This window comes from Pavona decussata, unplaced genomic scaffold (assembly GCF_977016875.1).
Source record: "Pavona decussata unplaced genomic scaffold, jaPavDecu1.1 SCAFFOLD_391, whole genome shotgun sequence".
Taxonomy (NCBI): domain Eukaryota; kingdom Metazoa; phylum Cnidaria; class Anthozoa; order Scleractinia; family Agariciidae; genus Pavona; species Pavona decussata.
In genome coordinates this window covers 572,794-716,972 of record NW_028145763.1, presented here as the reverse complement: position 1 = coordinate 716,972, position 144,179 = coordinate 572,794, and the positions used below count along the sequence as shown (strand labels likewise).

At 38.6% G+C, this 144,179-nt stretch overlaps 7 protein-coding genes and 1 long non-coding RNA gene across 18 annotated transcripts in view; 5 read left to right on the top strand and 3 right to left on the bottom strand.

Annotated features, from left to right (window-relative positions):
* The window catches only part of LOC146451244 (insulin gene enhancer protein ISL-1-like), a 54,748-nt gene extending 39,737 nt beyond the window's left edge, over positions 1 to 15,011 (top strand). For 7 of the 9 annotated variants that reach the window (XM_085099311.1, XM_085099312.1, XM_085099313.1 and 4 more), the window contains 5 exons: positions 9,412 to 9,601; positions 10,375 to 10,634; positions 11,476 to 11,777; positions 12,638 to 12,853; positions 14,679 to 15,011. In XM_085099311.1, the coding sequence (XP_084955437.1) occupies positions 9,412 to 9,601; positions 10,375 to 10,634; positions 11,476 to 11,777; positions 12,638 to 12,853; positions 14,679 to 14,744 (1,034 nt within the window). In that variant the 3' untranslated portion in view covers positions 14,745 to 15,011. Of the gene's footprint in view, positions 1 to 9,157; positions 9,270 to 9,411; positions 9,602 to 10,374; positions 10,635 to 11,475; positions 11,778 to 12,637; positions 12,854 to 14,674 lie in introns of those variants that run through there. The other 2 variants (XM_085099319.1, XM_085099316.1) reach the window with 2 other exon arrangements.
* Positions 15,012 to 17,650: 2,639 nt separating this feature from the next.
* On the bottom strand, positions 17,651 to 21,395 carry LOC146451243 (uncharacterized). Its single transcript, XR_014860058.1, has 2 exons — positions 18,199 to 21,395; positions 17,651 to 18,060 (listed from the first exon to the last, which is right to left on the bottom strand). It is a non-coding gene; the product is annotated as an uncharacterized LOC146451243 (long non-coding RNA).
* Positions 21,396 to 40,014: 18,619 nt separating this feature from the next.
* Positions 40,015 to 75,358, top strand: LOC146451242 (S phase cyclin A-associated protein in the endoplasmic reticulum-like). Of its 2 annotated transcripts, XM_085099229.1 has the most exons (34): positions 40,015 to 40,375; positions 42,136 to 42,262; positions 46,012 to 46,286; positions 47,588 to 47,688; positions 48,445 to 49,411; positions 49,926 to 49,986; positions 50,775 to 50,889; positions 51,605 to 51,644; positions 52,855 to 52,926; positions 53,104 to 53,244; positions 53,378 to 53,449; positions 53,611 to 53,640; positions 54,180 to 54,233; positions 56,540 to 56,611; positions 56,720 to 56,790; positions 57,222 to 57,303; positions 57,897 to 57,950; positions 58,051 to 58,143; positions 59,036 to 59,134; positions 60,690 to 60,820; positions 61,508 to 61,576; positions 61,685 to 61,811; positions 62,894 to 63,012; positions 63,744 to 63,867; positions 64,930 to 65,132; positions 65,745 to 65,891; positions 66,569 to 66,645; positions 67,122 to 67,270; positions 68,544 to 68,605; positions 69,907 to 69,994; positions 70,696 to 70,775; positions 71,223 to 71,334; positions 73,265 to 73,325; positions 74,557 to 75,358. In XM_085099229.1, the coding sequence occupies exons 1-34, from the start codon at positions 40,223 to 40,225 to the stop codon at positions 74,643 to 74,645; spliced, it is 4,317 nt and encodes a 1,438-aa protein (XP_084955355.1). In that variant the 5' UTR covers positions 40,015 to 40,222; the 3' UTR covers positions 74,646 to 75,358. The 2 variants fall into 2 exon arrangements, with proteins under 2 accessions (XP_084955355.1, XP_084955356.1); XM_085099230.1 differs by lacking the exons at positions 40,015 to 40,375; positions 42,136 to 42,262 and adding an exon at positions 44,428 to 44,600.
* LOC146451241 (tubulin-specific chaperone A-like) lies at positions 75,224 to 80,486 on the bottom strand. Its single transcript, XM_085099232.1, has 4 exons — positions 80,328 to 80,486; positions 78,631 to 78,736; positions 78,326 to 78,412; positions 75,224 to 77,211 (listed from the first exon to the last, which is right to left on the bottom strand). Exons 1-4 carry the CDS (start codon positions 80,384 to 80,386, stop codon positions 77,131 to 77,133), a joined length of 333 nt encoding a protein of 110 aa, XP_084955358.1. The 5' UTR covers positions 80,387 to 80,486; the 3' UTR covers positions 75,224 to 77,130.
* A 71-nt stretch (positions 80,487 to 80,557) lies between these two features.
* Positions 80,558 to 86,629, top strand: LOC146451240 (bifunctional peptidase and arginyl-hydroxylase JMJD5-like). Its single transcript, XM_085099231.1, has 6 exons — positions 80,558 to 80,757; positions 81,245 to 81,561; positions 82,226 to 82,778; positions 83,418 to 83,521; positions 84,073 to 84,251; positions 86,029 to 86,629. The coding sequence occupies exons 2-6, from the start codon at positions 81,258 to 81,260 to the stop codon at positions 86,290 to 86,292; spliced, it is 1,404 nt and encodes a 467-aa protein (XP_084955357.1). The 5' UTR covers positions 80,558 to 80,757; positions 81,245 to 81,257; the 3' UTR covers positions 86,293 to 86,629.
* A 1,493-nt stretch (positions 86,630 to 88,122) lies between these two features.
* Positions 88,123 to 106,917, bottom strand: LOC146451239 (secretory carrier-associated membrane protein 5-like). 2 transcript variants are annotated; one of them, XM_085099244.1, is made up of 10 exons: positions 106,758 to 106,917; positions 106,521 to 106,622; positions 100,255 to 100,362; positions 99,977 to 100,015; positions 99,315 to 99,381; positions 98,584 to 98,715; positions 92,785 to 92,959; positions 91,710 to 91,811; positions 90,882 to 90,999; positions 88,123 to 89,020 (listed from the first exon to the last, which is right to left on the bottom strand). In XM_085099244.1, exons 1-10 carry the CDS (start codon positions 106,809 to 106,811, stop codon positions 88,865 to 88,867), a joined length of 1,053 nt encoding a protein of 350 aa, XP_084955370.1. In that variant the 5' UTR covers positions 106,812 to 106,917; the 3' UTR covers positions 88,123 to 88,864. The 2 variants fall into 2 exon arrangements, with proteins under 2 accessions (XP_084955370.1, XP_084955371.1); XM_085099245.1 differs by lacking the exon at positions 92,785 to 92,959 and adding an exon at positions 93,257 to 93,425 and having other exon boundaries at positions 106,758 to 106,916.
* A 21,287-nt stretch (positions 106,918 to 128,204) lies between these two features.
* Positions 128,205 to 133,691, top strand: LOC146451238 (putative skeletal organic matrix protein 5). The gene is made up of 5 exons (XM_085099238.1): positions 128,205 to 128,329; positions 130,356 to 130,454; positions 131,026 to 131,062; positions 132,802 to 132,934; positions 133,024 to 133,691. Exons 2-5 carry the CDS (start codon positions 130,385 to 130,387, stop codon positions 133,540 to 133,542), a joined length of 759 nt encoding a protein of 252 aa, XP_084955364.1. The 5' UTR covers positions 128,205 to 128,329; positions 130,356 to 130,384; the 3' UTR covers positions 133,543 to 133,691.
* A 3,213-nt stretch (positions 133,692 to 136,904) lies between these two features.
* The window catches only part of LOC146451237 (uncharacterized), a 9,331-nt gene continuing 2,056 nt past the window's right edge, over positions 136,905 to 144,179 (top strand). The window contains exons 1-6 of the mRNA XM_085099236.1: positions 136,905 to 138,122; positions 140,200 to 140,368; positions 140,601 to 140,859; positions 141,405 to 141,632; positions 142,555 to 142,715; positions 144,045 to 144,179. The exon at positions 144,045 to 144,179 is cut by the window's right edge and continues 2,056 nt beyond it. Coding sequence (XP_084955362.1) covers positions 137,219 to 138,122; positions 140,200 to 140,368; positions 140,601 to 140,859; positions 141,405 to 141,632; positions 142,555 to 142,715; positions 144,045 to 144,162 — 1,839 coding nt within the window. The 5' untranslated portion in view covers positions 136,905 to 137,218 and the 3' untranslated portion in view covers positions 144,163 to 144,179. The remainder of the gene's footprint in view (positions 138,123 to 140,199; positions 140,369 to 140,600; positions 140,860 to 141,404; positions 141,633 to 142,554; positions 142,716 to 144,044) is intronic.

Genomic DNA, 144,179 nt, shown 5'->3' with positions numbered 1-144,179 from the left:
TACCACAGATTTTGAGCAAAATGATACCAAACGAAGGATAAAGTAACTTATTTGAGTTAATAACGCCGTTTCCTACCACGCTACTTTTTGTAACCAAACGTGATTTGAATATTATTTATTTAAAGTTGAATTCCATTTTGGACCGATGAATTTTAAAGAATTGACCACAGTGTTCTGTAAGACTGATATTCCAAATACTTGTGGTCATATTAGAGCTGCTTATATTGCCCTCTATTATTAGAGCTTTCGCTGTTTTCCCTTTGCCATCCGACTAGAAGAGCTTTTAAGTGCCATAGTGAGGGTTCCTGCATTGAATAGACTCGAGGCACATTGGGGTAGCCGTCTCAAAACGTATTAGAAAATGGGCAGAGTTTTGAAATGCCGTTGTACGCTTTGAAGTGTATGCAACGATTGCAACATTTTAGTCTTACGCCAACATTCAATATTGGATGCCTAATAAAGAGGAATGTCAAATTCAATACCTCACTGAGGTGGTCGTTAAAACATCTGTTCTGTACGTGATTTCCGTTCGTTCCAAATTGGAAAGTTGGAACTGAGCAAGCGTTGAAAGTTAGTTGTCGGTTTCCATCATGCAGGATAGCGCTATGCTGAATGCTGACCATGCCAAAGATCGCTCTCATTGTGAAGGCAAGTAATCCCTAGATGCTGACTTTATTCAGCTGTTTTGTAATATTCTCGCTTCTCCTTAGCTTCGAGGGTAGAAAACATATCTCAACTGCAATTTCATTTGTTGGCCTTTTTTTTAGACTGGCAAAATGAAGTTTGAAAAAATATCTTTTGAAGACTCTTTAAGGAATTAGCATACACTCTTCCCACACTACGTGACTGGATTTTAACAAGTGTTTTTCTAGATGATTCTTGATTCAGTAACAATTACAAATACGACGTTAATCTCATTAATTAAGTAAGGAACAGCAGATACTGCAGCCCTTGATTGTCTTCCAGGAAGATAAATCGAGTTGTATAATCAAACACTAATCCCCTAATCAGCAATCGAGGATAACATATCAGTTTAAAGATAGCCAGCAAATGGCGTAGCCCGGAGCTAAATGACTCAGCTACCGATAAATCTGATACCTAGTAGCTTATACCGGTGAAAGAATTATACTTAATGATACTGACAAGCTCTTTAGCAATCCTCAAGTACTAGCCTCGCAAAACTTTGCCAACAGTCACCACAAACTAGACTTGACTTTTTCAGTACCAGAATCAAATCTCGAGCCACTGTTACATGACACTGTTGTTCTTGTTTTAAGTGTGTTGATGAAATTCAAACGAAATTGAGTAGTCGTTTTCTTCATAGTCGCCTGTGATACCTTTGTCCTTTTGATATTTTACAAAATGGTTATAACAACTATAACTGAACATCGATCCATTTTTTGCAGCCCACATATCTATCAATTGCTCACCGCGTTTACAATTTAGACTCAATGCTAGAGCGATAGAAACATTTGAAAATATAGAAACAAGATCTTAAGATTTTTTTTTCTGTTTTGAATTTGGACGTTGTTGCAATACGAGAACACCCAGTGGGGGGCAGTAGTACTTCCTTGTGTAAGCTACAGGCATCTGTCCAACTAAGAGTATGGTTTGGAGCCATTGTGGTCTGAAAACAGGAACAGATTTTTGAACCATTTAGATCTAAAATTGAATATGGTCAATGCCTTCTGGTCAAGAATGGGACACGGTTTTTCCAAGGAACTGCGAGATTATATAAACATATTTACCTCTTTGGCTTCAAACGAAATATACAGAGAAAAGGAAGAAGGATATAAACCGCGATGAAGTTCGATTTACCAGCACAGCGCCAGGTCTGGAGACGGATATCAAAACTGACATGTTTTGGTCTGAAATAGACTCGCAGTGTTTGGAGAACCAGAGGAGACACCCCCACCGAAAAACCCAAGGAGCTCCTCTCCCTGTTTGGGGGCGGGAGGTGGGGGTGGGGAATCTTAGCATTATGGAGGTGTCCATATGATACATGAAGAGCCTATAACTTGTCATTGAATGTAGACTTTTCCAGGAAAACGTGCTCCACGGTACACTAGGCCAACTCAAATTTTTGATAACTGCGGGTGGTGTTGTCTACAGTACTAATCCCAATTTGATTCAAACAGAGGTCATCATGCAGTTTCAGTTATTTTTTAAACTTGTACCCTCTTTTCTTATTATAACAACCTTTTTACAGAACGTTGAGGTTGAGATTGGCCAAAATTGTAAAACAATTTGAGTCAAGATTTGATAAGACCGTCTTTATTTTGTCCTCTTGGTTTGGAAAGTAGACGTAAGGGTTTGGTGTGAGTAGATGCACATGTATAGTCCAATAGAGCCCAAAATGCTAGAATTCATAATATGTCCCCCATACAGCTCTCATTCATAGGATTCGTGCGGATTTAAAAATTCTTGAAAAAGTATGGAAATCTGCAAATTATTTTTTGAGGCCAGGAAAAAGTATGGAAAATTAAGGTTGCATTCTATTGACCGTATTCCGCAATCAAAAATAAGCGGAACAGCTGTAGGATTTCTCTTTTTAAGTAACTTTGGGAAGACAGTTCTGCAAACTTTCGCTGGCACATGATAATTTAAGAGCCATTTTGGACTTTTACATACTCAGTTAAAAACTTCTTATGGTGGATTTCTTGTAATCATTGTATGTATTCCTATTCCGGAATAGGGTCAATCGAACGCACCTTGTCTGGAGTTTTTTCAATGCTGCACTAGGTGCTTAATTGCAAAGAGAAATCTTACTAGTCAGCTAGTCGAGTTTCATTTAAATTTCGTCTTAGCCAAAATTTTCAATCGCAAGATCACGAGAACGCTGTCTACCCTACACTTTCGGCTGGTATTACCATCTTAAACCTTAATGGCATCGCGGTTGCTGTGCTTAACTGTGTTTATATACACTGAGTACGATATTCTGTTCTGGGAGTGCGTTTTGAGCCTGGAAAAAGGAACTAAGTATGAAAAACGTCTTGAATTTTGCACGCAAAAATGCGTACGAACGTTGTTGTCATCAGATAGCAACTCCAGCATACACAAATTCAATCTGTATTTACATTACGTCGAACAATGATTTACAGAAATACTTAACCGTGCGACCTAAGAACGTTGTTTGAACGTCTTCAGGCTCAAATCATCAACAGATTAAGAACTTTTAATCCCAGCTGAACCTTCGTTCCTAAAAAAAGTGTGTTATTGGAGTTGATAAATAACATTGCACATTCCTCTTCACCAATACGAAACGGTATTCTTATATTTTTTGCCATGACCTCTATGTGGGCAAGTATCAACTTAGTTTTTTTTATATATTTATTTATTTATTTATTTCAAAGCTTAGTTGGTAGTCACGTTTTTGGGAATCAATTTTTCTCACAATGTGGAGTCAAAAAAGTGAAATAACTCATAATTTCAATATCACTTTAATAAGATCCCCTGAAGCTGTGTGTTTTATGCCAAATTATGTTTGTTCATCACTTTTTACAAGGTCAGGTTTGCGTAATTTCGAGTTAAAAAATTCTAGCCATTCTATCTGAGTTCCATTTTTTATTTATGCAACGACTGGGATAAATAAAAAAAGTCTGCCACCCTACAAATCTTGGACATAGCCGATTAAGCTTAGACCAATGTGATTTCTTGACTTGGAGAAAATAGTTGTCAGTGGGCGGTTGTGGTTGATAACTAAACCCACCGGACGCATTAATCTTTTACAGCGACTCTCCCACGTAACTTGGTATCTCTAATCTTGGCCATAGCGAACATGTTTTATTTAAAGATTTGTCAGACTGAAATCGTTTCAAATTGAAAACGATTAATTTGTATTTTACCTGGAGGAAGATGTAAATATTTAGTTTTAAACTAAGGTATTTCTGACAATTCCTCGATAATCAACTGATCATCAACTAGGTTTAGATAACATTTTTTTCAGTTTTAACTTTGTTTCTGACATTTGAGTTGGTAAGGCCCAAAACATGTTTGAGTCTATTTTCAAGAAAAACTATTGTTGAGGAGATGTATTGTGTGTGTTTTTCAAGTGATCTGTTTATCGAGAAGGAAGGTGCTGGAATTAAAATTCGGCATCGGTTCTAGAATATTTTATGCTTCAAGGTGGTGTTCTAAAACCTTGTTCAGCGCCACTTCAGCATGATCTGCGAGGAAACGAAAGCACAGTCATACACAAAAAAATATGTACATTGTATCCAGCCATTGTTAATTAATGTGAATATATGTTCATATGCCTGATAATCATGCTGTATTTCTGAACAATAAACACGGCTTTTGTCAAAATGGAAATGAATTCTTTAAATTTAAACTCTTTTGTAGTTGCTTTCCAGTATGCACTTTTTCTAACCATGCACATAACCTGCAGGATAGCCTGTGGCTTATTTTGATCCTTGGGATGATTCTGTTTTTTCTTGTTATTCCATAAACTGAACAATTTTCGTATATACATATAATTTTTTTTAAAACGTTTGAAATTATTTTATACATGCAGGAAGTAAGGCTAGCAACACCCCTAACGTAACCAGTTTCGCAAGCATTTCACTATTAAATACTCCTTTTTAGCAGTACTGCTGCTGAATTATCTCTGCGCCGCCTGGCACTCGTGTTGTGTTGTTATATCTGTTTTTATTTTACTACATTCAGTGTCAATTATTTTTCAATTTTGGATGATTTGTAAACGTTACAAGAGCTGCTAAATAATCGTGGATTATCGGACTTGTAAAATCAAACGTAAGCGTACAAATAGAGTTATCTTTGGATGTATAGGCTATTTCGTGATGCAAATTAGCAAAATATTTCATTGTCTTATTGCCTGAGGGGTGTATCGTAGAAAAAAATGAGATAAGCAAGAAATCATCGAAATGATTCGGTTTTCATTATAGATAATTTTACACCCAAGCCTTTACTCAACATGGAAAAAAGATTTTCCTAGTTTAATTACGCACATCATATAGGAGCTGATCTTTGCTTATTTTACAAGAATTAAAATATTTATTCGTTCTAGACTATTCATTTTAAAATCACGTTCAAACTAATTCATCGTAAGCTGAAAATTTAAACAATTATATGTACTTTTAGAAAAAGGATATTTTGGGAAAGCCCTTAATGCTCTCCCTTCCCGTCAGTCGAATTCTAGTAATTAGTTGTTATTTTGGATTTACTGTTTCGTTGCCATTAAGGAAGATTTCTATTTCAAAAAAAGCTCCATTAGTTTTAAGCCCTAAGTCTATATAATGTAAATGTACTTTTCCTTTGACTTCTATTGTGATGAAAAGACAAAAAAAGACAGCGAAGCGAAATAATAGGAAGTCTTGTTCACAATAGAATCTGTTTGTTTTTTATTTCCATTGCTGGCTGCCTAAAGCAATAATTCCCACGGAGTTTCTGCATGAAACCATATGATCTTTTTATTCCTAAACACAAGACCCCAAAAGACTGATTCCGATAAAGTTGTTGCTCGTAAATTTAAGCTTTTCATGTTTTTAATCAGTAGAGATTTCTCCAGCTATGATATTCTCATCGCTAATTGTATTGGAAATGTCGTCTTCGTAGTTCTCCTCTCGCAGCAGATGTTTCTCTTTCTTTGGCCTTTTGTGTGCAATTTCCTCGCTCAATATAAAAAAATAGAGCCACAACAGGAAAATAAGACAGAAAATTAAGTTATGGTTTGACCAAAGCTTCTGGTACAAACATGATTTTTGAGATTGTCCCCATGGCCTCTTCCGTCTTGTAAATCCTAAATTTTCCATTCAACTGGGTGCCAATCTATCTTCACCTTCGACACTTGTTTTCCCGCCATTTTGACACGTTGATTGTTTTGTTTTGTTTTACCGCCAGCTGAGGCACAACAAAGCCAACGCTAATTAACAAACATATTGGCAAGTTCTTTTCGAAGTCAACCCTTGCTAAATGGTCATCTTTCTGAAACTACCGAGTTGTTTAATTTTCCTTGAAAAATGCTCTTGTTGAAAAATTGAACGAGAAGGGAGTTTTGGTCGTCCTAAAGCGCGCTGTTTTGGCGAAGATGTTGTATACATAATTATATTTCACTCAAGATTCGATCCAAGGTTAAATTGTGTTTTCAAGAGGCGCTTACCTTGCAAATGAATGGCACCGTATGGTCCTATTTTTCAATCTATCATTATAATTGTTGAAGTTTACACAGTCTTGTGTACATTTGTTCAAAACATGGAGCGATCTTTCTTCGATGGTCGCCTATATTGTGCCTAATGATAATTGGCTTGAATTTCTTGTCTTCCCCAAGCATATTGTGCTTATAAATACAGTACTATCGCATCTTGTGCTGCCGCAAGTGCCTCAGATTCGCCTTGATGACTGAATGTTTAGTATTGTCAAAGAATAATATTCTTTTGCTGGCTTGCAAGCTTGTGGCCCATTATTCAAAGCCAGTAATATTACAACTATCGAAAAAAAAATTTTATGACCTGAGAAAGAGTGAGGAAAAAAAGGTGCCATTTTCCGTTTTTTTTTTCCAGGATGATAATTGGAATATCCAACAAATATGATTAATGAATTATCTTGGCTTAAATCTTGTCTTCTCCGCAAAAAAAAAAGTATAGAGGGATATTTTGTCTGCGACCCGAAATACATTTTTGGTTGCATGTTTTTATTTTTCAGCAATTTTTACTAATAACAGGCCCGTTTGTTATTGATTTTCTATTACGAATATATTTATGCACCAAAAGGCAAATCGTTCTTGGAGGACGTGTTACATAAATCTACAACATTTTGAAATGTCAAGATTATTCTCCGAAGTACACTAGATTGAGATATCGTTACGCACATTATAGTTCCGAATCTAACACGTAGGTTTCTTCATGGACCACGCACAATAAAAAATTAGCTCCTAACAGGGTGTCAAAGCAGTTCCGTGCATTCTGCCTCCGTGTTGCTAAGAGAAAAGATTTAATTTTAATTTTCAATTGCAGCATTTTCTTTTTCCGTCACGTTGGCGAAGACATAATGGAGCCGCTCGCACCTGTTTTTGGCTCATAGCTTTCGATTATTTTCTCCGTTGAAAAATACACGTTTGCAAAATACAGAGCGATCAGTGGACTATTTTTTCCTCTCTTTGTGTTTTAACCCAAACGTTGATCGGATTTAATGAAAAGATAATGATGGTTTTACAAGCTAAAATCGTACGAATTTGACAAAAAAGAAATACATTCATAAAGGCGTCGGGTAGAATTTGTTGAAGCCGTAAATTGAATTTGCCGGAAACTAGGCCGGAACAATACTTGACTAGAAATCTGACTCCGAGTAAAAGAGATTGCGGGCTGTATTCTTTACCGCGCCACCAGAAAGGCGCCACTACGAAACATCAACACTACAATTAAGTTACGTTTCTACGCAAATGATGCGGGGTTACGAAAAATTCTCCCGCCAAGGCAACGAAAGATACGAAGCAAGGATGGTGCGAAAACTGTAATTTCAGTAATTCTGACAACGACCTCTTTTTGTGAAGAGTTCATCCGTAACAAATTCGTGTTTGACTTTGTGTTTCCATTTTGATTGCTTTAGTCTTCATGCTTGTGTTTGGCGTAATTATTTGATCGTAATCTGCGCTCAATCGTCGGCAAAAAATATTTAAATTCCTCGGCCGAAAATCAAGTGAATTTTTTTTTTCGTTCAGGAAACTTATTGAATTCTTCACAGCGTCATTGTCTCGTTACGATTCCTGTGATTTGTTTACGTGCAAAGCCAGTGTTGTGCCAATTTCTTTTCCGTACGCACTTCTAGAAGTTTTGTTCTCCAGTTAAGACGTACGGATCGGAAATGCTATAAGCGTGAGAGTAGCTTAGGGCAGGTCAATCCGGATTAAGATTTACGCATCATTAGGGACAGGAAATTAGAGCGCATCTTCCAAGTAGGAGGTCTGGGCACTAGGTTTTGGTAAATGAGGTGCTTGACAAGTGAATGTGACAGGTAATTAATATATGAATTAGTTGGGTTGGCTACGACAATAGCTTCGAATCGTAGCCAGACGATCAAAAGATATGTTTGACAACGCTGAATGGGTTTTTAAATCCCCAAGTTGAACAAGAAAAACAAAAGCTATTATCTCATGTTGTGTTGGCCGCAAATGTTTTCAATGCCGACTTTGTTCTGCTATTCAAAAGAAAATTTCCCGAGTAAATATTTTTCATTCCAAGTTGTGTCAATATCATGACCTCTCCAGTTTTCAACATCCCTGCTCGTCTGGGATTGCGGACTTGGTCGAGGGTTCTTTTCACCGAAGCGAGAGGCGCTATCGACCTCAACGCCATCCGCCCGGTCGATGACCGACCAACGAGGCGGAGCTTCAAACCCGAACGTGTTAAATCTCGTTTGCTTCTTTTCACAAATTTCTGCTAATTATATCGAAGTGTTCAAGTTTCAATGAGATCCAGCCCCAAATCTACCCTTTTGTTTTGATTCAAATTTGCTTGTTGTTACGTCGCCAAGCATTGAAAATTGAACAATGCCATCACATTGGGCCCTCAGTGGACACGGTTGTTGACGGCGCATAAACACGGTGCTATTTCAAAGGCGAGCTCTCTTAACTGACGAGCCTTGCCCGAATAAATTCTGTTTGCGAAATTTATCTTGCAAAAATTATCTCACCTATACCGAGACAAATATCCACGCGCTTGACTCGAGGCAAATGCTTGCAGATATTGCTTTACTGATTTCCACGTGTGCAGGTAAACTTTGAACACAAAAGTCAGCTGTCATTCTGAATAACCGCTCGGAGGTTGTTGCTTGCGGCGGGTTAGAATTCGTGATCTTTTAGTCTCTTTTCTGACTCCTCGCTCCTAGATTGCAATCACAGGTTTCTGCGTTCCGTTCTCTAGGTTTCAAAACGAGTGTACTATAATTCATCTGCGGTTAGTTTCTTGTCTTCCACCTGCGTTTATCACTGTTTCTAATCTAAAAAAACGCGCAAAGTTTGACAAGTGTTGAAAGGTGGGCGTCCAATAGCGATTTTAGCATTCACAACTGGGCACCAATTTGTAAAATTGGTGGTTTACCCTCCGGCCAATAACCTGCCGGACAATGACAGCCGGGATCACGTGGTTTGGCACGAGCTGGCTGCACCAATAACATGATTCCCTCAAAGAGATCGGAATTTTGAAGTATTCGGTTCGTCAGCTGGCAGAGTCGCTTACTTAGTAATCCCATTTTGGTTGATATCACCGAGTGTGTCTTGTGAAGTTCCTCTGGGATGAGCGATCAGGATCTACAGCGTACGTACTTAACTCGATGTGATTCCCTGTTCGTCAAAATAAACTTTACCTCAGCGCCGTGGCTCTCTTGGACGCTCAGAAGTATTTCCTGTCACGCTTAAACCAAGGAGCTCTTAAGTTTTGTTTTGTGTTTCTGTTGCAGAGAAGCGTCGAATATCCATGTGTGTCGGTTGCGGCTCTCAGATTCAAGATCAGTACATCCTCCGTGTTGCTCCCGACCTCGAATGGCATGCAGGCTGCCTCAAATGCGCCGATTGCCATACTTATCTAGACGAGACTTGTACGTGTTTTGTGCGAGACGGAAAGACCTACTGCAAGCGTGATTACGTTAGGTAAGAAGCCCAGTCTACTGCTGAGAAATCAGGATGCTAGCGCAGCCCGGCCGAGCGATCAAAGATCACTGATGATCAAAACACATCCAATTTGTCCGTCTGTCGAAGCGATCAACAACTGCATGATCCTGTGTTACTCGTAGGATTACTCCTGCTTATTACAAATACTGACAGCATATTATTCCGGCGAAGGAATCAATGTTGTTAATTAGGAAGACAGAGCAGTTGTTTGATGGTTATGACGGCATTGTCTTCGCAAAGCCATCGCGTAAAGCTACTCGCAAGTTCGCTGCCCTGATTTCTCCCGCTGCGTATGATCGAATCCAGTCATTGCAGATTGCGATGTGTTCAATGGATTTTCAGGGAAGCTAATTAGAAGGAAATTCACACGGTTACGCGGTGGCTGGAGTTCAGGAAATTTAGTTCACACAAGTTATAGCCTGACTCCGCCTCTTTCTTATTGTGGGCAAGCGAGGCGGGAAAGTTTGCCAACTCGACAAGCAGGAGGTTATGAGTACAATTTAGATTTGTGGTTTTCCATATAGCTTTCGCTTTCGATCGCAATTCTGCAAACCTTAGAGCCTTGGGGCGCGAGAAAATCTGCACAATTAAGCTAGATAGCGCCCGGGGACATTGTAAAATTTACATTGACGGATGACTTCTCGGGTTCGACCAAGATAGAAACAGATATATTTGCGAAAGTCGTTCTTGCAAAGCGCGTTGCAATTGTTTGCCTTCCGGTTATTGATGGATATTTTTCTCTCCTTCCTCAGGTTATTTGGGACAAAGTGTGCCAAATGTTCCCGGTCGGTGACGAAAAATGATTTCGTGATGAGAGCTAAGAGCCAAATCTACCACATAGACTGCTTTCGCTGCATCGCTTGCAGCAGACAGCTCGTTCCAGGAGACGAGTTTGCGCTTCGAGAGGACGGATTATTTTGTAAAGAGGACAACGAAATTGTGGAGAAGGCTACTGCTACAGCCCAAGCGGCTCACGCTAGGGGAACGCAACGGTCCTCGTCTCAATCATCGGGTGAGTTGGTTTGTTTCCACTCATATCTTTCTGTTTCGATGCGGTAGGTCTTGTCAGTAAACGTATCAGAAACTAATCAAATTGGGGTTGATAACACTATTAGCAAGTCGGATTGACTCCGAGGATATCATGCTCTGATTTTTAACTGCCCGAATTTACGAGAGACTATTTGTTAGTTGCTAAATCTGAGTTGGTGATTCAGTTTTATTACACCTTATTTGTAAGCCACTCACGTAGCTGGGCAACTTGGCTTACTTTTGGCGTCCATCGCGTCGTGTCACGGATCAATCTAACGGAGATACGTTGCGAGAATAATATAGCTTGCTAGTAGCTTAATTCAAAAATTGAAATGTTTGTTGGTAATATCTTCGCTTCTCAATTATAAGGTTCAACATGGATAAGTACTTCTGGATCACTTCTGACATGTATTTCCGATCGCAGAGCTACCGTGATACAAATTGCTTGATTCGAACGCAGCACTATACTCTTGTATCACGTCTCGATCGGCTAGAAGTTAAAAACTAACTGGAAGAGTTAAGCTGCTACAATTCTGCCTCGACCGAGGTTAGCTTTTTTTCCACTTTCTGCAAAGTACAAGCATTTCCGCAGGAAAATACAAAATCTTAAACTTGAGGATGTTTAAACGAACATCGGTGTTATAGTACCGCTTTCTTCGTTCGACAGATATTCCATTTATAGACTTCGCAGCCCTATATTATCACTCTCGAAGTCTTTGCCTCGAATATTACTGTTTCGACCCTCGAAATATTAGGTTCGATAGCGAGTGAAGTATCACAAGTGTGAGGCTAAATTTAAGATGACAAAAATAATGCCTTTGCAGCCCACTCCAACGGCCAGACCGAAGGATCGCCGACACGGCGCGTTAAAGCGTCAGAGAAAACGACTAGGGTACGGACCGTGCTCAATGAAAAGCAACTACATACGCTTCGAACGTGCTACGCGGCGAACCCGCGGCCAGATGCCATGATGAAAGAACAGCTTGTCGAGATGACAGGACTGAGTCCTCGAGTGATACGTGTGTGGTTCCAAAATAAGCGCTGCAAGGACAAGAAGAAGTCGATGATGTTGAACAAAACGTCCTCGCACCACCAGCACCAGGGACCGGGCTCGGATGACGGGCAGGTAAAATTACATTGAATTATTCTAGCGACTAATCTTTTTTCCCATTCGCGACGACTGCGCTAGCGATTGTTCAAGTTTACTACATTTTTCTAGCGCTATCATTTTGTACTTAGCTGTCACGACAAAAGACGGACGGAAGCTAGAATATTTGCTCACAGGTGGCTAATAGGCAAGTGAACGCAATGCTTTCTTTGCCGTCCGTTTTTGTTCTCTATAAAATTGCGCTTCGCTCGTGACCCTGAATTTTTTTTTCTTTTCATGAACGCTGTGTAAGAAGCCTTCTTGTTAACGTAATTGGAAGAATTAGCCAGAAGGTGTTAATTTTGGATTGTTAGGTTTCACAGCTGGTATGACAAGTCTTGGAGGTTCTAGACCTTCATGCGCGTTGGTGAACTTCCTCGTTCGGGACTAGCGACCTCTCATACGAGCTCGAGTTTACTAACTTTCTAAACAATCTCGATTCTGAAGAAAAACCCACCTTTTAAGCCATACAAACCCTTTGAATATAAATGCAAAAGAGTGCGGCCTATTATAAAATTTTTCATCCTTGTTGATGAAGTTCGTCGATGGTTTCCCATCTGCTGTTGTTATTACCAAATATATACACAGTTGCATGTATTGTGGCAACTGTAGTTGTTCAGAAGTTAGCGACTCGTGTGTGTATTTGTGTTCACGACTCGGCTAATCTGTTATACCGTGTTCTTTATACGGCATTTAGCCAAAAAATGTAATTACCATTTGTCGCAGTGGGAAACCGATCTGTATACGTTTTACAAAGCCAGACATTGCTTCATCGAAGTCATAATAATTGACGCAAGTTTACATGCCCCCCGTTTAATCTCACGCAATGTGTCTTGTAGAGTCCAACCGGCAGCTCGCCGAACGCTCTGCCCAGCCGTACATTACCACCTTCAGCTATTTCGGGTGTTCAGGTTTTTGCTTCAAGTCTTACTCCGCCTTCGCTTAGACCGCCATCTGATGTTCCGATGGGCGATATTCCGAACTACCAACCTTGGAAGGCCCTGAACGAATTCGCCATGCACAACGACATGGACCAAGGCCCGTTCCAACAACTGGTAAGCGTCTAAACTAAGGAAGGTTATCGCAAGGAGGACACACTTCTTTTGTGCTTCTGGATCGCTTTTTTTATGCTAAGTTAGTAACTTTGTTCCACCCGCGCCGCTTCGAGCCGCATCTTGAACGCTTTAAATGACCCAATTATACGGCTTCAAGTCACTCACTATAAGCGCAAGTTAAGCGTTTAACCGGAATCGCTATGAGCAAAAGGAAAACCCTTGTTTCAAAATAAACCAACGGACGGATTGTTCACCCTAAGGGGATCATTAAACGAATAAGCCAAGCGTGTATCCATCGAGGCAGTCTTGTGTTTTTTTGTGTATTTGACACGATAATTGCTGTACTTCTGAATAGATGGCCTGCCTATTTTGCATAACTCAATTCACATGTCCCTCAAACGAGTACCGTGTACAAATTGACTTCTTCAGAAGCTGTTCCAACCCGCTTTATTCGCTACGCCACAAGTTATTTTAGACTATCTTAATTCCGAGCCTGTTCTCACAACCGCGGGATTTAAGTAGCAGCTTTTCATATGGTATTCCATTTGCCATTGTTTCTCATCGGAACGAAAACTTTTTGCTTAGGGGCTTTGCTAAAAATACCGATCAGTAACTCGATTTCTGAAAAATGCAGAACAGTTTTTTTATTGATCTAGTTTCATGTTGGTAGCCCAGCGTATGCCGTTCGTGTGTTTTGAAGAACGGAGTTATAGGAAAGTGAAATTTGCTAGTATTGTATTTCTTTGTGCGCTGTACTAATTGCCCGACACCTTTGACAACAAAGCTTTCTCAGAGTAAAGGAAAAACCAACTGCTTGAATTATTTTTCTTGTTGCCAGAAAAAAAGCCCCCAAAATAGGTTTGCAAATGTCACAAACACACTAAATTTTTTTTAACCTTGCTGCGCTGATTTCCAAATTACAAAGTTATTTGAAATGAGTTCCTAACCGCAATGAAGGAGCCACTGCGAGCGCATTGTTATTTATAAGCAAAGCGAACACCTTTTTTAAAGAAGAAAAATAAGACAACTCATACAACATGCGTTCCTTCGACTATAGCTAAACTGCGTTGTGAAGCAGTTTCAGACAATTTTACTCCTATGCTTTAATCCTTTTGCTATCCGTTTTCGCCGGTACCGCTACTATTTTGTGTGTGGTCGTTCTCGTTTAGTCTCTCGTTCACCATATTATAATATTGGTTTTCGAAGTCGTGCAATTTTTCTTTAAACTTTAAACGATCGCATCGTTCGTGAAGTTGGACTCCCCTTTGGCGATGAATTTTCGTGAACCTTACAAAACAGTGAATTGGCAGCCACCCGCTCGGAAACTTAAACATTTAATCAATAACAAAGACGTATTCCTTAACTTTTCCTAACAGCGGGATGTTTGTTGAGTTAATCATGATAAACATCTATCTACCCAGCATGAGGTAAAAGAGTTGATTCAACGAGACAAAGGCCACATGCGTAAAGGAAGCTCTTGTGCCATGCCATGACCACATTTTTCTACACACAAATTGAAGCAAATGCTCTTGCCAAAGCTTCTACCAAAACAGCCCGCGAAACACAAAGAAAATCATATTGTATTCACTGACGCTACTAAACAACACCGGCCGAAAAATAACTCGAACTGATCGGAGAAAGGTTTGCTCGAAAACCTCGAAATTTTTCTCAAAATGTGCCTGCCCTACATGTGTCATTTCAAAAATTCATCGTTTGTTTGTTCCCGTTGTTAGATGGACAGCGCTGCACACGCGTTTAGCGCAAACACTTTCTTTTTCCGTTAGCTAATCTCAATTCTCTATTTCTCTTTCATCTCCGTTGTTAGGTGCAGTTTTCGGAGCAGGCCCCACATATGGTATCGCGTCCGCATGATGGAATCGGAGCAAATTAATTTTCCATCGAATGCAGCAACAAGATCGACAGTATTCCTACACAGATGAAGGCATACGAATATGGACATATGGCCGCGCGCGAAATCGCAAGCCGGAAATCTTAATTTATTTCTTCTATCGAAAGCAAAGCAAGCATTCTGTAAAGTGTAAAGTTCAATTATTGCAAGGGGCGACGCTTCCCTCTGCGCTGACAATGTATATATTTTATGGAATCAGTTTTACGTGTTGAGAGGAGCTCTCAATAAAAAAACGAATACAAAAAGTTATTCTTTGTTTCATTGATTCTTTTGCGTAACCCTCAGTGACCACTAGACCTTTGCCGATGTCTTTTTTTCTTCTTCTTCTTTGAATGTTTCAAAGCATGGCGACAAGGTCATTATAACAAAGGTAATTGGGATCAAGTAATTGTGAGAACGAGGTTTAGTGAATCGGATGATCGTGTATGGACTCGTGTGCTGCGGTGAACTGAGATACGATCAAGCAACTAGTACTCGCGCTCGTTTTCAGAAATGTTTTGAAAAAAAATAATGGCAGGTTTTGTTTTTGGCGGCCAATTATGATGGACGTTTCCTTATTTCTGTGCTGTGACCGCTTTATTGATAGAAAACGAGAACTGAAACAATCTGACGCCCTGAACCGTTTAGAGGGGTTAATTTTAGGGTGCACGTTCACTGGCAGTTTTTGTTCAAAACGTACTGTAATGACAGTTGAAATTTGCTCAGTGTTCGTGCGCCGTATAGGCAATTAAAGTAAAGTATTCAGATGTTCAGAATTGTTTGAAATAAAATTTCTTTTTCAGACACCGTGGAGCCGACAAGACCATAGCTGTCAGCTGTTGTTTTGCAATGCTGACATATTCAACCCCGCCTTGTTTTGCCTCTTGATTCACTCTGTCAATCCTCTTCTGCTCCTTCCTTCCTTCCTCTCTCTGCAGATTCTGCCGATAATCAGATAAATTGCCCACAAATTTTTAAAGCAGAATGATGTATAGGCGTGTAGTAATCTGTATAAGTCGCTATCGTTCAACACCTTGAATCAGAAGAAGGCGGAGTAAGCCGTTTTAAAAGTCGATGTTTATCGCGAGCGCTCGAGGCCACGAGACGTGAACTTTTTAAAAATTCAAACTTTCTTCGTGTTCCTCCGAGATATTGCGAAACTTGCTGATATTGCAGGTGCTTTGAATTTTCGTGTGCTTTGCCCTTCTTGCCTGGGGCTACTGGGAGTTCTTTAAGAATGGAATTTTTTGATAGGTTTTTGTAGCTCAAGTCATTATGCTGCGTATGGCTTCTGACAGCTATTGTATAAATTGTTATTTCATAACATTTGAGATCGGGCCACTCTCCGCGACACATCTTCCTCGTTTTTAATTTTTGCAGCACGTTTGGTCCGCGGTTAACTAATTCTGCCAAAAATTTGGCCACGGATGCAAAGTTTTTGCGGAAATAATCTTTGCGTGAGCCGTTTGTTTTTGCGTGCTTCTAGTGTAGACAAGATTCAACGAGGCACATGACCTGCCGTCTGGGTCCATCAATAATTGCTACTCTTTCAAAATCATTGTTGGACAAAATCCGCCACGTTTTGATCCCAATCTTCAAATACAAAAACAATAAAATTTCACGAAAGGTGACCTGCGGACAGGTAAAATATTACTGAGTAAAAATTGGCCCTGCAGAAATTTGAAATATGTTGTGGTGATTGGGCGGCCCGTATCGGTCTTGTCATCGATGAGGTTGAATTGAAAGATCTGATTATAATTTCATCGCAATTGATATATTGGATGTATTCTTTCGTCAGTTTTACCACAGTTTTGTTTTATTGTGGGAGCAAATTATTAACTAATGGCAGATAAACTTAAGGAAAATAGCCTCAACACGAGCCATTACATGTCTGCACGATTTCCAGAATTTATTAGCGCACGATATTTCCTCGAAAGTTAAAATTTTATCCAATATGCTTGCAGTAAAATTCAACATTTAGAGACATTGAAAAGATCTTCAATAATAAACTACAACCTTTTGCATAAATGTATTATATTTGCTTTGCCAAAGGCTGACATCTGCACAAGTCAAAATTAATTGCACTTCGTGATTAGACCAAGCAGGTATAAATAGCGAAATTCTTGCATGCAATGATTTTACGTTCCCTCGAAACGACACGCAACAAATTCTACTGAATTCAACAGAACTACCGCTTTAATTTGTGGTTCAAATTCGTTAAAAACCCGTTTCATGATTATTTTGAACTCCAGAAAAGTGAACATACCATCAAATTGTGTTTATATGATCGCATATGTTAAAAATTCTACAAGCATAACCACCTCCAGTTAAGACACAATGAACAGTGCCTCGAGAAAAAAAAATCACCAACAGGGTTAAGTATCTAAAAAGCACTACCGTTTTATTCAAAAGAAAAGCAAGAAGGGTAATAAAGTAACTTTTTTATGTCTCACCTGAAGAAAACATCGAGAATTATATTTTTAGCTCGGTGTCGTGCACTAAGAAATGTGAAAATTGTTCGCGTGTTAGAAATGTATCATGCGTGCAGCAAAGCGAGTTACAACATAGAACAACGAGAAATATCGCATGTTATACCATGCAACTGGACTACTTATAATTGAATATATTTTAACAACTGTCATGCACAACTATCTTTTTCTTGCCATAACGTTTTGTCGTATTTGCGAAGAGCCACATTTCGGTGAAATCAGGCACACAATATATTTTCACCTTTAGTCGAGCACTTGAGTGGCAAGCCAAAGAGAGGGCGGGCTTGATTCTTCAAAAAGCTGTTATTACAGACTACCTAGACACAATTGCCCTGAGGCTTTCTATCATAGCTTAATTTCAGAGAGAGTTAAGAGACTGGAATAAGGGAAAACGACTGTGTTACAAACGAGAAGGCGGCATGATTTTTACCCACAGTAATTTATTGAAATCACCTAGCACATGTTTCTGCAAGGCCTTGTTGATATTCTTTATCTCACAAACTTGAACTTCATCAGTACAGACAGATAGTTCCACAAGAATGTTCTCCGATAGCTTGTTTTTGAATGACCACACTTCAGGATTTCATCCACAGACGCAAAATATAGAAAACACCCTGTAAAGCCCAGTAAACAGTAACACATTGTACTTCGTCAACAGCCTTCATATCTTTTGAATGGAAACACTTGAGGATTTCATCTGCATCCACAGGTCAGAAACAGCTTGTTCAGCATAATAAACAGCATCACAGGAAAGTACTGCTCAATATAGCTTCAGTTTAATGATCACACCTGAGAATTTCCCAAGACACCAAAGTTACAACCAGCTTGTCCTGCATAACAAAGCCCCGAAGAGTGAACAGTAATCAACAACCTCATTTGAAGTGATCGTTTGAGAAAGTCATCCGACAGACTTCATGCAATATGAACAACATATTAAAGGACATCAAATTGGGAAAAAGAATCCAAACCTTTCATTTACTATGAATAGCCTCACTTGACTAAATAGATATCATTTTAGTTTTTCGCAGCCTCAGGTAAATCACTTCAACTCAACATCAGTTGGACATTTGGCGTTTTTTTTTTTTTTTTTTTTAGTGGAATGGCATGTAACCTCGCAATTGTTATAGCAATGTATTATATTTTACATAGAGTTTCTTCATTTTACTAGTTCAATTGTTGGGGTCGTGTCGTCACTTTCTGGAATTTTCATTCGGATTTGCTCAGCTGAGCAAGAAATCGGGGAACGAGGTTGGAAATCTACTTCATGAGAACAAATCAATAGGTTTCATGGTGCTCTTATTAATAGATCTAAAAGTTAATTTACGTATTCAAAAATTAGCCTAACGATCAACCTAAATATAGCACGAGGGATTCTAATATTTATCACCTTCTTACAGATACTAAGCCTCTGAAGGGTTAATAAAATTGCTGAAACGAAGCTTTCACGACAATAGAGCACAAGAATAGCACTTATAACGTTAATTTGTTTCTGTAAGTATATTTCTGCAATAGCGTGGCGTAATTCTTATAAACCAATACCGCTAATTCGCGATTCTAAAAGAAAAACCATTAGTTACATTTACCGCAAATGTTTCATTTCAGCTTAGCAGTTAAAGATAATTTATAAGGTAAACGACATTTTTTTCTTGCATGCAGCTATCACCAATACTGACAGAATGGCTGTTGTTGTTTTTGTATATACAGGAGTATTTACACAAATGTGGGTATTTCTAGCTACTTAAATCATTATTTCGTTTAATTGATAGCTTTATGAAGGAAAAATAGATTATACTGCTCGGTTCTGTCGTGATGCACTTCACAGTATGCATAAAATCATATCGTAAAAGTGTGACTCGAGAATTGATCTGGAGGACTCAAAATTTCTAAGTCAGAGTGTGAGTCAGTGCTAGTTATGAAGCGATATTAAAAATGTTACTGCCCTTGTAGGTTACAAATACTTTTGGGGAACCACGACAAAATCTTTTAAGATGTAAAACGGAAATAAAAACAACGCAATGAGCAAAATTAGTTCTTTTTTCTTTGAACTGAGGCTTAATCCCTCTCTTTAATCTGTCAGCTTTTGGCTTCTTTTTCAATAGCCTGGCAGAAAAAAAAATATGCTGGCAACCGCATCGCGCGTAAATGGTTTAAGGCATAAGCTACTTGTGTAGCTGATTTTCAGGCACATGAATTGAATAATTGCTCCTGGCTTAACTTTCATCTTGTTGCAGTCAACGCTGAAATTGATCGCCAAGCTATCATGTCACGCGGATTACATTGAACTTCGCGTCAAGCTGAGATAGCCAACTTCGATAACAGGGAGTCATGTCGCTTATAATTTACTCGCTAAATGATTTAAGTCGCTTATAGTTTATCCTTTTAGCACTCCGGCTTACGCGACAAATAGCCTTTCCGGCCTCCCAACGCGTCAAGAAATAATCTTTCTTTAAGCGTCCACGCTTGTTGTATGCGAACAGACAGGAACGGAACACTTATCATGTCAAATGATCTTCACTGATACCAATCTCGATAAAACCCGTGTTGAACAATGCGCACCTCCACCGACCGACCTTATCCAAACAAAGAATTCCAGTAGGTCGGCTCGGAACACCTTGTCTTTTGGCTTTGTCGGTACCAATTTGGCTTAGGCGATGCGGTTGTTCTGTTTGCAAATGTTTCCCGCCATTGTCAAGGCTTTGTCGGCGAAAGTATCTTCGGAATGGTTAGAGCGCTTTGGGCTGGGTCTGCAAAAACATTCCTTGGGACGAATTTAGACCCGCTGACCTATTAGTTGTTTGCTGAGAAAACACAGCTAAGGACTACATTGTGCTGTTGTAGTGTTGAGTTTCCGATGGCTTGCCTGTTTGCCCAAGTGTTCCTTTGTGTTGCGTGGGAAAAGTCGTTGTAAAAACAAGCCGAGGATGGCGTTATATTTTTAAGTAAACTCCTGTGTGCGGCCAACAGCCACTGTCCGCAGCGCGTGCAAACCGAGTTAACCCTTGTGACCTTTATAATGATCTAAATCATTCTTTGACAATTGGTATCCCACAACATTGCACACACAGCCTTAGAGAGTAAAAAATCTCCTTCGGGAAACATTGTGCAACATTGCAAAACTATAAACTTTGCAGGAATGCACAATGCAAACACAGTTATGTTCCCACATTCTTCGCCTCCCTGCCGCGGTTTTTTTCCCACGTGAAATTCGCTGCTGTCTAAATAGACCAAATCGTTTGCACAACCGGCAAATAATCTAATAACATAATTGCGAGAGGCTAGTGTGCCAGAGAATAGAAAGGAATTCATTAGAACCCTTTCGGCTCTTAGTTTGCGGTCTAGGCGAGTGTCATGATATAACTGTATAAATGTGATGAAACTTATTGGTTAAGATCTTTACAAGGTCACTGCATATCGCATGTATTTACATTTCTATTAGCAAAACAGAAAAGATAATCTAGATAAAACAAAGCTATCATCGTCACCGACCACTGCGGGTGCCAAAGGTTGTCACGGTCTGCATTGGAGAAGTAGATTAAACCTGGCACGCGGGAGGTACACGTGATTCACCCTGACATGTGGTAATTTTAACTTCTGAGGTTGTGAACAATTCCTGAGTTTTACCATTCAAATGAAAGCTAGTTCAGTAGTGAATAGTACTTTGCTGTGGTGCTGTTTATTATGCTGTACAAAGTGGTTCTAACTTTTGAGTCTGTGTGAAATGTTCAAGTGTAATAGTATGTTGAGCCGTACTGTTTATTTTTGCTCTGCATGTGGATGAAATCGTCATGAGTGGCCATTTGAATGATAGCTTTGAGGTATAGAACCGTTAAGATGAAAGCTGAACAATCCTTTCCCGTGATACTGTTTCTTATACTGTACAAGGTGGTTCTAACTTTTAAGTCTGTCGGTTGAAAATTTTCAAAGTGTGCTATTCAAGTCAAAAAAAGCTTCTGGGCTTACTTTCTTGTGATGCTGTTTATTATACTTTACAAAGTGTTTCTAACTTTTAAGCCTGTCTATTGAATGAAAATGTTTAAAGTGTGCAATTCAAATGAAAGCTACTGAGCAGTACTTTCCTGTGGCGCTCAGTTATAATGCTGTATTGACAAGGTGGCTCTACCTTTTGAGCTGCGGTTGAAATTCTAAAGTGTGCTATTCAAATAAAAGCTACTGAGAGTACTTCATTATGGTGCTGTTTTATGTCTGTGGATAAAATCCTCAAGGAGGGGGGTTAATAGGTCTAGGGATCGGCGGATTTGGTGAATATTTTAGCCTGGATTCTGGATTCAGAGCGAAATCTTAACGGATCAAGATCGATCTGCGGATCCTATGATCACAACGGATCGCGGTTTTATCCAGTTTTTGGGCCCGGATTTTGGATTTTGGTTGTTAGGAAGTTCAAGTTTGCTCTTTTTTTCTCGTATCTGCAAGACTTTGTTTCGATACAGACGTTGGTTACATAAATATTTCGTTGATAGTCATCCTCAACGCTAAAACACAACATCACGCAAGGCAACTCCAACAACTGAAGTCGCTTTGTATCTCGCGTATCATCTAACGCGGCAAACAATTCGCGGATTCGGATTTAGTAGATTTTTTTGAGCGGATCGACGGATTCATCCATTAATTTTAGCGGATCGGCGGATTTACATACCCCTATTCACCCCCCTCCTCAAGTGTTGACGTTAAAAAGAAAGCTTCTGAGTTCTTGTGTTCGTTTCACATTTTAGTATAGAGATATATTTTTCCCAGTCTAAAGAGAGAAATATAGCAAACTCTGGATATGTTTTCCAAAATATGTTGTAACTGTTTGTCTCGTTCTCTATCAATAGGGTAAATTTTTCCTATCTCAAGGACGTTCAAACGAGTGTATACAAAACCTGGGTAGGCCGTTGCCTGCCCTATGGCCACCCTGGTTTTTACATTTTTTGACTAAAATAACAATTGAAGTGTGACAATATCATTAAGCTTTAGAGAAAACAAAGAAAATGGCACAAGCAAAGCTCAATTGCCTAGCATTTGGTTAATATATACGAAACATGGACTATGGACTGTGGACTGGTATAAGCGGTGGGTGTAATAACAGAAACTGATAAGGAAGTTAAAATGTTTGACCCGCACTCACAGCATGCGAATATTTATTTTTGCTTAGTACCTTATTTGGTAGACTTCAAAACAGTCGGTAATTTTTTTTGCTCAATGTTTTCTCTTAAATCAAGGAAGAATGTGAACTGAGCACCGAAAACGTGGACCCTTGCACGAGATCCTAGAGCCTCACAAGCGTATCTCTCCCCAATCCTACTCTCGGTTTCATGACACTCGCTCCAGACCTTTTGTTTGAAGACCGCGCGCATTCGTATGACAGACCGTCAACGAAAAAAATAATACGACAGCTTTGCCGTCTACTTATTTGGAAAACCTGACATTTTAAACAAAGCCTGAACAATCGCGTAAAAACTACGTCACAATAATAAAGCTATTTGATTGGTTTATTAATTTATCCATTTTCCAAACATGGTACATACGAGATTGAATATTCGCACACTTTTTGCAAAAGAAAAAAAATATGGGACGTACACGTTTCTGCTCTGATGGGTTTCTGATAATATATAATCAGTTGTGTTACGGTTGAGTTCACTGTCCTTTCCTTCAGCTAAAATTCTAAACTGTGACTCGACATTGTCAATTTGGAAATAATCTTGCCATTTCTCGTGCTGCAGTGTATCAATAATCGACAGAGTTAAATTTTAAAAAATTTTTAAAAATTTTTAAAAAGCTCAGATCTTGCATTCAGTTGAGCAGAAACTACTACTTCGCTTAGTGAAATATGCAGTGCCCATATTACTTACAATTTCTTGTTTGGCGTTTTCTTTTTTGGATAAAGAGCACAGAATACATCATCAGATGGAGTTTGTCAACGGGAAAGAAACCCAGCAGTTATTCGGACGACTGCAAGTGTGGAAACGCGAAATGTCTTGAATGCTTACTATATTAGTACCCTCTACCCAACCTCGACCATTCGAGTTCATGATCAAGAATGTTAAAATAAAATAATTGTGCAGACGTTTTTGCAGGAGTTTGGACATAAAAGTAGTTTTGTCATCATATCCGTTTTTTCTCAGTTTTAAAGATACTATTGCTAATACTCTAAATCAACTTAATTGTCCAAACATGTTAGAAATAAATAAGTTCCTCTCGCCTACCATTGTGCTTGAAATCGTCACAATAATGCTGCAGGGCTAAGAAGTGTAGAAAAGTTTGCACGAAAAATGGGTTACCCACCCCCTCCCCCCCCCCCCCTCCCACCATCTGTGTTTTTCTACCCGAAGGAAAAGCCTCGATCGTGTTTTTGTTTTACTTGTATGGGAAATCTGACTTGCAAGTCCATGACGGCAAGCATGATTTTCCAAGGAAGATGTAGTTTCATTTTGGATTTCGTCATATACCAAAAAACAAATATTGTACGTTGCTATTTGTGTACAGTTGGTTGTCCATGGAAACCAGCACGTATTTTCCACTTTGTATAAACTGAGTTTAATTAGTTCTAGAAAATGCAGTTCCATATTTGCTCAAGGGTAGGTATAACGGCAATCGAAACGGTTCAAAAGAGAGCCTCCAGGAGTGGCAGCCCTTAATAAAAGAGGTGTGCAGCTAAAACGTTGTCTAAAATGACCAGCCCTTGAACAAAGAAAAGAATGCTTATCTCTTGTGGATTGTTACTAAAGAGTTTTTGGACTAAATGGGTTAAAGTTTAACAAGATTTTCAAACTAACAAAACGCAAGTCACCCAGAGCAAATCATGATTAGAAATTACGAATAAAATCTGCAAAATGCAACTGTTGTGAATACTCCTTCTAAGAAGGACCAACTTTTCTGTGGTGTCGGCTTGGAACAGGAACAGATGTTGCTGCGCTATAGAAAGGGCCCAACGCAAAGCAGCACGTTTTTATTCACTGCATTAAAGCCGGTGCGCGAGTGTTACGGATATGATTCAAAAAGACGTTGGGTGGGACACATTGAAACTGAGAAGAAAAAAGGCCAGATTAACGTTTATGTACAGTAAGCCATAATTTGATTAATGTACACAGTACAAAGTACTTGATCCTTCACCCTGAAAATCAGAAAGTCATCAATTCATGTACAAAATGCCATATGCGAGTTAGGACGTTATACACACTGAGTAAGTATTGTATTGTATTGTATTACATTTGCATTGTACTGTTTCATTCTATTGTATTACATTGTATTGCACTGCATTACATTGCATCGTATTGCATTGTACTGTGTTTCATTGTATTGCGTGGCAATTAATTGCATTACATTGCATTGTACCGTTTCATTGTATTGTACTGTATTGTGTTTCACTGCATTGTATTGCATCATCGGCTCCTGATTGCATTACATTGCATTGCATTGCATTGTAGTGTGTTTCATTGTATTACATTACATTGCATTGCACTGTATTGTATTGCATCGTATTGCATTGTATTGTATTGTTTCATTGTATTGCATTGCACTGCATTGTATTGCAATGATTGCCTTGGGGGTTCATTGTATTACATTGCATTGCATTGTATTGTATTGCATTAAAATGTAGTTTGTATTGTATTGTGTTGAGCCCATGCGCGTGTTGCACCAAGTTCATCTTTTACACCCATGCTTCGTACTGCCCGGACCAGCGCCCAGTCTCTTTTTGTTTTGTTTTGTTTTTTGTGTATGTGTTTTCTCTTTGTCTCTTTCTTCCTTTTTTTCCTTTAACTCTCGTGCTTAACAAATGCTCGGTAATCGTTTAGTATTTTTTCTGTCATTTTCTTTGATTTCTCCAAAACTTAAAGATATTGTCACAGTTCAACTATCGTTTTACCAAAACCAATAGGGTGGGTCATTGATCACCCAGCTGGGCATTATCAATCTCCTCAGTATAGATATGTGTATAGACATCAAAGGCGATCGCAGAAGGTCATGAACTTGCTTCTGGTCTGAGAATGTATCCGCCACCAATTAAATTTGCATTATCACTCAGAAGTCCTGCAGGGTTTCCTTAACGACACATATCAAGCACATTCTCAAGATTCAAGGTCTTTGAAATACAAGGGTAACAAGGAAAAACGTAGACAAAATGCTTTAATCCTTGTACTTCAGGGCTGAGTTGCTCGAAGCATGGTTAGCGCTAACCATTGGTTAAGAAGTATTAAAACCTATAGGTTGTTATGGTATTTAACCCAGGTTAGCGCTAACCATGCTTCGAACACAGAACTGGGCCCAGGCCGATACCTCGTAAACCAGGATTTATCAATAGCAATGACCGATAAAATTTCATCTTTCTATTCCAAAAGGCGATTTTCACGATGACGTTATTTTACTGCAACTGCCAGAATCCTCTTCGTTTTTCTTTTTTTATTTGAATTTTGTAATATAATCCCAGTGAGGTTTAGACTTATTAACTTTGCGTTCGCATACAGTTGCATGAACATTACTTTTAAACTCAAAGATTGAATACTTAACTTTAGATTGATTATATCTGATTACATGTTAATTGTTCTTCGCTCTTTTTTTTCCCACAATCTCGTATAAATTTAATTCTTTAAGGAACGCATTGATAAATCTGCTTTCCATTATGAAACTGCGAGTCAAATTTAAAGCTTAAGCTAGATATAAAGGACGGTGCCTACTATTGTTACTGCGCATACGTTCTGCGCATCTCGAGATACTCGGGTTTCCTATGGGTGGTGCCTGCTAATACAGGAATATTTTTGCGCGGTTTAAAACTATGCGGAGAAAGCAGAACTTGGCAAACGCTTTTGGTATCTCGAAAGAAAATTGGGGGTAACCATGCATTTTTCAGAGATAATTAAGCTTCAATTTAGGAAAAAATCCCATACATTGCCTTATATTTTGGCGCTTTTTGGAGATATTATTGCTTAATTATCTCTGAAAAATGGGTGGCTACCCCCAATTTTCGTTTTGGATTCCAAAAGGCCTTCCTAAGATCTGCTTTTCCCGTATAGTCATAAACCGCACAAAAATACTTCGATATTACTAGGCACCGTCCTTAAAACCGTTCGTTTCAAACAGAAAAAAGTTCTAGAAATTACATTATCCATTATACGGGAGAATGCAGGGCCAAAGTAGTTAATTAGTGAGAAAAACGAAAATTTAAGTTTGATATGACGAGAAGAACTATATATAGAAAACCCGAAAACACAAGAGTAAAATAATTTTGAAAAATACACTTCCCAGTTTAGACAGTCCCTCGTCATCATCAAAGATAACCCGAAATATTTCTAGAGTTACACCTTCTTGACCGAGGTCATGTTTTAATCTCGTTCTGGTAAGTTCCGAAAAGCCGGGATAATACATATTTCTTTCCCGACTTCGTCGCTATATATAATTTATGGCTATCTTCCTACAGCTATTGTCAGTTTGGTATTTTTTTTAAAAATCTATGTACTGCTAAAATATGCGATAAGTATTAAATGGTATATATTGAGCTGTATGAAGGAGGTAAAAAATAATTTAATTTGCATGTTCTCATGGGTAAAAGGATCAGTCGATTTAGACATGTTTGTTATCACGAAGACAAAAGTACTTCTTATGAGATTAAAAAGTTAAAATAAAAACCGTGAACGGAGTCTGGACTGTTTAAAAATTGTAATGCTACAGAAACTAAACAAAATAAGGACAAGAAGAAATATGGAAAAGGTTGCTGAAAACAAACTCAGGGAGCCTCTTTGTTCAAACTAAGTTTTTCGCCTCAGACGAAAACTAGTGGTAACCCGCAACATGGCACCCTGGCAGGGAAAAAGAACGATATTTTCCTTGTTGCTTTGTTCAATGACACTTTATTTTTTCAATCTTATTTAGCATCTCTGCCTAAACAAAAGACTATTATTTTTGTCTCCCACTACAGAACAACGCATTGCCAAGTTAAATATTGCAAGAAGACGAATTTAACTTCAGACAAAACAAATATCTATTTATACTAAAACACTGTGGATATGATTATGTGGTTCAGGCGTCTGTATAAAGTTTATCTGAATCACGAAACAAGTTAAAATTGACCCCAAAACACTGGAAACAGTATTTTCGTTTAAGGGAACATTCTCTACAAAAATATGTCTTTATTACACAAACAACCCAGACGACCTTCCTCAAACATCTTGAGCGCAAGCGAGCTGTCGAGATGATTTAATTTTAATCTGTATCAAGATTGTTCCGCGTAAAAAATAAACCTAATTAAAACCTGCCAGGATAATCATGTCCTTCCGGACTTTCTTACTATAAACTAAGGCAATTTGCCAAGTGGCTACTACAGTGGAACCGCGATTTAACGAACCTCTATTTAACCTCGGTATAACGAACGATATTCTCCAGCACGACTTTTTACGCAGGATGCCCTGGGGCAGACCACATTGAAGTTTCGGTTTAGTATCTTTTTGTTCTTCATCCGGTAGTAACAAATTGTAATTTCTTTCAATTAATTTATTCATTACGTAATATTTTTTCCTCTACTGTTCCAGTTGTCTGCAGCAAACATGGCCCAATCAGGGTCCATTATTTTAATGTATGAGACAGAACCTCGACTTGAAACATTCCCTAGCGCGATGTAACGAACCACTTTCCCTTGATAGGAACCTTCCACTACTATTGTTTCAGTCGAGAAACTCAATTGACTGCGAATAGCATAGCATGTTGAACTATTTTTGAAATGATCAGTTATAATACATTGATCTGATGAAGGCAGAGGATAATATAATTTACGTGATCTATTCTGCTTAATGATAAATCGTTTGACACATTTGTATTAGCCAAAATAAACACGCTTACTCAAGAGTATTAAATATACGTATTAATATAGAGACAAATTTTTCTCCCCCATGAACAATGAGTGAAGTTCTATTTTGCGAAACAACTTAATTTAGCGATTCACTATCCCCTAAGGTTAAGCGACTAACGGATTTTAGCCGTTTCGACTCTTTCTTGCCGACTATTGTACGAATTCTCAAAATATTGCAAGTACTCTAGTTTAGCCAATCATAGACGGGAATCGATCGCTAAGTAGCGTAATTAATTATACTTCAAACAAAGACCTTAAGATAACATCGCGCTGAAAATCCTTATAGCTACTTAGTATGCGTCTGTACTGAAAAAAAAAACAGCAAAGCATTTTTTGTCTCACGCGACATTAACAATGCGTTGCTGAGATTTTTGCAAATGAATTGCGGTTAAAGTGCCCCCCAAATCCAAGACAGTTGGCAAGTGCAAGTTATTTCTTTGTTTTGTTATGCTGTTCCCGATATTTTTTCCTGACCGAACGGCTTTGCAAGACGTTTACCAAACCAGATCCGGCCCCGGTAATCCCTCGGAAATGCTACAATAGGTTTTTCCTATTTTTTACGTCTGCGTCAGTGGCGGATTTATGGGAGGGGGGTTCGACTGTATCCTTTTTTGTGAGCAATTCACAGTGATGGTATGAACAACAAAACAAAAAAAAAAAACAGAAAAAAAAAAAAACCAGCAAATTAATTACAAGATATCGAAAAAATCCAAACCATTTTGACAAGACAAGATACTTAAAAAAAAAAAATAACGAAGAAGACTCAAGACATAATCTGCTTTTCTTTCAATGTTAGTCTTTGTTGCCGTGGCGATGACCGTTTTATGTTGGCATCCTTAATTGTAAAAAGTGAGTTTCTTGTTAGTTTAGTGGAGGTGGTTTTGTAAATATACAATGCAACTAAATATAAGTATAAACAGTGAAATAAGTTTTCATTAATTAAATTAGTTCGCCAGTTTAATTAAATCACGCCGTGCGTCTGTTTGCCCGGCTTGGAGGCGTGGTAGGTCGGTTGGCCTACGCGTAACTTTCGATCAAACATAGTGGGTGGCTTCAATTTTTTTCTCAAAAATACCTTGGGCCGATTGATTTAAACATAGCAGACAGATTTTTTTATCTAATATGTGGCTTTATCGGCAGAGATGGTAAGATAATTTGGCCATTATAATTAATTAGATTATAAAGAGATTCGAGTACTGATCTGACGTTTCGAGCGTAAGCCCTTCGTCAGAGCGAATTGAATCGCTCTAGGGCTAATGCTCGAAATGTCAGCGTTTTGTATGTAGCTCTTTACGCTGACCAGTTTACCTCATCAACTCAATAGGCCATTTCCGAGTTGCTTTCAACCTCATTATGAAAGCGATGCCGAAGTGCAAAGTTATTATTATGAAAATAAGTTTTCATTCATATGCAAACAAAAACTAATTTTCATATAAAAAGCTTTGCACTTAGTCTCGCTTTCATAATGAGGTTCAGAGCAACTCGGAAATGGCCTATTAATGAATTGCACATTCATTTTCGCTTCCTCACTGACGCATCACCATAGATTGTTAAGAAAATATCCGCATTTACTTAACACTCAAAAACGAACGCGATCGCTACTGTCGGTTGCAACAATTCTATGGATCATATTTCTGGACGACTGCCCGCCACCTTCCACCTCCACTAGCACCATAATAATTCCAAGAAGGGGAAAAAAAAGAAGGACAATGAACCAGATACTAGTACGAAAGCATCACAATTTTCCTGTGGATTTTGTGAAATAAGCCGGCGTAGATGGAATATGAAACAGACAGCAAGGAACATTGATCGAAAAAGTGAATTAGCCATAATTTCACATAGGGTGGAAATACCCATTTTTAACTTACCGAGCGTGACACTATCCGCATTAGAAATTGCGCGATATTTCTAGCCGAGTTCCTGGGTACTGATTTTCCAAAAACAGTGGTTTACCCAAAAAGATGTCGACTGGTACCTTCTCCATAATTCGTAGCGTACGAAAACCCTTAACACGCACATAAAAACGCGAAGGAAAGTTCTAAAAACTTCAAACCTAACCGACACAATGGTGTAAGTACAAGGGCGGATTTTGTCAAAAAAAGGCTTTCTACATGCTTATTGGCTTTGTTAGGTTCGCAAGGTATTGTGGTAAAATCAACAACTGCCATCTTTTGTTTTCCCGTATGGTGGAGTGTGATAAATGCACTTTAAATGTCAAATGTTCTTTAGTTCAAAGTCACTTGCAATGTCAAATGGTAAATAAATTAACCCGTTCTAAAGTTTCGACGTTTCAAATGCCGTAAAAGAACCAGTGTTAAAATAAGTCAAGCTTTAAGGTTCTCTGAAAGCTGTCCCCTCTCTAGATTAGTGCCTGCACTGCCTTTATTTAGTTCAGTTTAGCCGGAAACGTTTTGACTAAATTTTGGTAAATATTTTTTCGACACAACAAGAATAGATCCCAATAGAAATTATATGCTATTATATGCTACAATGCATGCATGCGCGGAAACATTTCCACCAAAATTACTATACTGTGCTACCATATCAATACTATACTGTGCCATATCAATGGCCATGAGGAAATCTTAAAACAACGTGTTTGTTATCAAGATCAATTAAAATGAAGACAGTGTTTTAGTACTTCGTGAAAATCAAACTCACTCGATTTATTTATGAACCTCTTGGAAACCGATTACTTACATCACTTGAACAGAACCACTGCGAAAAAATCATTCCATCCAAATCACAAAACTTTGATGCGCAATGAAAGGAAATTACTAGTTCGTAACTGTATAAAGCGATCACGTGGCTGTTTCTATGACGTGTGTCATCTTGTGTTGCCATGCCTTTATCTGAGCGCACGCGCAGCGACGTAAACTCCTAACATTTTACTGCAGATCTTTTCAAGGCGTTTGGTTTGTTTTTATAACTTAATTAACTTAATTTTCTTTTGTCCTGGGTTAGGTTTAATTGTGAATCAATCTCAATTGCAAATTTCCTTCCCTTTACCTTGACCTATTCAGGTGTTGAAATTTGTCTTAACACCAAATTTTCTGCGGCCCAAATTGTCGCGTTCACTAAATTATCGCATCCCAGAATTCAACCTTTAAAACCGACATTTGAGGTCTTGCATAACTAAAGTACATCTTCACTAACCTTGCTCCTAAATTACTCTTTTGGACTCCCTCTTTGCGTCTCTCTTTTCAGTCGTGGATACTGCAACAGCGTCAGACGTGACCAACATTAAAAGCAAATTCTACGGAGCGCGTCTTCCTTTATGACGTAAGGTTAACGTCATTAACAACTAAGGGAAAGCGCGCGCTCTAATTGGTCAATTAAGAGCCTAAGCTTACTATTTGCTAAGTAATAATACTAATAATAATAATAATAATAATAATAATAATAATAATAATAATAATAACAATAATAATAACAATAATAATAATAATAGTAATAATAATAATTTATATAGCGCCAGTACTACAAAAAAGCGTTTTACATTCAGTTCTAATCATAAGTTAAAAGCTTTTCTAAAATAAATGTTTCCAGTTGTTTTCTAAAAATGTCGAGGTTTCTACTTGGCCTGATTGATAATAGGAGCAGCTTGAACGAAGACGCGATCCCCAAGTGTAAAGTAGTTGACTTGTTTTAAAGGCCCACATTCACCCAAGATGTATTGCGCGCCGAGGAACAGTTTTCATATATGAAAACCCCACCATTTTATTTGAGCGGGAGTAGAGTGAGAAAGCAATAAGCGATCACGAATATTCTTTCCCTCCAGCACGAGTCGTAGAGGAAACCTGCATGAACCGCTTGAGTTCGTACAGCTAATAAGATCACGCGTTTGGACAATACAGCATTTCAAAACAAAAACAAACGACTGCAATGACTCTTGGGTGAAGGTGGGCCTTTAAATAAGAAGGAGTTGATAATTTAAGCGCTAGAATGTCAACTAAAATACCTTTATTTCGACAACGCTGTCTTCTTCAGGGTGCAAAAAAATATAGCACAGTTGAGTTCGTTATTTGCAGTTGTACGCAAATAAAGTTCCGTGCACGCGCTGAGATCACGTAGGTGGCTCCAAGTGTACAGGCCGACCAACTGTAGCAATCCAAAATCACGGTTGATCCAAAGTGCAAAGGTGGAAGATGTAGCGCTTGTCTTCACGCTGACGGCTACGGAACGAGCAGGAAAGCCGCGAGAAGAATGGGAACGAGGGAGAACCTATTCCGTCCCTCTTCCCCAGTCTTCCTACGGCTTCACCGCTTGTTTTTGTGTTCTCACGCTCGTTTTCGAGCCACCGCGGTGGGTCACAAGACCTTAACGAAACTGCCAGCTACGTGGGCTATGAAGCGTCGGCCAATATGGGTCTTGTTTCTCCAATGTAAACCACTGCAAGACATTCACGGCACGAGATGCAGTAGATTAGGTTCTGCAGTAGGTGCGCGTAAATTCCCCGTGATCTTAATAATTTCACCTGATGTTGTACTTGTGGTGGACGGATTGTTGAAAGCACGAAACTGCAGATGGTTCGCCTGCAGGGATAGGTGCCCTCTTGACGTAGGTGGCCGGGTGGTTAGCAACTATGGACCAACAGGTCGTTCAGTTTTTTGGCTCGTCTGTAAGCTGATGGTGGTCGTCTGTAAGCTAGTGGGGGGAAAAGGCCTTGGTATAAGCGTCGTTCTTTAGGATGCTCAAGGGTACGCGCCGACAAAAGATAGCGTACACTCGTGTTAATTTTCACGCGAATACAATTCTGGTTTGGCGGCTGAGGTTTTCTAACTTTTTGAACACCAATTGGCCTTTTGCACTAACTGGTCACGTGGTAAAAAAATCCACCATACTGGATGGTAAAAAGCGTGGCATCTTCTTTACTGGGACATTGAAAACAAAGCAAAATCAATCTTGACAGGTTAGAATTCCTTTGTTTTCGAATCTACTACATTCTTTTGCCATCCAGTATGACGGATTTTGTACCATGTGACCAGTTAGTGCAAAAGGCCCATATGCAAAAAACATATTAAAATTCTTCAGATTAGCAACAAACTGAAGGCCCTTATAATTTACTTGGATCCGGGAAACAACAATGTGAAGCCTTAAAATGTTTCTTTATTGCCGGTTAAATGCTTTGTAGGATTTGCATTACATCAGTACCTCAAACGTTTTGTTAAAGCCCTCTTCAAGCTAAAACATATTGCGCACATGCGTCGGATTTGTGGGATGATTAAAACTACCATTTTATTATCATTAACTAACAACTTCTAACTTTGGATTAAGTCGTTAAATTCAGTTTTTACAAAAAAAAAAAAAAAACCAGCAAATTTCGCTATATAGTCTTCAAGTAACGATGCCCAAATCGATCAGACGCGTCAATTTATGACTCGATTTGAAAGCCACGGCTAAAAACATATACAGCCCTGGAACATTTTCAAGTGCGTGATCATTTTGTCAATTTCAGAATTTTTCGCTTCTCTGCCTAAACAGCTACAATCTCACTAAATGTTACTGGTAGTTCAATTTGGGAGATTAAGAATCATGAATTGCGTTTCCGTCCGTTTTTATTATTTTTTTTCGCGTTTTCCGTTTTTCTGCCATTTGAACGCTCGGAAATTAGGACGAGAGCGGAATATAGGATTAAGGGGGTGGGGGAGGTCATATCTCTCCTACCCCCTCCCCTACTCCGTTTCTTTTGCTCTCGACTCAATATCCGTGCGGATATAAAGCAAAAGGCGCACTAAACCCCAACCTGCTAGGCCAAGAAACTTTATTAAAATAGCGAGAGGCAAATGTAGCATAAACATGGTCACGTGATCATTTCTATCGTTTGCAGTTTGCCGCAAAGGTAATTTTAAATCTCTCTATTGGCATTCCTATCATTGCGTTTTGGTCTGAGAACGCAACATCTCAACACTCTTCGGTACTTGTCACCAGGCGACACGGCCTCACACCATAAGGTAGCCGGCTTCATCTGCTGGCCGACTTCGGTTGCTTTGGTTATCAAAATTCGCACCGCGTTAAAATAAATAATTTTCTCGACCAATGAGAGACAAAAGTAAAACTATCTGGCTCCAATAGTGTCTTCACCCTCGCACGCGTTTTCCCGCACTTTACACCGGTTACATGTATTTGCTTCTAATTCAAGTTCTGATTGGCCGTTCATTACGCCGTTTGCGTCTGTAGTAATCGGCCAGCGCCATAGCAATAGGCCATTTCCGAGTTCCTTTGAGTCTCATCATGAAAATGAGGCTAAGTGCTCAATTATTATTATGAAAATTAGTTTTCATTCGTATGCAAATAAAACTAATTTTCACGTGAAAAGCTTTGCACTTAGCCTCGCTTTCATAATAAGTTTCACAGCAACTCGGAAATGGCCTATTACTTTGGTTTAGGTTCACGACACTTGATTGAAAACTGTTCGATATGACTTATGTGATCAATTTTCATAGATCTTAATTTATTGCCAAGTTTTTGGTTGTAGAGTGCCTATGAAAATTACAGCTAGCGCGTCGAGAAGTGAATTTCGTCGCGGAAGATCAGACGACCTGTGGCCGTAGGCTGGTTTCTGCCCTTCAAGATACACCGCAGAGTTAATTCTCTCATCCATCATTCGCAATTGTGCCATTAATGCTAGCGGTACATTCACGTTACCGCAATTACCAACATAGTCACCCATTTACTACTTGCTCCTTTCTGACCTCGTACCATAATTCTGAGACGGTGAAACAACGGACGATCAAGTCCGGCGGAGGTCATCTTGGGTTCTATTCCCGCCAAAGTGGAATTTCTTTTTCTTTGCCCCGTGTGACCACCCATTTTCTTCTTAAAGCTACAAAGCTTAGTGGAAAATAAATGTGTTCACTTTAGCACTCCAATATACACTGCAGAGTTAAGTCTAGCGGCACAAAATTCATTGTAAATTTAATGTCATTGTCGTATTTTGAATCTCCAAAATAGGTCTGTAGGGTGACGAGCGCTCTGATAATGAGAAAAAGGGATGACTATTCCCAGCCGCTATCCGCTTTCCTTGGCACTGATCAAATAACACCCAGAATTTCGTTTCTATTTTACTGCACTTGTTTAAGTCTACATATGCCTTACAGGTTACAAGTTAAATTTACATGTTTCAGCATGGAAAAAAGATAACATAGTCTGACAGCGGTTTAATATATTTCTTGGAAAATTTGCAACATCACGTTTATGATAATAAACCCCGTTGCAAAATCGAGCAAAGTGAAATCGGAAAAAATGAAACGCGAAACTCGAGCTTTTATTGTGCCCATGGCGGTAATTCCCTCGTAAGTCATGGCGCTCTCGTCTCTGTCATTTTCGATCCTTGCTTTCCACGGCGGCATTTGCAGTCGACATGTCAGCTTCTCAATGTTAATTCCAGTCTTGATGAAGTCCGCGTATTCTTGCTTGAAAGTCTCCCAAAGGTCCTCGCACCGCTCCTCAGACATTTCTTTTAGTATTTCGCGAAAACTGTTAGAGAGTTCTTCAAACTCTACTTGAAGTTCTGCAACCTGCAGTCGAAGCATTCGAATTGGACCGCTCATCCTCTCTTTTGTAGAAAATGCGTTTGAATTCAACGGTGTTTTATCATAAGCAGTTTCCATTTTTGATACGTGCACTTTTAGACCTGAAAAATCTTTTTGCGTGTTTCTAGAAAAATAAAGCTAACGCGCGCGCGTTACTACATACGTAATAATCACATGGCTTCTACTTCTAATTACGTGCTTGTTACACTTAACGAATTTCGCACAGTTGGTCTGGGAAAAATATTGGTTGGAGTTGCACACGCAAGTACACAGTCGTGTCTCAGTTACGAAAGAAAAAAACTCCGAAGTCGTAAAGTGACGAAACTGTAAAGCAAACCCTCTTAACCTATAGGAAACTATTTTACCCTCCTCGATGAGTGCGCGAAGTAATAGCGCGTCGAGTTTGCGCTTTTTTGCTTCAGCGTATTTTGGTTAGATACTGGTTAAAGTTTGTACTGTAGCGGTAGTCTTCTCGGGGAAAAAATGCGGGGTTAGGTCCTAATAATTACTGGCCAGACAAATTTAAGTTGCAAGTCCCATGTAACTTCTCAAACTAGCTCATTAATAATTCATGAAGACTGTAAACAAAGGAAATTACTGCTATGAAGGAGGTTTGGAAATGTGATCTTAATTAACGTACAATTTGGTGAACTTTTGCTTTGAATTTCACGAATGGTTTGAGAAGTTCTATCAAACATTCTGCAGCTCCATCCTACCTTATAGATCTAATTCGACCGAACGCACCCATCCGCAATTTCAATCGTCATCGAAGCATTTTTGTTTACATGGAGGGAGGAAGTTCCTAGAGGGCGGATCATCCTAGCGCCATATGCTTTATAATAATAATAATAATAATAATAATAATAATAATAATAATAATAATAATAATAATAATAATAATAATAATAATAATAATATAATTTAATATAATATAATATAATATAATGTAATATAATATAATATAATATAATATAATATAATATAATATAATATAATATAATATAATATAATATAATAATAAAAGTCTTTATTTTTGAGAGACAGTTGAAGACATATCTTTTCATGAATGTTTATGCATAAGTTCCAAAATTTTTAATACTTTTATATAGTGATAGAACTCCTTTTTCTCCTTGTTTTATAATTTTATCGACTTTGTATTTTTAGGATTGTATTTTAACGTATTTTTATCGTAAAGCGCTAATGGGCTATACGGAATTAGACTGCTATTCAAAATAGGCCATTTCCGAGTTGCTTTCAGCCTCATTATGAAACCGAGGCTAAGTGCGGAGTTTTTGTTATGAAAAGTAATTTTCATTCATATGCAAACAAAATTAATTTTCATATGAAAAGTTTTGCACTTAGCCTCGCTGTCATAGTGAGGTTCACTGCAACTCGGAAATGGCTTATTACTTGTCTGATTATTATTGTTACTATTATTAATTCCAAACACCTCGAAGTTGGTTAAAAAAACTCGGCTGAGCCTCGTTTTCCAGCCCATGCACTTATTTATTTATTTATTTATTTATTTATTTTATTTACCAATTAAGTCTTCACTCTTAACAGAGTATTGAAGACTGCTTTAAACTTTTCGGTGTTTGGAAATTGGACGAACAAAATACTTACCGCACTCAGTATGTTGAGCAACAGAACTGAAGATCATACGGAACGCAAGGTATTCACTGGTATTGCATCTTTTAGCTTCGTTGCGAATCGTACAGCACTCGCTCTCTATCAAGCCAAGATCTGAACTCAACCGTCAGTGTGAATAAATAACTTTTGAAACCCGAATACTGGGTAATGTGAATATATAATATGCGCAATGACTAATGCCACTAATTTGCCCAGCTTTTTATTGGAACTGTTACAATGCACAATTGATGTTAGTGAACAAAATTATTCAACTGACCTTTGTTCAAAGAAGCTTGTGGAATGGCATGTATTACGGTGAATTGAAAGAATAATGACAAACGGCAAAAGGTCTGAAAGGCGAGGACTAATTAAAGGAATAAACAGTACCTAATACTGTGATTGCTCACTCTTGACACTGGAATCTTTAAAAACGACATCGACTGGGAGGGGGTCAAAATCCTTGACCAGCGGAGACCGTGGGTAAAGAAAAAAAATCGAAGGAAAAAAAAAGAAGGAGAAGAAAAATCAACGAGGCCATCCATATCAGGCGCCAGCGTCCAACCCTAAATAGAGATGGGTGTTACGAACTACCCGCGATTTTTAATCACTTGTTGTCCGTGACTAAATATACATAAGTCACGTGATAATACTGAAGACAGTATCAGTTGCTGGTGAAGACTGTGTGAGAAACGTCGAAAGCTTCAATGCTTCAATATTAGTAGACCTTGAGACAAGAGTTATTCATACAATAATTTACTTGTATATTAATAATGAAAAGTATGGAGTATATCGAATATGATCATGATATAACAATGCGTGCTTTATTGCGCTTCTTTTTTTTTAATGAAAGAAAAAAAGGAACAAGAAAGGCATAAAAGGCTTGATAAGCGGCCGAATTTTTGTAGCCTCCCAGATTTTACTGTCTTAACTTTTCCCTCTCTCGGTAGGATCCACCCAAGTCAATAGTCTGAGTCCCTAAGCTAGGAATAGAGTTTCCCCGTCCCTCCCCACCAGCCCCCTACAAATAGAGTAAAAAGAAAGACTAACCCAGTTGAATCAACAGCTGATTCAAAATCACTGAAGTTGTACTCATAAATCTATATTGCACTATCTGTACATCTTCTGTTGACGTTACTACACTCCTGGCTCGTTTTACACGAACTCTTAGTGGACTGTCAGTATCAATAACGGAAATACGAGAAATGAAAACACATTGTATGTGCCGACCCCAGTTGACCTGTGATTATATTTGATTTCCGCCCTTTTGGTGAACTGCAATTTTAAAGGGCAAAGAAGAAGCAAATGGAATTGGACGTAAGTAAGATATTCCGTGCACTTTATTATATAATTGTATAGTTGTTGTTATCAAAAGTCGCACCATAAGTTTCCATTTTACTCCGCTAAATCTTCGAGTGTTCTTGCTGTCAGAGCGCCTGACGCATTTAAGTTGTTTATTAAACTAACTCAAGGTTATTTGGTGTATGCTATTTATGAGTGTCTGAAATTAAAGTGTGTACTTGATTCCTCATGGATAATTACCATCAACACAAAGAAATCTTTACTAGAAACCAAGATTTCTTCTGAAGGCCGACTCAGTAGTTTTCAGCAATTGCAGCGTGCAAATGCCATCCGTTTTTTTGACAGAAGAGAGAAGACCGATCTTCTGGGATTTCGTATTAAAATCAGCTTTGGACCTTTCCTTTCCTCGTGTGTCTCTAATAATTGCGGACAAATTTTTTCTCAATTTTGGTAATTTTTCTAGTGTTCTATCTGCAATAATCTACGCCGATAGGGAGGAAATTTAATACTTAAACTGCTCAAATCTCAGGTCGCCAGTGAACTTGCAGTTCTTCGAGAACATCTCTTAATCGCTTTCCTCGTCCCACAGAAATGACCCTGTTTGTCATATTTGATGTTTAGATGACATATACTGCGAATTTCTCATACCACTAATAGCCGAATGGCGCGATGCTAACAAATACTTTATGAGATTACATCTAAGTCAATATTCGAAATTAATTGAATTTGCTTGCGGTGAGTTGTTATTCGGAGGTGTTTTCCCCAAGGCTTTCCTCTCCCGAAAATTCTTAAGTTGGGCGATTGTAAACGTCTTTCAGGGATTTGGAAATGAGAAGTCAGCAATGCCCATGTTCATCGATCATTCGTTGTTCACATTCCCCGGTGGGGAGAGGGGCGTGCTCCAAGGAATTTTTGTGGGGGGTTCACGGCGGCTTGGTTCCCCAAACGCTAACCCTATTTCAGACTAAAATATGTAACATTTTAAGAAAGACATGGAAAACCGTTCGGGTTGCAGGTTTGTTCGCAACTTTACTTGAGCGGCTGCGATTAACTTGAAAATAAATTCTAAAAAAAAAAAAAAAAAATTCGGACATGAACTGTATTCGAACCCATGACCTCTGCGATACCAGTGCATTGCTCTACCAACTGAGCTATACACACAGTACGTGGGAGCCAGCTGGGAGACATTTTGTGGGAGGAAAATGTGCCTTAAAAGAATCAAAGACATTTTTGTTTCAAATGTTTACACAGTGCGCGCATCACTTTTTTTAAAACGTTTCTTGTACGCGAAAATCAGCTGAGAAAGTAGAAACAATGCAGCAGTATTCTCGTTTACAAGGGTCTAGAGCGAACAAAATAAATAAATAAATACATAAAAATTTCACATGTAATTTTAATCATTTATGCCGGCAATTACTATGAATAATTTATAAACCACACAACACAAAGACTGGGACCGAGTTTACCAATTCACCAGAACGAGGCTATCCTCGAGGTTTCCAAGTTACAAAATGGCGGGTTCTGTGGAGGTTGTGTTTGCGTTGGAGAATAAATTTTCTGGAATCATTTTCTCCGCGTTTAGTAGGAAAATACGATATTGGGAATGAATATAGCTTTTGTAAGAAGCATCTTGTCTACTTTCGGGTGGAATCGCAGCTGTTAGGATTCAGGATCTAACGTCCGTGTTTGAAAATGTCGTCACAAGATAGTGGAGGTCGGAAGAAACGATCTCCACGGAATTCGTCGAGTTCCAGTTCGCGATCGAACGAGAGTCTGTCTGGACACAGCTCAGAAAAGAATCAACACCGAGAAAACTCTTCTGGAAGAAGGAACAATTCTGGAAAGGTAGGTCTTACGAAGCTTTGCAAAAATCAGTTGATCCACCGCAATATCTGCACGCTTGGATAAACGCGGGTTTACCGACTGGCTTTGAAATCGATCAGTTCAATTTTAAGAAACTCACTTGATTAGACAATATCCGTTTATGTCGTGAGTCAAGTTATGGATTTTGGGGTAAGGCTTCCACATTCTCTCAGTCAGACTGCGCTACATCTTTTGGGGGCCATCGTATATAATTAATAAAACAAGATCTTGTAAGCTTTTTTTGTTGTTGATGTTGTTGTTTTCTGCACAATGGGACGTTCCCGAAATTTTCCGAACCCCCCCCCCCCCCCTCCTCCCTCCACTGTAGGGTGGTTTCTGTTAAAGGGGTCATCAGAATATTTTTTAAAGAAGCTGGCAAAATTCTGGCACCCTTTGATCCAATCTTCAAAGGTGCCAACAGCAAAAAATGGGGGTGTGGGAATCTGGCCTTCCATAGGGGAAGGGGAGGGGGGGGGGGGGTGGTGGAGGGGGTGTGCAGATAATTAATTTGCAGCTTCCTTGCATTACACTGTAGTGTGTGCTTGCGTGAAAATTGTGGTATTGAAAATTACATGTAACAGGCTTGGTAAAAATCTGCATCATAGCGAACCTTGCAAAGTAATGCGACCAAAAGAAATGGCCTCAAACACTTTTGGCTGCTAATACTGATCCATCATTAGGATTACTGCAGCCCTCTCAAGAGACGATGTGAATCAAGTTTCCTGGCAATTTATATACAATCATGTTGCTTAAGATCCAAATTAAAGCTTGATTAGCTAGTCAGTAGATCAACTGCATTTATGTCCAGAAATGCACCTAACCCTGATTTTGTGTACTTTATGTACAGCAGACCTTTTTGTCGTTTTCATGACTTCATGTCTGGCAGAATTATTTGTGTTTTGGTAAGAATTTAGGGTAGGGGACACTTTGTGATGTCTATCATACATTTCATGCATCTCATTAGCATGCATTTCTGGACATATCTCATCAACTCTTGGGAAATCATTTGAAATTTCATGCATGCATGTGTAATGATTTATTGAAATTATATAAATTGTTTGTCTCATGATTTAGTCATTTGAGATACAAATCACGATGACGGTTTTACCGCAGCTGAAATAGTTATCCACTGCAGGAGACCACAGAGGAAAAAGTTTATTGACTGAATCATGAGGATCAAAATGCTCCAATCACAGCAGATGTCTGTGATGAAAGTAGCGACGCATAACTAGTTGACCTCATCATGACATTATTATTAATGTCATGATTTGTATCTCAAATGGCTACATTATGAGACAAACGGTAACTTTTGTATGTACCTACATGTACAACTGTACATACCGTGATTTAACGATAAGCAAATTTTTTCGAGGCTCTCAGATATGACACAGTAGAAGAATTTTAATGCAAAAGATGTACATAAACAAGTCTACAAATACCAAAAGTACATATGCAGCAAAAAATTATGGCTTATATGTATTTATAGGAGTTTGGCAGAAAACTATTCTTTTGCGTAAGCATCATGACAGTAAAATATCTGTGGAGATCAATTCCTTTATTCTCATAACCGTTGCTTGATTAGCTTGATTATTTTTGTGTTCACACGTACACTTTTTTTGTATCTGACTTTAAATGTAACTTTTCTGTAACATGTATTTGTGGTTTATATTGTACCCATTACCCTGACGTTAACCAAAATGATAGTTAAAGCCTTTAACATTCAATGGTTTTCTTCACCACAGCATCAACAGAAAAATGTCCATCGCACAAACAGCCATGATCATGTTCGTAAACTGGTTGAGCAGGAGGGAAGAGCAGCTCGCAACTTGGTCACATGGTCTGTACCAGTTACAGATCCTGATGAAGATGGTGAGAAATGTTTTTTCAAATACTGACAGTATTTTGCCAGAATATTATTTATAACAGACCATTTTTGTTTTTCTGCGTTGAACTGGATCTAGCTTGCAATGGAGGCTCTTGTGGGGAATGTGTTAAGACTCCCCTTCTTAAGCCTTGTGTGCAAGTTAGTTCAAGTTCAATATGGAGAATACAGTCTCTTGAAGGTTCAGTGGAAAACTATGCTAAGTGGAAGTTTTACCATGAAATCCAGATTCCTCTAAATTAGTTCTTATTTGGCAAACAGACTCATTATCAGATAAGAAACATGGTTCCATGTCCATGTTCTAAATTGATGGTCAAATTCAAAGAATTAAAGAATTAGTCTATGCCTTTTTTCCTAGTCTCAGCTAATTATTCTTTTTTAATTTAGTGAAAGTAGCAAAAAAGTCACTGGCTAATTTTTCACATTTCAGGCACAATAAAAAACTAAAATTGATATGGAACTACGATTCATACACCGTACATGATAATCAATCAATATGTAGGCCAAACTACAACTTATTTCAATTTTACGGACAAATTTCCACTCCTGAAATGTGGTTTTTTTTATCAAGCCGCCCTATGGTAGTATCAACAGAACCAATAATTATTATTATTAGGAAATGCTGTGGTTCAAATTTTTTGATTTGTTTAAACATTTTCAAACCAGTTTGATTTTTATTTCCCTTTGTGTCAGATTTTGGTAATGAATACTGTACATACTGCACAAAGGAAAATAAAAATTAAACTGTTTTTTTTTTAATTGAAACAAAAAAATTAAACCACAACATACAACAAATACATAAAGGGAACTTTTCAAACTAATTGCTATGACATTCATGTCACCCCCTTTTTGTTAAGTAAAAAGTTAGACTATTAATTATTTTATTCCTGCTTCTTACATGTACTTAGCATATATCTAGACCAGGTATTTTTGGTCCTCTGGGGGTAATTATAATGGGGAATCCCCCATGGCCAACATAAATTAAGTTGTAAGTATTAAAGCAAAGAGAATAAAACTTGGAGGGTAAATACTACATCCAAAGTTGTCCCCGTGAGGTCCCCAACAGAAACTGATCAATGACATCGCATGCACATGACGTGGAAAGTAATGTTGTGGTCTTAAAAATGGCAGCCATTTTGGATCCCCAATCCTGGATTTCCAGATTTTTCCGCAATTCCGAAAACCACCAAAATTGACAAGAAGTGACCAAAACCAATTATAGAAGGATGGTAAAATGATCTAAAAATGTGAAAAGTAACCTCCAGAAAGTTCAGTGACTTCATTAAAAATAATGTAGGATAATTCAAAATCATATACAGCTGTATGTATGAAAGGTAGTATCTTGGTCATTAAAAAGACTTGCTAAACTATAAGACTAAAACGGTTCTAGATAATGATACAAATACATGTAGTTACTACATGATTGTACATTAATATTAATTTTGTAACTCTCCTTACTGTAAATAGCTTACAGTTTTTATTATGTACATTGTTTGTTTCAAGTTATTTTTAAATAAAAATTAATGGCATTCAAATTTATTTTAGAATGAAATTACATGTATGTATGTGTGGCAAAATTATTATAAAATATACCTGTTACACTAATAATTATAATTTATTGATTATTTGATTATTTCAGTTGAGTCCTTTAAAGCTGTTTTTAGGCCTTATGTAAGCCTTTCAGGACTACTGACAGTAAATAGATGTATTATAGAAGTATGAATACATTATTACAGTGATGTTTTTCTAAAAATCGTGTTCTTATGGTGTTGTTTATTTTCATGCTGAAGATAAACTGTCAAGTGAATGTAAACTTTGATATTCAGCTGTCACTGTAATTATTATTTTGCATTTAGTAATAACAATTTTGTTTCAAATACAACATTCCCCATTTTTCCTGCTGGGATTTCATTTGCAAAGTGAAGCAAAACCTGCACATTTTGATTACATGCTGCAGAGTGTTTAGAATCTTTCCCACAATGAGGCCATTCTTGTTGCCATAAATAATTGATTATAAACACATCAGGTGAGGTTAATGAGATGCAAAGCCTTCTGTATTTAGTAATTATTTTCCTTTGTTTGCAAATTCAAACTGTGTGTTTCAGTTGCATATTGTAATTTTTTATCTAAATGCATCCCGCTGCACGCTGCAGTAGAACCCAAAATTCAATTTAATGAAGTGAACTCAAAACACTTGCAGTGCTGGCCAGAAAATATACAAGTCTACTGTTTTTTTTGGTGGTGAACCAGACATAGAAAATTGCACACACATGAGGGAAGACAAATTGAGTCTGGCTGTGGCGAGATCTGATCATTTCATAGATGGTATGTCAGAGCGAAACACCATATTCAGATTTTAAATTGTTCAGCAGCTTTTGTGATTAGCCTTCTTGTGGGGTTACTAGGGATTTTTCACCTCTTAAATTGCATAAGGTGAATTTAATCATCCTGATTTAAAGCTGAAAGGATTTACTTTTACTGTAAGGGCGGAATGGTGATCAATTTTAAAATTTATAATTCTTGAGCTAGACAGTCATGAAACATTAATCAATAAAATGTTATGCAAAACCTGCAGTGTTATACACTGCATTTTAAAATACAATTATAATTCTGTATTTTAGGAAAGAAAGTCAGTCTTAGAACAGTACAATCTAGTCAGATTTGTCTCCCAATGTTAGTATTGAAAGTAAAATATCATCATTAATATAGCTAATTCCACTCGCAAAAAAAAATCACTTTTAGGTACATGTATGTTTTTTTATACTGGTCATTGTGTGATAAGTTTGAAGATGATCAAAATGCAGCCTTGTTTACATTGTGTCTGAGTGAGTGTTTCATTTTTCATCTCAACTTCTGCGGAATCTAGATTTATTTAATAGTAAGAGTAATTTTCTTGAAAATGCTTTGCTCAATGGTTTTGGTCTCTATTTTAACTCAGATTGTTGAAAACTACCACACAATCAAAGAAAGGATTTAATATTTTATTTTTTGAAGTGTGAGAATTATTATAATTCTAACTTTAGTTGTCTGCCCACACCACATTTGAATTGTAAATAATGCTGATTCAGAATAATAGTCTACAATGTGGTAAAAACCACTCCGTTTTAAATGAAAGAAATAATATTGCTGTCTTCTGAACTGCCTTTTTTTTTTTTTTGTACCCAGAAAACAAAAGTATACAAAAATTTGCTATGGCTAATGTACAATATTGTTAATAACACTGCCATGTACTTTTTTTACTTAACATTTTCACAATAAATAATTAAAATACAATGTAGAATGTTGTATTGTCACGACATTTTCTGACATTTTCTATGTATAATTTATAATACTATTGTGTCAATGATCTCTTCGACAGGGAAATACATAAATTGAGAGCAAAAAGCATTTTAAAATTTTTTTTATTTTTATCAGTTACACATAAGATTACTTACATGTAGTTGTAACATTTTTTGGCACTAATTAAGGAAAAATGACTGAAAAATACATGCATACATTAGTTAAACTGTGCTTTTAAAAACAAACAAAAAATAAATTAATTAACCAGACCCCCCCCCCCCCTCCCCTTACGCAAACACAAAATTAGCCTTGAGGTCTCCCATTGTCAACCGCGATAATAAAATTATATTGTATTATATTATATTATGTTATATTATAATATTTTGACAAGGAATCTTGATTGTTTACTTTACTTATAAACCTTTTTTTTTTTGTTTTTCATTTTACTGAAAAAAAGGAAAGAAATCAAAACCAAGGATGGTGAACAAAAGGCGTACCTCTACACCTGAAAAATCTGGCTCATCAGAGAGAGAGGCATCCCCAGCACAGAAGGGAGGGGGCAAATCGCCGGCAAGGTCTCGTTCAGGAAGCAGGAAGCTGTCTGGCTCATTTTCTGGGAAGAAGAATGACTTGAGGGCCCGCTATTGGAGCTACTTGTTTGATAACCTTAAAAGAGCTGTGGATGAAATTTATGGAACCTGTGAGGCTGACGAGAGTATTGTGGAATGTCAGGTACATTGTATGTTCAGTATACAGCTGTACAAACTACAGTGTAGGAAGAGAAGATTGGTCCTAGTGATCAACCCTTTGAGCTCTAGTACTGACCAGCACCTTATTTCTTAATGCACATGTGAGCTGCATAGCACCAATGTAAGCCAATAAAAATGGAATTAAATTATTTTTGAGTCAGTTAAAGGTGAGGACTTCTGTCCTTATAGTTTCCTGGGCTTGCTTGCCCTATGAAGGAAATTTGGTTTGCCGAGGTCAAAGAGAAATCATTGACCTTGGCAGGATTTGGATCCAGACCTCGGCAAACCAAGTTTCCTTCACAGGGCTAACAAGCCCGGGGAACTATAAGGAGAGAAGTCCTCTCTTTAATAAGCACTCAAACATAATTTCATTCCATTTCTATTACCTTCTTTGTTAGTTTGATATCAATGCAAAGTAAATACAGCTCCCACAGGTCATAAGAATAAAGGGAGTGATGACCAAAGGTAATTAATTTTGTTTGATGTTGAAACAAATTTTCTGTTATAGGTGCCACTATAAGAGATACAGTAACTGTATATAGAGACCAGTCAGGAGAATTTGTGTCTTAATGTTATTGGGACTCGTTAGCTTAAATGAGCCTGGTGGTTTGTCAGCACTCAATGCTATAGCTCTCGTCAGGAGTACGTGTAATTTGTTATTTCTAGTATGCTATAGTACCAAATGAGTTTTGGCCCTTCTCTAATGAGAACATAGTGCTGGAAGGAGGGGGGGGGGGGTGTTGGGGGTTAGTTGTACAACATTATATAGGCTCTGTCTTAGTCCTATGGTGCAGGTTTGAAGTCCTTTTGGTCTGAAAATGGGTATTGATTTTGAGTATTTTGGTCTGAAGTGTGGAAATGGGTGTAGATTTTAGAGACCAGGGCCGGGTTGTTCGAAAACCGATAAACGCTAATCCACGATTAGGAGTTTATCAAGGTCTCCATCATGCTCGTTTAAAATGGGTTTTAAGTCTGATGTCAAGCTAAAGGTAAAGAGAAGTCTAAGTCAATACTGAGGGCCAAAAATCTTTTCGAAGAATCTTTATTGATTAGGTACTAAACTAGAATCATAATTCACATTAATCCAGGATTAGCTTAATCGGGCGGCTTCGAACAACTGGGCCCAGATCTTAAAACAGGTATGGTTTTAATTCATTAAAAGCTTAATTGATAACTGCAGTTTGAGCATCCCAGGTGGCTCCTCATAGGCTGACAACTTTTGTAATCGCAACATACACTTGCACTTGGACACAATGTAAATTGTGACTTTGTTTGTTTCAACAGGAGGTGATCATGATGCTAGATCAGTGTCGTAGAGATTTCAGTGCTTTGATTGACAGAATAAATGTACAAGATGCATTTGAAAAAGCAGATTACAAGGACAGGTACAAGAATAAATGTTAAAACTCACCACCAATACAAGCCTGGAGAAGCTACATGTACCTGTAATGTTGATGCAGCTTCTTGAAATTTGAAGTGCCATAGCAACCTGTTAGTAGCATCTACTAAGCACTGTCTCACTGTGAGAATCATTAGAAAACACTTACATGTACATTATAGCAGTTTCTGCTTGCCCTGCTGTAGTAGAATGACAGAAAGAAAGCAAACACTTTCTGAGTACAAACTGTAGAACTTCCCTTAGCCTTATAATAGAGATCATAGAGCATCCATTGGTTATAGCTTCAATAATGATCTGGCACAAACAAAGCTATAAAGCAAGAAAAGGTCAATACAAATATTCCATCATTAGCTGTGCAATATGGAGCAATATTGGGCTATTTTTGTCTTATATTTTGATAGCCACGTGAAAAAGAGTAAAATTAATTGGGATCTCAAAGGTCATTTTTTCTTTTTCTTTTCAACATTGTGTAGTTCCAGAAAATATCCATACTTCCACCACTAAAGGTTTATTTGTTTTGCCACCCCCCTTCCCCCAGGAAATTCCATTGTAACTTTCTACTTTGCTTCTAAAATTTTGGCTACTAAGACCCCCCCCCCCCCTCCCTCCAAGGAATTTCCAATGACCTTCCATGGGGTGGGTATGGATTTTTTCTGGAAATGCACATTTTGATGTTATTGAAAAATAATTGTGTTGTAATTTGTGTTTCAAGGAACTTTTCGTTGTTTTCCCTTTAAATCAGACCAACCTCTCTAGCTTGGGAAGTGAGGAAATCTTCACCAGGAAAAACACTGTTCTCAAGTGCTACTGTTTTGCAGTCCTCACTGGAAAGGGGTTCCACCAGTCCTGTCCGCAACCTAGATTTTAATTCACAGGCTGCTCCCCAATCCACCCAGTCGCCTAATCAGCCAGCCAATCCAGTGCCTTTGCAGTCTTGGGCTGACAAAGTTCGCGGGACAACATCGAGTGGTCACAATACCACAGCTGCGATGAAAACAACAGATCAAGCAGATAGACAGAGCCAGAGTGCCAATTCAGGGTCAAGATTTTCATCTGGAAGCGTGAACGATTGTGTTGTTCAAGACGTGAATGATGGTGGCGATGAAGAGGAAGGTTGGGAAACTGTTCACCGTGGCAGGAAAATGCACGGTAATCATTCAAGAAAAGGGAATAAATCTGCTTTTGAACAGATGTCAAATGGAAGGACAAGCACCAAATCAAATCATTCAAGAACAGAGAAAACTATGAATGGTACAAGTAGCAATGGACATGCTGCTGATAATCAGAGTGTCAGTAAAGATGTATATAATGAATCTACACCATGTAATTTAAGCCCAATCAAAGCTTCAGAGGAATCTGTGGAAATTTCCTATCACGAAGAAATTGAGACGCCATTAGATGACAATGATTTTGAAGAGCAGGCTTCTTTATCAGATATCGAGCACGAGAAAGCTCTCTCTGCTGCTACGGAGGAGGAAGAGAGTTTAACGAGACAAATCGAGGAGTGTCAAAACCAGATGATTGCATCTGTTATTGAACATGAGGAGAGCTTGACAAAGGAAATCGCTGAGGAGAAAGAACTTGTAACAGCAATAAATGGTGAAAGTGAGAGTCCAGTTTCAGACATTGAGCAAAAGGAGGAGACTGAAAATGTCAATGACGCTGGAGATAACTCTTTGAACTGCAGTGGTACATCAAATGGGGACAGTGTAAGAATTTTTTATTTTTTAATGCAGTTAAATGCACTTACTAAGTTAACAACAAAGAATGGTTAGCAGTCAGTGTTCAATGTCACTGGTGCATGCTCAAGTGGGTGATGCAGTCACATTATAGCAGACATTTTGGAGCTTTGTCAGCTAGACTGTACTGTTTAAGTGCAGTTATCTTTGTTCCCCTCCCCTTCCCTCCCTATTTTCCACTGCTTGTCAGTGTGATGGGTGCTTGGATGCCTAGCATGGGGGCTCATGGCTGGGCTGTGGGGATTACCAGGCATGAAAATGATACATGGTCTAGGGGCTGGCTGGCTGGCCTTCAGTGGAAGCCCCTGGACATCCCAAGCACCCAACCTCCGCTTAGCAATGCAGTTCTTAATCAGGTAATAAAAATCATGTTACAGGTACATGTATGTATTATTAACAGTTTTTTTTAATTGGTTTTTAAAACTGATAATGCCTTTGAATGGTACACAGTATGTAATTAATGGCACTATTTTTTTTCTAATAGAACATGTTGATAAACTCTGGAACTTCTCTGACATGGGAAGAGATGATAGCTAAATATGATGGTATGTAATGAATTTGACTTGCCTACTAGCATGTGTACCTTGCACACAATCCATGGTATACATGATGCACAAAATGGCTTGCTGATAATGTATCCATGCACACAATCCATGGCATACACTGTACATGATGTACAAAATGGCTTGCAGTGTATTAGGGCTGACCTGCACCATTTGCAATGACTCACGTTATTGGTGGAACGGATCATGGACAAAAGAACGAAAAACAAAACAATGTGCCTAGTCACAAAAAACAACTTAGGAGCTGCAGGTTATTAGGGTCCAGTGAGAATAGAGCTTAGAACAGGTGCGGGTCAACTGATACAGTGTATATTAAGGGAAAGATTCAATTTTACCCTCTTAATTTAAGTTGAGAATTTACAAGATCCAAGAGACAAAAGTTATGTCAGCTTTGTACATGGTAATACACTGTAATGTCCAAGTTACATGTAGTATTAATGTTAATTTGGTCATTTCAAAATACTGTCCCTACTAAACTTTTGTAATACAGTCAACTCCCTTTATTGCGGACACCCTTAGGACCGCGAGTTAGTGTCCTTAATAGTGGGAATTTATTTCAGTCAAATGTCTGTAATTAATTTTTGCTGGGGATTCAGCTGCTGTCTGTATTATCGGGTTGTCCGTAATAGCGAGGTGTCCGCAAAGCGAGAGTTGACCGTATTGGGTCAAGGAGCAAGACCTTTACCATTGCACTGAATATAAAAATGTCATAATAAATTTAAACACTTTTTGTTTTTGGTTACAACTTGTTATGTTTCTCTGTGTTGTAGCCGACCATTCTGGTGATCAGGATAGCAGCTGGGGTGATTTAGTGGAACAAGCTGAAAGGCCACCAGGAAGAGCCGTCCATCTTCACCAGAGACTGTCCTCACCTTCAAGGAAAAGGTGAGTTGTTTGCTCCACGATGTGTCTCTATTAAAAAATAATTGTAGGAAATAGATTTTGATAGGAAATAGATTATTGCCATCATGCGAGTAAAACTTTGGTGTCATGGACAATGGGATGGATTCTGGATTCTATCCGAGACTTTTTAATATGTGACATCATCCAAAAAGCACTGGGAACACTGTATACAAATCACATAAAATGGTCACCATCTTGAACCTTGTACCAGTATGTACAAACTGCGAGCTGTGGGATGGTGTGTGAGAAGGGATAAAACTGCACAGGTACATGTAGTAACCCCCTTAAATTGAGTGGAACCATACAAACTTACCTATTCCATCAAAATTGCCATAAACTCTAAACTGGAAATGGTCATTGATTGATTGCATGGCTGTGTTTCTGTTTTTGCAGAGGACATTCGTAAATTTCAGTATTTGCACAGCAGAAACATGATTGAAGCGATAATGGATCATGACCTTGTTTTCCTTCTTGGTTGGTGGGATCTAAGAAACTTAGAGTTTTCCCAGAATTTTAAACACTCCTCATGAACCTCCAAGAGGCAGAAAATGTTCAATATCTTGAGATAGTATAGTGGATCTGATTCAGATTACTGTGCCAAGGTCCCTGGGTGTGTATAATAATACTAAAGGATGATGGAATGCATGTGGTACATGTAACTAAACTAGTTTACATTTTTTTGCTCGATTTTTCCCAGGCCACTGGAGGAAGTCATTCGCATTCATGAAGAGAAACAAGTATGTTGTACATAATGATATAGCCAGAAAATCTTAGTGGAAGCGATGGCTTTCAACTTTTCAGCAGTTTTGATCAAACTACATGTATTAAACTTCTTAATCACAAGACCTGATCACTATAAAATAGAAACTACAACCTGCGTGTTCACGAAAAGAAGTGTTGACTGGGCATTCCTATGAAAAAGGCAGAACTGTACACACATTGTCGATTAGTCACTGTTGAAACTCGTTATGACTTGAGTATATGCATTAGGAGTTGCTCTCACTGTAATTCTGCATAAGAACATTGACTGAGTGAATTATTTGATAATATTAACGTATGGGTTGGTTGTTGTTGGTCCTCTCCCTGCTCCGAGGGTTTTTCTTCGGCTACTCCAGTTTTCCTCCCTCCTCAAAATCCAACATTTTCAAATTCCAATTCAACCTGAAAACAGTGGATGGAAGAGTCACTCTGTGAAAGCCACTGAAATTCCCATTTATGAATGGATACTTGGATGAAGGAGTGAATGAACAAACAAATGCGTGACCAAATAAATAAACAGACCAACAAAACAATGGGTGGACAAGTGGATGCTTAAAGGGAGGGGTTCACATTTCAGCAGATGTGCATGAATCTAAATGCTTTATTCTCTTCCTTATCAACTTTATGGCCTTAAAAATCCCACTCACATGTACTTCGGTAATCACATTCTATAATTAGTCCAAGCAAAATGACTGATGACCAAAAATTAATTCACAGAAAATGTTGGTGGATATTGAATTTAGTGTTGACCCGTAGGATTTATTCCATGGTTGATGTATTTAATAATAATAATCAATTTATATGGCGCTTTTTATATGATATTCAAAAGCGCTTACAATATAAAAACGAAAAATGTAGTCAAAATCAATAAAATATAAAATTTAAGAATAATCAATCAACAAAAAAGTAAGAAATAAAATAAGCAAAGTAGGGAATAATCAGATGTCATATGCTTTCTTAAACAAAAATGTCTTCTTCATGAGAAATAACGCAATCATATGAAAAAATTACCACCCGAGTTACCTATTCCCTTCCGAATGGTTCATAAACAACAAAATAAATTAAACAGGCTTGGGTCATAGTGAGCAAAGGCGAAAAAGTATTTTGATTCATGGACATGCACAGAACCGTGAACCCCTCCCTTTAACACAGATTTCTTTGTTTTGTTTTTTTTGAAACTTTTAACAGAAAAAAGCACAACAGCAAAGGGAACGACGGCTTGAGGAAAGACTACAGAGCCTTCAGATGCTCTCTGAAAAGGTAACTCTTGTAAAGTGTAAGATACTTTTAATTAGAATTTTGTTGGTGTTCCTTGATTTGCAGGCTCCAGTCTGCTTCTGTTACATGTACCTACCAGTTGGTTCGTGTTGTTTGTCGATAACTCAAATTTTAACTTTAATTTTTTGATCATTAACTTGCATGCAACTGTATTTCAAGGTGCAGAAAGCTCGTGAGCTTAAAGATGAACTGATTCAGCAGCGTCAGCAACATGTTGCCGAGAAACAGAGGAGAGCAGAACAACAGAGACTGATGGTACTTCAAGAGAAAGTCCGAAAAGCACAAGAAGAGGAAGCTAAGGTTTGTGGATACACATAGCTTAGTACATGTACCTTTAGTAGGGAGTGAGATTGCTCATGTCCAGTAACTATTAATGTCAATAATTTATTGTTAATAGTTATTAATCATTACAATCCTTGTTTACGTTTTCTAGGTTAATGAAATTGCCTTTATCAACACCCTGGAAGCACAGAATAAAAAAATTGAAGTTCTCACAAGACATCAGGTAAACTGCTCTTAATAGAGATAATTATTACGCGTTCTACCGTGTGCAAATTTTCTTTTTGCTAGGCTCCCTGAAAGTTAATTTGAACTCTAAGTGACTTTTAGGAAGTTTTGTCTATGATGTTTAATAGTGCTAAAAAAAGTGGTTCTCGTTTGTCTTAGGGTCATGAAGCAAGGCTACAAGACATCCAGGTAATTTGGTTAAATATGATATATTAAACACGAGAGTGGGTCAAAAACTTCAAGGTGTTTGGAATTTGATGAAACACCCTTTCGAGTGTTTGAAATATCATTGTTCTCAAACCATTAATCATTCTTGCAGAAATTCAGAGCAAAAGTTCACCAGATTTTATGAAAATTAAGATCGCATTGCCAAACCTCCTTCACGGTGGTGATTTCCTTTGAGTGTAAGAAAGACAGATAAGGATTTTTTTCATTGCGTTGCATATCTGTCAAATTATGCACAAGAAGGTTAGATTTGAAAAACGGCCTTCAGTTTGCCGCGACCAACAGCAGTGGCTAAAAGGATGAAGAAAAACTAATTTACATCCCTGTGATGTATCCTAAGAATTGCTTTTGATAAAATTAATAGTTGGACTAACAGTAGCCTATTGAAGGGCTTTGTAAATCTGACCCTTGCTTCTGAGTTCTTAACAGAAACGGACCTCATTACCTCCCTCTCTCGGGCGTGTAACAGTAATAATTACTAAATAGTTATTTTCTTATCACAGGAAGAAAGACAGAGAAAGAAGGAAGAACAGCAGGCTAAAGAGGCTGCAGCACAAGTAAGGAATCATCTGTGAGACTCTGGGTACACTACTTGTGTATGTTTCCTCGTCTCTGTTCCCTCACTCTCTCCATGTATCCCGCCAAAATTTGCACTCTCCTTTGATTTTTATATAGCTAGATGTGTGCTAGTTTGAAACCTATTAGCCTCCTACGTAGTCAAATAGAGAGATTTAGAATCGCGTTTTCGGCAAACGGTGAACGTGAGATTTGCGTTGATGTTTTCTTGAAAAAATGAATACATAGGTGAGACTAGTGCCAAATAATTCTAGTCTTTGATGCTAACGCAAAACTACTCAATTTTACTGTAAAACTGAAAACAAGGAGTAGCAAATGTTGGGTAAACATGGTGGCGTGGTTATTTCCGCTGTTTGCCGTTCGTCGTAAATTTAAATCTAGAGACCTTAAGATTGGGGGTTTCCTCTTAAACCGCAAACCCCAAACGTCGGCCAGCAGTTTACAGTTCGGAGTTCGCCGTATGTACATAATCCGGGTTTAAGATTGAGGGTTCCTTTTTACCTTTGCATCATGCATCGAAAGAAAGCCATCTAGGAAGCAACGAATGGAATGATACACGATCCTCGTAAAAAGTAGGAATTACTGTGGTTTGGCAACGAAACACGTGCATCACGACGCCATATTTGTTTATGACGATGCATGCACTAAATGTAGTTGGTAATTCTTGTAATCTCGCAACTGAATCAAACAAACCTCTCATTCATCGAGAAAACTCTTGAAGGAAAGTAAATTTGACGTTTAAACGTGGCTTTATAGTTTTAAAACGGGAGGGCTGGATCGGAGTCACGTGACTTTTAGAGGTTTGCGGTAAGGGCGATGCCTACTAATAAGGAAGCATTGCCTGATTTCATACCGTGGGGGTCTGGGTACGAGTCTGTGTATTATGGGTTATGGGACTCAACACCCACATAGCCGGAAAGAGCACACCGCACTTTACAACATTTCCAAGTTTGGTGTTAATCAAGCTAATATTAGGAAAGATACAGCCATTCAAAAACTCCAAATTTTACTAAGAAATGTATGGAACGCCGGACGTGTGTCCGGCGTTCTATACATTTCTTAGTAAATTTTTAAGTTTTTGAATGGCTGTATCTCGCCTAATATTAGCTTGATTGACACCAAACTTGAGGATGTTGTAAAGTTCGATTTGCTCTTTCCGGCTATGTGGGTGTTGAGTCCCATAACCCATAATACACAGACTCGTACCCAGACCCCCACGGTATGAAATCAGGCAATTTTTGTGTTGTTTATAACTATGCGGGGAAAGTAGATCTTAGCAAGGGCTATTGATATCCATAAAAAATCGGGGGCAACAATCATTCTAAAAAAACAGTAACATACAAAGCAATGTATGGCGTTTTGTTTTTTCCAAAATGAAGCTTTATTATCTCTGAAAAATACATGGTTACCCCTAATTTTCTTTTTGGATATCAAGAGCACTTGCTAAGTTCTGCCTTCTCCGCATAGTTTTAAACTGCGCAAAAATATCCCTGTATTAGTAGGCACCACCCGTAGGAAACCCGAGATGCGCAGAACGTATGCGCAGTAACAAAAGTAGGCGCCGTCCTTAAGGTCTCTACTTATTCTAAGTCTCTAATATTTTTATGGGAGTCATTTTGCCCTCCTGGAGGAGAGTAATACTAGACTCCCCTTACATCAACTACATGGGAGGCTAGATACTTACATGTATGTGACATTAACCCTTTGGCACAATACTGACCATGATGTAACTTCTCCTTACAGTATGACTACGTAATCAAACATTCAGGTCATGAGAATGACGCAAGTGATCACGACATAGTAAATTTATAGACCCTTCTCCAAAATGGCGGCCGAAAATTCAAATAAGTTAAAATAAAAAACGTATACCAGCACTAGAAAGAACACTTTTACTTTAGTAACCCTGCAGAGTTTCAGCATATCAGGTGTATATTATCAGCTGAGAAAATGTAAGTTGAAAAATGAAAAATTTACAGACGTTTGTATGACTGGGGGTATGACGTATACCCCCAGTCATACAAACGTCTGTAAATTTTTTCATCTTACATTTCCTAAGCTGATATAACACCTAATGTGCTGAAAACTTGCAAGGTTACTAAAACAAAGGTGCTCTTTCCAGTGCTGGTATCAGTTTTTCATTCAGTTCAATTTTAACTCATTCAAATCTGTTGCCGCCATTTTGGAGAAGGGTCTAGTGACACTTAACCTAAATCTCCCAACTAGTACTAGAAGAAGTGTATGGAGAAAAGTTAGGAGAATCTGTATGTCAATCTGTGTTTTACCGTAGGAGAGACGTCGTCAGTTGGAAGCTGAAAGGCTGGCGAGACTGGAAGAGATGCAGCTGAAGAAACAAGAACAGGTTTGCTATTAAACTTGATGGTGAATTTCAGGTATTACGCCCAAGGATCATTTCTGTCAATAAAAGATCATCTTTGCTTTGCTTTGCTTTATTTGACGGCTGATTTAGGAAGCGAAGTACAAAAGGGAGAAACACGAACGAGAGAAGGCCAGGGAAGAAGCGGCGAAAGAGAAAGCAAGGTATGAGAAGGTCGTTTAACACCAGGAAAAAAGATCATGCTAGAAACGTGAAAATGTGCGCCAAAGGTTCTAATGTGGCTAAGCATGCTTGGTCCAAAACCCACCAGATTGACTTTGAGAATGCCTCAATCATTGACAAGTCCAATTATCGCCACCTTAAGACCCCTGAGTCCTGGCATACCGCGAAAACTGTTGACGCTGACAATAACTCATGGCCACTCCCTAATCAATACCTTACTGGTTGGCTCACATGGTGACCGAAGTAATAGACCAACCACAACTGGAAACCAAAATAGACACCTGATTTTTTTTTTTTTGGGGGGGGGGGGGGTGCGAGAAAGGACTCTTAGCAGCAAATTTTGGATGGAGGATGCCACCCAGGCTCTTATAATCCCCCCACTGATCAATCAGTTGTTGTTTGTTGTGGTTAGGGAGAGAGAGATGCGTATCGCAGCCCGTAACGAGGCCCTGCAGACAGCAACAGAACAACTTCAGCTAAAGATACAACAAAAGGTATGTACTTAAGCAAAGCCGGGAATAAAAGTCTGTCTTCAAGAGTACGTTTAATCTCTCAGCATTTCGCGCGAGCGGGTCCCGCAAGGAGACGCGTGCAATTACGTGTTTCCCTCGAGAGAATTATGAAGAGACTACTCCAAGTTTATCGGTCTTCCGACCAAATTTTTTGAAATGTCCAGCTGATATCAACATGTGCTCGGACGTCGTGTCCATACCAAAAAAGGAAAAACTCTCATTTATCTAAAGTTGGGGCTTGAGTGCGACTGTTCCATGTTCCATCTCTGGCAGTGACCAGCCCTGGTGTCTATCTCAAGTTCGTTCATTCGCTTCATCAGTTCTGTTTCACAATAATAAAATAGTGGTAGGACCAACAAATGGACTGATAACGGCAGCCATCGTCGCCTATATAATGTCAAACGCGGACGTCTGTTGTCCGTTCGTCCAGACTATCATCATCATCGTCGTCGTCATCATCATCGTTATCATCATCATCATGTCAGTTTGTGATTACAGCTGCATCTCTTTTCGCCCTTCCCAGCTTCTCCTTGCACCCTTCCCACATTCATCGTTTCCTCTTTCTTTTTATTTAGCAAGCTGAAACTACAAGACGGCACGAACAGGTGTTGGAACATGTCAAAGAAAAGGTACAGATCTCATTTTCATTTCTGAAATCAAATTATCCTCTTACAGCCCAGCAAGACAAACTGGTGTAACGCCCTCTTCTCGTTCTATTATATTTGATAGGCCGCTGGTGTGTCACGTCATTCTACCCAAGATGAAGTCCCTGCTGTCACGCCATATGACAGGAAGAAGATTTGTACCCTGTGTAATGTTGAGGTGAGCTCAGCTTAAGTAGATATTCAAACGACCTTCAATACCTGACCCTTCCAACACGCTGTTCCCTCAGAACGCCAAAACAAGAGATAGCAGAAAGACGGGAGATCTTCCATCCGTGAATTTTAAAAGATAACAGTCTACTTTCCGGTCCATCCTTTCCCTTCCGCTGATCAGAAATAAATTTTCACGTAGCCCTTTAGCCTCTTAAAACGCCTGCTTAAATGTAGAAGGGCACGACTTGTCAATAAGATATTACGGGAGTGAAATATAAGATATACATATACATGTATTTGAACTAAACCACTGAACCAAACAAATTTATCCTAATTCTTTTAATCCTCCTTTGTAATATAAATGTTTATTGTTTTTTATGTATTGTACTGAATCTCGTTGTGCGTGTGAAAAATAAAAATTGAATTGAACTGCTAGTGAAAGAATTTATAATTGAGAGAACATCGCATTACTGTAATAGTCTCTCATTTATTAATTAAGATGTAAATGATGGTCTCTCATTGATTAAAAGACATTGCAGTCTGTCAAAAGTATCAGTCAGATCAACCTAGTCAAATCAAATCTGTCTGCAGAGTAGATAACTAAAGGCAAATTGGCCGCCGTAAAGAGATTTGAGTGCTAAGGGTTAATGCTCGAAAAGGGTAACGCTAGACACGTCAGCACTCGAATCTCTTTACGGCGGCCAATTTACCTTTAGTTATCAACTCTGTTGGGAAACCAAACATTCGTTTCTGCTCCCCACCGACGTAGCACCGTAGTTTCTTTAGAAAGTGACCCCCATATCCACTGTAGTCAAATAGCGTTTCCAGTAAGCTACAGCAGTTGTTACTTTCAATTTGCACACAATTTACAACTTGATTTACTCTTTTTTGACGTGTAGATTGTATCTGAAGTTTACTTGTTGAGTCATTTGCGAGGCAAGAAACACCAGCAAGCACTTTCCGAAATACCTGCACAGAAAGGAATGCCGGAAGACAAGGTGAAGTTTGGAATCTCTTAACTGTAAAGTTGCAAAAGTAACGACTTTGAGTAATGTGCGCCTGCCACAATCTTACTTGCAAGTACGACATTGCTGTCTTTGATATGTTGACGGCAAGCTTACCATACGAATGGTTTCGTGTAAAGCAAACTTACGACTTGTCGTTCATGACACGTGAAATGGCGTCGGATTTTGAAGGGAGCAGAGCGCGCTAGAGAAATTGCACGCGATACTGATAGCCGTAAGCAAAAGTTGCACCGCGGTAAATTAAGACTGAAGTACCGTTTAAATCATAGCTCGCCAAAGCGTGATATAAGAGTTTGTATTGCGTTAAAATTCAATCGAAAATTAAACGACAATATTCCTTCGAAAACCTGCAAAAATTACAACAAAGTTTGTAAAAGCTCACCTGGTGTGTTTTGTTGTTTTATCATGGCTTCTCAGAGGTCCCGAAAGCCTTTTTGAGCAATTTACGTCTCAGCGGCTGGTCCACGTGCAGCACTGTACTGTGTTTATGACAAGGTTGGAAAACCTAAAGTCGAATTTAAGCAGGATGATGTGCGGTCCTTTCTGAGCAGCTCATTCTCGGAGAAGTACATTTATTGAGATACAGGCCTTTGTTGAAAACAAGGTTGAATTCAAATCAGGCGCCATTTTTGCCGCGGACTAGCCGTGTCGCTGGAATTTTATGACAAACTCACGGTCAAACCTTGGCATGTGTACTAAAATTTGCCGGACACGTGGAATCCACGTGAAACATTTGGCTCGCAACAAACTACACATACCCCCTCCCGGATAAGTGCAGTTTTGTACCAGTCAGCCGTACATGGCGTAACAAGAAACCTCCCTGCGAAAATGTCACTATTAGAATGAATTTCAACTTGCTTTAAGTGTCAAAGGAAGGTGAAATTTCCTGGAGTTGAATTCTTGGAGACCGCATCCAAGTTTAGAAAAAGATTGAAAAATTCGTCCTCGTGTGTTTACGTCCTTCACAAAACGTCCCATGAGGAAATTTCACATTCTGGGCGTGCAGTGACGGCAAAGAAATGAACGAAAAACTGTAATGCACGTGCAGAGTTGTTGTTTTGATTATTAACCCTATTGCTTTTTTGAAGTTCTCGTCGCCGTCGTCGTTGCTAATTAAAGGTTCCCTAATGTTACATTGAATGGAAGAGGAGGAATTTTGTAGGAAATGCTACCTTGCATTTTGACTCGGGCGAATATTTACTATTGGGGGGTGGGTTTTTAGTGATTGCTGAGTCTCAAAAGTTTTGTAACTAATTGCAATTAATAGAGCGGTTTCCAATTGAGTGTCGTAAAACCAAACCCAAAGTAATTACTCTGGCCAATCGCAACAGATGTAAACAACACAACGAGCCAATCAGAATTTGAAGTGGCACAAGTTTTGCTAACCAATCACAGAGCGTAGTAATGCAAAACTAAAGCAAACGTGAAATTACTTTCGACACTCAATTGAAAACGGCTCTATTTGAAGAAAGTCAGTTTACACGGAACGAAACCAATCATTAAATGTAATTTTACCCTTTTCTCAAAGGACACGATCTCGCTGCAGTACATCAAGGAATTACCATCTGATAAAGTTTGCGAGACAGAGAAGGCGGATCAAGAAAGACAGAAAGCTCTCAGGAAAAGAGCGAAAAAACTGCGGACAAGAATGGCGTCCAAGTGAGTCTCCAATACCTTAAGTGACAAGAAGAAGACAACGACGAGTTCCCTGTGCTGTAGTTTGGTTTTGATGCGGAAAATTTGAATCGAGCGCAAAACATTGAGAGGAGTGGGGAGGGGAGGGATCGAAAAGCAAAAAAGAAAACGCTCAAAAATGCTTAGCGGTCGTTTCCTTTACACGCGAGAAGTGAAGGCCGAAAGCTTGCCAGGAGAAGGAACTGCTATGCAGGCTTCTGTACTGTAACTTAAGGTAGTTAAATGGGATTTAAAAGTTGCAAATGTAAAGGCGGGAAAACGGCCACCGCGTAATATTGTTTTCTCTAAATTTGCTTCTCTCCCTCGGCTGAAGGTGAAAAGTCTCGATTTGTCCTTCCGCCTTCCCCTTTGTTCTTATTCCTTTTTTTAATGAACCTCAGTCTTAAGGTGCTTACTGGCCGGCAGGACCGGTTATTTCGTAAACGGAGTGTACTAATTTAAGGATAAGTTTTATCCTTGTCCTTCGAATTTCTTCAAAATGGCGCGTACTATTTTCGGAGTGATTATTTTTCAAGATTTTGCAGCACCATCCCTTCAAAATAACGCATTCGATTGACAGACTGGCCGCTCTGGCCGGCCAGTTTTGGTAAATGGAAAACACTCTTTAGCTTTGCTTTGCTTTATCTTTCTTTTCTTTTTTCACCTTTGCAGAGGACGCGAATATGAAAGCAATTTGTCCAATTCAACATCACAGCGGCAAGAGTCTGCAAAGAGACCAAAGTACGATGACAATTTAGTTTTTGCTTTGTTTTGTTTTGTGGCTTTTCGTGCCACTCGTTGCGTGTAAATTATCAAGTTCTGGAGCAATATTTGTTTCTGTGTTCTTAGGCTTCAGAAAATTGTCAAGGATGTTAATCGTCAGCTGCAGTCTCAAGGCTCGGGTCCTTGGCCGGCAAATCGTGTCGCGTCACTTGAGAGATCACTTGGAGAATTGAGCAGGATATTAGAATCCAAGGTAAGGAACAATGAAAAACCTGTTAATTCCTGGTAGATGTTTATCACATATACTCACTGGTAGCGAGTCACTAACCACAAGAAATTCTGAGTAAGTCTCAACGTTTAAAGTGCGCTTCAGGACGGTGTCTACTTTTTTTACTGCGCATACGTTCTGCGCATCTAGAGATACTCGTGTTTCCTATGGGTGGTGCTTACTAATACAGGGATATTTTGAGCGGTTTAAAACTATGCGGAGAAAGCAGAACTTAGCAAGTGCTCTTGGTATCCAAAAAGAAAATTTGCATGCATTTTTCGGAGGTAAAAAAGCTTCAATTTGGAAAAAAACGCCATACATTGCTTTGTAGTTTACTGTTTTTTAGAGTAACTATCGCTTAATTATCTCTGAAAAACGGGTGGTTACCCTCAATTTTCTTTTTGGATTTCAATAACCCTTGCTAAGATCTGCTTTTCCCGCATAGTCATAAACCTCACAAAAACACTTCTGTATAAGTAGGCACCGTCCTTAAAGACATCTTTTTAAATCGTAAAAATTGACTAAGAACTGGTTTGGTTTACATTTTACAGTTTATGATTTAAAAAGATGTCTTTAAGGACGGTGCCTACTAATACAGAAGTATTTTTGTGTGGTTTATGACTATGTGGGAAAAGCAGATCTTAGTAAGGGCTATTGAAACCCAAGAAGAAAATTGGGGGTAACCAGGCAGTTTCTAGAGATAACTAGCAACAATTATTCTAAAGAACAGTAAAATACAAAGCAATGTATGGCCTTTTTCCCCCACTTTGAAGCTATTATCTCTGGAAAATGCATAGCTACCCCCAATTTTGTTTTTGGATACCAAGAGTACTTGTTCAGTTCTGCTTTCTCCGCATAGTTTTAAACCGCGCAAAAATATCCCTGTATTACTGTAGTAGGCAGCATAGGAAACCCATGTATCTCCAGATGTGCAGAACTTATGCGCAGTAACAAAAGTATGCACCGTCCTTAAACAACCTATTGTTTAGGACGAGAAATGGCTTAAAGTGAGTGTGTAGAAGACCGGAATTATGAATATTGATGGGATGACCGATTTCCCGCCACAGGTAACAGCTGATCAAGTGACGTTCTGTAATCTCGGTGGGCTGACAGCACTAACTCGGATATTACTGGTGCCGGACATTGCCAGCGACAAGCCTCCGGTAAAACCAATCATCCCGATCAAGTAAGTTCGTAACGAAGTCATGACCAGGCCTTTTTTTTAAAACCAGGGCTCGGAAGTCGACGCTGACGTACTCGCTAATAATAATAATACTTTCTTCAATCTGATCAATGTAAACATCGATACCATGAACAGGAAGTACCAGAGGGTATCCCTATCGAGCGATTTGAGGTTTTTGCGAAATGTTCACATACATGTTGAGAACCAAACAGTGTGAGGTGTGTCACGAGCATTGCACTATGAAAAAAAAAACAACAACAACTAGTTCTTCGATGGAAATGGAAGTTTCAAAATCCTGTATGATCTCGACATCTGCCAGTTCCCATTACAAAGGGATTCGACAATTGAACATGACTATATAATTTTTTCTGTACTGCACTCTTGAAAATGTGGCCATGCTACAAATTTAATCAGCTATCTAAGGAACTTATAAAAGGTTCCATGCATGCACGTCTCCGAATATTGATCAGTTTTAGATCACCACTTTATAGTTAATTCCTATGTCTGAGAAGTTGACAAATCAAGGGCCCCCTGAAATCTCTGAAGGGGGGATATTTGGTCCTCAGAAGTCAATTCGTATAATAACTCTGCTCCACTATAACAAGGAAGCCTAATTCTTTAAGCCGTTTGGCTTCTCTTTCGCCTTCCTTACTGCTCTCTATTTTGCACTTTTTTATTTGTAATTCAAACGTGTGTTGAATGAAAACCTGATTGGAAACTTTTGTCCTTGTTAGAACCCTATGTAGTGTGGCGAATGTGATGAGGCTGGCTTGTGGGGACTGCTTAGACAACTGTCGCTATATGGTGTTTACGAACAAACTGAGCTCGGTTGTGGACCTCCTTGTCCATCAGATGAAGGTTAGCTCTCCCTCATTTTATAAGCATAAAAGTTTCTCAGGAGTTTTCGTTTGCGAATGGGTCCTTTGCAGCTAACTGTCACATGGTATAAAATCCACCATGCCGGAGAGCAAGCTACGCACTGGGACATTCAAAACAAAGAAAATTCAAGTTTGACTGGATGAAGTCGCTTTGTTTTGGATCCCACAATGCGCAACTTGTTCTCCAGCACAGCGGATTCTGTACCGTGTGACCGTTAGTTGCAAAGGACCCATTGCATACATACACTAGATTCGGACGCTTTGCCTCTCATGCACCGTACCTAAAACCTTTACACTCTAATGTTGTATTATGAGGCAAGCTCTGCCCGGCTTACCTTGAGATGTTGCCTTGCCTAATTGAAATCATGAAGGCACCGTATGACTGCTAAAAAACAGTTGCATACTACCTGGTTCGGCGCATTGCGAGGTTCAGCGTCTGAACTGGGCAGATGTTTAAGAGATTTTCCCGATCAAATTTGTCAATTATTCTGTTGAAAAGATTGACATCACCCGGATCCTTTATAAGTGATCAGGCTCTAAGAGTTCAATTATAAAAAAACCTCGATTTTTTTTTTTGGGGGGGGGGGGGGGTGGGGATTCTACTACATGTTCATGTTCCTTTCTTCTTCAACTCTCTTTAAGTCGCTAGATTAGAAAAAAAAATACAAAATTGGTGCTTTGTAATCATGAGAAGAAAGTTGAATAGGTCAAAGAGAATTCTAAAGTGTAACCCGAGCCATAGGCGAGGGGGTTTACAATTTAATTACACGTAAATTCGCCCAAATTCACCTCAGTATTTAATTCAAGTTTTGTTAACCGAAACGGCCATTTTCAAGTCCTTTGACAACATAAATTCGGCTTATTGTCAAGAGGCACATCCTCACCAAACACGGCTAGCGCTACTTAAGCAATCTTCTGAAACGATCTTGATGAAACACGCTCTTAGACTCAGATTGACGGAAGACACTGTCGCGGGAACTTATTGTAGACTCAGCAAAGTTTCTGTGCATTGTGCTAAAGAATGTCATGTTTGGCCACACAGGGTGTCTCTACATCCCAAGGGACTTTGAAGAAATCAACAGAAAAGGAAACCACCGTGAATGGTGCTACTAACCACTCGCTCCCAGACCCCCTGGCTAGTGCGCTGCTGAAAGTGTTGGCTACGGTGCTACAATGCTTTGCCACAGCATCGCCCGAAGAAAAGGAAGTAGCAGCGCTAGTTCAAAGAATGGTAGATTTGATCGGGTAAATTGGCGAACTGCTCTCTTCACCGCCTCTTTGGTGCTTTTTGTGCATTAAATTAAGAAAGGGCAGATTGACTGACTGGCAGCTGGTTTGCTGGCTGGCTGTCTGACTGACGGACAGTCCAACCGACCGACCGAGACTGACTTTCCGACTTACTGTAGCCCTTGGTTACTACTAATAGAAAGACTCAGGCAGACTGACTGACTGACTGGCTAGCTGGCTGGCTGACGGACATACGGAGGGACGGACGGACGGACGGACTGACAAACTGACTATTTGACTTGCTAGCTGGCTGGCTGGGCCCAGTTGCTCGAAGCATGGTTAGCGCCAACCCGGGTTAAATACCATAACAACCTATAGGTTTTAATACCTCTTAACCAATGGTTAGCGCTAACCATGCTTCGAGAAACTCAGCCCTGGCTGACAATCTAACAGACTGTCAGAATGACTAACCAGCTTACCAGCCCCAACTGATCTACTTGTTGTTAAGAATTTTGATAGTCACTACTTTGCTATGAACAGCAGAGGGTTTTCAGCTCCCCATGTAGTGCTTTTATTTGCTAAAGAAACTTATGTAGCGATGCTAAGCGTCTGTATTTTCTTCCTCTGTAGGTATGTAGTATGTTCTGGCGTTGTTGATGACATCCGCACGTTCTTCAGTGCAATTCACGGACCTCTAAACGACGATCTAGCCTCTGTTGATTACGCCCAAGCCTGTTTGGCTCTCTTGTCTGGAACTGCTCAGTATCTAGGTTCACGGTGAGTAACCGTCTTGGGGCAATTATCTCATGCAATGAAAACGGACTCTCAAACAGCTGTCGTGTGAATGGCCATATTCGGGGCGTGCCATATTGAACTCATTCATTATATATGTTAGTACCCCTTGATAACTTTCCTTTGGATGATAGCGCTTTAGAATTCATCCACAGAATTAAAACTTTCTACTAACTTGTACCGCATGATAATTAGACTCAAAAGGTAACTACAAAACACTGGCGGTTAGCTGTCACACTTAAAGAAGTGTGAGGTGAAACACATCACTACTGGCAAGTAATACGTACAGATTGAATAAACGGAACAACCTTAGTTATGTTTAAAACAGTACTACAGAAGTATATTGTTAATAGCAAATAGATAAGGGGTTTAGTTTCTAAAGAAACTGCGGTGCTGCGTCGGTGAGGAGAAGAAACAAATGTTTGGTTTATCAACAGAGTTGATAACTAAAGGTAAATTGGCCACCGTAAAGAGATTAGAGTGCTGCGTTTCGAGCGTTAGCCCTTCGTCATTGAATCCAAATTCGCTCTGACGAAGGGCTAACGCTCGAATCGTCAGCACTCTAATCTCTTTACGGTGACAAATTTATGTTGAGCATGGGACCTTGTTTTATTGTCATTCCACTGTTAGTAAGAAGTTCGTTTTACTTCGTTGTTTCTTAGATCGAGTAATATTTTTGAAACAAGAAAAGAAGACCTTACTCAATTTGTTATGACATTTCAACAGACCGAACTTGTAGGTAGGTGACGCTCATTTGCAAAAAACGCCTGTCTCATGATATTTCCAAGGACGCGGGGGGGGGGGGGGGGGTGGGGGGGGTGGGGGATGGGAAAAACCTGGGAACGAGATCGTTGATAAGATTCTCTTACATTTACACTCTTAGAGCCAGGCAAACGTAAATTGCTACACCCCTAGGGGTAAGGGCGTTGGGGAGGGGAGGGGAGAGCGAGTGACTCATTTCAAATCGAAGGGTTTTCTGTCAGAAGAGCGTAACTCGCCTTTTTGGCCAAAAAGTCAGTAAACGCCCCAAACTTGCCCAGTTATACAATGCAATGCAGATTACGTGAGTACAACTTTTGAAGTTGTGGTTAAAAAAAGAGCGATTTTTCGTTCTTCTTGCCCTAAACCCTACAGATATTATGATTGTTTTCCCAGCTGGTAAGTCACTAGTTGATGTTTCTCGCACCACACTCATGGAAATGTTTTTTGTTATAGAAATCGTATCGTTTCTCTATGCTATTCTGATGAGTGCGGGCAATGCGCAATCTTCGAGTCCAACGCTCCCAGAGGCGACCATAAACTTGATCATTGAAGCACTGTGTATGTTAAACTTCATGGGCACAGTGGATTTGAAGGTCTTACAAGTAAGTGGACACGGACTGCACCTTTTCCTTTACTAAGTTACGATGTTTTGTTTTCGTTTGAGACAAGCATCAATGTTTGGTAGTTATTGATTTATCTCTCCGCGTAGAGCGGTTTTCAATTGAGTGTCGAAAGTAATTTCGCGTTTGTTTTGGTTTTGCATTACTACGCTCTGTGATTGGTTAACAAAACTCGCGCCACATTGTCAACCAATGGGAACCCAAACCAAAATCAATCGTGTTTTGGCCGCACGCCTTTTCCCGCGCTTTGCGCCATTTAAATGTATTTGCTTCGAATTCTGATTGGCTCGTTGTGTTGCCTGACATCTGTTGCGATTGGCCAGAGTAATTACTTTGGTTTTGGTTTTGGTTTTACGACACTCAGCTGGAAACCGCTCTAACAGTGAGACAGAATTGTATAAAAGGCCAACGAAATCTTAGAATACCTCCTCAGTTCTGGTCAGGCAAACATAGACATGGGACTGCGCCTGTTCTAAAGCTCTTCACTGCACCCTGATAACCGTTGCTTGTAGGGCGAGGAGCATTGTTCTGTTGTTCGTTCTTTTGTCCTCTCGACTAATACTGTGAGACGTTGTAAACGGTGCAGGCGCCTACGCAAATTACGCGGGGAAAATTGCATTTCCTGTAACACAAAATACAATTAATATGTCCGAGTACATCCGGGTCCTTCTGACGTGGAAGGACGTCAAAGCGGGGTAGGGGGTGGGGGAAGGAGGTGGTGCGTTGAAAGATATCAGTATAAACGAAAGGTTTTGGGATTTTTTTATGATTCGGAAGAAATTCCACGTAAAGATTTTGTCACATGTTAAAGGCGATGTTACACTATACAGCTTGTCTCGCAAAGGTTCTTGCGTCGCAATGCCATTTGATTGACATTGCATAGTACAACAACCTGGCAACGACCGAAATAGTTACGAGACAAGTTGTACAGAAAGAGCAACTTTGTTCTCCTCTGTACAGCTATTGCAGCCAAATGTGTCGCAAATGATTTTGGTCTGTGAAAAGTGTTGTTAAGTTCATGTTACACGACATAGCGCTCGGACAACTTCTAACGAAGCAGTTTGTTGTTGCAACACTTGACAATTTTTTGTCTGTTTTCAAATGTTGCCGTAGCAATTGAGTTTTCGTTAAAAGTTGTTCCGTGCAATATCACCTTCCACTGTGTAATGTTGCTACAGGTTTTTGAACATGACCTTGGAGAGTGGCTCGCGGTAACCTTATTCTAATGCAAGTAATTTCATTTTCTGTTTCCTAGGCATCTTTGGGAGCTGAAGGAGTTTCTCTAGAATTTCGACACATAATCAGTCATCTCTTGTGGTAAGTGGCTATCAAGATCACAAACCGTAAAGACAACAGCGAACAAAGCAAATCAGAACTCGAAACTGAAGCAAACGTGCTGCCAGCAACAAACGCGGGGAAACATGCCGCTGCTGTAAGCATAAACTGCAACCCAACTCGTTGACAAAGGTGTTTCGTCTTCAGACTTTGCTGCTTTTACTTTATAAGAGCCTGTTTTATCAGATTTGCCAAACTACATGAAGCAATTGATAGCCTTCACTCCGTTTATTAGCTACCTAAACCTAGGACTGCAATCTATGGGTTGAACTCGTTAAAACATTTTTTTCTGCAAAAATGTGGAATTCCTTCCCAGACAACATACGAACTTGTATTGAAACAAACAGGTTTAAGAGGGAGAAATTTTAATTTTAAATTTAAATTTTAGCATGATTAATCCCAGTAGTTAAGATAGTGAACTAATAGTAAGTGTAACAATATTGTGAAGCGCAACCGAATATATCCATATAGAGGTTTGCGCTATACAAATGTAAATTATTATTATCAAGTATTCTTGTTTTTAAATCTCTCGCATTCTTTTTCACATTTTATTTATTTTCCTGTTTTGTTGGTTTTGTATACGTTTTCTTTTTATTCTACTCGAAGACATTAGCTTTCAGCTGCTCTCCAATTCGAGTGAAAATAAAGTTTATGTATGTATGCAGGAACTACTTTAGCTGTGAGTTTCTTGGTAACTATCCAGGCCTATGTTGTGTCTAAATTATGCCTTACGAAAACAAAGAAGTCAAGCGCTTCTTATACCAAACTGTTTTTTTTTTTAAATGCAATTTCAGACATGTTAGAGCGGTTTGCAAATGAGTGTCGAAAGTAATTTTGCGTTTGGTTTGGTTTTGCATTACTACGCCCTACGTTAACAAAACTCGCGCTACTTTCTCAACCAATGGGAATCCAAACCAAAATCAATCGTGTTTTCGCCGCACGCGTTTTTCCGCGCTTGAAGCCAGTTACATGTATTTGCTTCGAATTCTGATTGGCTCGTTGCGTTGTTTACATCTGTTGCGATTGGCCAGCGTATTTACTTTGGTTTTGGTTTTACGACACTCGATTGGAAACCGCCCTAAAGATAAGAGTTTTATAATATGGTTAACAGGTTTGGAATATAAACTTACTTAAACTGAATTTAACTCAGCACGAGAAAGCCAATGGCAAATATCTAACATTGTCCAAAAAGAAGATATCGGGAGTTTTCTGTAATTGTTTTTCACCAACCGAAGATTATGTTCATTCCGCTTATGGTCACTTTTGTGTTGTTGTTTTTTCAGTGTTTGTAGTGAGGGGAAAAATGAGGATCTTCTTCATGAAGTTATTCTAATTGTTGGTTACTTCACGGTTTTGAACAATGACAACCAGGTAAATACTGGAGTAACATTTGCAGGGAAATTTTGGGAGAAAAATCTCCAATTTCATTTAGTAAAATATTGAACATCAAAAAGGAACGGTTCGCCAGCTTTATCTCAGTGGCCGGCACACTTTAGGATTTCATCCGCGGATCAAAAAGAACGAACAACTTACACAACACAAAGAACGGTAGTTCAGGAAAGTATTGTTCAGTAGTCTTCATTTGAATGGTCATAATTTTGTTTTTAATCTTTAAAAATGTTATTCGTTGACGCTCGCTAAGTTTTTGTAACATCGGAAACGAATAATTTAAGTTAGAAAATAACAACGGCTAAAAATCGCAACTTGCAGAAGGCAGACCAGTTGGCTGTTTACTAGACTCGCCTCAAGTCATTGTCTTGTGCGCCGAAAGAGTGACCGATGAGCGAATGTCGAAAACGGACTTTGAGAAAGTCTAGCTATTTACAAGCGTGGCTGAGAAGTTGGACTAAGGACTACCAACAAACAACTCTGCTAGCGGTCAGAGCCCAAACCACTCGGCCATGCGTCTGTCCACAGTCTAAAATGTTACAGTCATCTGGTGCTTTTGGCTAAAAACCTTGTGCTGTTTATCAGATTTTTTAACCATCTCTGTGAAAGTCACTAGAAAATGTTTTCTCTGTTGAATTTCCAACCACAATCTCACTTACGTGTTACGTTTCCTTTTTTTGCAGGTGTTTGTTCAAACTGGGAGACCTCCGACGTTACTGCAACATCTGTGTTCTCTTCCGTTTCAGTATTTTAGTGATCCAAGGTAAGCTCACCACAGGCTGTCTCAAGCTTAGTGGCCTTCCTTTAGATTTTAAAGCGGTGTTTAATGAGTGTCGAAAGTAATTTTGCCCTTGCTTTGGCTTTGTTTAACTGCGCTTTGTGATTGGTTGGCAAAGTTCGCCCCCTTTTCTCAGCCAATGGGAAACCAAAACCAATCGTGATTTGCTTGCACGCGTTTTCCCGCGCTTGACGCGTGCTACATGTATTTGCTTCGGATTCTGATTGGTTCATCGTGCTGTTTACGTCTTTTGTGATAAATCAGAATGATTACTTTCGTTTTGGTTTTAAAGGTCGCTTTTCCGGTCCTGTTCAGATTTCGTGCGATTTTTGCCAGTTTACCTGCCGCGGTCGAATTTCATTTGACACGTCTAAAATGCGACGTTTAAGTTGGGCTTTTCTTGTAACGTGACTCTTTACGTTTTTGTTCCAGGCTCAGAAACGTCCTTTTTCCAACGTTAATCGCCGCTTGTTTTGAAAATGAAGAAAACAAGAAGATAATTGAACAGGAAGTGAGCTGTGCGCTCCTTGAGAACTACATCGAGGTAAAGTAGACAGCCTTCACAGATTTTGCATACCGCACGCGCACGGCGTTCCCGCCAAAATGTTTTTGCAAACACAATGCAAAATTATGCTAACAAGGCGCGTTTTTTACAACGATTTTGACGTAACAATGGGTTCGTTTCTTTGGGAATCTCGAATCCGGATTTTTGAATCGAATCCACTCTGGGTGAGGATTCGTCGGTTCCTTTGATACACCATGATCCGAGTGATCTTGGATCAAAATCCGGATTTTCCCAAAGAAACGCACCCAACGTTGCGTTAATCGCTTCCGTGTAGCATAGCACGCAGACGATTTACAACGCAGTATTTTGTTACGGGATGTTGCAAGTTTTTGAATTTAAGTTTTAAAAATTTACAATATTTGCTACACGCTGTGCTACGCGGAAACGAATGTTGCGCTAAAAATTGTTTGGTGTGTCATCACCTACGGACAATTGTGGACAGTGCAACTTTACGTGCTTTTGAGTTTTTAAAAACGTGGCTTAAATTTACCGTGCAGGAGTATTTAGCTATAAGGAAGCTTTAGCAACGACGACGGCGACGGCAGCGAAAACGCCACTCTTAAGGACGGTGCCTACTATTGTTACTGCGCATACGTTCTGCGCATCGCGAGATGCTTGGGTTTCCTATGGGTGGTGGCTACTAATACAGGAATATTTTTGCGCGGTTTAAAACTATGCGGAGAAAGCAGAACTTACCAAATGCTTTTGGTATCTCAAAAGAAAATTGGAGGTAACCATGCATTTTTGAGAGATAATTAAGCTTCAATTTAGGAAAAAATCCCATACATTGCTTTATATTTTGGCGTTTTTTAGAGATATTACTGCTTAATTATCTCTGAAAAATGCATGGTTACCCCCAATTTTCTTTTTGGATTCCAATAGGCCTTGCTAAGATCTGCTTTTCCCGCATAGTCATAAACCGCACAAAAATATTTCGGTATTAGTAGGCACCGTCCTTAAAATGAATTCGTTTTTTTTTATTATTTTCTAACGTCGTCGCGATTATTCCAGAACGCTCTAAGTGTCAAATGTAGGTGAAATTTCCTCATGGGGTTGAATTCTTGGAGACCACACTAACGCTTAGCTGAAAGACAAAGAAAGATTCGTCGTCGTGCGTTTACGTCCTCCATAAAACGTCCCGTCAGGAAATTTCACGTCCTAGTCGTGCAGTGACGGCAAAGAAATTTACCAACAAGTGTAATGCACGTGTATTAAGCCTATTGCTTTTTTGACGTTCTCGTTGCCGTCGCCGTCGTCGTTGCTAAAGCTCCGTAGTAACTGAAAAAGTAGCAGGTTTCTCGGGTTGAAATTCGGGACAGTCACAACTTCGGGTTCGTATAACCTGCCTTTTCATCCGTCCAAACTGTGGCATTTTCGTCAGTATGGTCAGTTATCGCCAGACTACAAATTCAGACTCAGAAATTCGGATTTGGTTGTAAAGAAAACCTAAAGTTTCGTTCGGCAAAATGTCATCTCAAAACTAATTCCTGTCGTTTTCTGAACGCTAAATATCTCATAAACAATGCGAAATAAGGTCAGCTAGCGTTTTCGTTAACTCCCAAAATAGGATGAATTCCGTTTCGTTAGACTTTCTGCTGAAGCATCCAAACAGATCAAAATGGATTAGCTTTCACAAATACGCGCTTAAAATGCCACAAAACAACCTGGGAACATAGTTTGGTGCCCCAGAACACATGTTCAATCAGAAACATTGTGCAAAGTTTCAGAGTTTCCAACAAATATTCAGGTTACCAATGTTACTGTGTTTGAAGTTTCCAAAGAGTGATCTCGGCAATCTCCGTGAGACTCCCAAATTTTATAAGTTACTTGGTACTGAGTAAGGGAGTCCTTGTAAAGAGCATACTCTTGACTCCTTTCATTAACAAACATATTTATTGTCATTTTGCAGGAGCAAATATTAGATTTACACCACGATAACTTGCTTCCCTCGCAGAGCGCAAGGCGTTCAGGTGAGTCGCTGTTCATGCATTGCTAGCCTTATCGTAAGTGGGACAATACTACGATTGTACCAACACAAGAAAGGATGTCCTCTCTTGACCAACATTGTCCCCAGAGTCTTTCCGATATTCAAAAAGGCAGACGACAGCGAAGAGCCTGTGACTTGCTGCAAAATGTTCCACACCTGTACTCCAGGGCCCAGTTGTTCAAAGCCCGATTAAGCTAATCCTAGATAAACGACAACTTTGGTTCGAATTTAATTGCACAACAATAAAGATTTTTCAAGAAGATTTTTTCCCTCAGTTTTGACGTTGACTTTTCTTTACCACTAGCTTAACATTAGAGTTTAAAAACAATTTTACCGGGCGAGCAGAAAACCTGGGTTAACTTTCGAATCGTGGATTAACGTTAATTGGCTTTCGAACAACCGGGCCCAGATTGCGGATTGATTTTCCCCTTGGCTACACTTTTTACAGGATCAAAATAATATGAGTGCCGAATATTTGATGTCGAAAAATGTGTAGCAAAGGCCAGAATCAAGGGAGTGTCACGTGACAAAATACTCCACCATAGAGTGTTTTCATTCACGTGACTACCAGCCATATTGGTTTACTGAAACAAAAGAAAGTATTTACATAAAAATAGAGTTCAATTCCCAGAGGTTTAGTTTGGGACACCAACATGGCCGCCATTTCTTTGTTTTGGGACACCAACATGGCCGCCGTGACGTCATGTGAAAACACTCTATTCATGGAGCATTCGGCAGCGTATGCCTTACTCGTTCCAGTCTTCTCACCGTTTCTAGGGAATTTCATTTTGCCCTTTTGCCACTTGGGAGCCTATGGGCCAAAAAAATTGAAAAGGAAGTATAAAGCTAGCTAAATTAGAATTTCCAGACAACAATATACATTGAAGTGCACATTTTTTTGGCTTTTAATTCTTGAAAAAAAAAAAAAAGTTTTCTGTTTTTGTTATTGCCCCAGTGATGCTTTTGGTATCATGATGACGTCTAATGCGTAATGCTTCCATTGCACCTACCTTGTAAAACCTACACTGTATAGGTGGTTTGCAACCAATCTCTAGAGATCCAAAAGACAATGGTGTGGCAGCCATGTTGGATGACAGAACCTTTTATTTTGCCATCCAACATGGCCACCATGCCATTGTTTTTTTTTTTTTTATCTTTTGGGATTGGTTGCAAACCACCTATTGGAATCTTTTTTTTTTTTTTTCTTTTTTCAGATGGCGAGGTATCACAGCGTTTCGCATTGGTGAACAGATTTCCACCTCCTAAGTGGGAAGAAGCAAGGCATTTCCTTCTGGGATCTTGACGGCAACTTGTCTGTGCTAGAAATATTTTAGAGTGGTTTGCATTTTACCAAATTGTACAAAGTGTGGAATAAATTGTCAAGCTTCATTCAGATGTCCAAATGCACGCAGATAAATAATATTATTGTGTTTGTAAAATAACGTATTAATTTATAAAGCTGTAACCAATTGGGTGCTGCATTAGTTAAATTTCTCTATTAAGTTTGCTCATTCCCTATGAAAACTTTTTATAAGGTGTAATTTTTTGTGAAAATTAGAGGAAAACGCCGCAGAAGTGCTTTATTTGTCCTATTTTGATTCTACACTCTCAATACGCCTTCTAATAAATTCTACTTTTCCAAAAAGATCACATCAAATACTATCGACTAACATTGCAAGTACATGGTGTGCAGCCAAGCCATAATAACAAAATTCCTGTAATCACAAGGTAAAAGGCACTCCAGGTTGTTGTGTTTGTATTCATATTAAAGTACATTTTGTTTTTCACTTTTTGCTTGTGAGTGCACAAAAATATTTGTTATGTGTAGCTTTACTGTTAGTATTTAAGTAGTTATATTTTTAATAAAAAGAAATGACCTGGTTTGTTATCTTTTAAATATTATTTATTGAGGAAACTTCAGTTTTCACTAGGGATGGAAGGTTTTTCATTCCCTCATGCCTTGGTTGTTTTTCATACACACTTAATTAAATTAATAAAGAATTGGTCATAACAGAACCTGTCTTGTTACATTTCTTTAAGCCATTCTATAGAGCAGTTTTCAGTTGGGTGTCATAAAACCAAAATCAAAGTACTCTAGCCAATCACAACAGACAAATTTCAACACTGAAGAGTAAACAGTTAGTCTACGTCACACATGACCAGTATTTCCAAGAATGAAATGACCATTTGAATTCCTCTTTGTTGTGTCTGCCATTTGAATAGAATCTTGAAGATTTCTCTGGAAATCTTTCTGCAAAAGATTCATTAACTGAAAAAAGATTCAAAATACGTGGGAAATAATTGTCATTCTTGAAATACAGCACTTGATACTGTAGTGTAAAGAAAGATTCATAGCTTTATACCGTCAATAAACTTGGGAAATTTCTAGTGGAACTCTGAAAACTCTCGGTGATGTTCAAAACTGACATGTAAATTTCAGAACTCTGTTCAAATTCCAAAAGCACTGGCCATGTTTGATGTAGATTGACTGTAAGCATTTATAATGAACCAATGACATCGCAGAGCAAATATATGTAAAATGGAATAAAGCATAGGAAAGCACGTGGGAACTAGTCCTATTGGTTTTGGTTTGAATTCTGATTGGTTAAAAGGTGGCATGACTTTTCTCAACCAATCGCATAGCAAGCAAAATAAGAGTTATTGCTTTCAACACTCAATTGAAAGCTGCTCTATCTTGGACAAAACCAATCTTAGGGACTGTACAATAATTACCAACAAAAAGAAGGGGGCTGGGGACTGCCATAGAGTGAAATCAAAACAAGGATAAGAAAGACAACAAAATAACAACTTAATGGGTTATGATACAACAAAATTAATCATTGTAGTGCTAACATGAATCTGTTATTATGAATGAAACTGGAAAAAAATAACTCTTTAAAATCAATAAAGAAGGTTTGAAGAGTATAGACTGCAAGCAGTCACACTATTTCCTCAGATCAAGAGCGCAAAGTGATGGTAAAATTATGCAAATTAGAAAAGTGAACAAGGAGGCTCTCGGCTTCACAGATCCGCTAGAAATCGCGCAAGCGTGACAGACATTAGGAGAAGAAAGAGACTGCTCACAGTCTATGGAAAGTGACTGCCACCCAGCAGTAGTCTGCTCCAGACTCTCGGTGTGCCCACTCCTTGTCTCCCGCTGTACACACCAAGAGCCAGGAATAGGCTACCCAATTAGCTCAGTTGGTAACAGCACCAGAATGAAAGTGAAGTGAAGTGAAGTGAAAGGTCATGGGTCCAAACTCTGGCCAGAAGACAAACCTAATGGCAAGAGCATGCTACTATGCCTGAAGTTCAACATTTTGCCTTGCATGTAGTTTATATCGTGGGGTAGTGATGTTAAGTTGTTGGCATTGCTTTCTACACCTCTCAGTGAAACGAAAACTTGCAGTCTTTACCAAGAGTTATGCGTGGAGGGGAGAATGGAAGTTAGTGATAGGCTAACCACACTTCCTCCGAAAAGCTGGACACAACCAGCAGTCCACAGGCTGATGTGGCCCAAGCGTTAGAGTAGGGTGAAAGAGCAAGGGAGAAGAGACAAGTTTTAAATAAAGACTAAACAAATGCTTCATACATTAGCTTTCATTTAAAGGCTTGACATGGAGTGCAAACAGAGAGTGAACTATTCCCAGATATTTTGTCCTAGCTACATGTATATGTAACAAAATTCCAAACAACTTTGGATGAAGTTGACTAAATCGGAGACTGGCTAAAGGGAATGCAAACGTTGTGTACATTTGTTGAATAATTAATTGTACTAATGTTAACTATTAATCTTCCAGCACAGTCATTTCCAACATTTCCTTTGCATTTTTGTGTTCTTCTGTATCAGCTAAATCTGCCTCAGTATCCTAAGAGACAAACAGGAAAATCAACATTAATTTTGTGACGCTACATATATTTGCAATAAGAAGGATTTAGGTGAAAAGCGTTTTTAGCTGTTTTAAAAACAAAAATGAGTTTAAACACCATTAAAATGTGTGTAATCGTTGCATAAACACATCAACAACACATTTACAACAAAACAAAAATAATTGTAACCCCCAACAAAGGATTTTGAAGCAATAATTAATTTTATCGGTCAACACGAGAATTACTGTCGCAAGGCTTCATATCAAAGCATCATTTATCAGTCCCAGGATTATCATAAATTGATGTGACACACAGCTCAGTATGAACTGAGTGATTAAACATGTTCAAAAGTGTTTAAACACTGTTTCCATGTGTTTAAATGCCTCTGTTCAAAGACATTAAAACACCCCTTTTCACAAACTGTGTCACATTAATCGGACTACCTGTGGCCTACACACTGAGCTGTACCGCTTAACCTGATAATAATAATTATTTTCTGTTGAATGAAGCAACTACATGTAGGTTGGATTATTGCTACTGAGTACTCCTCCCTGCATGGGATACTGGTCCATCACAGGGTTATCCCCAGCAATTGTTGCTGATATCCATTCGTAACTGCCGCTGATATCCATTTGACTTTGTGCAACACCCACTGATTTTCCATCCAAAAATAACGTCAAAATCTAAAGTCCAAAATCTGAAAATTATCCAAAGTCTGGCATGCTTACCATTACACTGGACCATGCTTCCACCAACCCAGGTAATCTCTCAGTCCTTTTTAGGGGTTTTAATACAACAAGCCAAAGTGTCCTAACATTAATCATAACAGTAGACTTTCTCACAGTCTGTTTTTATAGAACGCAGTCTCGCAACTCCACTGAGGGGTAGGTAGTTTATTAGAAAATTACCTCACAGCCAAAAGGCTGAATTGCGTAACTTACAAATGCTACTGTATAAATACAAAATCATAAAACAATAAATTCAAAATTATGCGAAAGGACCATCCCATAAGGGATTATGAATGTATAAACTATCAATACAAGATCTTTCGACACCATACGAAGTTGACCTGAGGCAAGCCTATCATAACAAGAACAATAAATTATTACTTACTACAAGTGTTTGTAAATCAGTGTAAGCACTCTTGAGGCGTCTTTTGCAGTCTGGGATCATGATTTTAGATTCCTCAAGAACTTCTATCTGCAATGAAAAGCAGCCTAACTGGGTGAACATGTACCACAGTGTAATACCACCAAGGTCACATTAACAGAGGATTTGTTCTTGATGGAAAGCTGAAGTTGCAAAGTGTTAGGGTATTACAAGTTCATAATTTATAAATTGGGTTCAACTGCAACTGTCCACAAACCTGTTTCTTTATGTCGTTCAATACAAAATACACTCTATATCTGTCCACAAACCTGTTTCTTTATATCGTGTTCATCTTTGTTCTCTGCCTTCATCTTCTCAACTTTTGCAGATTGGTCCACAACTTCTTTTTCATACATCTTCTTCTCTTTTGCTAACCTGGGTGATTCAAATACATGAAAATTGGGTGCAATATTTTACACAATACACTGTAGGTACCGCATCACATTTCCTCCTGACCAATAACTCAATGCATGAGGCATCTATGACGAACTCAATCCCTTCATAGACATTATTGTAATTTGTTGTGTTTGCTTGCAGCAGAAAGGCTATTGTCATTCAAGTGCAGGTCAGCTGGTGCGAATATACAGTATCTATGGAAATTCATAGTGTTTTTTCCAAAAGTGGACAAAATCATTGTTATTTTTTCATAATAAATAGAGGATATTACATGGCCGCACGGAGATACAAATCTCTGTTTGAATGATCTATTTTTCAAGAGGAGAAGAGAAATATTTTGTATCTCTGAGCAGCCTTGTAATGTTCTGTTTATTATATAAACACCAATGAAATACCAAATCATTGCAAAAGGCACACTTTCTTATGTAACCATAGCTGCAATAGTGATCTTTTCAAGTGTGAAGTATCACGTTTTTGGGCGAAAGCTCACCTGGTATTTCATTGGTTGTTATATAATAAATATTATTATTTTGCCTTCGCCTTATATTGTTATTTACATAGGTATTCAATAGATGCAACCACAAGCAGCTCTTCCATGATGAACTTTCAGCTGGGAAGTGCTCTTATTCACAATCTTAAGGTCTCCCAAAAGGCCCTTGAGACAGAACCTGCCTCCTGTAAGCAGACAGCCAATTGAAATGTACCTACATGTACTGGCACAGCCTCATTACCACAGGAGCAGTTACCCCTCAACCCCCCCCCCCCCCTCCCCCCTCAATGCACTAGCTATATAAAACTTTACAATATAAATACCAAAATTCTTGTGCACTGATCAGCTCTTAGCTATTGTCTGTAAGAGTACAGACAATAAAATGACGTCAGATGTAACGTGCGCTTTCTCAACGGAAAATAAAGCCAATTCCGCTCACACTTTTTCCATGTTATTATAAAAAACAAACTTACAGCAGTTTTCTATGGTCTATACTCTTATAGACCATAAAATGATGCCATAATATGTTCAAAACTATACTCTATAAGAGTATAGACCATAAAAAACTGCTGTCAATTTGTCAACTGACACACCTCCCAACCCCCCCCCCCCCCCCCCCCCTATACAACCACCACCCTCCACTGATGCATTATTCCTTTGTTTGGAGTGTACCTTGTGAGTTAATTAAAACTTTTTTTTATCCTGAAGTCAACGGCTTATTCACTATCACTCTTTCAACTTCATTTTCAATGGGCCATTCCATTTAATATCTGCAACCCCCCTATTGAGCGACTGGGAAATCTGAGGGGGAGGGAGGGGGTCTTTAAGAGTTATTTCTGAGGGGGCATTTATGTCAGTATCTTTTTAACTCTATCTTTTTTCCTGAGGGGGGATGTGTCGGCACTTTGATCTTAATTTCTGAAGGGGTCTTGAAAAGTTATTTCTGATAGGGGTAGACACAAAAGCCCTCGCTCAATAGGAGGGTGCGAATAATAAATAGAATGGCCGTATTGGTGTACCTGTACATATTTGGCACATAAACAGCTCGCGCACATCTTTGTTACCAAACAACAAGCTTACCTTTTCACAACTCCTGTCTTGATCTTAAGCTGTCGCAATCGGGGATCAGCAGAAGCCATTTTTACAGCGGAAACAAATTGAAAATCTCAAAAGATGTCAACTTAACTTCGAAATCGAGCACAAACGACCGCCAAAATGACAGAACTGACGAAGGGGGATTGGGAGCAAGTGGTTGAGAGCGCATGATTCGAATTTACCGCTGCTGAGCAGAAAGATAAATGTCTGAGGGCCGAACTTTGCCGCACTTTGCGCGAAAATGCAACGACAGCTGTGTGACCAGCTGGCAACTCTTGTAAACACTAGGTAAGCTTAATGAAAAATACAGTTCTTTGCGCAATTGTGCAGCTTCCTGGAGTTCCCGTTTAATTTATTTTCCTGGATGTAGAAAGACAAGACGAGGACAGAACCAATTAGTCAAATCAAGCTGAAGGTATTGTTTTCGTAATTAAAAGTTTGTGAGCTCTAAAACATGGGATGACTAAATTTTTATGGAGTTTAAAAGAAGCGATGCAAACTTCTCAGAAGTTTCATCGTGATTTGACTTATAAAGTTGTTTAGTTTGTAGGTTTTATGCTGATAAACTTTTTCAATGTAATCGTTGTTTAATTAAGCTTAGTGAGGTTATTAATGTGAAATTCATGCTTACTGAAGTTCCTGGTAATGTTCATCGTATCCTGGTGAATTTTTCACTTGTTGCCAGCTGTTTCATATTGTCCTTGTTAACAAAATAATACATTCATTAGTGACATTGTTTTGTTTCGTTTTTGGTGTGTTTCTTGAAAAAAGCATCTGGATAAAAGTCCAATCATTCAGCCTTACGCATTTCCATATAGTCATTTGAATTCATGATACGGTGAAGCTTACTGTTCTTACAAATAAGGAGACATAAACCCCTATTTTTGTGTGCGTCGTGGCAGGAATTACAAGGTTATGGATTTCTTAAAGACGATTTGGCTTTTTGTACTCCTCGAGTTCACTTCTCTTTCAAGCCTGTGGTGTCATGAGAAGTCTTCAGACCAAACAGATTCCCATTCTTGTGGCAATCAGTACAGCGAGTCCTGCAATTTAGGCAAGAATGATCTTACAAATGAGGAGATGTTCCAGCGCGGCCACATGAAGCCGTTTGGATCACACCGGCCTCCTGATTTCATTGTTGAAGAACTTCCTCACATGATTTCTCCACAAGACTTTTATATGCACTATGTTGCAAAGCATAAACCAGTGGTATTGAAAGGTAATGATAATTGGCATAATATCTTGGTATATTTCTGGTGTATGATAACTTGTTACTTCAGTGATAGATTACATCATAAATGATTCTAGGCAAGAAGGTAATAGGTTAACCTGAATGTCCACCACCCCCTCTGCTTTCACAGTTCATGCTAGTCCTATTTAATTTTCAGCCCCACCCCACCCCCTCCCAACTTTGACCCCTGGGGGGAGGCACAGGTAATGTAACATTATTGGACATATCCCAGACAACTTGTCAATGCATTTGACAAGCAAGTTCATCTCAGCCAGCCACCCACCCACAAAGTAAAAATTGCTTGGAGCCCTTCATGTGTAATTACTTTCAATGTACCTCATGCTGATAAGAAAAAATTGAGTAAGATTTGTCAACAGAAATACTGGTATATTAAGTTATTGAAGACTATCAAATAAATGACAGGTTCAAATACAGTGTAGTTACAAACACTGGGTCACATCTGCAATAATGACTATAAGCAAGTTAACCTTGTCTGCAGCTCTGGTTCATGTATAAACTTTTTAATATAACTTTTAAATATTTCTCCCAAACTCAGTCCTGTTTTTAAATGAGGTTTTGCATAAAAATGAACACAATTTCTTTTTTAAAAATTTCTTTTAATGTGTAATATACCCATATTTTTAACCTAAAGGTGCTGTGAAATACTGGCCTGCATACAGCAAATGGACCGATGAATATCTGAACGCAACATATGGCAATGCAGAGTTTAACATGGAGACCAGGGATGACGACAAATGGAATATTCCTCCCAGCATGAAACTCCATGAATTTCTCAGCCAGTATAACCATTCGAATCGTTATCTAGTTGATGAGGTTCTACCAGACATGAGAAAGGACGTGATACTTCCTTTATGTTTGCGTTGTGAAGAAATGAGCTCATACTTCTTCGTTTCATATTTTTGGATGAGCACTGGAGGGACATCTTCATCCATTCATATTGACACAGATGAAAATCTTCTGTGCGTCATACATGGACACAAGGCTGTCCTGATGGTGTCTCCAGTTTATTCAACTTATCTCTACTCTGACGAAGCAAAGGTGCTGGGTGTGTCAGACATCAACCCCAAGGCTGTTGATCTTGAGAAATATCCTGACGTCATGAAGGTCCGATATCACTCGGCGATTGTAGAGGAAGGAGACATAGCTTATATTCCACAGATGTGGTGGCATCAAGTCATTTCAAGGTAATTTGTGGCCTTTAGCTAAGGAAGAGTCAATAAATCTTTAGACAGGAGACCCACAAGAGTTTTTGTGATGTTAATTTTTTTTCTTTTTTAAATACCAACTCTTGCAAATCTTATAACCATACATAATTACAATAGTGGATCCAGATACCTTTAGGTAAGTGAGTGCCTGCTCTTGAATGCTTGACAAAACATAATGTGAAACAAAATATCTTGGTTTTGGTCTTAAGGATCAAGGCCCTGAGTTGCTCAAAGCATGGTTAGCGCTAACCCGGGTTAAAATTATGCCATGACAACCTATAGGTTTTTAAGTAATACCTCTTAACTAATGGTTAGCGCTAACCATGCTTCGAGCAACTCAGCCCAGGGGTACCCTTGTCCCGATCCCTTCCCTTATTAAAATCCACTACTACATTGTTTTTTCCCCTCCAAATTCTAAAAATTAGGCCTTGTGAAAACAACCTTCTTCTACAATGACAAACTAATGGATAAAACTATTACAATAATTAATTACTAATAATTTATTGTGTGCAGTAGCCATTTGTTTAGTATCTCAAGATTCGCAGAACGTATGTGCAGCAACAAAAGTAGGCACCGTCCTTATAAAATAATGATTTATGTTACATGTCTTGTTAACAGGCCTGAGAGACAGCAGGCAGTGGCCTTGTGGTGGAAATCAAAGCCTTCAACGAAAGCACATGGGCGGCAAGCAACTCCCTTGAAGCTAAATAATCTAAACAAAGGTAAGATAACATATTGAGCATATCCCTCAGACTTCCTTTTAGAGCCCAAGTCCAATGAAGTTCCAAAAACTATGATTTCCATACCCCCTCCCCCCCCAAATGCTCAGTCCAAAACACCTCCAACACCTGTGAGGTAGCATTAAGCTAACTTTGACTAAAATTACTTACTTACTTACCACAAGCTAAAGGGAACAGTGGAGGTATCATAGGTCTATCATATTATTAAATAAAATTTATTCAAGAACCCCTCAACCCAGCTCTCAGAGCCTAAAATCCTTCCATGCAAAAACAAGCCTTCTCACACCCCTCCTCAAAGTGTTCCCATTGACTGTTGTATACTCTTAATTAGCTTGTTGTCTCGAGCTATTTTAATTGTTGTCCAAACCCAAATAAATTTGCTTCAATAACCCCCCCCCCCCCCCCCACCTGCTGCATTAGCACCTTGCCAAGTGATTTGTCAGGCCTAAAGCCTACATAATTAGGTCCACAAGCATTTACTTGCACCTCAGATTCAATCAGCGATTGTGTTTCTTCTTCTCAATCCTTTGTAGAAAAATATTCCTTTGGGAATATCTTAGCTCAGTATGAGTTATGGGTGCAGAATGTAAGCGACCATGTTCCCAGACTTGAGTGCAACGACCAGAGAAAGTTCATGAGTGAGTATCGCTTTGAAACCGACAAAGAAGAGAATGCACCAAAGACATTGGGTGATGGAGGTTATTTAGAGGAGGTATGTGATATACTCAAACTGCACTACACTAAAGAGTTAACATTTGTCCTCAGTGCTAGTGGCACAACATTCATTTGTACCCTTCACATTCACATTTATTTAATAATAATAATAATTAATAATAATAATAATAATAATAATAATAATAATAATAACAGTAATTTAGAATTTAATTACTAGGATTTTTATGATTAGAAGTTCGGAGGTTAATTGTATGGACTTTGGTCGTTACATTGATTGGCTACGGCTGGCCGCCCAATCATTGTTTAGGTAATCTGGGCATCCAGAAGTTTTTACTGCCATTTTATAATAATAATAGCTCTATTTCTATAGCGCTCGTACCCTGAGCTCATGGCACTTTACAATGTAAAAAGGAGGAAAAAATAAGTAAATAAATTAATAAATAAAAATGATTTACATATCTCAAGCATACAATAACCGCCACAATCACCCATGACTTAACAACAACAAGCTTTATTACCAAATTAAAAAGTTAACAAAGTTAAACTTAATTTACTTGCTCCCGTCTGGCCTCGTAGCTCAGTCGATAGAGCAATGGACGATCAGATCCAGAGGACATGGATTGGATTGGTGCCAAGGTCAAAGATTTTTCCTTTGCCTTTTGCAGACTCCCATATCCTTACTGGAGCTAACGCTCATTAGGAATTTTGTGGGTATTTTACTTTAGAAATTAATATGTACACTGAAGAGTCACTTTTCTGATCCATCACTACTTACAAGTTGCACACTGCAGCCAGGGGGGAGGGGGTCTTCAAGATCTCTTAAGATGGCCGAACACAGCTTTCCAGTATACAGGTGTTAGTAGACATTATTTGAAAACCACGTACTTCTGAGTAACCCAAAATTAGCATGGTGCAAGATTAACCAAGAAGGAATAAATTTTGATACTTCTCGTTGAGCAAGGTGCCGTTGCCGTGGCAACGCAGCAAGCTATTAACTGTCCAAAAATAATGGTTTTCCTTAATTTTTAGAAAATGCACTCATTATTTTTTTTTTCATTTTTTGTATCCAGAAAAACTCACAAAATACTGACATAGTGACGCTGCTTTAATGTAATTTTTACATCTCCTGTAAATGTTGGTTCTGCACTTTAATGTTTTTTGAAGATACCCTCTGTTAGATTTTGTTTTTGGTTTGTAGACGAGTTACGCTTTTAGAGAACTACTGTTTTGTCAAATTTCACGAAATTCTAACAAGCGGGTCCTCAGAAAACAGTTCATTTCCATTAAAACAACCAGCGCAATTTTTTGCTCAAATGCGAATATGTGGCTTTTAATTAGGTTTTCTCAGCAAAGATGAAAAGGGTACAAAAAGGCTTAGCTCATTGTGAACTCACTTTCTTCGTAAGGCGATAAATGAAGGATTTACAAAAAAGAAACTGTGTTAATGTAAGAGCAAAACTTACCTTTGTGATCCATTTAGTATAAAATCGAGAGATTGATAGTATTTGCTTACCACAACCCCAGAGCGCGCTTAATAGCATCACTAACAGAATCTGTAAAGTGCACGCAAACTGTGTTCAGCTACCTTAATCTCACTTGATTCTCACACATTCCTCAAATTGATTTTCATGTACAGAACATGCAATATTATGATGAGTAGCTGACTGCGAAATTTGCTGTGAATCTAAGTTATTTTTTCCAGTTTATACCCATAGAAATGGCATTTTTAAACTGTACAGAACATGGTCATTGTAGATTTTTACCCCATGAGGAGTTGAAAACTGGATTAATCTTTCACTGGATTTTTTGTTCAGGAATTGGGTTTACAGCCCGATGAATTAGACAAGACGGAAGGAGCAGATGCTATACCTTGCAATTTTGATTACAACAATGAAAAAAACCCCTGCCGATACCAGTGGTGCATTGAGGATGAGACAGACATCAGGTGCATGCGGTACACTATGGACTACTGTGTGCAGTATGATGACCGAGGCTGTGTGATTATGCTACCCCAGATGATGAACAAGCTTGGCTCTTCAGATTATAAGGAGATTCAGCAGATGCCTTCCGAGTTTTGAACACGTTTGCAAAGTCCTTAATATTATCACAGGAAATTTTCATGCAGTACTTATTAATAGTAACTCTTTATAGTAATTTAGTTCACAACAGTACTACAATTACATTGAGCTAAAGTTACATGTAAATGCTTACAAATTTATCAAACTGCATATTTCTATTTAAACAATCAAGGTCTCAAGATCCCCCCTCGAATCTTGCAAGAAAGGTGGTGAGTCGCTCACCACTAACAAAGCTCTTAATTTAGATTTACTCATCAATAGCACTGTTACGTTTCAAGTTGTGAAAAGAAGTGCACAAATATGAGAATTTCAGAGTGTCAATAAAGACGAAACTCAACATGTGTGTATAGTTTCTTCTCTCAAAGGCAACAATCTTTAGAAAGCTTTAGCTTCCTCTCAGCCAGACTTCATAAACAGACACTAATTATTTCCATACTGCCACCACCGACCAAGAAACCACTGCACTTTAGTTAATATTATTTTCTCTGTAAAAGTTGAAAATTTGTCAGAATCTTTGTATTGGTTGTCAAGGAAACATGAACTGTACAGTTTATCGGAGTAAGAACAACTTTTGTACAGTTTTTACACAACAGTTTTTAAATAAATCCACTGTTTAATTATTTCTCAACTTTTGAACACTTAAATTAAGGACGGTATAAGTAATTCTGTCCAATTAACAGCCAAGTCTTAAAAACATTTTTATTAATAGTTACATGTAATGATTTATAACAGTTACAAACTAGAATCACAACCTGTTACAAACTGACATCAGTACTTTACAGTTTCATAGTTTTCTCTGACAGTAAAATACTTCTGTGCTACTGCTCATGAATACTTGTAGTAATAGCATTTAACTTATTTACTCCTGCCCAAAAGTAGGTTCAGTACTTAAATTATAGTTGACCATCTTGGTTTTAAAACATGTCAGTGTATGATTTCTTGCATTGGACTTTCGTCTGTAGAGTACAGCTCCCTGTACTAAGACTACTGGGAACTCAGAATGTTTCTTCATCTCATGCTCACAACAAGATGGATATTTCATGAATCTTTGTCAATTAATGTGTAACATGTCTACAAAGAACATTTTGGTGAAGTCACAGAAAATCATTTACCATCGTGACTGTTATATTTCACGATCAAGTGTACCCATAGGAGATTTTATTTTTCACCTTCCTTTAATGGCTAGAAAAGACACAACACCAGCCTATTTGCTTGATTGTGAGAACAGCCATATAGCTTTAACGCTCAAACTGAAGGTATTATTAGACCGCTTGCAGTCCGCCTTTTCTCTTGCCATTTGCCGAGTATTAAACCAACAAAACACAATCAGAAAAACTAAGGGTTTGAACGAGAAGGGACTGGGGCAAGATGAGATTGTCTTCTCATGAGCACCCCTCTAGATCTCTCTCCTCTGGTCCCAATCCCCCTCGTCTTAGATTTATCAGCCCATGCTTTTTTCACATCACAACAGAAAATGCCAAAGAAAAACCAACTGCAACCAGTCTAAAGTATTACTTGATCTAAATAAGCTGTTCATATTAAAATGCTGGCACAATGTGCTAAGGCTTACACGTTTACAAACAGTAATTTAAGGTCACCCCAAAGTAACAACACCTCAGGAATCATACATTTTACATTGGTGCACCAGATGCTCTCTACAGTTTCCAACCAAATAATATATTTATTTTGTACCCTTTAAACATTTCAGTTACTTTGTCAATTTTATTGGGGGACTTAAAAGAGTCCAAAAAAATTGTATTACTGCCAAATGCCCTTATTACAGTTCTAAAGGAGAAACTAAAAACTTAATGTATCAGGTTTTCAACTCTCACTCATAATGTAGATTATAAGAGGAAAAAGGATCAGGTTTTTAAAAGTGATTTTTAAGAACAGTAACTCTGGTTGCTGTTCTTATGCTGGAGCTTACCCTTACATCAAGGCTGTCCTTGCTAGCTGTAGTGTGCTTTTGCTTATGTTGCTAGTAAAATGAACAGGAACTAAAGGGCATAACATTCATTATTAATTATTCATTTGTTAATTCTTAATAAATGTCTCTTCCTTCCGATGCAGTGATAGTTACTAATTGGCTGTTCCAAGTCTGACTGCTAGAATTGTCAGCAGCAAGTCAATTCAACTGTGTGTGAGTTTGCACGTGGGTGAAATGACTAGTGTTCTAAAATTGATCATTCGTTTCAGGTACATATGTAACAAACAAAACCAACCTACATGTATTATAGAAATGGAAAAGCTTAGAAAATTGCTCCCCAACATACAAGTCATGTAAAAGAACAAGCTTCTAATAATCATGCTGTTGGCTGATGGAAAATTCAATTTGAAAACGCATTATATCAAGATACAATCCTTCATAACTTTATGTAATATTTTGTAACTTACAAACTGGCAGTGCCAAGATTTTCAGCTTTGCAGATTTACCGGTAACAATGTAACACCATTAATACACATGACACTAGCCTCCATGCACCATGAACAAGATAGTCTTGATGCTCCCTCTCTTTATACCTGTTAATGATATTATTATTTCCTAACTTTCTTTTATCCCATGACTTGGTCATTACTTCCTGTTATCTCCTGACATGGCACTGCGGACACCAGCGGAGGCTGCCTCTGTGGCAGCACTCTGCACATGTGGGTTGCTAGCCACACCCCTTGCAAATTCTCCCTGGGCTTTCTCAAAGCTTGCACCAGCCAAACGGTATATCCTGTGTACCTGTGGAGATCACATTACCACGTGAGATAATTACAGTGTTCATCGATTAAAACGGTGTTTAGTACATGTATGTACACGTTTATTAATACCGTGTAGCATGAAAATTTTGCGGGAGTTTTATTTTGCGGATTGGCGATATTTTGTAGTTTGCGGGAACAAATTTTTGCGCCTCGAAATGACTGAAATTTCTGGTGGGAACCATTTTTTGCGATTCATTGTTCAAGAGGCAGAAAAACCCCGCCCCAGTCATTAAGAATGGATGTAAAAGTCTGGCATCGCAAAAGCCCTAGCAAATGGTGTTCCTTCAGATGACGCCATTCGTATAAATGTACTGAATTACTGTACACTTTACATTTTCTGTTCTTTACACATTGTTTTGTTTGCGAAACAGACTACCGTATGTGTCTAAGCTCTGGTTGCCTTTTACAATGGAAAATAATGTCCGTGTTCTTGTTTGAGTCCAATTTATAACGCCCAGTGGCACAAGTCTATTACAAGCGAAGTTTTCAATTTGACTGCAGGGAGTTATTTTTTGCGGCGTTTTATTTTGCGGGTATTTTTTTCTGCGGGAACTAATTTTTGCGGATCGTGGTCAATCCGCAAAATCCGCAAAAATAAGAACCCGCAAAATTTTCATGCTACACGGTATGCCACTCCAAGTCATGTCACCTTGGGTGGACACCTTATGGGGCTTACATGGATGCAATTACCCTTGTGACATTACACGCTATATACATGCTACCTCATTTCAATGAAGTCATGCCATGTTACATCACGTTTGGCATTACATCTGCATGTGATGTTTAAACATGGTTAAATAAGAAATGTCTGTTACTAAAGGTTTTTGCTTTAAGAGCTCAATGCTGATAATGTTTTTGAGAGTTGGTGATTTAACTAAATCATTTTATTTACTAAACTCTAAGACTCACAAAAACTTGAAAGCTTTGAGCTCTCAAAGTAAACTGATTTTTCTTACTATTGAAGTTTGGTCGCGGTTAAATGTCATGTTCCGCTAGCCTTAGGGATTCAGCTCATAGGGCTTAAGCTGGTACTGAACTGTGTTGATGGTTAAAGTTACAGCTTGTAGCACTTAATTGTTTTATAGCATTTCTAATCTGCCAATAATCTTTTTACTTGGCACATATTTGCTGGTCTTAGATGTACTACTGTTGCAGTGCATGGACCTACACGCTCAGTCACAATTTGTTCTGCGCATGCATTCCCCGCAATGTTGCATTCACAGGTTTTCTTTCCCTCCGGCTTACTGAAAATCAACAATAAAGGGGGAAGGGGGAAAGAACGAAGATGACCACATTGATCAACCTCTGGGGATTAACCTCTCACTCCCAAGAGTGCCATATGGCACAAAAAGCGATTACATGCCCAATATTGGGTCAATTTGTATTAAATTTGGACACCAAACAGATCTTGGAGAGATCTGCACAATGGAAGCATAAAACCTTACCCCCCTCCTACATAAGACACGATTAACCACCCCTCCATTTTTTGTAACTTTTCCTCTTACACTTTTAAGACCAAGTCACCATTTGACAAGAAACTATGTGCTGAGATCTGCAAATTAAGCTATAGTTTAGCGGTATACCCAGTATGTACGAGAAGTGAGATGTATTTTAAGGTTTATATTTTCTCGTTTTAAACACTTTTCATTCTCTTCTGTTACTTCCTTTGTCTTAGCTGGTATGATTTATACAATGCCCCAGATAAAACCTTTTAATGGGTGTATTACAGTTGGTGTAGGGGTTCACAGTTGCCGTTTTACAAAAATACAACATTTCCCATGGGAGTGAAAGGGTTAACCAAATAATTAAGTACTGCACGTTACAAGAGGAACACAACATACCCTGTAAAGAAGAGCGATGTCAATAATTACGCCAACCAAGAACAAACATGCCGAAGCAAACATCATGGCCCCCACAGGCACATTTTCATGTATAACTACAGTTCCATTGATAAAACCACTGCAAAACAAAACAAATAGATTATTTATTACCACAGAATCCTCAAAGCAGTGCACCTACACGTAGGAACAAATAATCACCCAATGCATACACCTGTGAGGACAACATTTTTGGTAACCCTATAAAATAATGATCAAACCCAGATTTTACATTATTTTAACCTTGGGGGCTCTAGTTAAATGTTTTTAGCTGTGTATGTGTGTAGCCCACCCACACAATGGCTAAGGAGCATGCATCAGACCAATGAATCAAAAATCTATGGGAAACATCATTTTGTTTTAAGCTCAAAATTTACATTTTACATTATATTTTACATGGTGACAATCAAGTCATGTCTTCATTACTTGCATGCATGCAATATTCAGTATGCCACTTCAGATAGAAATGTTGGGAAAATTATTCTTTACATGAAAAAATGCCTTTCTTGTATAACATAAGATCTTCTGGATAACATTAAACAAATTTATTGTCATACTTACCAGAGGAGTTAAAGAATTTAGGGGGCTAACTAACAAAGGAAATAAATGAAAGCTGTAGATCACTATAATTTGAAAAAAACTGAAATTTAGAGGTCCTTTTAGTGTAGTTGACCTGTTGCCATGCTGCAGTGCTGCTTGTTATTATTAATCTTGCCAAACAATAAACTTGTGCTTGACAGGTTTGAAATTTGGCAGAGGTACTCATCAGTGTACCATGATAAAACAACTTACCATGCGCCTCCGCCATTGATGCCCAGCACGTAATAAATATTAATTGATATGTGGAGAAAAAAGATCAGAAAGAAAATAACGTAGCTGAAGGAGCTGTCATTCCTGAAAAATACAAGCACAGGGGAACAAAACTTTAGGCTTGGATATCTCTGTAGTTAAATGAGATGATGCTATTTCTTTATTTGACGTGTAATAAGTACCTGTTAGACAAACTAATGACCAGTTGGACAGCATGAATATTGTGAAGATGTGTCATCTTCCAAACAAGTTGTTTGGTTGTCACTAACTTGCTGGTATAAATTACTGGAACCTTGCCCTTACAAATCCTCAAAAAGCTGACAAAGCAGATCCTTTGCATCTTTATAAGTCCCAGGAGTTAAAGCTCTTATCTCTAACAAAGAGTTTTTTCAGTCAGATATTTAACAATAATTCGGGGGTTGTTGCGCACGGGCGGTTACGGGCGTTTGAGGGGTCAATGGGATAATATTAAAATATTATCCTGCAAAATCAAGCAGAATATGGTCTGATTCTAAGCCAACGAGGTTGTAGGGCAAGTTGGCTAAAATAAGGGGATATCCTGCAAGATTGAGCAGGATAAATATTGTTTTATTATTCAACACATCAATAAAAAAAAGTACAGTTTTATTGCGGAAAACCCATTGTGCACTTAAAGCTGGAGACATCTTTATTTTGTCATTTTTCTCCAGGAAACACAAAATTATGCATTTCGCAGGATATCTGTTGTGTACACGTAAGGTAACTAACATCAAGTGTACCATGACCATACTTGGGTGGTGTTACTTGTAATGTGTTAAATAGTAAGTTTGATGATGCATACAGGAATTTACTAGTGGCTGTGCCAAGAACCTGCCTTCGGAAAACAACGTTTAGATGGTCAAATCATAGACAGAACCAATATGGAGACATCCTGTTGATATTTTTACCAGCTACTATCCATGGAGGCCAAATTAATGAAATTTAACCCACAAATTATCCAACCCCATATGAACATCACTTCTAGGCCATTCCCTTCTGTCTCTGCACTGAATGCAGGAGGGTACAATTTCAAACTTACTTGAAAGCGCGATAGCATGGCCTGTACCAGCCGATAAAGGACAAGGGGACATTAGCAATTAAGTAAGCAGTTGCCAGACCAAATGTGGTACCATCATCCACCTTGGATTTACCAGATCCCGTGATCAGTAGAGCCATTGCAGTCAGGAAGTTATAGAATAGAACAAAACTGTACACTGAAACAAAAATGAGATGACGAGGGAAGCTTAAGAGGCTAAAAATAACAAAGTTTAAGTCAGCAATAGTCAGCTTAGTCTGAATGATGATCAAATGTGATTTTAAAATATCCAATAGACCTTATTCATAAATAGTGGCCAATAAATTTTATGTATAATGTATTCTTATATTTTCATGGAAATTAGCCAGATGATTTTCCCGATTGCATTTCTGTCTAAATCACCATCAGTTTGATGCCTTCAGGCTAACATTTTGCTGACTTAAACTTCTCTGTAAGTGTCCTACATCTTACTTACTTCAAAGCATTATAACAGGACCGGTACCACCCGATAAATGACAATGGTACATTTGCTACTAAGTAGAGTATGGACAGTCCGAATGTTTCGCCTTCGTGATCAAAATCAGCACCCGTGACAAGCATTGCAAATGCTGTTAGGAAGTTATAGAACAATGTAAAACTGTACACTGAAAGGCAAACAGAACAAAGACCTAGGCTTTACACACAATTAAGCAGGCATGTTCAATATAACACATTTGAAGCTTTTAAGTCTGACACCACTGACAAAATTAATACTTCCACTGTGCATTCCATTACAAAATCGTGCCCATTGAAACATGTCGCCTGAGAAAAGTGGGGTACCATGATGCTTTGCCAGCATTACAAAACGTGCCGCTGCTGGTGGTATCTTTTGCCTCGCAGCATGAATCCTCAAAAGTGTTCGTTTATTTTGTTTGCACAAGAAGAAGGAGTTTACGTAAGGAAACGGTAGCAGCACCGTTTGAAAGCAAAGTATTTAAGTTCTAACATTGAACATGGTTGATTTAGGATCATTTCATTCAAAATTTTTGCTTGCTTGGAATCGCAGTATATTGCCGTAAAAACACACTTCGTTGATTGAAAATTACATTTGCTTGTTTCCGCCTTGCCACTCGATGGCAAATTACTTTCAATTCACTGGAAACTGTGATTACCTGTTTTCCTCCTTTTTTATCTCAATGATAGCATACATAATGCCCATTCTTATTGGGAACTGTCGTTTCTCATCGAATAATCTAAAATTCATCACTTCCTTGATAGCGCAGGGCAATTTTTTATTTATTTTAGTTTATTCACGCAACTTCTGCTGATAAACTTCGCCTTTCGCTCTTTTGTGTTACGTTATTTTTCTGATATGTTTCAATGAATAGATGCGTTCCACGAATTGTCACTTTAACAATACTGAACATAAACGACTGCTGTAATTGACGTCCAAAATGAAGCTCATTTGCATTTTACGAGCGATGTGTTTCAATGGGCACGATTTCGTAATGGTTTACTGCCAATTGACGCCGTAAGCATGATGATTCTGTAATTATGTAGTTATGGTCCAAGTTAATTAAAAGAGATTATCATTGTTTTCATTAAGTTTCAAGAACCAATGCCTATTTTACTAGTTTGAAAAATAGTCATAAAATATGAATCCAAAAGAAAGATCAATAACACAAAATTCTTTAAGAAAAAGTGGGTACTATCCCCAGTTTAAGTGAAGAATTACATTACAAATAAACTTTTGTGTCGTATTTTCATTCATAAGTGCAACTGTAACCTACTGTTAGTCTCTTTTTTCTTTACTCTGTTAATTACTAACAGCTTTTAATTTAATTTTAATATTGCAACTATTGTGTAACTGTATACTGTAAGTGTCAGTAGAAGAATTTTTTTATTTTATTATTTTTTTTAATATTGTAACTATTATGATAGTATTAGTAGTAATTTTGAGTGGAATTGTAATTCATTGTAAGTCTCAAAAGTAGTCATACCTTGTCAGTAGTAGCATTTAATTTAAAGTGCCTCTGGGACGAAAATTTCATTTTCCATCTTTTTGCATTTTCGTGTAGAATGCCCTTCTTACTCATGTTACCAAACTTCAATCGTTTACGGCGATTGGAAGTATTTTTTTTTTAGCTTTTTATTCGAGATTTCACGGCCGCCATTACTTGGTCTTGTTCCGGAAGTTAAGGTTCAAATTACAGGAAGTGACGTCATTGGCTCAACACAAAAAATTCCACATGGCTAATTTTCATATGGATTCTACTTCATAAACTGTATTCTGCTGTTGCGAACTAAATAACAACCGAATACAGTTTATGAAGTAGAATCCATATGAAAATCAATTAGCCAGGTGGAATTTTTCATGTTGAGCCAATGACGTCACTTCCTGTAATTTAAGCCTTAACTTCCGGAACAAGGCCAAGTAATGGCGGCCGTGAAATCTCAAATAAAAAGCTAAAAAAAATACTTCCAATCGCCGTAAAGGATTGAAATTTGATAACATGAGTAAGAAGGTCATATTCTACACGAAAATGCAAAAAGATGGAAAATGAAATTTTCGTCCCAGGGGCACTTTAATATTGTAACTATTATTATTATTATTATTATTATTATTATTATTATTATTATTATTATTATTATTATTATTATTATTATTATTATTATTATTATTATTATTATTATTACTTTTTTGTCATTTAGGTTAGTATCTTAAGTTGGTATGGTTAGTATTGTAAGTAGAGTTAAGTATTCTATAGTCAATGAAAATTTATTAAAAAATAAAAGAACCAATGCCAAGCTGTAATATCTCTTATAAGGTAAAAAAAATCTCATTATTTATTGTAATTTCTTGTTTCCTTCATGAAGTTAATCATTCATGAAATGAACAATATTATTGTAATGAGCAGACACAAGGATCAATACTGTAGTGTACTGATACAGTCAAATAAACAATGTTAAAAGGTACCAGTAACCAGCAATTTTGCGAAATACAGACAATGATTTGTGTAGAGTGTGTGACACGTGTGAGGGGTGCTTGACGCGAGATTGTCTATACCGTGATGAATGCCGGGAAGAGTGAGGATAAACCTTGTGCTCATGGATGATGTAATCAGACAGTACGCAGTTTGTAATTATAATACAATTTTGTAATAAAACGTCATTAAATTTTTACAGTTTAAGCTTTTGGAGTGTGTAACACTTGCCGCTTACAGTAGTTCACACTACAGTACCCCTCTAAGTAAATTACTAGTCTACAGTTCTGATTGGTTCATTGTGCTGTTTACATTTGTTGCCATTGGCTAGAGTTTTGACTTTGTTTAGTTTTACGACACTGCATTATACGGAGTAAAAGCAATAATTAATTAACACCACTTGGGCTTGACACTGATCTATTATAGGATTAAGGACGGTGCCTACTAATACAGAAGCATTTTTGTGCGGTTTATGATTGGCAGGAAAAGCAGACCTTTGCAAGGGTTATTGGAATCCAAAAAGAAAATTGCGGGTAACCACGCATTTTTCAGAGATACATGTAATTAAGGAACAATATTTCTAAAAGGCACCAAAATATAAAGAAATGTATGCAGGCCATCTGATAGGGTGCGATAAAGAATCTGAAATTGTGCGATATTTTCAGGGTAGATTGTGCGATAAGAAAGTACTATTATGCGGTAAATTATGCAAATTATGCGATTTTTCCCTCAACTATTTTAAGCTTATTTTCCCAGGATTCTGAGAAACTAAACCCTTTTATGCTGCTCTAGCGACGATTTTCTCATAAAGGAACAAACAATAAGCAATTATGAGTGAATTGGGACATAAAAATTTAATTTATGACACAAACAGTACCGTGCATATGTAAGTTGACAGTCCCTCGAAACTCGAACTTCGTGACTCGATCCTCGAAACTCGAAAGCAGGTAAAGCAGGTTGGGGGATTGGCAAGACATTAAGTCCTGATGCTTCGAGTATCCAGGCGCGAGTCGAATGCATAGAGTTTCAAGGCAGGGAAACAAAGAACTTTTCGCGTGACAGTATTCGACACTAACTTTCCTGCTAAATTGCCCTTTGGGCAACCAGGTCTCTATTTTTTGTTGCCTAGCGTATTTTTTGGTTGCCCAGCTCGCTTCGCTCGCCATTTATCCTGGGAAAATACAAAGCGTAAATTTGGCCGCTTGGAGCCTGGGTACGATAAATTTACCAACATTCTTTGCGGGTTAAAAAAACATGGCGGCCACGATTTTGTGCTCAGTGTTTCGTGCTCGTTTCGTTGTATCTTGTTCAAAGTAATATGTATCTTTTTTCGATCTACGGCTAACTGGTATGAAAATATCCCAAGGTAGGTACCCATATTAACACAATAAATAAATTGACGGCAAAGAGTTTTCAATTCGCTTTATTTCCTGCTGAACACTGTGGACAGGAGCAAAACATCTGCTTGCCTGATTGGGCAACTTTTACCGTAGTTTTACTTGCCCATTGAATCATTTTACTTGCCCCGGGCAATCGGGCAAGCGTTAGTGTCGAACACTGCGTGATAAGTTTTTCACACGGCGATCCCAGGCCACAGTTCGGTGTTTACGTTAACTTTCTGTTGGAGCGATGTGTATGATCAAGATGGAGAGAGTTCGCTCTTTAAGCATTTTCCCGGTTCCTTGCAGATTACAACCGAAAGTATTTTTAATCAAGAAAATGCTGTTTTTGAAGTTTTGATTCGAAAGATTAAGGTACAATCAAGCATAATTTAGTGCATGCAGTGTACTGGTTTAGCGGGGCTAAAAGTGATCGCGCGTGTTTCCATTCTCAGCTTGTGAAACAGCGGCCGAAAAAGTCGCAATCTTTTAGTTTCGCTTCCTTCACTGTTAAAACTGGGTTTAGTGAACAAGTAATCCAGTCATCTGTCAGAGGAAGACCCTGTTACAATCCGAAATCAGTTGATAGAAAATGAAGAAAATGTGACATTGCCTTTTGAGATGATCTCGACAACATTTATGCAAATTTGTAACACTACGCCGAAGATGTAAACATTCGCGGCAGCTTTCAAAGTCTGCTCAAAAGTCAGCGAACGGCCACGTTGAAGTCTCCCCGGTATTATGCACCACCTTGGCTCAAAGTTTTTTGTTGTTTCTCTCTGATCTATTGCAGAAGGATCATATGTGATGGATTCATATCAGCAATCCTGATAAGCTAACTCAAAGAGAAGAATTGTTCGCATTGCACCAATAGGCAATTCTTAAGAATGAAAAAACTAGCACCAGGCCCCGAAACTGCCAAAAACGAAAATGACGCCTTGAACCTTGATTGTTTGTGAAATCGATGGTTTCAGAATGTTTCTTGGGCTTTTTCGAAATTAAATCGTCTTGAAACTAAGTGCAGACGCGGAATTTTTTCAGATAAGGCATTTATTTATCGTTTTTATTTAAGAATTGTGCGATTTTTTGTGAATTGTGCGATTTTTTATGAATTGTGCGATCGGATGCGATTTGAGGTCAATTGTGCGAAATCGCACCATCGCATAATATCAGATGGCCTGTGTATGGCAGTTTTTCCTAAATTGAAGCTTAATTACATGTATCTCTGAAAAATGCATGGTTACCCCCAATTTTCTTTTGGGATACCAAGAGCTAGCACTTGCTAAGTTCTGCTTTCTCCGCATAGTTTTCAACTGCGCAAAGATATCCCTGTATTAGTGAGCACTACCCATAGGAAACACAAGTATCTCGAGATGCGCAGAACATATGCGCGGTAACAATAGTAGGCACCGTCCTTAAACTATCAAGCTGCAACTTTATTTAGTATAGACTCAGCTTACTTTGCCACCTAATGAACAGCATTCTGCATGTCTTCTGATAGTCAATAGGAATATCAATGCTGATATCATGGAAGAAGCATGGCTTGCAAGGGCATTTGGATGGCAGAGGTGGAAAGTTGTTTTCTCTGTAACCTGCCACACAAGCAAAAATAAAAGCCTTTTGACAAAACACCATTAACATTTTTTTTTAGGGTGGGGAGTGGGGGGTGGAGGAGTTCACCATCCTTGACAACAATGACACAAGATAACTGAACAGAAAATCTTAATGACTGTGGTGATTGTCCTGGTAAGAACAGTGGGCCTTGGATGTACAGTAAAGTCAATGGTTCAAGCACGGGAGCTTTCCAATTAGCCACAATTTTCCCTGTCTAACCGGTGAAGAGCCTCTTCATTTTCAGTTCCAAGGTTGAAATCATGTTGGTAGATCCACAATTACTGTATAAGAATTCAAAGGTGTAAGACATATTGAGCAAATGAAAAGGTAATAATCCATCCCAGCCAAAAAAAAAGACAAAGAACTGGAATAGCTCTCAATTGGGAAGGCTGTCCATTTGTTCCAAAAAATTTACAGATGAGTACATCCAAGTACAGGTTCCACACGTATTTCAGCCATTTCAACCAGCCATCTTGGCTGACTGGAAAGCGCCCCTGGTCTCATGACCATGCTGTTGTCACCCTTCAGTCAGATGTACAAATGGGTACACATCATTGCATGTTTACTGTTTATATACCTCCAAACTGCATTCTCTGTAATTCTTGTTCCTTCCTCTGCAACTCTGCTGCTTTGCGTTCTAAATCCTGTAAGACCAAAAGGATTTAATTGAGTGCCCAAAATTAAAACATTGAAGGTTTTAAATAACAATGACAATGAATTTAGCATTTAAGAAACACTACCACAGTTTTTAGTTTAAAAATGTGTAACTTCAGATACACCATATCAATCATCAGTTCAAGGATGTTATACTGATCTGAAAGTATTTTAATATACTTTATAAATAAGGTGACAAATATGACAATATTAATATTATGTATTTACCACCTAATTTATATACATAAATACATTCAGATTTGTATAACATTCTTGAACTGACGATAGATATGGTCCATTGGAGTATCCAAATCATGATTTAGAAACTTGAAAATGTTGTTACAGTAGTTTTTCTTAAATGCCTAATTTCTGTTCTGCTATTAAGAAAAGTTGACAATGGATTGGTTTTGAAGCTGAAATAATGTGGCATCCTTTGAGTTTTTACAAAGCTAAGGTTGTCAAGTAATTATAAAACACACAATCTTCTTATAAGAGCCAAGAAAGTCATGGATGAGCACAAAAATATAATTTAAGTAATTTCAGAAACAAAATTAATGTGCAAAAAATATGTACATATCCACGTACCTCCTGTCGTTTTCTTAAATTTTCTTGCTCTTCTTCAATCTAGAATTTCAAGAGAAAATACCTCAAACATGTTAATGAATATTATTTTAAATAACTATACAGGAGACAACAAAAATAGCAAAGAAAAATTATCATCTGTTAGTGAAATTGATTTTCCTGTGCGTTTGAACTCTCCTTCAATGACAAGAATTGAGTACAGTATAATACAATGTATATTTAGAAGTGTTCACAATAAATTTTGATTCTACAATATAGCGCAAGTTACAGAGAATACATACCACATAAGGAGGTGGCTCTGGTTTGGTCTGAAGCACGGCAGGTTGCGATGGAGGTGGTACTACAGGTTGTTGGGGAGGGGGTGGTGGGGCAGCTGGCGTTGTCTTAAGCTGAAAAAATGCAAACAAAAACAAGACTCTTTAACTTGTTTGATGAATAAAAAACATAACCCTCAACCTTTGCACGTCCACACATTTCAAAAGATACGAAATCAAAAATGAATTTCCAACGAGGAAAATTTACAAATATTGTCTGGTTTGCAACACAGGTACACGTACATGTAAGTATAAAAATAATATGTTCCTGAAATTCACTGAAAACTTTCAGATTACCTGATCCTACTTTTTGGGTACCATTTAAAAAAATGCAAAATTAACAAGAAGGTGTGACTTTATAGAAAACTTTTGTGAAACTTCAATATATGCCATTCAGAGCGCACGCTGACAAGTTTCATTTGATTGATAGATTTAAAAGCATGTGCACGCATTGGCTGTTTTGTAACTTTTGAAATTGATGGCGAGTTGTATTTATCGCCCGAGCAAAATAAACAAAGTTGGATTTTGGTTTGAAGCTTGGTGTGGTTGCGTGGTTTATGGAGGGTTATTTTCGAACTTTTGGGAGATTTTAGGGCTGGGACTTTACGGAATAATAATAATAATTTCTATGGGGCAAATTCAACTTAAGTTTTCAAATGCGCTTTACAAATAGTATCAATTAAACAATATATATATATATATATATAGTATTAAAAAGTAAACTATAAAACATAAAAATTAGATCTATGTTCAGGAAATCGCCTGAACATTTTTGGTCCTTCTGGTTGCAATAAATTGCCCACTGCAATCCCATGCTTACGCAAGCCAAGTAAACTTGTGGTTCAAACTTGTTTTAGGCTTGAGGTTTTTTAAACCTCATTTGATTTTCAATTTTTGTCCACAGTTATGGTAATGAATCACAGAAAAAGGAAATTAAATAAATTAAACTGGTTGGAAACTAAAATAAATTAATATTGTCCAAACAGAAAGAAAATTAATTTAAACCACAATAATTACAATTTATTGACAAAGCTCGACAATAAAATTTAATGTCTTTCATTTCATAACCAAACTAAACACTTGTAAACAATAGAATCAAAAATATTGTTTTCCTGCTCTGGAATCATAATAAAATTATTTTAAAATATAAAAATTCTGTACTCACAGCGCAATTGAAACTTAAAAGTGGGATATTTCGTTCGGATCCACCAAACTTTGCCAGCCACAATGCAAATTTGAATGTTAAGAAGGGTTATATAATGTTTCCGAGGGAGCAAAGATGGTGTCATAGATACTGGCTCATTTGAAGCCATTGTCTCTGTTCAAGGAGGGCTTACATAATTTTATCTCAATTGCCTCCCTTATGTGGCATTTGAATGTGTTCCTTGCTTTGTAAACAATGTTCTTCAAGTACTTTAATACACAGGACATGTTATGTATTCACTCTTTAAGCCCAAGTATCAACATGTACATGACTGTACGTTCTCCTCACTGTCCTGCATATATTTTTTTATGTTACTAGTTGGGAGATTTTGTCTAAATATCAAGGCATTTCATCTTTGGTGATTATTTCCTTTATAATTCTCCTGACTTAAATGTTTAATCAAGCAGTGACTTGTAAGGAGAAATTAGATTTTAGCCAGTACTGGGGCTTAAAGGGGCAGTATCATGGGAGATCGATGGGATATACAGCTGTATCATGATTTTTGGCCAAAATTCACTAAATTTAAACTTTGAACACTGTGTTAATTAACTTCTCAATTGCTAATTTAAAGAAATATTAATAGTGATTCTAAGACGAAAGGTTGAACCAAAATATAGTACAACCGGCAATTTTTAGAGCGTTACAACAGCGAAATTTGAAAACGTCCGCCAGAAGTTTTCAAATTTGAACCCCTCTCTATCTTGGTCATCTGCCAGCGAAATCCGTGGATATAGTTTCTTTGCATTCTGATAGTCTTTAAATGGAATTTTGTCATTAAATCTTGGCTGCTATCAACCAAATAGCATCTTTCCAATTTTCAATGTGTTACTAAAAATAGCGTGATACTGTCCCTTTAAAGGGTTAACCCTTAGACCCCTAATATCAAAGAACAAATTCTCCTATCTTGTCCCCATACTTTTCTTATAAAAGTACTGTGGAGAAGTTATTAAAATATCAAGAAAATTCACCTAAGGTGATCATATCCTTAATTTTCATGACCTCAGGGGTTGAGTAAGCATTGATATTACAAGGAGAAATTTGATGTTGATTACTGTTAGGGCTTAAAGGGTTGAAGGATATAGAATCGTGGCATCATAAACGACAAGTCTTACGATTTAAAGTTAGCGTCTTGGAATCTCACGCTCGCTAGAATTTGGACCATCTCAAAGTCTCGAATTTTGAATATTTGAGTCTAGAAGTCTGGCAAATTGTCCATTAAGAAAAGAAAGTTTTAAGTGTGATGTATTACTCTAGAAAGTGACACAGGCATACTCGGAAAGAAGAAATAATCCAAGTGCTCCTATCAGGAGTCGAACCTAAGACCTTCTGATTACTAGTTGTTGTTGTTGTTTATTTCTGTTGCTAGCGATAAACAAACGCAGGCATGAAGAATGACAACCTTCTTTTTGGTACTATCAATTTGAAAATTGTCCAGCTGCACTCAGAAGCTTTCAGATTTTTTTCATGTTGACTCTCCAGCGGGCTAGAAAGTTATGGAAACAATGAAGCCTTGGTCTCGGGTTTTAAAACAAGGATCTTGCAGTCTCGCACAGTCTTGGATTTACCATTCCATACAGTACCGTGCAAATGTAAGTTGACAGTCTCGACTCGAAACTCGATCCTCGATCCTCGAAGCTATCGAGAATCGAGTATCGAGGTTCGAGGCTCGAGTTTCGAGTATCGAGTATCGAGACGCTCGAAGAATTTTTCGAGGATCTCGATGGCAGCTTTCGAGGAAACGATTAATTTCTCGAACCTCAAACAATAAGAGAGAACAAAAGCGATTTTCCCATGGCTCTTGCATGTGGTCTTTTTTTTAGTTTGGTCGAAAGTTGAAGTAATATTCAAATCAGCGGGCAGTGAGTGTTCGGTAAATCTGTTTCGGCGCGTTTCTTTCAATTCCTTCCGCGTATTATTTAAAACACATCCGTTCGTCGTTGTTGTGAAATTAAAACATGCTTAAAATTATTTTCATATGCTACACCAATTCTTTTTAATCAAACTTCAAACTCGACGAAGCGAGCTTAAAACTACAAGATTGCGGCTTTTTCGCGGAATGTAACACGATCGCTTCTGAAATATCTCCGCTGCGCAAGGATTATACTTGATTGTATTTGAATCCTTCGAATGAAAACTTCGAAAAAAGCATTTCCTTATGTAAAAACGCACAACATTTACGGTAGATTCGGCAAGGAACCGGGGAAACTTCAACGTGGCTGTTCGCTTATCTTTGAGCAGACTTCGAAAGCCGCCGCGAATGTTTACATTTGCGGCGTAGCGTTACGAATTTGCATAAATATTATCGAGATCATCTCAAAAGGCAATGTCACGTTTTCTTAATTTTCTATCAACTGTTGATTGTAACCGTGTCCTTCTCTGACAGATGACTGGATTACTTGTTTACTAAACCATGTTTTAACAGTGAAGGAAGCGAAACTAAAAGATTGCGACTTTTTCGGCCGCTGTTTTACAAGCTGAAAATGGAAACGCGCGATCGCTTTTAGCCTCGCTAAGTAGTACGCTGCACATAATTATGCTTGATTGTCCTTTAATCTTTCGAATCAAAACTTCAAAAACAGCATTTCCTTGATTAAAAACGCACAATACTTTCGGTTGTAATCGGCAAGGAACCGAGAAAACGCTTGGAGAGCTAATGCACTTGTCATCGGCTTCCCCGAGGGGGGGGACCCCGGGCTGATATGGGGACTTTGCTAATTGTGTATTTCAAAGTTCTTGTATTTCCCCACCTGTGCGGGATTTGTTTCTTGCAAAGTCCCCAGTATTTGGCGAACCCAACTGGATTTGAAGATGCACTTCAGAACTTTATTTGGGTTCTTTAAACAGTCAGCAAACATTCGGACTTTGCATTCTGATGAAAACTGAACTTTAATTATTTTTTCTCGAATACTCCATAAGTTGCTATAAATCACTCCTCTTACTGTACATGCGCAGTATGGTGAAAATTTCAACTTTTCAATCAGTCCTGAATTCCCCAGAATCTGTTTTCAATCTATCCGGACTGATGAAGAACAAGGGAAAACACACTATCATGATGGTTCATTGCTGCTTCTAAACACAACGTCCTTAAGTTTCCTGAGTACTCTGAACAGTTGCTGTGATGCTTCAGAAATTAACATTCTTGTGAATATTTTAAAAAAATTAGCTTTTTCTATCCTTAACAATTTGTACGCTGTTCTAAATTTGTCCCGAAAAGGATTAATGACAAATATATATGGTTCGGCAAACATTAATAAAAACCTTATGAAATATCATCACGTTCATTTTCTGCTTCTAAGCACAATGCGAAATTGAAAATGTCTACTTTTTCGTACTTTTAAAAACAATGGATTTTAAAACATACCTTCTTGTTCTCCTCCGCCATCTCGCCATCGATCGAGCGAACAAAAATCGTCCCCAATCTCCTCTCAGTTGAACATTAGCGAAGTCCCCATATTTTCCCCGAGAGTAGGGCATTCAAAAATCTAAGTCCCCGCATTTCCCCCACCACAAGGGAAGAAATTTGTTGCAAAGTCCCCATAAAGTCCCCGTATTCCCCCACATCAGCCCGGGGTCCCCCCCCTCGGGGAAGCCGATGACAAGTGCATAACTTTTTCCAGCTCGAGCATACACGTGCGCACGTCGCTCCAACAAAAACGTAAACACAGTTGGCCGTCTCGCGGAGTTGGTTCCTGTAAAAAGGAACTGAACTGTGGCCTCGGATAAGACGTGTGAAAAACTGATCACGCGAAAAGTTCTTTGTTTCCCTGCCTCGAAACTGGATGCACTCGACTCGATACTCGATGCACTCGACTCGAGCCTCGATACTCGAAGCTTTCGAGTTTCGAGGATCGAGGATCGAGTCGCGAAGTTCGAGTTTCGAGGGACTGTCAACTTACATTTGCACGGTACTGTACCTGATTTAATTCAGTTACATCCTGTTCAGCTACATGTATTCTATTCTCGTCCAATTTGGATAAACAAAAACACTAATTAAAACAGACAGTTACAAGCTGGTTATATACCTACCTGCAAATAACTAAAGCTAGTCGAGGCAGGTAGGTATGTCTATACTAAACTAAATACAAATAAATTTGGTGTTTACAAATTGACAGCCACAACTAAAATAAAAGTGAATATACAAAACAAAAAGGATTCGCAAGCTGATAGAAATTAAAGTATTGAAAAGATGGCTGCATGTGTAAATTTTCTCTGAACACACTGACGCAATTTTTCCAACCTTTGAAAAACTCTTTGATGTTTTTCCTATTTGAACTCAGACAGCATTAATATCAATTAATATCATGCTGGTTGGTCAATAATGATATTATTATTACAGCAAGAAAATATCATGTATCTGGACAAGGAAGCAAATCTGAATAATATATATAGCATACACCCGCTGTAAGTTTTTATGATCAAGTTCACGATGCCATCTGTATGGATATCGATCAAGCTAGGCTTCTACAGCGTATAATGAGCACAATATCTTGTGAACAGTGTAGCTGAATATCATACTACATTACAAGATTGGGTTAATGTGCAAAAAAAATAAGCTCACGGTAACGTGAGTAAATTCATGTAATGTGAGGTATAGAACCAACGATCCTACAATCAATTATCCAAAACTAAACCACGACACAAATCAAACCTACGCTTACTAGCTTACGTCATGTTTTGATGAGAAAATAATATTAATTGTTAATTTCCAAACAAAGAAACAGGATAAAAAGAAGGAGATCAACAACCTCTCGTGGTAACCAACAGACAACAAAATTCAGTGAAATTTAAGCTCAAGTGAGGTCAACTTATGGAGTAAGCTTAAATTAACCTATCAGTTGAAATTCATCCTAAAGGCTGAATTTTTGCCCAGCATAGAGAAGGGAGGCCTTCAAAGCATTCCAGAGCACAAAATATATAGGAACAAATGTAAAGACAAGAAAAAAAGCTTCGTATATACACACGACAGCTGTAAGTACAATACATTTCATGATCAGGAAAGGAAATCAAAAACCCAAGCTATAAAAACAACCTTTGCGGCACTGCCTGCTTGAGACGTGTTTTGGTCTGCAAAAGGGTTGAAATCTTCGAGTCCACGAGCAGCATTAGTGGTATGTGAAGCCACTGATGGATCCTAAAAGACAAAAGACATCCCCCAACGAACTGTGAATTGCAGTTTCGCTTCTAAAAGAAACGTACAAGACCAGACAAGAGGTAACAAATTATATATGCCGCCACGAATGAGCTTATTCGCACCACAGATACTTACAGCGAATGGATTTTCCGAATCCCCAGCGAAAGGATTTTCATCGTAATTTGCCATGGCTAAGCTTTCCTCCGACAAAGGAAGGAAAAGTGCAGATTTTAGCGACAAATCCGAATGGCAGTTAGGTTTTTTACGATCTCCGAAGCAATCGCAACATTCACTGCGCATGTGCTAGAGGAGATGTCATGTGACTTGTACTTTTTCAGTGACGTAAGATAACATTTGTATCTAAAATTAGAAGAAATGGTAATCAAAAGGAGACATGAAAATGTTGTCACGGCTAATATTACGGAACCAGGATCCTATGACACAGCTTCCTGATAGAAAAAAATCAACCGCTACAGGAAAGTCCAAAAACAAAACAAATTCCTCTGAAAAACCGCAAGGCTGATCGCATTATTGCCCCCGCAGGGTTTTGGCCTGCCCAAAACCCGAGGAGGCACCCTAGGATTCCCCGTGTGTATACATATAAGGAATTTCAAAATGTAAGAAATACTGTAATTAACAAATCGACAGCAGTTTTCTATGGTCTATACTCTTATAGACCATAAAATGACGTCATAAAATGTTCAAAACTCAAGTGGAACCACGAGCCGCAGGCGAGTGGTTTCACTGCCAAGTTTTGGACATTTTATGGCGTCATTTTATGGTCTATTTAACAATTATTCCACGAGCTCGCGTTGGATATGAGATGATAGATAGCCAACGAGGCGCGAAGCGCCGAGTTGGCTATAATCATCTCATATCCAACAAGCGCGAGTGGAATAATTGTTTTTACGCGGGATGCCCTGAAGGGGCATACCGTGTCTAAAAACGGGTCGATTTCTTTTTACGCGGGATGCCCTTAGGGGGCATACCGTGTCTAAAAACGGGTCGATTTCTTTTTTTTCTTTTTTTACGCGGGATGCCCTGAGGGGGCATACCGTGTCTAAAAACGGGTCGATTTCTTTTTCTTCGTCGTAGGCACAAATCGGTACATTAATTTATTCATTAAACTCTCCCCTCTCCTACTCGGGATGTATTGTTTTGATTGTCTTCAACAACAGCAGGCCAATCAACATCCATTCTTGTCGCTTTAATCGCTAGGGAGGGGACCCACTCACCCCTACCACGCATCATTACGCGGGATGCCCTGAGGGGGCATACCGTGTCTAAAAACGGGACGATTTCTTTTTCTTCGTCGTAGCTTCAAATCGGTACATTAATTTATTCATTAAACTCACCCCTCTCCTACTCGGGGTGTATTGTTCTGATTGTCTTCAACAGAAGCAGGCCAATCAAAATCCATTCTTGTCGCTTACATCGCGAGGGAGGGGACCCACTCACCCCTACCTGTGTGACGTCAACGCATCATTTGATCTATTTATTAAAAACGGATTAAATTTGGGACCATATTGTTTATAACATGTTCTGGACTCAAGTGTGCCGTTTTCAAACGGAAATTTCACCATTTTGAAGCGGCAAATCGAAAGAATAACTTCTAAGAAGCACTCGAAATTAAAAACGGTAGAAATTGGTGAGTTCATGGCGAAGGAATCGTGCTTTGTTTGACAGTCCTTGACCACGACGCGAGACTAAAAAGAGGTCATTGAGAAGCTTACGTGATCGTAATGGAATTCCACACATTTCCGGTGAAAGTCTGAGTCGCGTAACACAAGGAAAACAACGTAACGCGATCGTCGTGACTCAAACTATTCCATTAGCAAGGATAGTTTTATCAATCGGCGAAACATACAGTTGGAAAAAATGAATCAGCCCCAGCATCACGCGTAATGCCAGTAAAGCAGGCATCTTGTTTGATATATTATGTCGCGCCATATTGTTAACATGTTGTAGACTCAAGTGTGCCGTTTTCAAACGGAAATTTTACCATTTTGAAGCGGTGAATCGAAAGAATAACTTCTAAGAAGCACCCCACATTTAAAACGGTGGAAATTGGTGAGTTCCTGGCGAAGGAATCGTGCTTTGTTTGACAGTCTTAGACCACGACGCGAGACTGAAAAGAGGTCATTGAGAAGCTTACGTTATCGCAATGGCATTTCACAAATTTCCGCTGATAGTATGAGTCGCGTAACACAAGGGAAACAACGTAACGCGATCGTCGTGATTCAAACTTTTCCATTAGCAAGGATAGTTTTATCAATCGGCGAAGCATACAGTTGGAATAAATGAATCAGCCCCAGCATCACGCGTAATGCCAGTACAGCAGGCATCTTGTTTTTTTTTCTTCCTCGTAGCTACAAATCGGTACATTAATTTATTCATTAAACTCTCCCCTCTCCTACTCGGGATGTATTGTTCTGATTGTCTTCAACAACAGCAGGCCAATCAAAATCCATTCTTGTCGCTTATATCGCAAGGGAGGGGACCCACTCACCCTTACCTGTGTGACGTCAATGCATCATTTGATATATTTATTAAAGACGGATTAAGTCGCGCCATATTGTTTTAACATGTTCTGGACTCAAGTTTGCCGTTTTCAAAGGGAAATTTCACCATTTTGAAGCGGTAAATCGAAAGAATAACTTCTAAGAAGCACCCGACACGTAAAACGGTGGAAATTGGTGAGTTCTTAGTGAAGGAATCGTGCTTTGTTTGACAGTCTTAGGCCACGACGCGAGACAGAAAAGAGGTCATTGAGAACCTTACGTTATCGTAATGGAATTTGACAAATTTCCGCTGATAGTCTGAGTCGCGTAACACACGGAAAACAACGTAACGCGATCGTCGTGACCCAAACTATTCCATTAGCAAGGATAGTTTTATCAATCGGCGAAGCATACAGTTGGAATAAATGAATCAGCCCCAGCATCACGCGTAATGCCAGTATAGCAGGAATCTTGTTACGCGGGATGCCCTGAGGGGGCATACCGTGTCTTAAAACGGGTCGATTTCTTTTTTTTTTTCTTCGTCGTATACACAAATCGGTACATTAATTACGCGGGATGCCCTGAGGGGGCATACCGTGTCTTAAAACGGGTCGATTTCTTTTTACGCGGGATGCCCTGAGGGGGCATACCGTGTCTTAAAACGGGTCGATTTCTTTTTTTTTTTCTTCGTCGTATACACAAATCGGTACATTAATTTATTCATTAAACTCTCCCCTCTCCTACTCGGGATGTATTGTTTTGATTGTCTTCAACAAAAGCAGGCCAATCAAAATCCATTCTTGTCGCTTATATTGCGAGGGAGGGGACCCACTCACCCCTACCTGTGTGACGTCAATGCATCATTTGATATATTTATTAAAGACGGATTAAGTCGCGCCATATTGTTTTAACATGTTCTGGACTCAAGTGTGCCGTTTTCAAAGGGAAATTTCACCATTTTGAAGCCGTAAATCGAAAGAATAACTTCTAAGAAGCACCCGACACGTAAAACGGTGGAAATTGGTGAGTTCTTAGTGAAGGAATCGTGCTTTGTTTGACAGTCTTAGACCACGACGCGAGACTGAAAAGAGGTCATTGAGAAGCTTACGTTATCGTAATGGAATTTGACAAATTTCCGCTGATAGTCTGAGTCGCGTAACACACGGAAAACAACGTAACGCGATCGTCGTGACTCAAACTATTCCATTAGCAAGGATAGTTTTATCAATCGGCGAAGCATACAGTTGGAATAAATGAATCAGCCCCAGCATCTCGCGTAATGCCAGTATAGCAGGCATCTTGTTTTTTTTCTTCGTCGTATACACAAATCGGTACATTAATTTATTCATTAAACTCTCCCCTCTCCTACTCGGGATGTATTGTTTTGATTGTCTTCAACAAAAGCAGGCCAATCAAAATCCATTCTTGTCGCTTATATTGCGAGGGAGGGGACCCACTCACCCCTACCTGTGTGACGTCAATGCATCATTTGATATATTTATTAAAGACGGATTAAGTCGCGCCATATTGTTTTAACATGTTCTGGACTCAAGTGTGCCGTTTTCAAAGGGAAATTTCACCATTTTGAAGCCGTAAATCGAAAGAATAACTTCTAAGAAGCACCCGACACGTAAAACGGTGGAAATTGGTGAGTTCTTAGTGAAGGAATCGTGCTTTGTTTGACAGTCTTAGACCACGACGCGAGACTGAAAAGAGGTCATTGAGAAGCTTACGTTATCGTAATGGAATTTGACAAATTTCCGCTGATAGTCTGAGTCGCGTAACACACGGAAAACAACGTAACGCGATCGTCGTGACTCAAACTATTCCATTAGCAAGGATAGTTTTATCAATCGGCGAAGCATACAGTTGGAATAAATGAATCAGCCCCAGCATCTCGCGTAATGCCAGTATAGCAGGCATCTTGTTTATTCATTAAACTCTCCCCTCTCCTACTCGGGATGTATTGTTTTGATTTGTCTTCAACAAAAGCAGGCCAATCAAAATCCATTCTTGTCGCTTATATTGCGAGGGAGGGGACCCACTCACCCCTACCTGTGTGACGTCAATGCATCATTTGATATATTTATTAAAGACGGATTAAGTCGCGCCATATTGTTTTAACATGTTCTGGACTCAAGTGTGCCGTTTTCAAAGGGAAATTTCACCATTTTGAAGCCGTAAATCGAAAGAATAACTTCTAAGAAGCACCCGACACGTAAAACGGTGGAAATTGGTGAGTTCTTAGTGAAGGAATCGTGCTTTGCTTGACAGTCTTAGACCACGACGCGAGACTGAAAAGAGGTCATTGAGAAGCTTACGTTATCGTAATGGAATTCCACAAATTTCCGCTGATAGTCTGAGTCGCGTAACACACGAAAAACAACGTAACGCGATCGTCGTGACTCAAACTATTCCATTAGCAAGGATAGTTTTATCAATCGGCGAAGCATACAGTTGGAATAAATGAATCAGCCCCAGCATCTCGCGTAATGCCAGTATAGCAGGCATCTTGTTTTTTTTTTTCTTCCTCGTAGCTACAAATCGGTACATTAATTTATTCATTAAACTCACCCCTCTCCTACTCGGGGTGTATTGTTCTGATTGTCTTCAACAGAAGCAGGCCAATCAAAATCCATTCTTGTCGCTTACATCGCGAGGGAGGAGACCCACTCACCCCTACCTGTGTGACGTCAACGCATCATTTGATATATTTATTAAAGACGGATTAAGTCGCGCCATATTGTTTTAACATGTTCTGGACTCAAGTGTGCCGTTTTCAAAGGGAAATTTCACCATTTTGAAGCGGTAAATCGAAAGAATAACTTCTAAGAAGCACCCGACACGTAAAACGGTGGAAATTGGTGAGTTCTTAGTGAAGGAATCGTGCTTTGTTTGACAGTCTTAGGCCACGACGCGAGACAGAAAAGAGGTCATTGAGAAGCTTACGTTATCGTAATGGAATTTGACAAATTTCCGCTGATAGTCTGAGTCGCGTAACACACGGAAAACAACGTAACGCGATCGTCGTGACTCAAACTATTCCATTAGCAAGGATAGTTTTATCAATCGGCGAAGCATACAGTTGGAATAAATGAATCAGCCCCAGCATCACGCGTAATGCCAGTATAGCAGGCATCTTGTATTAAAAACAATCAAGAGATATTGTAAGTTATGGCTGGTTTCGCTCAGCAAGAACAACCAGAAGACCATTTTAATGATCCCTATCCTCGGGCATGGTATAATAGCTCATATACCATGGCCGCTAAGCCAATCAAATCCCTGGAATTGCATTATACAATGATCCAGTTTTTAATAAAAGAGTATAGACCATAGAAAACTGCCATCGATTTGTTTTTTACAATAACATGAAAAAAGTACGAGCGGAATTGGCTATTTTTTTCGTTGAGAAAGCGCGCGCGTTACATCTGGTGTCATTTTTATTGTCTGTACTCTTATACACAATAGCTACGAGCCAATCAGCGCGCGGGAACTTGGACAGTTATTGTAAAAGTAAATTTGTTAGTATACGGTAAAAAAAAAAGATTTGATCAAACTAGGCGCGCACGGTGGTCTCGGGTAATATTTTAGCAAGCGCGCAAGTTGCTGTCGGGTAGCTGTCATTCTGCAACCACGAGGTCTTCGAGCAGCGTTTGACGGTCTTGCGAGCAAGAGTTTGCGTTTCGTCGTCCGCTAGCAGCATTTCGATTTCTCTCTAGCAGTGTTTCAAGGTCTTGCAACCACGAGTTCGCATTTCGCCATCATTTAGCAGCATTTCAACAACGAGTCCGCGTTTTGCCGTCTTCTAGCAGAGTGTCAAGGTCTTGCAACCACGAAGTCACGTTTCGCTATCTTCTGCATCTTTAGCAGCCTTTCAAACCACGAGTTCACATAATTATACATGCAATACGTTGCTGTTTCACAAAACAAAACTGTATGACTGTAATAGATTTCAATGTCAAATTTACAGAGAAATTATGCTAACCAGTTACATGGATGTTAACTTCAATAAATGTTCAAACGTTTCTTTTTTAACATTCGTATGCACAGTATTTATATCCAGCAGAAACCATATACAGGTGTCAAACAGATCTTCAAAAGCGGGGGCAGCTGCGGGATGGTCTTGAGAGCGGATAGGATTGTCGTACCGGCAAAACTTAGACAGAGGATGGTAGAGATAGCGCATGAGGGGCATCAAGGGCTTGTACGGACAAAACAGCTCCTGAGAGCACATGTATGGTTTCCGGGAATGGACTCTCAATGTGACATGTTTGTGTCCACTTGCATCGCCTGCCAATCTAACACACCCCAAACACATCGCGAGCCACTGAAGATGACTGAACTACCTGGGGGACCGTGGGATAAGGTCAGCGTGGATTTTTGCGGGCCTATGGCCAATGGAGACCTCGCCCTCGTATTCTACTGCCAATATTCCAGATACCCAGTGGTCGAATTCGTGGGATCCACTAGTGAAAAAGCAACCACCCCGGTGTTCAAGAGGGTGTTTGACACATATGGAGTACCAGAGGAGATCAAATCGGATAACGGTCCGCCTTTCAACAGCCATAAATTTGAAGAATTCTCACAAGAAGAAGGGTTCAAGCCGGGACCGGAAAGTCACACCAGGGTGGGCAGAAGCCAACGGCGACGTCGAAAGGTTTATGCAGAGAATAAAGAAGACTGCACGGATCGCTGCATTGGAAGGCAAACCGGTGAGGGATGAAGTGCGCAGGGGAGTCAGAGCATACAGAGCAACTGAACATGCAACCACCGGAGTCAGCCCGAACAAACTCATGTTCGGAAGGGAACTACGGGGAAAATTCCCAGACATCCGGACGACACGGTGATCCGCCACAACGACAAAAAACGGAAACTGAAAATGAAGCAGTACGCGGATAAGAGAAGACACACAGCTGTGATGAAAATCAAAGTCGGAGACACGGTATTGTGCAAGCAAGAACGGAAACACAGCTTAACGTCCCTGTATGACCCGGACCCAATGGTGGTTATTGGTGTCAAGGGAAGCATGATCACAGCCAAGAACGATGTGAAAATTCGCACCAGGAACTACGCGGATTGGAAGCTGCTTAAGAACGGGTGCAGAGAATCGGTTCAGTGTGACGACTCCGACAGTGAAGACGCATTTGAGCCGGACGCTGTTACCGTGGATAGAGCAGGTTCGGAGCAGCCCGGAACAGACCGCGGTGAAAACGCGGTGCCAACGGATAGAATACGCGAACCTCAGCATGGACAACAGCAGCCCAGAGCCCATCCTCGATCAGACCATGATAGTGACCGTGAGCAAAGACATGCAGCCCGTGACAGGCCCAGGAGGAAAATAACGTCTACAAAGGACACTAGATACAAAAACTTTGTCTGTGAGTAACAATATTTATTCGTTTATTTTGTTGTATTTTGCACCACATAGACTAATGCACCCTTGAACTTTCACTGCACGAAAAAGTGGATATGCTTTTTTTTTTATCCGTATCAAAGATGAGGTCAAATATAATAACATTTTTGACAACACATTTGATGCGCATCAAATATGTGACTGCTTTGCATATACCTTTGACTCGAATCAAAAGTGAGTTCAAATGTATTAACAACTTTGACGCTACCTTTGACGCGCGTCAAATTTAAATCAAACAACTTTGACTCCGCCTATGACGCGCATCAAAGGTGGATCAAATATATGATATCTTTGATTCGAAACCAGGACGAAACAAATTTGACTCCACCGTGAATCAAATGCGCCCCCAGTCACCTGTGATTCGAATCAAAGGTAATCAAAGGCGACCTTTGACAGTCTTTGACCATACATTTGATGTGCGCAAAGGCTTTTTTTCGTGCAGTGTTTATCCGCAAATGGGGGAGAGATGTGATGGCGTGGAGGGCCTGGACGCGTGGAGTGGCGGGAACATTATGTATTCACAATATATATTCTCACGTTTTGCACTATGTAGATTAGTATAAGCGGTACGCCGAACGGGCATTAACGGTTGCCCATGATTAAGCGTGTAATATGACTAAAGGACATTAAAGTTACTATTAAAGGCTGATCGAAATTATTGGAAAATGAGCCAGCTGATATCCCAGCAAGACCGTGTGTTTCTTGAGACGCTAGACGTTTATTTATTTAATTTCTCTCGTCTAACGGCTTTTTTTCGTTATTTTCTGTTATGATAATCCGCTAATATTTTTCACAGTATTTATTCCTATATTGTAACTCATGTACACGTAAACTAGATGAGAGGATTTTGATGCTGTGTTAGGCTTGCACGTGACAATCCATACCTTCGGCGAAACCCGCGTACCTCCCTCCGCAAATTTCATGCCGAGAAAAGTGGCATTTTTTCAGTCCAAAACGAGAAGTTAGCATGAATGTGCTTCTGACAATCAGCCAATACTAGAACGGGGAACGGGGAACAGGAGTCTGGGAACGATTGTACAGCGGTAATCCCTATAAGAATTCAAAATAGGCTATTTAATGCAACTTGAGGAGGCTCGCGGCAGTTTTTTTGGACGTGGGGTGGAAGTTTTGAAATTACAATCTCGTGATAGAAGATAAACTTCGATCTCCTTCATACTACGTCATGATTTCAACATGAGATCAAAGTTTATTTTTTCGTCGGTTTCCAAGTAACAACTGTTACCATAGCAACGGTAGCGCAAAACCTCTCATGTTAAACATTATCTCGAAATCTAGTAAGAAACTTTATGACAAAACTTTAGGGATTTAAACTACTTAATCTAGACAACTTGTAGGCGAAATCAGAAAAAAATCTGTAAGAGCGTTTTCAAGTAAATAATGAATCAATTTTTACGGGGTGATTTTGTTTATTCCTGGATTTTTCACCAATTTCATTAACAAAATAAAACTTGACACTTTATCTTTTCTGTTAAAGGATCTTTACTCATAGCAAAACCTTCTAAATGTATATTGAGCTTCTAGGGTGTCTCCGATTTTAAGATATTTATGAAAAACAGTGAAAATAAAGCGCAGATGAATGAAATTGTCAATTTCGAAAATGGCATGGAGAAGGAAAGCTATGGATTCGCAAAATGTTCCTGAGAGATTTTGGGGAAAAAATACATAAATCGAGATATCTTTAAAACTTCCCCACAGATTTTTCTGCTAAATTTCAAGCAGTAAAAGTAAGAATTCTTTTCGAAATCCACTCAAGTTTTAGGCTCAGCAACCGAAATTGGTGTTAGATAAGAAGGCTAAATCTTGGTGAGTCAAGTTTCAGTCAGTTCGAGAAAATCGACAATGTTTAACGAGAGGCTTTGCGTTACCGTTGCTATGGTAACAGTTGTTGCTTCGAAATTGACTAAAAAATAAACTTTGATCTTATGTTGAAATCATGATGTCGTATGAAGGAGATCGAAGTTTATCTTCTATGCGAGATTGTAATTTCAAAGCTTCCACCCCACGTCCAAAAAAACTGCCGCGGCCTCCTTAAAGAGCGCCTTTAAGGTCTATCTTAGATTTTTTGCAAGATGTTCCGGGTTAAGTTTCATAACAAGAATTAATTATTATTCTAATTAATTACCTGCTGTGCATGAAGAAATACTTTTTCTAAAAATTTGGGGTCATCCACTAGATCATGAGTCCTGCTGTTTGGATGATCCCAACTCGCTCTCTATTTTATTGTTATAATTTTACTTTCATTAGTTGAACTCTGTTTGAGTTGCCTATGTAAATTCAATCTATGTCATGTAAAACTGAGCTGAGTTAAATAAATCATCTTGTCTTGTCTTGTCATCTAAGAATCCCACCTCAGGAAAGATTTGAAGCTTTTGTGAATAATCTCACCACTTCGTCGAACAGTAAATTAGTTTAAAATATTTAGACTAAACTTACTGATTTTCCAAGACTCCAAAGGAGGCAGCCAAGATTCAAGGCAAAAACTCGACATTCTATCCTGAAAATTTCTCTCCTAACAACTCAAAGGTTCAAAGAGGCATTGATCCAAATTAATCGCGAGTTAAATTGATCCCTCAAAATGTTTTCGAATACAATTTCCCGTGACAAAATGACAAAAGATTCCTGGATTTATTTTCAAATAGGTAGGCCTGTACGAACGTGTGTAGTGGCTTGTGTGTCGGCAAAAATTTTGCGTGTTTATAGACTGCTTCATTGGTGTTCAGACTCGATCTGTTACCGCTTCGCTACTTATCTGCTGATAATGATAATGAGGTTAGGCTACACAAACACCTACATACACAAACTTTGCCAAAAAATGGCAGATTTCAGAACGGAACTGAAATCGAAACAAATCGAAACAACCATTGCAGAAACAGGAATACTGTGCTCCGTGACTTCACCTAGACGACATTAAAAAAAAAAAAAAGCGAATTCGTCTAGCGTCTAATCAAACGGCGACCTAACGTTAAGAGCTTTCCTTTCATCTTAGTATTAAGCAGTTTATTATTATTATTATTATTATTATTATTATTGTTATTATTATTATTATTATTATTATTATCATTATTATTATTATTATTATTATTATTGTTATTATTATTGTTATTATTATTATTATTATTATTATTAATTATTATTATTATTATTATTATTATCATTATTATTATTATCGAATTGTTTTGCGGATCGCTTCCAGACTCCCGTTCCCCGTTCCCCGTTCCTCGTTCCTCGTTCCTCGTTTTTTTGTTTTTGTGTTTTTTTACTCAAATACACCTGTGATTAATAAACACCGGCCCACCTCGAATATCGGGCAAAAATGTGTTTGTTTTGTTTTGTTTTGTTTTTTTTTTTAACAAATATATTTCAGTTCCAGCCTTTGTTGTTTATCCTATCAAGCTCGTCACCTCAGCTGCCGTTGGGATCAGTCTGCCGTCAGTATTTTGTATTTTCTACCTGTGGACCTTCAAGGTCGTGTTTTCGTAACAACGCCCCCAACATTTAATCAAGCCGTGAAAATAAGGAGATAGAAGTCGGCCAGAGATGCCCTCCTTTAAGGATAGCGGATAGTTCTATGAAAACTGTTTGCTTGGTGAAATTGGACCGTTGACGTTGGCATACAATTTTTCAGCATTAAAATACTGAACTCATCTGTAACACGTCTGTAGCAAAATTATCATCAATTTTCAGTAGCCAGAGTCGCGTGTAAGGTGCGATATTTAGTAATTATTTTGTAACTCTCCGCCGATTTTAACAATTTTCTGAAACGAGCGCGCATTACGGTTGAAAAAACCTGAAGCTACCAGTGATGGTAACGGCATGATTGCTGGCAAATAAGGACAAATAAAGACAAGCTGACTATTTCCCTTGATTTTATTCATATGCTCTACTTCAAGAGGTAACAGTCTTATAGATGCCGTATAAAGAGTCTTAGGGATGATTTGTGGTCGGCAGGGTGTAATCGTTGGGCAACTGCTGGTTACGTAATTTTTTTATTGTTCAAAATGGCCTTATAATAGCGTCTCCCGTTCAAATGTTTTGCAATTAACATCTGGGCTGACTTGAAGTAAAATGACGAGGAAGAGCAGGACCTGACGAGGATTTTCTATTCACCGATGCATATGTTTTCAAAGAGAGTTTTAAAACCTATTCGATTATTTTGCTCCCTTATAACTGTAGCGATGTTTCGCCTGTGAACAGGCTCCCGTAGGGCGAAGGAAACTGCGAAGGAAAAGGCCGTGAGCGAAGCGAGCCGAGTGAAGCTGGCCGAGGGGGGCCGGCTCCCCTCTCGGCACAGTTTCCCCCGGCTCGCTTCGCTCGCGGTGTTTTCTTTCGTCCTATCACCTACCGTAGCCTCTTCACAGCTAAGCGATGTTAGGCTTGTCAGTGATCAATTCTTCGTCTGATTTCCGATCAAGTGTTATAGCATCAGCCAGATGTTCGATCATCGTGATTCGCGTACAGCATATGGCAGGGGCACCCAACGGATCATTTCGGTAAATTATCTGTTCGGAAGGCCCTTAATCCCCTACAATTTTCTGAAGGGAATTTTCACTTCGAACTTTCGTCATATGAAAAATTTAAGACCTAGTGTTTTCGGATTGACCAAAATGTTGTTTCGGATACCGAAAAAAGGTCAGCTAAGATTTTCGGAAAGGAAATAAGACCTACGGTTTTCGGGAAATGGACTAAAATGCCCTAGTAATTTCGAAAAGACTCAAGTTCCCCTAGAATGACCGAACAGATATAAATGTTATAGCGCGGCCTAAAATGAACCTACAGAGCTTTAAAAACACTCCAGATAGCCTAAAATAGCGTTTCAAAGGATCTGAGAGAAAACTGTCGCTGGGTGCCCCTGATATGGATACGATCATGACTAAAACACCACACGAGTACCTACGGGTAAAATACGGGTAACATATGGAACATACGGATCAGTTTTACAATTCAAGAGGATTATAGTTGAACCGATAGCAACAGTAGGAAAATGAATTGCTTTGGTAGGGAATTGACTGCTTACTTTTACGTAAACGGTTCCTCGATCGCCCAACAAGACTCGAGTTTAAAATAAAGAAAAAAAAAACTGTTATCATTAAATAGCCAAAATCGCCAAAATATCAGGAGCTTCTAGGAATGATATGTATGGATAGACATCTTTTTTTAACTGTACTGGCCCCAAAAACTTATTTTCACTGTGTAAACTGAAGGAATTGCAAAGTACTTGGTAAGTACAAGTGGACCCACACGAACCGCTCTCAGTAGATTGGCATGTTATCGGAACGTTTATGGTTTAATTTTGTTATTAAAGATTCATGATTCGGAAAAGGCCTAATTATTCAAATCATCGGCTTATTTGAGAGGCTGGGAGGATTGTCAATATTATTGAAATCAATCTTCTTCAGTGCGTTGAGTATTTTGGCTGAAGTTTTAAATGGAATAAAGGTTAGTTCATAACTCTACTTGTGTGTGTAGACTGATTTATTGTTGTGCAATTGACTGCAACTTTTGTGTTTCGATTATTTCGAGTACAAAACCTTTTTTATGAAAACTGTGCACGTCTCTAATGCACGTACACGACAGAAGTTTGAGTAATTTAAAAAAAAAACGTTTTAAATTTGGTGACCCGTCAAAACTGTATTTGTTCTGACGGTAGCTTGGTTAATTTTAACTTACAATCATTGAAATTTCTTAGAAGGCGCGTGTGCTAGATTTAATAACTTAAAGACCACTTTTCGGTTAATTTCGGTCGTCTACACTTTTGATTTAGGCGGACACCTTCGGAACCCTTCCATATTCCTCAGTATTTTTAAAAAGGCCTTGAAAGGGCCAAATACCATTCTCGTTAACGTATATGTTGTGGTTCAATTTTATCCTTGGTTTAATTTTTATTTCCCTTTGTTTTGGGGTATGGTAATGTATGATAATGAGTCTAAAACAATGGGAAATAAAAATTAAACCAAGGATAAAATTGAACCACAACATATACGATAACTGTGGAATTCCGTATTTCCATAAGCAATGGCAAGTATATGTGATCGTTTGCTTTTAATATTAGAAAATGTGACAGATGTAAAGCGTAACAGTATCTACATTGATCGAATTATGTATTGGTTCACAGAATCAAAACAAGAATAAAAGTTCTGTACAAACAATATGGAATAAATGAAATGTCGCGTTTCTGTGGTTCCTGGAGTAGGCTGGTGAGAATATTTTGCATAAGTAGACCACAACAGTAAATTCTAAGCGAAAAATACAAAACAAGCGTTAATTCCTGGCTGCTTCAGTTTCTAAAGCCTACTTATTTGACGGTAAGTCATAACTTTATTGATGGTCAGTGAAAGGTCGTCCCTTGTTTGATAGCGAGAATACTCCAGTAACATATCTGTGAATTTTAAAGCCCCTCTGTCAGATTTTAAGGCAGGCTCTTTTGCGTCTAGATCACGCTCTTCGCCCGAGTCGCTATCCACGTGTACTCGCTTTGCTGGAGTAAATTCTACAAAGATGTGACAGCTCTTTCGCCAGCAAAGTTAAATGACTGATCTGTTAAAACGTGGAGAAAAACCATACACTCCTTTTTGCAGTGTCCGCTTAATTAACACAGGTTTTTAACAATATAGAAATCACCATAAAAGTCAAGTTTAAGGTGTCCAAGTCCGCTTGTACTAGTAGAGGCGTTCGTTCAATACAAGTAAAGAATTGCAAAAGTAGACCAAATTTTGTGCCAGATTTTGCTAGCATATAACAATGAAACGACCGCACCCTGAGATGAATATGTGTTGTAAAAGAAATGGTAAACGCCACAGCTCTGGGGCCATCGAGTTATGAATGCACTTTCAAGAGAGGTTTGCAGTAAACACTCAAGAAATAAGGGTTGCTCTTGGCTACGCCTCGAGCAACTCTTGCGCTTCTTTCGTTATTAGTATTACCTCCCGCGTATATTCATGACTCGATAATTGAAGGCTGCTCGTTTAATATTTCTTTAGGGGTTTAGGAAGTTGTACGGTCACGATTGTCACTGTAACTCCTTGCAAATATACATCGCACAAAACGATACAAAACAACTCCGAGGCTTATTTGAATTATTTGACTGAAGAAGGGAAAAATTAATCGCTGGATCCACAGGCGGCCCGAGAGTTTGTATAAGAATATTTACGATCGGGTTTAGGAGGTACTGGAAAGTTCTTAACAAGAGGATTCATGATAGTTGAACCGATAGCAACAGTAGGAAAATGAATTACTTTGGTAGGGAATTGACTGCTTACTTTTACGTAAACGGTTCCTCGATCGCCCAACAAGACTTGAGTTTAAAATCAAGAAAAAAAAAACTGTTATCATTAATATCAGGAGCTTCAAGGAATGATATGTATGGATAAACAGTTTTTTTAAACTGTGCTGGCCTCCAAAAACTTCTTTTTACTGTGTAAACTGGCAAAGTACTTGGCAAGTATAAGTGGACCCACACGAACGGCGCTCAGGCATTGGCATGTTATCGAAACGTTTATGGTTTAATCTTTGTTATTAAAGATTCATGATTCCGGCGGAAAAGGCTTAATTATTCAAATCATCGGCTGATTTGAGATCTTATGGTCGCAGAATTGTCAATATTATTGAAATCAATCGTCGCAAGGCAATCAAGTGAATAAGACTCGAATACGTTTATCTGTGATTCTCCAATGCGTTGAGTATTTTGGCTGAAGTTTTAAATGGAATGAAGGTTAGCTCATAACTCTACTTGTGTGTGTAGACTGATTTATTATTGTGCAATTGACTGCAACTTTTGTGTTTCAATTATTTCGAGTACAAAACCTTTTTATGAAAACTGCTCACGTCTCTAATGCACGTACACGGCATAAGTTTGAGCAATTTTTAAAAACAAAACGTTTTAAATTTGGTGACCCGTCAAAACTGTATTTGTTCTGACGGTAGCTTGGTTAATTTTAACTTACAATCATTGAAATTTCTTAGAAGGCGCGTGTGCTAGATTTAATAACTTAAAGACCACTCTTCGGTTAATTTCGGTCGTCTACACTTTTGATTTAGGCGGATACCTTCGGAACCCTTCCATATTCCTCAGTATTTTCAAAAAGGCCTTGAAAGGACCAAATATCATTCTTGTTAACGTATACGATAACTGTGGAATGCCGTATTTCCATAAGCAATGGCAAGTATATGTGATCATTTGCTTTTAATATTAGAAGATGTGACAGATGTAAAGCGTAACAGTATCTATATTGATCGAATTATGTATTGGTTCACAGAATCAAAACAAAAATAAAAGTTCTGTACAAACAATTTGGAATAAATAAAATGTCGCGTTTCTGTGGTTCCTGGAGTAGGCTGGTGAGAATATTTTGCATAAGTAGACCACAACAGTAAACTCTAAGCGAAAAATACAAAACAAAGCGTTAATTCGTAGCTGCTTAAGTTTCTAAGTTTCTACTTATTTGAAAGTAAGTCACTAACTTTATTGATGGTCAGTGAAAGGTCGTCCCTTGTTTGATAGCGAGAATACTCCAGTAACATATCTGTGAATTTTAAAGCCTCACTGTCAGATTTTAAGGCAGGCTCTTTTGCGTGTAGTTCATGCTCTTCGCCCGAGTCGCTATCCACATGTACTCACTTTGCTGGAGTAAATTCTACCAAGATGTGACAGCTCTTTCGTCAGCAAAGTTAAATGACTGATCTGTTAAAACGTGGACAAAAACCATACATCCTTTTTGCAGTGTCCGTTTAATTAATACAGGTTTTTAACAATAGAAATCACCATAAAAGTCACGTTTAAGGTGTCCAAGTCCGCTTGTACTAGTAGAGGGGTTCGTTCAATACAAGTAAAGAATTGCAAAAGTAGACCAAATTTTGTGCCAGATTTTGCTAGCATATAACAATGAAATGACCGGACCCTGAGATGAATATGTGTTGTAAAATTAAAGAAATGGTAAACGCCACAGCTCTGGGGCCATCGAGTTATGAATGCACTTTCAAGAGAGGTTTGCAGTAAACACTCAAGAAATAACGGTTACTCTTGGCTACGCCTCGAGCAACTCTTGCGCTTCTTTCGTTATTAGTATTACCTCCCGCGTATATTCATGACTCGATGATTGAAGGCTGCTCGTTTAATATTTCTTTGGGGGTTTAGGAAGTTGTACGGTCACGATTGTCACTGTAACTCCTTGCAAATATATACATCGCACAAAACGATACAAAATAACTCCGAGGCTTATTTGAATTATTTGACTGAAGAAGGGAAAAATTAATCGCTGGATCCACAGGCGGCCCGAGAGTTTGTATAAGATTATTTACGATCGGTTAGGAGGTACTGGAAAGTTCTTAACAAGAGGATTATAGTTGAACCGATAGCAACAGTAGGAAAATGAATTACTTTGGTAGGGAATTGACTGCTTACTTTTACGTAAACGGTTCCTCGCTCGCCCAACAAGACTTGAGTTTAAAATCAAGAAAAAAAAAACTGTTATCATTAATATCAGGAGCTACAAGGAATGATATGTATGGATAAACAGTTTTTTTAAAACTGTGCTGGCCTCCAAAAACTTCTTTTTACTGTGTAAACTGGCAAAGTACTTGGCAAGTATAAGTGGACCCACACGAACGGCTCTCAGGCATTGGCATGTTATCGAAACGTTTATGGTTTAATCTTTGTTATTAAAGATTCATGATTCCGGCGGAAAAGGCTTAATTATTCAAATCATCGGCTGATTTGAGATCTTATGGTCGGAGGATTGTCAATATTATTGAAATCAATCGTCGCAAGGCCATTAAGTGAATAAGACTCAAATACGTTTATCTGTGATTCTCCAATGCGTTGAGTATTTTGGCTGAAGTTTTAAATGGAATGAAGGTTAGCTCATAACTCTACTTGTGTGTGTAGACTGATTTATTATTGTGCAATTGACTGCAACTTTTGTGTTTCAATTATTTCGAGTACAAAACCTTTTTTATGAAAACTGCTCACGTCTCTAATGCACGTACACGGCATAAGTTTGAGCAATTTAAAAAAAAAAAACGTTTTAAATTTGGTGACCCGTCAAAACTGTATTTGTTCTGACGGTTAAGCTTGGTTAATTTTAACTTGCAATCATTGAAATTTCTTAGAAGGCGCGTGTGCTAGATTTAATAACTTAAAGACCACTTTTCGGTTAATTTCGGTCGTCTACACTTTTGATTTAGGCGGACACCTTCGGAACCCTTCCATATTCCTCAGTATTCTTAAAAAGGCCTTGAAAGGGCCAAATATCATTCTTGTTAACGTATACGATAACTGTGGAATGCCGTATTTCCATAAGCAATGGCAAGTATATGTGATCATTTGCTTTTAATATTAGAAGATGTGACAGATGTAAAGCGTAACAGTATCTATATTGATCGAATTATGTATTGGTTCACAGAATCAAAACAAAAATAAAAGTTCTGTACAAACAATTTGGAATAAATAAAATGTCGCGTTTCTGTGGTTCCTGGAGTAGGCTGGTGAGAATATTTTGCATAAGTAGACCACAACAGTAAACTCTAAGCGAAAAATACAAAACAAAGCGTTAATTCGTAGCTGCTTCAGTTTCTAAAGCCTCCTTATTTGACGGTAAGTCATTAATTTTATTGATGGTCAGTGAAAGGTCGTTCCTTGTTTGATAGCGAGAATACTCCAGTAACATATCTGTGGATTTTAAAGCCTCACTGTCAGATTTCAAGGCAGGCTCTTTTGCGTGTAGTTCATGCTCTTCGCCCGAGTCGCTATCCACATGTACTCACTTTGCTGGAGTAAATTCTACAAAGATGTGACAGCTCTTTCGTCAGCAAAGTTAAATGACTGATCTGTTAAATCGTGGAAAAAAAACATACATCCTTTTTGCAGTGTCCGTTTAATTAATACAGGTTTTTAACAATAGAAATCACCATAAAAGTCACGTTTAAGGTGTCCAAGTCCGCTTGTACTAGTAGAGGTGTTCGTGCAATACAAGTAAAGAATTGCAAAAGTAGACCAAATTTTGTGCCAGATTTTGCTAGCATATAACAATGAAACGACCGGACCCTGAGATGAATATGTGTTGTAAAAGAAATGGTAAACGCCACAGCTCTGGGGCCATCGAGTTATGAATGCACTTTCAAGAGAGGTTTGCAATAAGCACTGAAGAAATAACGGTTGCTCTTGGCTACGCCTCGAGCAACTCTTGCGCTTCTTTCGTTATTAGTATTACCTCCCGCGTATATTCATGACTCGATAATTGAAGGCTGCTCGTTTAATATTTCTTTAGGGGTTTAGGAAGTTGTACGGTCACGATTGTCACTGTCACTCCTTGCAAATATACATCGCACAAAACGATACAAAATAACTCCGAGGCTTATTTGAATTATTTGACTGAAGAAGGGAAAAATTAATCGCTGGATCCACAGGCGGCCGGAGAGTTTGTATAAGAATATTTACGATCGGGTTTAGGAGGTACTGGAAAGTTCTTAACAAGAGGATTATAGTTGAACCGATAGCAACAGTAGGAAAATGAATTACTTTGGTAGGGAATTGACTGCTTACTTTTACGTAAACGGTTCCTCGATCGCCCAACAAGACTCGAGTTTAAAATCAAGAAAAAAAAACTGTTATCATTAATATCAGGAGCTTCAAGGAATGATATGTATGGATAAACAGTTTTTTAAAACTGTGCTGGCCGCCAAAAGCTTCTTTTTACTGTGTAAACTGGCAAAGTACTTGGCAAGTATAAGTGGACCCACACGAACCGCTCTCAGGCATTGGCATGTTATCGGAACGTTTATGATTTCATCTTTGTTATTAAAGATTCATGATTCGGAAAAGGCTTAATTATTCAAATCATCGGCTGATTTGAGATCTTATGGTCGGAGGATTGTCAATATTATTGAAATCAATCGTCGCAAGGCAATCAAGTGAACAAGACTCGAATACGTTTATTTGTGATTCTTCAATGAGTTTGAAATGGAATAAAGGTTAGTCCATAACTCTACTTGTGTGTGTAGACTGATTTATTGTTGTGCTATTGACTGCAACTTTTGTGTTTCAATTATTTCGAGTACAAACCTTTTTTATGAAAACTGCGCACGTCTCTAATGCACGTACACGGCATACGTTTGAGCAATTTTTTTAAAAAAAACGTTTTAAATTTGGTGACCCGTCAAAACTGTATTTGTTCTGACGGTAGCTTGGTTAATTTTAACTTACAATCATTGAAATTTCTTAGAAGGCGCGTGTGCTAGATTTAATAACTTAAAGACCACTTTTCGGTTAATTTCGGTCGTCTACACTTTTGATTTAGGCGGACACCTTCGGAACCCTTCCATTTTCCTCAGTATTTTTAAAAAGGCCTTGAAAGGGCCAAATACCATTCTCGTTAACGTATACGATAACTGTGCACGTGGAATTCCGTATTTCCATGAGCAAGTATATGTGATCATTTGCTTTTAATATTAGAAGATGTGACAGATGTAAAGCGTAACAGTATCTATATTGATCGAATTATGTATTGGTTCACAGAATCAAAACAAGAATAAAAGTTCTGTGCAAACAATATGGAATAAATAAAATGTCGCGTTTCTGTGGTTCCTGCAGTAGGCTGGTGAGAATATTTTGCATAAGTAGACCACAACAGTAAACTCTAAGCGAAAAATACAAAACAAAGCGTTAATTCGTAGCTGCTTAAGTTTCTAAGTTTCTACTTATTTGACGGTAAGTCACTAACTTTATTGATGGTCAGTGAAAGGTCGTTCCTTGTTTGATAGCGAGAATACTCCAGTAACATATCTGTGGATTTTAAAGCCTCACTGTCAGATTTCAAGGCAGGCTCTTTTGCGTCTAGTTCATGCTCTTCGCCCGAGTCGCTATCCACATGTACTCACTTTGCTGGAGTAAATTCTACAAAGATGTGACAGCTCTTTCGTCAGCAAAGTTAAATGACTGATCTGTTAAGTCGTGGAAAAAAAACATACATCCTTTTTGCAGTGTCCGTTTAATTAATACAGGTTTTTAACAATAGAAATCACCATAAAAGTCAAGTTTAAGGTGTCCTAGTCCGCTTGTACTAGTAGAGGTGTTCGTTCAATACAAGTAAAGAATTGCAAATGTAGACCAAATTTTGTGCCAGATTTTTCTAGCATACAACAATGAAACGACCGGACCCTGAGATGAATATGTGTTGTAAAAGAAATGGTAAACGCCACAGCTCTGGGGCCATCGAGTTATGAATGCACTTTCAAGAGAGGTTTGCAGTAAACACTCAAGAAATAAGGGTTGCTCTTCGCTACGCCTCGAGCAACTCTTGCGCTTCTTTCGTTATTAGTATTACCTCCCGCGTATATTCATGACTCGATAATTGAAGGCTGCTCGTTTAATATTTCTTTATCGATCTAAGAAATTCATGTAAAACGGTAGGGGTTTAGAGAGTTGTACGGTCACGATTGTCACTGTAACTCCTGACTTGAACGACTGATTTGAGGCCATTTTAGCGAATTATCACTTCTTAGGTTTCCCTGGGTTTCCCACTAAGACTTTTCAAAGAAAAACTTTCCTTCGCCGATCAATTTTAATTTTAATTGGTTTATGATGGAAATTTTCTCAAGGTGAAAGCAGAACTTTCTTTTTAATTAAAATTTTTGCATCGAAGAAGAGAAACCATGGCTTCTGAGAGGGCATAAAACACGGAGATGCCGATGATGTTTCACTCTACAGGAGAGAGCGTTCATTGGAATCAAGAAAGCCAAGATCGTCATAGACTTGTTCTCGCGGAATTCCCTTATCAGAGGTAAGACTAACTTTTGTACGATGAAAATGACTATGACTTTTAAAACCTTTCTCAAGTTAAATTTTTTAGGCAAAAAATCCTCTGGCTCGAAGGAAATTTTACTGTTAGTTTACCTGTTTTCTCGAAAAGAAGACAATGTCCTCTTTCTGCAACAGAAATCGTTTTCAAAGCTACTGCCTAGATATTACATTCACTGACCAGAGAAAGTCCCGAAATGAATGAACATGCTAAAGGAGAAACTAAGGAATTAAAACTGGAATTAAGGATAGCAGGGATGGCACAGTACGTTGAGTTTGTTGTTGGTTCTCGTCCTTGCTCCGAGGGTGCTCCGGTTTTCCTCTCGCCACAAAAACCAACATTTCCAAATTCCAATTCGATCTGGAATCCGAGGGCTACAGGTTTGTCAGTCGTCAGTGTCACCCTCGTTAAACAAAGTTGATTTATTTTATTTTTTATTTTATTTTTATTTTTTTTTTGACAGTTGTAGAGGGTGTGTTTCTTCACTCTCTGACGAATGGCGTCAGCACTCGAAACGCTCGGATTCTAAACACTTGCTCAGAAGCCAAACAGCAAGTCAAATTCCTTTAATTGTTCTTTAAAAAGTTTCCTTCCCCTTTTATATGAAACTGGTCTGTGCGATTGGGCAATTTTTAGAAACGACAGTGGCACCCTAGCAAGTCTTCGGCAAACATGCATGCACATTTAGTATTGTAAAACATAATCAGTTGTATGCTATATCAATTGGAGATGCATATTGTCCAGGAAAGGGACGTATAGTCGTTCTCGTTAAGTAAATAAGGCAAGCGAAGAAAAGTACAAAGCCACGTTTATATATTCTAGTATACAAATAGAGAAGTCGAGCGCTAACAGCAAAAAAACAATGCAATCAACTTATCACTCTAATTTCCGGCGTATTTTGATCATGATCAGGCCTGTGCGTTCAATATAGATATAACTGCGAGCTCCAAAAGTATTCGTTTGTGAGCATTAATTGTTCTAGATTAGAGCTTTGTCTTTGGGTAACAATTTGCTCGAGTTTTCACTTCACTCATTAATTCATTCCTTCATCCACTCACTCACTCACTCACTCACTCACTCACTCACTCACTCACTCACTCACTCACTCACTCACTCACTCACCCACCCACCCATCCATCCATCCATCCATCCATCCTACCATCCATTGATTGATTGATTGATTGATTGATTGATTCTTTCATTCATTCATTCATTCATTCATTCATTCATTCATTCATTCATTCATTCATTCATTCATTCATTCATTCATTTATTCATTCATTCATTCATTCCTTCCTTCGTTCCTTCATTCATTCATTCATTCATTCATTCATTCATTCATTCATTCATTCATTCATTCATTCATTCATTCATTCATTCATTCATTCATTTATTCATTCATTCATTCATTTAACACTCACTCACTCACTCACTCACTCATTCATCTATCCATCCATCCATCCATCCATCCATCCATCCATCCATCCATCCATCCATCCATCCATCCATTTATTCATTCATTCATCATTCATTCATTCATTCATTCATTCATTCATTCATTCATCCATCCATCCATCCATCCATCCATCCATCCATCCATCCATTCATTCATTCATTCATTTATTCATTCATTCATTCATTCAACACTCACTCACTCACTCACTCATTTATTCACACACTCACTCACTCACTCACTCACTCACTCACTCACTCACTCACTCACTCACTCACTCACTCAGTCATTCATTCATTTATTCATTCATTCATTCATTCATTCATTCATTCATTCATTCATTCATTCATTCATTCATTCATTCATTCATTCGTTCGTTCGTTCATTTGTCCGTCCGTCCGTTCGTTCGTTCGTTCGTTCGTTCGTTCATTCATTCATTCATTCATTCATCTTGCAAGCAAGGAAGCAATAAATAATTCATTCGTTCGTTCAATTTCAGAAAAGTAGGTTAGTAGGGTTCATCTGTTTCTGCAATTATTTCATTTTTCTTTTCAGTATCCAGACCCGTTTTTTCGCCATTCACCATGAAGACTGTGTTTGTTCTTCTGACGCTTGTGATAAGTGTGACGTCACAGTGTTTCAAAGATAACTGCTGTAAGTGATACCATAATGCTTTTAATTATTTGCGGGTCAGTTGACGAGAATGCGCAAGAATCGTGCAAAAATGGCCGGTACATGGAATTTTTGGAGGTAAAATTTTCGAGGCATTAAAGGGGAAGTATCACGAAAATTTGCTGTCATTTCAAAACCCCAAAATGTTTGACTGTCAGTAGAAACAACGAAATAATTGTCAAGTTTGTTAAAAATTATCACCCCAGTGCAATAAAACTGTTGATTAGTGCCTCTGGCCAGAGACAGAGTAGGCCGGTTTGGATTGAAACTTGAAAAATATTAGGCTAATGTTTTTCAAGTTCTCGCATTTTTGTTTCCAAAATGCGCTAGAAGAGATCACAAGTTGTTTCTTTCAAGAATTGAGTTGATTTCGTTCCTCTCATCATTCTAGAATTATTTGGCAGGTGATTAATATTGAAGGTCTTATTTCATCATTTTTAACAAAAGATATCAATAACCCCATGATACTTCCCCTTTAAGGACGCTGCCTCCCTTTTGTAACATCTCTGAATTTCAAACTTACACTAACACGTGTTTTTTTTTTTTTTTACAGATCCTTCTTCTTGTAACGAACTGTACGAGAAATATCCGTAAGTTGACAAGCACAGCTGACGTAGTTAATTTGAGCTAAAACAAGTAACAATTATTGGCGTGTATACATCTCTTCTTCGTCTCATTCAATCTGAAGGACATCGAAATCTTTTACATTCATTTCGTTTAACCTTTTCTAGTTTTAGTGCAAAAGAAAATTAACATTCAGAACGATTAATTGACAAACAGTTTGGCGGGACTTCAAACAATTGCAATGATTCTAGTTTCCTGTTAAGTTATTTAGTAAAAAATATTGTTATCCGTCGAACAGTGTACAATGTTCCGGAGAGTTCAAGTTAACCGATAAAGGAGAGTTTTAAATTGTGGCTGCACCTATTAATTACCTCTTCATCCCTTTCTTAGTTATTAGTCTGTTATTAAACCAGGACCAAATAATACGGCCAAACACATCAAGTTGTGTAAATAGCACAATAAGCCAATCAGAAATCAAAGCGAATGCATGAAGCCAACGCTTAGTGCGTCAATTTTATTCTGGGATATCATAACGCCACTGAATGGTACCTGTAAACTAACGGGGATGTCAATGAAAATTTGTAGCGACGAGAGCAGGGTACATGTATGCTATGGTCTAGTCAAAACGAAATCGCTATTAAATCACCAACAAATTATTGGTTTATCTTTTGAAAGGGAAGTATCATGGGGTTTCTGACCAGTTTTGTTACAAAATTGTGAAATAAGGCCTACACATAGCTACAAAATAATTCTACAACAACAAGTGAAAAGACATCAACTCAGTTCAGTTGAAAGGATCGGGACGTACAATTCGTGATCTCTTCTAATGCGAGAACTTGAAAAAACGTTAGCGTAACATTCAATCCATTTGCGTTTGGCCAGAGACACTCATCGACAGTTTTATTGCACTGGGGCAATAATTTGTAACAAAACTATGCCATGATGTTCTTGTTTCTGGCGCAGAAAAACATTTTTGGGTTTTGAAACGTGATACTTCCCCTTTAAGGCTTTTTACGGCGACATCCCATGTATGTTTTTGAACAATATGCAATGTGTCTTTTAGCTTAGATACAATGTTGAACTGCTGTTTCCTGTGCCTAACACAAGGTTTCTCCCTACCCTAGTCTCGCTAAAAGATTAATTGCCACCAGCCATGCCACAACGAACTGGTTGTCTTTAAGAAACAGTAGCTAAAGACTTTTATAGTTCGTAAAGCTTTTTCGTGTTGAGTAGTATTATCTTAGGCATGCGTGGCACTTTATTATTATTATTTTTTTTTGTAAATAGCCAGCACATTTGATCATTATTGTGCGAAAATGCAGTTTACAGATGGATAATTTAGTTTTAAAAGTCGCAGCGCGAATTGAATCACCTGTTGTGATTTCAGAGGTTATCGTTTTAGGCATTCACATAAAGCTATTTCAATTAACGTTGTCGGATCAAAGTATAAAGCTATAACAAAAGACCTCAAGATTCTGTAGATTTATTTTGAATAAGTTCATGCATCAAAACCAGCTATGCCTTGTCCTTCCAGTGAAGATATACGGTGGCGAGCCATTTGGATGAAAGGCCGCCGAAATGTTAAGATATCAAATGGATGAGGTGGCAGCTTCTTCGAAGATGTCTTAAGCTTTGATCCGACAACGTTAATTGAAGTAACTGTATGCGAACGAAAGCAAAACATTCAGTAGAAAACTGGGTTGGCCTAGTTTGGACACGCCGGGAGCCAAAGAAGTCATAGATTCTTTCGTTCTTCTATTTTCAGGACACTTCCGAGTGGCGTGTACGACCTGAGGCTTGACCCGCGGTCGGAAGTGGTTGCTGTTTACTGTGAAATGGGAAACTCTGAGTGTGGTAGTGGAGGATGGACGCTGGCCATGAAGATTGATGGTGCAAAGGTTCGTTTCTTTCTAGATTCTGCCACATTTTTGCTTCTTCATTTTCTTCTTGTTTATAAGGAGAGGTTTTTTTCTGTCTTTAATTTCAGGATACTTTTACTTACGATTCCTCTCTTTGGAGTAACAAAGAAAGTTATAACCCTCAAGGGGGAGAGACTGGGCTTGACAAAACCGAAACCAAGCTGCCGTCCTACTGGAAAACGCCCTTTACCAAGGTTTGTCTTGGAATGATGGTCGACAACACGGTCAACTTTGCTGCCATCAACCAGCAGGCCAGCTCCCTGTACTCACTGATCGCTGACGGTGAATACCGTGCCACCACACTGGGCCGTGACAAGTGGAAGTCACTGATTGGGCCTTCAGCTTCCCTACAAATATACTGCAACTTGGAGGGGTTCAACGCCAAGTGTACTACAGATGGCTTTCCCAAAGCAAGAATCGGTTTCCTTGCTAACAATGAAAACGTCTGCACAACCTGTGACTCCAGAATTGGGTTTGGTACGACAGGAAAGCATGATAACAGCAACACGTGTGGGAATAATGCCGCTGTTAGCCCAGATAATGGCAACAAGAATATCAAAGCAATGGGATATATCTTGGTGCAGTGAGTGATGGCAAAGAGTATCCGCATGGCAACAACAATGGCCTTCAAAAACGCACCAACTGTTAATTAGTATAATAAGGGGCTTAAAACAGTGGGTTTAAGGGATTTGTAAAACTGAGAATAAATAAACACTTGCGTGCAAGGTCAAAAATGTTTTGTCTCGTCTCTCTCATGACTTTTCTTGGGTATTGTTCTTTGTGTTACGCCGGTTTGGGTGATAGCACTCGTCCGTCTTGGATCAGAATCAGGCCCTTTGAGTTGTGTTCAAACACTCTCTACCTAGATTGTGAGAGCTCTGGGAATATTTCTAAATTAAAATCATTTTAAAAGAGATTCAGAATTAAACAGCACCCCAAAAAGAGTACTGGCCCGTGGCATTCATTCGAATTAGGATTTTAAAACTACTGACTCAAAACTGCTACCTTGTGCAGCATAATAAACGGCACCAGAGGAAAAAATTGCTTAGTAGCTTGCACGGTAAGGTCAACCTTAAGAATTGGGGCTACTGATCTGTTCACAAGATCTACAGATAGGCTTTAACACATTATGCTGGCGTAATTTTGAGCTTAATAGTAAAGGGGCACTGTCACCTATTTTAAGTGTCACTATGAATAGCCAAAAAACGATTTGTTTCAATGGAATTGTTTAAATAACGGTCGAGTTTTGTTTACAATAACCCTACTAGTACACAGAAAGTACTCTTAATTATACTTAGCTGCGGATGGCTGGGATGGAAATTCATTTCAACTTGAGAAAGTTGGCCAAATTTTTCATGTTCTTCTCGTATATTTAGGGGAAGTCGCTAAAAACTGATTATAGTTTGTTATTCCTAGAAGAAAAAACCTTAATATATTTTTAACGTTGTCGTAAAGGCAATTTCATGTTATAAACCAGATTCTTATTAAAATATTTTAACAGTTTGGACCAAAATATAAGAAAATAGCCGCGACAGTGAGGCGAAAGAGTCAAGTATTATGCCGGAATAGTGGTGAAGAAACTGTCAATTCTAGTGACATTTCAACATGGCGGACTCTAGCTCTTCTTCATCATTATCGACTCCTAACAACTCGTTCCATGCTAACCAAAGCAGAGCGATGGAGGATTTTTTCGAGACATCGCTTATGCTTCAAAAAAACAGGTGTTAAAAATAAACAAATGTTACTGTAGAAGTTAAAATCTTGACTTTTTATCTGAGCATAGAGCGCGGTTTTCAATTGAGTGTCGAAAGTAATTTCACGTTTGATTTGGTTTTGCATTACTACGCGCTGTGATTGGTTAACAAAACTCGCGCCACTTACTCAACCAATGGGAATCCAAACCAATCGTGTTTTGGCCGCACGTGTTTTCCCACGCTTTGCACCAGTTACATGTATTTGCTTCGAATTCTGATTGGCTGGTTGTTGTGTTTACATCTGTTGCAATTGGCCAGAGTAATTTCCATGGCTATGGTTTTACGACACTCAATTGGAAACCGCCCTAATGGAGTATAATACTGACTGACGCCTTTTCGACCATAATAGTGTGTTAGCACCGGCTAATCAAGCATGTGCATAATAATTTAAAAATTCTAGACGAATGTGCAAAACCCCTATTTAAAGACCTGTTTACTAGATTAGGGTGGGCAATTCAGAATGCTTACTTCACCCCCCCCCCCCCCACCCAGCTTGTACAAGTGCACAATCTTCCGCCCTGCTCCATCTAGCTCCATGTTGTACAAGTAACTGGCCCAAAAGTGCTTTCCTTTTCTGATTATTTTTTTTTCTTCTCAAAATATACGCTGGATATTTTATGTAATATTTCCAGGAGAAATTGCATCATGATCATCTTAAGCGCTGAAAAGGTTGCTACTGCAAAAAATGTTTTTTCAAACTAAGGTTTTTCTCGAAAAAGTGAAACTGCACTAAAGTGAGATGCCATCAGTTTACTACAGTCTTTAAACTTCAGCGAGCTTTATATTTGTTTTTCACTTTTCTCTCTTATTTTTTATCGCGATGTGAAATGTTTAATTTGGCATTCTTTGCAATAAAAAAACAAATTCGTTAAAATATCAACTGACATATCTGATGTTTGATGAGGCTTAGAATATTCATGTCTGGACGATTCCTGAAGAACTTGTAAATTAACACATCTCTGTCTGTGTTGGCTTCTTAATAAATTTAAGCACTCACCAAAATTTCTTTAATTCCTGTTGTCTCTGTCCACACGCTTTTTTTTCTGTAAAACAAAGCCGAATGAGTTTCCCCCTTTGTATATATTTATTTTTATGTCAGCGTGAAAACATTTCCATAGTCAAGAACTTGATTTTTGTTCTGTTGCATTTCCTTTGATTAAGCTTTGCGTTACACTATCAAAAATGAAGATTTGATCATGCAGGTTAGCGTGGGTGAAGCTTGAAGTTATTCGCGGAGTTAGACGGCGTTTAATTATACGCGAAAAAGTCAGGAATTATTTCGCCAAGATCAGTCGCAAAGTCTTCAAATATATATAGCTCTCTGCGTCGACTTGTCGAAAGAATTAAAAAAAAAAACACGATTACACAAGAAAATAACAAATCAGTGTTTTTAGAAAAAAATCATCTAAAATTTCTTTCCCCGAGAGGGATAGATTAAGTTGAATTTTTCTTGTTTAAGGATGTGCAGTTTGAATAAATAATCGCTGTTATCTTAACCATTGATTAGCAGTCTTTGATATTCCTAACCACTACCCCGTTGAAGCCAGCATGACATTCAAAAACATCGAGCAAATTTATTTGGTTGACAATTGTTTACAAACGCCCCTGATTATATGTGATTATTAGCAAATAAACTTGACAATTCAACAAATTTAATTTCTCGCTATGGTGGCAAGCTGCTTTTTTAAACTCGCTTGGAGAATGAAACGATCGAAGATACAAACGCGCGCAAAAACGTCACATGGCGAAATGAAAAAGTATTTTAATCAATCTTCCAGTGCTGTGGTCAACAGAAAAAGATAACATCAAACATAATTCTCTGACGGTGCAAGCTTAAATTTTTAGCGTTACGAAAACAATACTGATAATAACAATATTTGAGACGGCGATCTAAAGCAAACATTGCCAATTTTTGTTCTTCTTGTGTTTATTGTGAAATTGAAAAAAATATATTGTATTCGTTCTAAGAAATCTAAAATTAATTTTAATTAGTTCAAACTAAAAGTGAAAACTTGCTTTTGTTCAAAATCAATTTTCCGCTTTTTTTTTTTCAGTTTTTCATTAAGGACTTTTCAGCCTTCCCCAAGCCGAAAAAAGAAAAGGGCGAAACACACAAAGGCAATTATCATAGTTGACATTATTAATAAAATTCACCTGCAGCAGAAAACTTTTACCGTCATCACACAGTTTACAACCATTGCTTGTCACCACTGAAACAAGCGCGCTGGAACAATTTGTCATATTTTCTCCCCCGAAACGATAACATTTTGCTCCTCGTTGCAAGCTTGGAAGTTGTCAAAATGGAAATAATCCAATATTACAAAAATTCTCCAGATGGGAGAGTTTCACCGAAGGGGGCGATTGAAGCTAATTTGTGCGGAAACTAACTAGCTTGAATATTTGAGTACGTCGTTTAATTACGGACCGACAGCAAGGCAGTCGCATTGGCGTTCGTAGAACAAATTTTGCGCATTTTGGGGCTTGAATATCTCCGGACTGCAGAATAAATATGGCGGAAAATAGAACAACGCCGCCTGCATATTCGGTGGACAGTTCCGAGTTGGACAGTTTCGTCAATCCATCTACAGTAGCAATTCGAGGTGACTCCGACCTACAAGATGTCAATATAGAAGGTCAAAGATGCTGCAGTAGCAAGCGTTTAATGGTTGGAATCATCGTTCTCCTTGGTGTTACATGCCTGATAATTGGTATTGTTCTGATTTCGTTGGGAAAGGGCAAAAAAGGTTGCGATTTTGAACAGACACAAAAACGACTGCAAAACGGCACTGCACATACAAACGTCGATGTATGCGCTCCATCAGAAGAGGCTGCGAGAGTCTCGCTAATTAAATTTCTCGAGAAAGTGCAATATAGAGCCTCCGCGCTAAATCCCAATACGTTGATTTTTCACCCGCAAATGTCCGGAGAAGAGATCCGAATGAACTTTAAACCGTACGACCCGACTCCTTCCGAGATCAAACGAAGAACCGACGAAGCGTGGCGATTGCTGGCGGAAATCAACGATATCAACATCGACCTAGCCAAATTAAGGCCACGAGAGAGGAAAGCATTATCGCAGGTAAAGTTTTATCTTCGACATGTCTTTGGACAACCCTACGACGCTAATTACTACTCGGCTGACTGGATGCTAGGCCCAAACTTTTTCTGTTGGCAGCCGATTTGTTCATTAGGCCGGGAGATGTTGGGTCACTTGCCATTCTTCGCACCCCGAAAAACTCGAGACATGGACGTGATTCGCAGCCTTTTGGAGACGTACAAGAAATCTATTAATCAGTATACGGACAACGTAAAACTAGGTGTCAGGTCCGGAATGGTTGGCTCGGTTGAGGAGTGTCGAGCAGGACTGGATTCCATGAAAGGCATCTACAGTCATGTTGCCATTAGCAACACAGGTAAGACTTTAGTTTGGTTTGGTTGACAGCATCTGGAGAAAGAATAAACTAATTAGTGTCTCTACTACTTTTGCGCAATTTATGACTTTGCCGGCGGGAAAAGCAGATAATCAAGCTACAATAATTTTAAAAAGCTTTAAGTATAGAACAATGTAGGGCGTTTTGTGTCTAGATTGAAGCTCGATCAAATTGCTCACCCCCAGTTTTCGTTTTGGACTGCAACAAGCTCTTGCTAAGATCTGCTTTTCCTGCATAGTCACAAACCGCACAAAAATATATTTTTATTAATTAGTGGGCACCGTCCTTTAAGAAACCTGAAATTCTTGGACCATTTTGAGCTGCGCAGAACGAATGCGCAGTACAAAAGGAGACAGTTTCTCAATTGATATGTTACGTTTGGTGCGCTGTTTTCAAGAGCTACTTTGTATCACGATAACTCAAAACAAACCTTGTTGGGGATTTTAAATAATCATTGTTTCTTTAGAGCAGTTTTCTTTTCTCAAGAATAGCTAGGTTTTTCACAGCATGTTGTTAACATATTCACCTGGTGTCAAATTACAAATTAGTTTAGGGCCAAATAATTGTTTGCTTTTTTTCAGTATCTATGATTTCTAAGCTTTCTTCTGATGTATATGTTTATATGGTTCTAACCTATAGTTTTGAAATTACACTTGTTTAAAAAAGTGTCTATTTAAATTCGCATTTGCTTCGGTTGCTTTTTTATTTACTATACGCTGTGATTGACTTGCGCCATTTTCTCAAAACCAAAACCAATCGTGACTTGCTCGCACGCGTTTCCCCGCACTTGGCAACGGTTACATGTATTTACTTCGAGTTCTGATTGGTTCATTGTCTTATTCAACTGCGTTGTGATTGGTCGGAGCAATTTCTTTGGTTTTCGCCGGCTTTACGACACTCAATTGAAAACCGCTCTATTCTGGCACGCTGCCAATCAAATGCGCCCTTAACAAATTTGTGAGTAAAATAATACGTTTGAATGTTATACAAAACCAGATTTTTGTTGACCAATATTTGCTGACAGCATGCATGGCACTCGGAGAAATCATTATATACCTTCGGATGTAAGGTCAGCAATGGCGAAATTTTTCAAAATTTGTCATGCTAAAGAAACAGCGTGAATATGCATTAGCAAATATTAGATCCTCACCGCCGGGTTTGCTGAATCTGATTGTGTTTGCAGTAAAACTGATTAAAGGAAATATAAAACATAATTAATTATTAAACAGGTAAAACAATGCTGTGTTTTAATTTCACAAAAGTTTTCGCAGCTATAGAAAGTCACTTGTGTTTAGTGGTTAACGGAATAATTAGTATACATGTTAAAACAACGAGAAAAAATGAATTATGAAAAAGACAGCAAAACCAAAAATGCCGGTAACAGCAGGTTTCCATACAACAAAAACGGCTTGTTTTGCGATCCCAATCGGGCAATTGAATTATAGCATATTTTGGCTTCAACTACCGGAGTCCTTCAGCATTTTGTTTTCTCCGGTGTGCTATTGTCCTTCCCCTGGGATTACACAATTTGAATTTGAAAAAGAAAATGGAATGAATCTTGGTAGTTGAAGTGAAATAATACTCTCATGAAAATGGTCTACTGTGAGTGGAGCACTTTGAGATAAGGAGGTGCAATATGGTGCAATATGGCCCTGAATCGAAGCTAACCTGTTCAAATTTCCTACACTTACTGATTTATAAATAATGTCTTGGGATGTCAGTATTTGGCGGTCGAAGTTGGTCAAATTCGTGCAAGAGCAATACAACGGCTTCTCAAACAGTGGTTTGGAGGATATTAACTCATTTGTGTTTTTCTTGAAACCAAAAGAGTATTTTGGCCAAGAAATATAGAAAAACGAGGCCTATAGTCTGTACCTCTTCCTACTAGTAGTCATCTATAGCAGATGAAAGAGGCGGAATTTCGCAGCCTTGCCACGAATTAAAGTTTCTTTGACATATACCCCGGCTTAAACCGAAAAGGTAAAATTAAGGATTGACACATTTACACATCCAGTTATTGTTACAGACGTTAATAAGTTTATTTTGACTTTTTTTCAAGGTGTCCTAAAGGAAGATTTTGCAACGGTACTTCTGATACCGTCGTTCTTCAAAGAATTGACACAAGAAATGAAAGACGAATGGCGTAATCGGACAGGCAAGACAGTCGTGGATTCCATGAAAGAATTCTTGGTCGAGAATGTTGGTACACCATTAAATAACTTGATCAGGTAAAGATCATTGAATCGCCTAACAACTATACAAATAACTCTACAAGAGCATGTTGGACTGTATAACCTTTAATTTCCATGAGGAGTTGTAATGGCATTAGGTGTAATTGGGTAAATTTTCTGCGCTTGTCTTAGTAACGCGTCGAAGTGCTCAGTATGGCATTTGCTTTACCTTCTAAAAGGGTTACTCTGTGTAAATAAAGGTGTCTGTCTTACCTTGTTCAATTTCCAGGTATTTGGAAAATGAGCACATGCGCCACTGCGTTCCGAGCAATATTTCCAGCGGTCTTTTTAGTCGTCCTCTGAAGTACGTTTACATCGATGGAAAACCCAATACGTCACAGCCGACCGTGAGGAACCTGAGTACAGGGGAGATAATCAGTGGTCCTCAGACGTATGCCAGCATTTTGTCCTTTTTTACCACCACTGACATCACACCCGAGGAAGTTTACAACAAGGGTTTGGAGATGGTGAATCACACATACCCTCAGGTATTGTGAATTGCAACATGATGATAATGATAATAATGATGATGACGATGACGATAATAATGATAACGTTAACGATTCTGGAATTTGTTCGCATGCATTTCAACAAAATGAAGGATCGGTTCTATTTTGAATTTTTTTTATTTTCAAGCGATTCTCTAGAAATATGGTGCATGTAAAGCCTGGCTCCCACTTGTGGATAAGCACAAGCATAAGCATAAGAAAAATCGTGTGGGAACGGCATGAAATAAGCGTGAATTAAGCATAAGCATAAGCGCAAGAAAAAGAAACTTTTTCCATTCCTTGTACTTTTCACAAGTGGAAACTGGCGTGGGGTAAGCACAAGCACAAGCAAGATGATTCCGCCATCTTGAATCAATTTCCAGACCTCCTCCAACGTTACTGCGCTTGCGTATGCCTTATTTTCTTGTGCTTGTTTCACATGTGGGAACGTGGCAAGCTTATGCCTGTGCTTATCGCACAAGTGGGAACCAGGCGTAAGAGGCGTGCGCTATATTTTTATATAAGTCTATATATTTATTATACAGATCCTTTCACTTGCGAGGCAGATAACGAAATTACAAGATACAGAAGCTGCCGTGAAGCAGTTTAAAGGGAACATTTCATCCCAAGAAATGTACTTCAATAAAGTTCCCATTCCTGCAAACGAATCAGGCCCGGAAGCATTTAAACTTTGCAACAACATTGAAGGCGCAATGAGGTTTTGTCCAAAAAGATGGGACGCGTTACAGAAGTGGTTCAAGGCGTCTAGAGAGGTAGGCGACGTACACTTCAGTCGTAACTAAACGATGCACTTATGTACAGTCAGAGGTTTCCAACTGTAATAAGGTATAACCATTTTGCTAACATGCAAAATTCCGTAAGCCGGTTTCTAGACCAAATATCCGACTATACTGAAACCGAACCTAGAATCAAATCAAAGTTGTCCCTGTTTATTCGCAATTGCCACCGAAAATAGCGTCCTGGAATTTTTCTATCATTGTAATGTATTTCAAACCAGGATTCGGCCGGGCGAAGAAGCGTGATAGTGGTGCTTGTCTTTTCGGATTTTGTAGGCGGCGAATTCGCCTCTCAAGAGACAAGGTTGTACATGAATATGATTCAGCATTAACAGGAAATGTTACGTTAAACAATTAACTGCTACTGACAAAAGGAAAAGAAGAAAGAAAAAAATCGCCGCTATAATTCTACCTGGTAACATAATTATGGTAGATCACCGACAGCTCAGTTTTTTTCCCGCGTGCTTTTTACGCGTTCTAGGCATTGTAGTTCACATTATAGGATACCAGGTTTCATAGTGTTGGCGTATTGTCTTCCCTGGTCCGACTACAATTGTTTTGAGACAAACGTTTCGTCTCCTTCCGATCTCACCCCATAATCGCCTAGAAGAGTCTCAAACAAATCCTAATTTGTCGTTGATACAAACTCTTTCGTTTGAGCCCTCAGTCTATGGCTGATTACGAAAATTGTCAGACCAAAGTCTAATACAAGGGTTCACAACAGTTTTGCCTTGTTTTTGCACAGTAGCCTTCGGATTGGAAACTATTCCATAATTATTTACTCACCCAATTTTGCTGTTGCTAAATTGTAAAATTGCAATGGTCTTATATGAGGCAAGCTATCCTTTTCCTGTTAATTTATAACGCTAACAAGTCTTTTCTTTGCTCAATTTCTTAGGCAATGAGTTTCTTGGAGCCAAAGACAGTAGACATGTTTTACTTCACCGGTAAACAACAGACCACGCCAAGCTGCCCTGTACAGCTGGCCCCTGACTTCAATCCTTCAACTGCTTCTCAGAGCTATGTAAATAGCGATGCGGCATGTTCTCATAACTGCTGGTACGTGGGCATAGGTCTTGCCAGAACTTACTCCGGTTCTTTCCTTAAAGGAACATTGTCACGATAATTTGATTTTTACTAAGTTTTGGCCAAATACCAATATATAATTTTAACAAAATATCCAAAAAAATGGAGATGCTTTTCAACCACCACGAAGATCTAGTCACGTGATTTGTTTCAGTGTGGGCACAAACCATAATCAGTTTTGCTTTGTTTAAAATTAAGACCAGCAGATTCACTAGCAACCTTTGTGGCGGTGTCAAATTCTAAAGGGATACCTGAAAAAGGTTTCCCCTCTACTGATTTAAAATCAGCGGGTAAAAAGGGAAAAATCGTGAGTGTATCGGTTGTTTATTTCATTTGTCGTAGAAAGAATGCACAACTTATACAGATTAGTGAGTCGAGATTGAATGAATGAACGAACGAACGAATGAATGGGAATGGTGCAGTAATTTTACAACAAGAAATTTAATAGAAAATGACTATGATAACTTCTTCACTCGACTATTTGGAAAGGGACTGCTACGAAACTACATAAGTAGAATCAATTTATTTTGTTCCGATTTACCAGCGCTAGCATAGGATTACAAAGGTAAAAAAAAAATTCTGGATCCCCGACAGTATTAAATCCCTTTACCTTCAATACACCGTTCAGCTGATGCTACCTACTGTATTAGGGTCATGAAGCCTGTGAAAGGTCTTGTTTATCAAAGGTTTGTTACTATAATGGATACTCCAAAACAACGTAGCCGACACCTTACGATTTTTACACAACAGAAATCTCACTTCAAACGGTAAACGAAGTATAAAAAAAAACAAATAAATGCACGCCACGAACCCTCGTCATTTTCTTCAAATCTCCTATACACCCACATCCAGAAAGACAAAAGAGGGCTTGCTGGCGAAATTGACAATTTTTCACTTATTAGAGAGAGCCATGACACCAAATGACAGCTAACCGCTTTTAAAGCAGTGCTTAGGCCTAAATAGTGTAGATCAGTGCTAGACCCCCAAAACAGATGTTTCCTGCCTAAATGGAGTTCTCTGATTCTCTCAGTTCTCTGCCTAAACAAATGGGCTTCTGTTCTCGTCTACTTCAGGCTGCTATCACGATTAAGAACACTACATTGTGTAAACACCATAAGGTGTCCAGCCTTGTTTTGTTGTTTTTATGTATGCATTCTATGAACAGCCAAAATCAAAGCAGCCAGCCTGTCTACATGTTATGAAGAGAAACCATGGAAACAACTAATATGATGACCCCAAAAGGTGGAACTAAAAGTAACGTAGAACAATGTTCATTCTTTCTCTTTTTCGTTGTTTGTTTAGGTATTTTGTTCCGTTTTTTCTTGACAACATGGGACCGACCTTCAGTGAGTGGACTGTCAATGCTCACGAAGCGAGACCAGGGCACCACACACAGGCAAGTTTACTTACTTATCACTGAATTCCAGAGGCAGAATT

Excerpts from the sequence above, each read along its gene's own strand:
- LOC146451242 (XM_085099229.1), top strand. The coding sequence starts at position 40,223 with ATGTCGTCACAAGATAGTGGAGGTCGGAAGAAACGATCTCCACGGAAT. Across the intron at positions 66,646-67,121 it reads TCAACAGACCGAACTTGTAG|AAATCGTATCGTTTCTCTAT; the intron begins GTAGGTGACGCT and ends TTTTTGTTATAG. Across the intron at positions 71,335-73,264 it reads TCCTTGAGAACTACATCGAG|GAGCAAATATTAGATTTACA; the intron begins GTAAAGTAGACA and ends GTCATTTTGCAG.
- LOC146451241 (XM_085099232.1), bottom strand. The coding sequence starts at position 80,386 with ATGGCTTCTGCTGATCCCCGATTGCGACAGCTTAAGATCAAGACAGGA. Across the intron at positions 78,737-80,327 it reads AAGACAGGAGTTGTGAAAAG|GTTAGCAAAAGAGAAGAAGA; the intron begins GTAAGCTTGTTG and ends TGAATCACCCAG. Across the intron at positions 77,212-78,325 it reads CTGATTTACAAACACTTGTA|GATACTGAGGCAGATTTAGC; the intron begins GTAAGTAATAAT and ends TTTGTCTCTTAG.
- LOC146451240 (XM_085099231.1), top strand. The coding sequence starts at position 81,258 with ATGGATTTCTTAAAGACGATTTGGCTTTTTGTACTCCTCGAGTTCACT. Across the intron at positions 83,522-84,072 it reads GCTAAATAATCTAAACAAAG|AAAAATATTCCTTTGGGAAT; the intron begins GTAAGATAACAT and ends AATCCTTTGTAG. Across the intron at positions 84,252-86,028 it reads ATGGAGGTTATTTAGAGGAG|GAATTGGGTTTACAGCCCGA; the intron begins GTATGTGATATA and ends TTTTTTGTTCAG.
- LOC146451239 (XM_085099244.1), bottom strand. The coding sequence starts at position 106,811 with ATGGCAAATTACGATGAAAATCCTTTCGCTGGGGATTCGGAAAATCCA. Across the intron at positions 100,016-100,254 it reads CAGAGCCACCTCCTTATGTG|ATTGAAGAAGAGCAAGAAAA; the intron begins GTATGTATTCTC and ends TTGAAATTCTAG. Across the intron at positions 91,812-92,784 it reads CCATGCTATCGCGCTTTCAA|GAATGACAGCTCCTTCAGCT; the intron begins GTAAGTTTGAAA and ends TGTATTTTTCAG.
- LOC146451238 (XM_085099238.1), top strand. The coding sequence starts at position 130,385 with ATGAAGACTGTGTTTGTTCTTCTGACGCTTGTGATAAGTGTGACGTCA. Across the intron at positions 130,455-131,025 it reads GTGTTTCAAAGATAACTGCT|ATCCTTCTTCTTGTAACGAA; the intron begins GTAAGTGATACC and ends TTTTTTTTACAG. Across the intron at positions 131,063-132,801 it reads GAACTGTACGAGAAATATCC|GACACTTCCGAGTGGCGTGT; the intron begins GTAAGTTGACAA and ends TTCTATTTTCAG.